The 144,179-nt window shown below is 39.6% G+C and overlaps 2 protein-coding genes and 1 long non-coding RNA gene across 4 annotated transcripts; 2 read left to right on the top strand and 1 right to left on the bottom strand.

Moving 5' to 3' along the window:
- Positions 1-17,449: 17,449 nt before the first annotated feature.
- On the top strand, positions 17,450-21,093 carry LOC105860658 (uncharacterized). Its single transcript, XR_012912548.1, has 2 exons — positions 17,450-17,999; positions 20,741-21,093. It is a non-coding gene; the product is annotated as an uncharacterized LOC105860658 (long non-coding RNA).
- Positions 21,094-41,358: 20,265 nt separating this feature from the next.
- Positions 41,359-45,260, top strand: LOC105871240 (cystatin-C-like). Of its 2 annotated transcripts, XM_075993359.1 has the most exons (4): positions 41,359-41,498; positions 41,656-41,924; positions 43,741-43,838; positions 44,909-45,260. In XM_075993359.1, exons 2-3 carry the CDS (start codon positions 41,688-41,690, stop codon positions 43,780-43,782), a joined length of 279 nt encoding a protein of 92 aa, XP_075849474.1. In that variant the 5' UTR covers positions 41,359-41,498; positions 41,656-41,687; the 3' UTR covers positions 43,783-43,838; positions 44,909-45,260. The 2 variants fall into 2 exon arrangements, with proteins under 2 accessions (XP_075849474.1, XP_012619938.3); XM_012764484.3 differs by lacking the exon at positions 41,359-41,498 and having other exon boundaries at positions 41,639-41,924.
- A 23,188-nt stretch (positions 45,261-68,448) lies between these two features.
- LOC105871239 (ankyrin repeat domain-containing protein 26-like) lies at positions 68,449-129,738 on the bottom strand. Its single transcript, XM_075993422.1, has 11 exons — positions 129,652-129,738; positions 128,415-128,578; positions 118,046-118,079; positions 117,692-117,764; positions 114,931-115,144; positions 113,414-113,597; positions 112,729-112,866; positions 110,542-111,492; positions 101,093-101,383; positions 100,001-100,200; positions 68,449-68,599 (listed from the first exon to the last, which is right to left on the bottom strand). Exons 1-11 carry the CDS (start codon positions 129,736-129,738, stop codon positions 68,449-68,451), a joined length of 2,487 nt encoding a protein of 828 aa, XP_075849537.1.
- Positions 129,739-144,179: the final 14,441 nt, after the last annotated feature.

Here is a 144,179-nt window from a genome sequence, read left to right as displayed (position 1 = left end):
TTTGAATTGGCTTTCCCTTGTATGTCACTTGCTTCTTTTGTCTTAAGCTCTTAGAAGGGCCTCTTTAGTTGATATTTTGGTCAGTCTGATGACTGCATGTTGTGACATCTTCCTGTTTGCATTGAATCTCCCAGGGGTCCTCTGAGCTTCTTGAACTTGTATATCGAGATTTTGAGCAAGGCCTGGGAAATTTTCCCCTATTATATCTTCAATTAGCTTGTCCAACCCTTGAGTGTTGTCCTCTTCCCCTTCTGGTAACCCTATGACCCTCACATTAGGTTTCTTCACATAATCCCACATCTCTTGTAGGCTTTGCTCTTTTCTCTTGTTTCTCTGCTCTATCTCTGTGATGGTTTTATTTAGTTGGAGGGTGTTATCTTCAATCTCTGAAATTCGTTCTTCTGTTTGATCTACCCTGTTCTTGAGACTTTCCACTGTATTTTGTAGTTCCCTGAATTGATTCTTCATTTCCAGGAGTTCGGTTAAACTTTTCTTCATTGTGTCTATTTCTTTTTCCAGATCCTGGAGGTTTTTTGTGGTTTCTTTGTGTTGGTTATTGAGTTGTTGTTGCAGCTCGGTGAGTGTTCTTATGATCCACATATGAAATTCCTCTTCTGTCATTTTGGTTGCCTGATTTGGGTTGGTGTCCGTTTCTAGGGGGCTGGTGCTCCTCTTTAGGGGTGTGTTTTCCGTTTGGTTCTTCATATTTCCTGAGTTCCTTCACTGATTTCTTCCCATGTCGATCAGTTGCTGTTTCTTTCCTTTAGGTTTTTGTTTGGGTATTCACACACCTTGTTTAGTTTCTGAGCCATTAGGTGGTGTCTGTCGGGGAGATTCGACCACTCTCTGTATAATGAGTCAGTGGGTGCCGTGAAAAGGCTGTGCATGATGCCGTCCCTGTCAGTAGGTTTTGCTTGCTTGGAGGAACAGGCTATGCTGTTGATTTTGTGTCCTGTTATCAGCTCTTTTTCTGGGCGGAGCTGGGTTGGGTAAGCCTGCCCTCAGGCACCACCAATGTCGTTAGCAGGGGTCAAAGTTCTGTTCTCTGCTTCCAGGAAAAGCTGTCAGGGTGGGGCTGGAATGGTCTCGCTCAGCCAGAAAGTCTGCTTGTGGGGCTGGGGCTGTCTGAGACCCGCAGTCTGGAGCGGGCCTCACTTCTTTCCACCCTCCCCAACTCCGCAGCTACTCCTGGGCCTCTGCCAGCAGGCCAGACCACACACCACCAGGCCTCTTCGGACTGTGATGCCGGCGGGGAGGTTCCCTGCACCTGAACGCCACCTGGGCTGGGCGCACGGCCTCCCTTTGGTGGGAGGGTTGCCCTGTAGGACACTCATCTGCCCCTGGAGGCACACACACCGCAGCAGGCTGTTCACAAATATCCCTTCTGTGCCCCGGGCAATGCTGGACCTCGGTGCACGGGATCTGGTCTGCAGGTCCGACCTCTGGGTCCCAGAGTTCAAACTGTATCCCCACCAGGGAGAAGAGTTCTGGTCCCAATTCACCCACAGGGAGCCCAAGCTGTGTCTGTGTCTCTCAGCCTCTGTGTCGGCACCGTTCTCCTGGGAACACCGTGCCAGCAGCACCTGGGAGGGCTGGCGGGTAGGGAGCTCACAGTCTGAGTTCCCCTTAGTCAGCTGTAGGGTCCCAAAAGGGAAGGTCCCGCTCCCTGGAGGTGCCTCTGGCTGGTGGCTGTATTGTTTCTCTGGGCAGCCGCGGGTAGGGTTGGCGGAGGGGAGGAGGAGGCATTATGGCGTCTGCCGCGCGGCTCGGGTCTGTGCACACGGAGATGCCCGGAGGGATTTGGGAGTCTGGTGGCCTGTCTGCTACAGGCTTACCGCTAGCTGGCAGTGGCCATCTCTGGGCTGGTGTCCGCAGGTCTCTCCACCTGCTGGGGAGCCCACCAGCAGTCCCAAATGCATGGGATGGGAAAGGTGATTTATTCACCTACCCTTCCCACTGGTCTCCGGGCTGCTCTGGCGGTCTCAGCTTCCCGTTCTCCTCCGTAGCCTCCTCGCGTGGAGTCTCCCGGGGTCTCAGGTAACCCTCCTTCCGGCCCTTGTCTGCTGTATGCTCACCTTCTTGCTTCTTTTTTCTAATTTCTGCTAGAATCTGTCTTTTCTGCAGAGACACTCTTTCTGGCGGCGTTTCTCGTCCGCCATCTTGATCCTCCCTCTCACCATTGTTTCTTAAAGCTGAGTAGTATTCCATGGTATACATATACCACATTTTATTAATCCACTCATGAATTGATGGGCACTTGGGCTGTTTCCACAGCTTTGCAATTGTGAATTGTGCTGCTATAAACCTTCCAGTGCAGGTTTCTTTTTCATAAAGTGACTTTTGATCTTTCCGGTAGATGCCCAGTAGTGGAAATACTGGATCAAATGGCAGATCTACACTTATCACTTTGAGGTATCTCCATATTGCTTTCCACAGAGGTTGAATTAGTTTGCAGTCCCACTAGCAGTGTAGGAGTGTTCCTATCTCTCCACATCCACACCAACATTTGTTGTTTGGGGACTTTTTGATAAAGGCCTTTCTCACTGGAGTTAAGTGAAATCTCATTGTGGTTTTGATTTGCATTTCCCTGATGATTAGAGATGTTGAGCATTTTTTCATATGTTTGTTGCCCATTATTCTGTCTTCTTTTGAGAATTTTCTGTTCATGTCCTTTGCCCATTTTTTGATAGGGTTATTTGATTTTTTCTTGCTGATTTTCCTGAGTTCTAAATAGATTCTAGTTATCAGTCCTTTATCAGATGTGTAGCTTGCAAAAATTTTCTCCCATTCTGTGAGTTGTTTGTTTGCTTTCTTGACAGTTTCTTTGGCTGTGCAGAAGCTTTTTAATTGGATCAGGTGCCATTTGTTTATTTTTGTTGCACTTGTGATTGCCTTTGGGGTCTTCTTCATAAATTCTTTGCCTATGCCAATGTCTAGAAGAGTATTTCCAACATTTTCCTCTAGAATTCTAATAGTTTCACACCTAAGGTACAAGTCTGTTACCCCGCGTGAGTTGATTTTTGTGAGAGGTGAAAGGTGTGGATCTTGTTTCAGTCGTCTACATGTGGCTATCCAGTTTCCCCAGCACCATTTATTGAATAAAGATTCTTTTCTCCAGTGTATGTTTTTGTCTGCTTTGTCAAAGATTAGTTGGCTATATAATGATGGTTTTATATCTGGGTTCTCTATTCTGTTCCACTGGTCAATGTCCCTGTTCTTGTGCCAGTCAAAAGCTGTTTTAATGACTATAGCCTTGTAGTATAATTTGAAGTCTGGTAAACTGATACCTCCTATTTTGTTTTAATTCCCTAGGATTGATTTTGCTATACGGGGTGGGGTCTTCTCTGGTTCCATATGAAGCATAAAATTATTTTTTCTATATCTGTGAAAAATGTTGATGGTATTTTGATAGGGATTGCATTGACTCTGTAGGTCACTTTGGGTAATATAAACATTTTAACAATGTTGATTCTGAAGCCCCATGAGCATGGTATATTCTTCCATCTGTTTATGTCCTCTGTTATTTCCTTCTTCAGTGTTTCATAGTTCTCTCTGTAGAGGTCTTTTACCTCCTTAGTTAAATATATTCCAAGGTACTTTATTTTCTTTGTTGCTATTTTGAAGGTAATTGAGTCTTTCATTTGGTTCTCACTTTTACTGTTGTTGGCGTATATGAATGCCTCTGATTTCTGTGTATTGATTTTGTATCCTGAGACTTTACCAAATTCATTTATCAGATCAAGGAGTCTTATGGTTTAATCCTTGGAGTTTTCTAGGTATAATATCATATCATCAGCAAAGAGTGAGAGTTTGATCTCTTCTGCTCCCATTTGGACGCCCTTAAATCCACTCTCTTGTTTGATTGCTGTAGCGAGGACTTCCAGCACTATGTTGAACAGATGTGGAGATTTTGGGCAACCTTGTCTTGTTCCAGTTCTAAGTGGGAATGCTTTCAATTTTCCCCCATTCAGTTTCTCATATACAGCTTGTATCATTTTTAGGTAAGCCCCGTCTATGCCTATTTTGTTGAGTGTTCTTATCATAAAAGGATGTTGAATTTTGTCAAATGCTTTCTCTGCGTCCATTGAGAGGATCATATAGTCTTTGTTTTTGCTTCTGTTTATATGGTGAATTACATTTATAGATTTTCGTATGTTGAGCCATCCCTGCATCCCTGGGATGAAGCCCACTTGGTTGTAATGAATTATATTATTGACAAGCACCTCTATTCAATTGGCTAGGATTTTGTTGAGAATTTTTGCATCTATATTCATAAGGGATATCGGTCTGTAGTTTTCTTTTTTTTTTTTTTTTTGTTCCATCTTTTGCTGGTTTTGGTATCAGGGCTATATTCACTTCATAAAATGTGTTGGGGAGGTTTCCATCCTTCTGAATGTTGTGGAATTATTTCTGCAGGATAGGCACCAGTTCTTCTTTGTAGGTGTGGTACAATTCTGGTGTGAAACCATCTGGTCCAGGACTTTCTTTTTAGGAAGGTTTTTTATTGCTGTTTCAATTTCAGTACTTGATATTGGTCTGTTCAGGAATTCTATTTCTTCCTGGTTGAGCCTAGGGAGGCTGTGTGTTTCTAAGAAATTGTCTATTTACTCCACATTTTCCAGTTTTTGTGCATAGAGGTTTTTGTAGTATTCATAAATTATATCTTGTATCTCTGTGGCATCAGTTGTGATTTCTCCTTTACTGTTCCTGATGGAGCTTATTAGAGATCTTTCTTTTCTGCTTTTTGTTAATCTAGCCAATGGTGTGTCAATTTTGTTTATTTTTCAAAGAACCAACTTTTTGTTTTATTAATCTTCTGTATAGTTTCCCTGTTGTCAATTTCATTTAGTACTGATTTGATCTTAATGATTTCACTTCTTTTGGTGGGTTTGGGGTTGGTCTGTTCTTTGAGACGATTCATTAGGTTGTCTATTTGTGATCTTTTAGACTTTTGGATATAGGCATTTATGGAAATAAACTTTCTTCTCAGGAATGCTTTAGCTGTGTCCCACAGGTTTTGGTAACTTGTGTCACCTTTGTCGTTTAGTTCAAAGAATCTTTTGATATCCATCCTGAGTTCCTTGTTTATGAAGCGATCATTCGGCAGAAGGTTGTTTAGTTTCCATGACTTTGTGTAGAAATGACGACTCCTGTTAGGATCAATTTCTACATTTATTTGATTGTGGTCTGAAAAGATACATGGTATAATTTCTATTTTTTTAAATTGTTTGAGACGTGCTTTGTGTCCTAGGATATGGTCAATCTTAGAGAATGACCCATGAGCTGATGAGAAGAACATATATTCAGTGGTTTGGGGGTATAAATGTCAGTCAGGCCCATTTTTCTAGGGTTCTGTTTAAGCCCATTATTTCTTTGTTGATTTTCTGTTTCGATGGTCTGTCCTGTGCTGTCAGTGGGTTGTTAAAGTCTCCAACCATTATGTTGTTGTTGTTTATGGTGTTGTTGTTTATCCATTTGTTTAGATCCAGTAGAGTTTGATTTATGAATCGGGTGCACCAAGGTTGGGTGCATATATATTTAGAATTGTTATGTCCTCTTGTGGACTGTACCCTTCACCATTATATAGTGACCTTCTTTGTCTTTTATTACTTTTGTTGACTTAAAAACTAAGTCATCTGTAATTAGCGCTGCCACACCAGCTTTCTTGTGGCTTCCGTTTGCTTGAAATATTGTTCTCCACCCCTTTACCTTTAGTCTAATTGCATCCTTGCAGGTTAGATGTGTTTCCTGAAGGCAGCAGATACTTGACTTGTGTTTTTTTATCCATTCGGCCAGCCTATGCCTCTTGAGTGGGGAGTTCAAGCCATTCACATTTATTGAGATAACTTATAGGTGGGTCAGATTTCTGTTCATTGTGTTGGGTTGAACTTTGTTGCTTTGTTTTCTGTCTTGAGCCATTGCATTATCTGGCCTTTAATCTTTGGGTTTTGGTTGTTTTTATATTCGTGAGTTTTTATTATGGTGTTCCGTGCGTATCACTGTTTTGAGTACTTCTTGTAGGGCTGGTCTTGTCTTGGTGAATTCTCTGAGACTTTGCTTGTCTGAGAATGTCTTTATTTCTCCTTCATATATGAAGCTTAGTTTTGCAGGGAAAAAGATTCTAGGCTGGGCATTGTTTTGTTTCAGAAGAGTGAGAATGGGGCCCCAGTCTCTCCTTGCTTGTAAAGTCTCATTAGAGAAGACTGGTGTTATTCAAATTGGCTTTCCCTTGTATGTCACTTGCTTCTTTTGTCTTAAGCTCTTAGAAGGGCCTCTTTAGTTGATATTTTGGTCAGTCTGATGACTGCATGTTGTGACATCTTCCTGTTTGCATTGAATCTCCCAGGGGTCCTCTGAGCTTCTTGAACTTGTATATCGAGATTTTGAGCAAGGCCTGGGAAATTTTCCTCTATTATATCTTCAAATAGCTTGTCCAACCCTTGGGTGTTTTCTTCTTCCCCTTCTGGTAACTGTATGACCCTCACGTTAAGTTTCTTCACATAATCCCACATCTCTTGTAGGCTTTGCTCTTTTCTCTTATTTCTCTGCTCTATCTCTGTGACTGATTTATGTAATTAGAAGGTGTTATCTTCAATCTCTGAGATTCTTTCGTCTGTTTGATCTACCCTGTTCTTGTGGCTTTCCACTGTATTTTGTAGTTCTCTGAATTGATTGTTCATTTCCAGGAGTTTGGTTAAACTTTTCTTCATTGTATCGATTTCTTTAGTGAACTTTTGTTCCAGGTCCTAGAGGCTTTTTGTGGTTTCTTTGTGTTGGTTATCAAGTTTTTCTTGCAGGTCATTGAATTTTCTTACGATCCACATTTGGAATTCCTCTTCTGTCATTTTGGGTGCCTGATTTTGGTTTGTGTCCGTTTCTAAGAGGCTGGTGCTCCTCTTTGGGGGTGTGGTTTCTGTTTGGTTCTTCATATTTCTGGAGTTCCTTTGCTGATTTCTTCCCATGTTGATCACTTGTTGCTTCTTTCCTTTAGGTTTTTGTGTGAGTATTCACACGCCTTAGTTTCTGAGCCGGTAGGTGGTGTCTGTGGGTGAGATTTGACCCTTCCCTATATGATAAGTCAGTAGGTGCCATGAAAAGGGTGTGCAGAATGTCCTCCCTGTCAGTAGGTGGCGATTGGTTGGAGGACCCGGCTACACTGTTGTTTTTGTGTCCTGTAACCAGCTCTTTTTTCTCTAGAGAGGCACTCTAGTGGCTCAGGTGGTGGGTGGGGCCCTGGGACTTCCACATGTGTCCTTTTCTCCCCCTCAGTGAGGGCTGCTCTGGGAGTGAGTCTGGGCAGAGCTGGGTTGGGTAAGCCTGCCCTCAGGCACCACCAATGCCATTAGCAGGGGTCAAAGTTCTGTTCTATGCTTCTGGGAAAATCTGCCACGGAGGGGCTGGAATGGCCCCACTCAGTCAGAAAGTCTGCGTGTAGGGGTGGGGCTAAGACCTGCAGTTCAAGTGGGCCTTGCTTCTTTCCACCCTCCCCAACTCCGCGGCTGCTTCTGGGCCTCTGAATGTGACAATTTTGACTTTCTGGACAAATCATTCCTCCTTTTCCTTTCTGCATGAAAACACTGAGTTCCCAAATTCCCCTTGAGAAAAACAGTCACAGATGCATCTGTGGCTTGTACTTTTCCTCTACATATCCTCAATCTGTGGCTTAATAAGCCTCCATTGTTCCTCAACCTGTGGCTTAATAAACATCCATTGATTGAGATATTTGCCTCAATCATTTATTTTACGTTGTCAGGTTATTTCTTATTATTTATAACACTTTAGTGATATCCTCTATTTGATGAGACATTGTCTTCATACCATCCTTTACTTCTGTAAGCATGGCTGACTTCAGTTCTTTGAACATATTTATACTGGCTACTTTGAAGGTTTTGTGTATGAAGTCTGACATCTGGTCCTTAACAAAGGCAGTTTCTGGGTCTGCTGTTTTCCCTGAGTAGGTGCCACACATAGCTTTTTTGTTTTCACATCTCTTATTTTTGAATGTTAAAACTGAACATCTTAGGTAACGTATTATAACAAATCTGGATATTGATTTCCCTCCCCCTTCTATAATTTGTTCATTTGTTTTGTGACCTCGCTGGGCTATTTTTGTGGAGTTTTCTTCTTCTACAGTGTTCAACCTTTACTCTACAAGTGAGCTACAATGAAGTTGCCAGAGCCCCAGCTTGGGCATCCCACCCTGCTTGCACACAGCCTCCATCCTGAGGGCAGGTCTGGGAGGCAGAAAGCAGGCCCGGACCTCTTGGCCACACTCATCAGGAGCTCTTTAACTTGGAGTTGGAGGAAATGAAAAATCTGGTAGCCTTCCCTTCCTGGTAAGATATGTAAAGCTTGACTGTGAGAGAGGGGAGAGGGATCCTTGTTCTTGGCCACACTCACTCAGAGCGGAGCATCCTTAAAGCTGACCTGGGGAATGTGGTGGTGAAGGAGGGAAGAAATTGTGATCTTATTGAGAAATAGTAGATTTTCTTGAATACATGTTTCTTTATTTGCTGTATGCCCTTAGGATGATCTTTAGCAACTCTTGAATTTTTTTTTTTTTATTTTCATCAGCTTTCCTTGATTTGTGGTGGAGTGAGCCCACAGAGCTTCTGACCTTCTTTTGTGTGCTTCTCTTGCAAACAAACAAACAAACAAACAAATGGAAACATCACAATGGAGTTGAGGATGCTGATTTTTTTTCATATACTGTACGTGTCCTTTAAGGTCATGATTTTTAGTGGCTGTTTCATCATTTCAACATATAAAGATACAACCAGTTTTCTAGGAAGCCCATTTATGTTCTTGCTGCCACAATATTCTCTTCCATCCTGTGTTCCTTCAGCAGAGTTATCTTTGCAAAGCACAGATATGATCATGTTCATTCTTTCTTTAGATACTCTTTACCAGGGTACTGATTTTTTAAAATATGTCTATCTCTTTAATAATTCTTTAATTCATTTCTTGACTTTTCTGGTTTCTTTTAGCTGGCTTTCTATATTCTCTTGAATTTCATTAAGCTTCCTCACAATCTATGTTTGAAATTCTCTATCTGTCATTGCAATATTTTCATTATGTTAAGGATCCATTGCTAGAGAAGTAATCTGGCACTATTGGCGTGTCCTGTTGTCTGATTTTTTATGCTTCAAGAGTTCTTGAACTGATTCTTTCTCATATGGAATAGCTGTTGCTTCTTGACTTTAGATTTTCTTTTGTTTATATGGGGCTTTTTTCTTCGACTTCATTCTTAAGGGTATGTCTGTAGCATATGTTGGGTATGAAACTTTCGCTTTGCCTGTGGATGCTTTGATGGGGTCTACGTTCTAGACAGATGCTTGAGTTATAGATATGCTTAGTGTGGTGGTTTTCTCAGTTACTAGCTGTTTTTAGGCTATAGCAGTGGTGAGCTATGTGTGTGGGAAAAATCCCTTTCTCTTATTGATAAGGGAAGATGGAGGTCTTTGAATTTCGTTCCCTTTCCTAGTCCTGTGGTCTTTATAACAGTGTGAATTATACTGAGACCCATATTTGAGTTATACTTGAATTTTAATTTCTTCATAAATCCAAGCTAATTGTTCTTTTTTGTGGTTATATATTCATAATCATCTGAGTCTTGCTTTAGCTGTTTTAGATCCAGGTAACTGTTGTTTGATATTTACTTTTTAATCATGTTTACCACTCAAGGGTAGCAGGGGCTGTGTGGTGCCATAAGTTCTACTAGACTCTACATACAAACTCTTACATTTTATAGTAATTGGTATTGTTTCATGCTTGTCCTTTCCTCAGCCAGTTGTAAAAAATTACATTTGGAGGAATTTTTATGTAATTCCCATTTTGAATTTTGCTTAACATACCAGAATGTTTAGTTTTAAGAATTAAGGAGATTGATAATTTCTATTTCTTTCATCTTCTTTTTTTCTTCACTTTGCTTCTCCCATCTCAACATAAAAACTTCACTGTAGTTTTGAATGGAAAACAGTGAACAATTTCTTATTCTTGTATGAATGCAAAATTGAACTGCAATAGTCTTTAACTCAAGTTTAAAAGCAAAGTCAAAAAACAAAAAAAGCTTCCAAATTAGTGGGAAAAGACTTACTAATGAGAATTCTCAGAATAGCAGCAAAGGTGAACTAAAGAAACTATATGCCTCAAATTTTTGAATGCATATACATAATGAATCCTATAAGTAACCTTATCACAAGAGATATACAATTAACTCAATTGAAATGTACTATACTACTATTTCCATATAGTCCTCTCTCAATACCACCAGTTGTATCCTCTGTTCTGTCCAGTATAGCTCTAGACCCTACTGTGTTTTTTATTTTTATTTTTTTAATATCAGGATGTTATGGGGGTATAAACATTTTGGCTACAAGTTCTGACTTTGCCTCACACAAGCCAAGGCTAGAGGTGTGCTCTTCCCTCATACAATGCTCACCGCATCCATTACTTGTGAGTTGACCTACCAACCTCCCAAACACCCAATGAATATTACTACCATATTAGCACCTTAGTGCTTGATCACTTAGTACCAATTTGATGGCGAGTACATGTGTGTGAGTACATTATTTTTCCATTCTTGTGATACCTCACTTTGAAGGATAGGCTCGAGCTCTATCCAGGATAATATAAGGGATGGGAGATCATCATTGTTTTTCATAATTGAGAAGTATTCCATAGTACACATATACCATATTTCATTAATCCACTCATGGATTGAAGAGCACTTGGGTTCTTTCCACCTCCTTGCAATGGTGAATTGTGCTGCCACAAACATTCGTGTGCAGGGGTCCTTATTATAGAATGTCTTTTGTGCCTTTGGGTAGATGCCTAGCAGTGCGACTGCTGGATCAAACGGTATTTGTAATTTTAGCTTTTTGAGGTTGCCCAAAATTATTTACCACAGGGGTTGTACTAATTTTCAGTCCCACCAGCAGTGTAGGAGTGTTTCCATCTTTCCACATCCTCTCCAGCATTTGTTGTCTTGGGACTGTTTGATAAAGGCCATTCTCATTAACGTTAGGTGATATTTCATTGTGGTTTTGATTTGCATTTCCCTAATGATTAGACATGTTAAGCAATGTTTTATATCTTTGCTGGCCATTAGTCTGTCTTCTTTTGAAAAGTTCCTGTTTATGTTCTTTGCCCATTTATTGATGGGGTTGATTATTTTCTTATTGATTTTTTTGAGTTTTATATAGATTCTTGCTCTCACCCCTTTATTGGATGTGTAGAAAGCAAATATTTTCTCCCATTTTCTTTACTGATAATTTCCTTGGCTGTGAAGAAGCTTTTTAATTTGATCAGATCTCATTTATTTATTTCTGTTGCTGCCGTGATTGCTTTGGGGTCTTCTTCATAAATTCTTTGCCTAGGCCAAGCAACTAGACAGGACAGGGAAATTAATGGCATCCAAATGGGGGCAGAAAAGATCAAACTCTCACTTTTTGCTTATGATATGATATTGTATCTAGAAAACCCTAAAGATTCAACAAAGGGACTCCTGGAATTGATATATGAATTCAGTGAAGTATCAGGATACAAAATCAATGCACACAAAACAGCAGCATTCATATAAGCCAATAACAGTCAATCCAAAAATCAAATAAAAGAGCATAGCACCATTTACAATAGATTCAAAGAAAATTAAATATCTAGGAATATATAATGAAAGAGGTGAGAGATATATATGGGGAGAACTACTAAAGACTAAGAAAAGAAATTGTAGAAGATGTAAACAGATGGAAAAATCTACCATGCTCATGGATTGGCACAATCAATATTGTTAAAATGTCCATGCTACATAAAGTGTTCTACAGATAATGCAATCCCTATCAAAGTAACATCATCATTCTTTACAGATCTAGAAAAATAATTCTGTGCTTTGTATGGAACTAGAGAAGACCTCATATAGCCGGGGCAATCTTAAACCAAAAGGACAAACTTGGAGGTATCAGTCTACCAGACTTTAAGCTTTGCTACAAGGCTACAGTAACCCATACAGCATGGGACTGGCAAAAGAACAGAGCTATACACCTTTGGAATGGAACTGAGAACCCAGAAATGAATCCATTTGCATACTGTCATCTAATCTTTGACAAAGCAGACAAAAATATACACTGAGTAAAATAATCTCTTTTCAATAAATGGTGCTGGGAAAACTGGATAACTACATGCAAAAGATTGAGACTGCACATCCACCTCTCACCTCTTACACAAATCAACTTTTGATGGATAACAGACTTACACCTAAGGCATGAAACCTTAAGAATCCCACAAGAAAATATAGGGAAGACTCTTTTAGACCCTGACTTGACTGAACTTTTCCCTTAGAGAGTAATAGAGAAATAGCCAAATTGCTCATTGACAATACATCATTTAGTAATGTCTATTTGTTTTCTTAAAATCAAAATGAGATTATATCTAGCCTTTTGAAATCATCATGATTCATATCACACAATGAAAAAGGGACCAATTCTTCAAGAAGATATAACTATCTAATATTTACCCAACAAATGAAGTTTAAAATGCATTGAGGTAAAAAATAATCAATCTGTAAGGAGAAATAGACAAATACATAGTTATAAGAGACATAAACACTCCTTATTTAATAAATTAGAAAGCAAGTAGGCAGAAAATCTGTAAATAAATAGATTATTTGGATAACAACATAAAAAATCTTGACCTAATTAATATGTTTAGTACACTCTACACAACGAGCATAACACATTATTGTCAAGTTAACATGGAGTAATTATCATTAAGATAGATGATATTTTGGACCATTAAACAAACATGCACAAATTTAAAGGAATAAAAGTCATACAAAATATATTCTTAGAGTGTGGTGGAATCAAACTATTAATCCCTAAGCAATATCTGGAAAATACTGAAATTATGGAAAGTTGGTGGCACACTTGTAAATAACCAATGGGCCATAGAGAAAGTGTCAGGTTAAATTAAACTTATTCTAAACATAAGAAAAATTACTATATTACGTTTCAAATTTTGCAGGAGTAGCAAAAATTTGCCTAGAGGGAAATTCATAATATTAATGTGGATATTATAAAAAAAAACAATGATCTCACATGACTGGCCTGAAATATTGCTTGCAGAATTCAGAGGAAGAATATTAATTTAAAACCAAAGCAAACTGAGGAAAAGAACTAACAACAATTAGGGCAGAAATTAATGAAATTAAAAATTACAGAGAGAGAGAGAAAAATCAATGAAATTGAAAGGCTGTTTATGAAAAGACCAACAAAGAATTACTAAGAACAAAGAAAGAAGGTGTAGATTACCAACAGCAGAATTAAAAGAGAAATTATCAGTGCACTCCACCATCATTACAAGGATAATAAAGTAATACTGCTACAAACATTTCTACACACACAAATTTGATAACTGAGATTTAAAAACGCCTGGATAGACTCAAGACATACAACCAAACCTCACTGAAGAAGCAATAGATAACTTGAATAGATCTATATCGATTAAGAAAAAAGTAAATTCGCAAATCATATCTTCCCCCAAAACCAAGTCACCAGTTGTTTTGGTGAATTCTACAATTATTTAAAGTCAAGATAATTCAAACTGTACCCAATTTTTTTTTTTTTTTTAGAAAAATAGAAGGCAACACTTTCCAACTCATTTTATGAGACCAGCAGTACACTAATAGAAAAACCAAAAAATGGTATTGTAAGAAAAGATAACTATAGACTAATACCAGTCATGAACAAAGATGAGAAAACATTTTTTTAATTGCCACATGATATTGCACTAATCTATACATCTATCTATCTATCTGGGGTGATACATTATGAATAAGAAAAACAAGGCTCATTCACTATTCAAAATACAAAGGAATCTACTGTAGAAATCCCACTTCACAAATCTCAATAGATGCAGAATAGCATGAAATAACATTCAACATTCATTTCTGGTAAAAATTGTAAGCAAATTAGGAATAAAAGAGAATTTTCTTAACCAAATGAAGGCTATGTTTTGTAATCTACATACTTAAGGGTGAGGATTGAAAATTTTCTTTCCTAAGACTTGGAACAAGTCTCCTATTCAGTATTGTATTAGAAGACTTGCACAGTGCTATGAGACAGAAATAAGAAGTAAAAGGCATGCATATTAGAAAGGAAGAAATGCAACTGACTCTATTTGTGATTAAAATGAATGTTTTTTTATGAAAAACTTACATTACCCAGAGAAAGCCTCTGTAACTAATGATTAAAATTAGCAATGTGTTAGTGTCAAAGGCCAATACACAATTACAGCATATATTACATATAAGTATACAATAATGTATCATAATTGAACAGTTAAACAATTTTTAAATTAAATTAATATTTAAAATAAAAGTAAATAATTAAATAGTTAGGAATAATTCTAACAAAGGAAGTGCTGGCCCTGTATGCTGGAAACTCTAAAACATGGATGAAAGAAATAAGACATGATTTAAGTAAAAAAGAGAGACATGAAAGACCTATGGGTTCAGTCTTAATATTGCTAAGAAGACAGCACTCCCCTTTTCTGTTTATAGGTTCACTGTGCTGCAGATGAAAATCCTAGCAGATATATTTTGTAGATTATCATCAAGCTAATTCTAAAATATATAAAGGCAAAAGTACTGGAAGAGCCAAAACACTTCTGAAATAGAACAAAGTTAGAGGATACAACCTACTTGATCACAAGGCTTGCCATTAAGCTACAGTCTTCAAGACAGTGTGGTTTTGGTGGAAGGCTGGACTCATAGACCAATGGAATACAAAGAGATTCAAGAAACAGACTCAGAAATATATTCAAGTGGGTTTTGAGAAAGGTGAATAGACAATTCCAAAGTAAAGAACAATCTCTTCAGTAGGAGACACTGTACTAATATGATCTGTCAAAGCAGGAAAATGAACCTTGATACATATTTCACAACTTTAACAAAAATGGACTCAAAATAGACCATAGACTAAAGTGTAAAATCTAAAATTATAAAAGACAATAATATAGGGGGAAATGGACATGACTTTAGATTTGTTGGTGAGGTTGTTTTTATCTAAAACATCAAAACCATGGTCTTAAAAATTATATTGAAAAAGTAGATTTTATCAAATTTCAAAATGTTCACTCTGTAAAAAACTCCGTTAAGAAAAATAAACCCTAAGACAAACTCTGAAAATATGAAGGTGTTATAGGGGTCAAAGGTGTTATAAAGGTTTTTATTCAGAATATATTTCTTAAAATCCTTAAAATTCAAAAATATGAAACAATCTACATTAAAATTAGCAAAAGTTGGGAATATATATATCAAAATAAAATAGATAAATGGGAATAAACAATTGGGAATAAGCATTCCCACCACAGGTGGCCATGAGGTCAACTGCAGGCACAGGAGGACACTGCCTGGGGCAGTACTCATGTTCTAGATCTTGGCAGAGTGGTAACACGGGTTATTCATTTCTAGAATTCTTCAGTCTGCACACATAACATGAGACATTTTATTGTGTATAACTTATACCTAATACAAGGTGATGTTTTAAAAAACAAGTGAGTTTCCCAAGCATTGCACAGAGGACCAGGTCTGGCAGCCCAGCTGTCAAAGAAGACAAGTGAGAGTGGCCAGTGTGCTCATCCCTGTGGGCACCCTTCACTGCCCCCCACTGCCTGCTGGGGGTCTCCCTGCCCCCTGCTAGCCCAGCCCCATGCACATTGTATTGTCAGGTTCCAAAACACAGCGCCCCCCCCCCTTACAGAAGAGGTATGCCCAGCCCCACATCAGGACCTTTGCACTGGCTGTGCCCTCTGCCCAGAGCTCTTATTTCCGGGTCAGGCAGGACTATTGCCCTTCTAGGAATCACATAGACCTCCCTGAATGACCAGGTTCCAGTGGCACCAACTGTCTCTCTCCACCTTCTATTTCACTTCCAACAGAGTGTCTATTACTCCCTGATCTTAATTATTACTCACTGCTCCCCATTGCCCCACACCCTATACTCTAAATTTGAGCTGAGCAATACCACAGCCACCAGCCACATGTGGCCATGGTATCCTAGCAATGGGGCCAGTCCAAATGGACACATGCTCCAAGTGTAAATGATATACATGAAATTCTAAAGACATAGTGTAGACACCCAACACCCAGAAGAACATAAATTATCTTTTATTATTTAGAGGTATGATTCAGGAGGCTTCATCTATATTTATTTGATTAACTAGTGGGTGGAGAAAAATGAAGGATATGTCTATCATATATGTCATGAACGAGAATTAAAGAGGTCTAGAATTTTTTTTTATTTCGGTATATTATGGGGTTACAAATGTTTAGGGTACATACATTGCCCTTGCCCAACCTGACTCCATGATATACATGTACTACATTTTATTAATACACTCATGGATCGATGGGCACTTGGGTTGTTTCTACATCTTTGCAATTGTGAATTGTGCTGCTATAAATATTCTCGACATCTCTAATCATAAGGGAAACGCAAATCAAAACCACACTGAGATATCATTTTTCTCCAGTGTGAATGACCTTTATCAAAGAGTCCCAAAACAATAAATGGATGGCATGGATACAGAGTGATAGGAACACTCCTACACTGCTGGTGGGACTGCAAACTAGTACAACCTCTGTGGAAAGCAATATGGAGATACCTCAAAGAGATACAAATAGAACTACCATTTGATCCAGCAATCCCATGACTGGGCATCTAACCAAAAGAAAAAAACACATTCTATAAAAAAGATATCTGCGCTTGAATGTTTATAGCAAATTATCATATTAATAATTGTTCTTGGAATTTCATATAACATTTTAGATATCTTACATTAAACAAAACATTATTTAAATTATTGTCACCTGTTTACTTTTACTTTTGAATGTGCCTACTAGAGAATTTAAAATTGCTCTTGGCTGTGTGTCACATCTCTATTGGGCAGCAGCTCTGCAGTGTCAAGTCCATGGCTCAGTCTCCAGGCCCTAGAGCCCTTTCCTGGGGAAAAGCTAGAAAAAGCCTGTTTAAATGATATTGAGCTTCAGAGAACCTGGAGGTTAATTTCCTAATGTTCGGTAAACAAGTTCAGAACAGGATGTGGGCTGGGTTTTCCAGGATCCTCTGATGTCACACTTTGCCCTGAGGACTCCACACCTTGACCAAGTGCTCAGAGGTGACCCTGACCTGGACAACTTCAGGAGGCCAAGATGTCTCTTTGACCCTTTTCTTGGGGAAACAGTGAAGAGGTCATGTTGCTTTCACTGTGACCTCTCTGGAGACAGAGCGACACTAGCTTGGGAGCACTGGGGAGGGGAGGAGGACTGGGGGAGTGGTGGGAGTGAGGTCAAGAGCAGGAAGGAAGGGAGATGGAGGAGGAAGAGGAGGAGCGAGCCAGGTGGCAGGCGGGGTGGGGGGGCCCTAGCAGGGTAAAAGCGCTGCAGCCTGCAGGAGGGGGCTGAGAACTCAGGATCACACCATCGGCTCCTCTGCAGCTCCAGCTTCTCACTGTGCATCTGAGCAGGCCATGGCCAGACCCCTGCGTACCCCACTGCTTCTGCTGGCTATCCTGGCCGTGACCCTGGCTGTGACCCTGGCCATGCCCCTGGCCAAGAACTCCAAAGGGGTGGTCGGCATCGAGAAAGCAGATGTCAATGATGAGGGCGTGCAGCGGGAGCTGGACTTTGCCATCAGCAAATACAACATGAGGAGAAATGACTCATCCAACAACGTATTGGATGAATTATTCCGTATCTTTGAGCAGGTGCGTGCTGCCCACTCCCCACAGGGTCCTGAGTCCTGGCTGGGTTTGCCCCACAGAGAGCATTACCAGCCAATGAGCACTGACACATTCAATTTTCTCATGCTCAGACTTATTCAGATTTCCTTGCTGTCTCTCTGATGGCCTTTATACTCAAGGACATACCCAGGCTCTCATCATGGCCCCTGCCCTGACTCCTCAGACTCCTCTGACCTGCAGCCGCCGTCACGTTTCAGCAGCGAGTCTGTTTCCTGTCCTTGGCATTTTCCTAGTGTGTCTGGCCACTTGTGGGATAGAAACGGTTGCTTAACCCAACGCCCCCTCAAGGCTAGATTCAGGTCATAATGTGCGCACAGAGGAGGCATGTCCTCCTCCCTGAGTGCCTCAGCAGGTGCCACCCGAGGAGCCTGGCCACCTGGTCCAGAAGTTACACGCTTGCCTCAAAATGTCATGGCCTTGGGAGTAGCCCCCAGGGTGAGCGTCCTTTACCCTGAGCCCAGCAGACCACCACCCACAGCCATGGGCAGCTGAGCACCTGCTGGGGTGCAGAGGACCACGCACGAACCCTGCCTCTGCCAGCCCCAGCCTGGCACAGCAAGACTCTGGCAGAGGGGAATGCAGTCAGCGTGGAGAAGGGGTTGGGTGGGGGTGGGGTAGGGAGGGCTGCTGGGCCCGAGCTTGTCCTGCGCCCATTGCACAGCTGCCCAGAGCGACAGAGCAGCACAGGGTGGCATGGCACGCCAGCGTGTAGAGCTCCTCCCACCTGCTCTCAAAATTCAGGGAGTCCAGGCAGCCCCGCTTCTCCTCCTGCACCCTCAGCCACTGTCCTCTCCCTGGAACCTCAGGTACACCCCCTGGTGCTGTGGTCTCTGCTGGCCTGCGCCTCTCCAAGGTGGATCTAATTTTGAGTGATGCACAAGACCTTATAGATCATTAGTCCTGGGAGCCCATTTGAAAGATGGGCAGACTGATACTGAAGGAATCGCAGATACACAGGGCAAGGTTTAGGCGCTCTGATCACAGAGCGCCTCTTCCCTGCTGCTCCACAGTTCTCACATGCAGTGTCTGGGGGAGGCCCTGTGCAGAGGGGGGGGGAGGGTCAGTTCTATTGTGTAACTAAAATGTAAGACACGCAGGTGTGTGATGCACTTGAGAAATGTTGCCAGCAAATCACACTAAAAACAGAGGCAATTGAGAGCAGTCTATGGGTCTCCCTCCATGTGTGTGAAGCATCTCATTTCCAACTGACAAACCAGAGAGGAAATATATAAATCTGGGGGAAATACAGTGAGTGGGACTCTGCTGGGCTGTTCACTGGTGGCTGGAAGTCAGCTGAGACTGAATATGAGGAAAACAGCCCTCCTACAATGGATCAGCACTCCCTGTCCCTGGGCCTCAGTTGCAGGATGTGATGAATCCTTGCTGGTACACGGATCCTTTATTTTTGCTTAGGCCACGCCTGTGCTCCTGGTGCAGGGACTGGGTATTGGCCCACCCGGGCTGGCTGCCCAGAACTGTGCCTGCCATTCCTGAATGCAGTGAGGGCTTAGTCCTTGGCTGCCACCTTCCACTGTCCTGCTGCATGCGACACCTTGTACGTGTTGTTCACAGAAAGTGAATTGCAAGGGAGCACCTGTGGCCCAGCACCCTGATATCCAGGAGAGGGGTGTTGCGTGCCCTGCAGGTGACAGTGTGGCAGCTCACAAATGTAGGCATGAAGCCCTGGGCACAGGCAGTAACTCAGCAACAGCGAACTACCTGTGTGTGTGTGAAAATGACGGCAGTGCTGTAGGTGAATCCTGCTCTTGTACATGTGTAGGCCGTTGTTAATTTGTACCTGGACACAATCCGGACCACATGAAACAAGTCCCAGCCCTACTTGGACAACTGTCCCAGGCGAGGCCACATCTGAAGAGGGTATGTGCCTGATGTGGGTCAGGGGCCAGTTATGCACTGCAGAGGGGGATGTGTGTGTTCCTGGGATCCCGCACACGTTCAGGGGTGTGTGTGCACACACGGAGGCATGTGGATGCATGAGTGTTTGCAAGCACAGAGATTGTGAGGAAATGCATGCATGTCCATGTTGACATAGAGAGGTGTGGGGAGGTGCACTGGAGTGCGGGTGGGGGAGTGTGGGTGTTCAAGCATAGATGCCTGTGGGTGAGGGGTGCATGTGAGTTTACATACATGCCTTCCTGAGAGCATATGGGGAGGATGGGAGGGTGCGTGTGCATGGCTAATTTGAATTGCAAAGAGGGCCTTAGTTGGGAATGGGGTACTCAGATGACAACCCTGCTTGTTCTGGGGTGTTACCTACAGTGCTGGAGGAATCAGCCTCAGAACTAGGTGTTGGGGAGGATGAAGGGTTTGTTCAGTGCCAGCCTCGGCGCCCTGCCCATAGCCAGTGCCATGCTGAGCAGATTAAAGGGAATCAGAGGCATCTAAGTGGCCCAAGCCCTCCGAGGCGGCCTCTGCTCGCCCAACACCAGCCGCTCCAAGGCCCCAGCTGATTTCTGTGAGGTCTCTGCTCTGGGGAGAGCCACACTCCCCTTGTCAGCCACTCCCCGTGCTCCAACACTTTCAGTGAAATTCCCCTCCCTGGGTCTTCCCTCTGCTCTGTTAGAGCTTGCCCAGGGGCTGGAGGTGGAGGGAGCTTGGGGACAGAGAGCTGCCTTCCTCCTGCCTGTACCCTCTGGCTCCAGTGGCTGTGCACAGGCTGCCCCTTCCAGGGCTGCGCTGGGGCAGGATAGTGAAGTCCTGTGTGATTGGTGGGGGACACAGGGACAGCTGGTGCTCTTGGGGCCCTAGAAGGGCCATAGAGCAGTGACTGCACAGTCGGGCTGGGTGTCCTGGGACTGGCGCGGTTGGTAGTGGCCCAGTGTTTCAGCCCCGCTTCCTTGCCCCCACCCTGACATCCCATGGCTGGGCATCTACCCTGTAACTGTGACCGGCACTGATTGTCCCTCTCGCTTCCCTTTCACAGGAATAGCTCTGCTATTTTTAGATCTACAGTGTTCGCTGGGAGGATTCACTGACCTTGGTGAATTCCAGCTGTCAGAAGGCCTAGGGATCAGTGCAAGGCTGGGCTGTACCCCTCCATCATCCCCACACCTCTCACCTCCCTGTACTGCTCCCCACCCTGGCACGGAGGCCCCGACCTGGTGTAGGTCTCCTCTCTGCATCAGCCCCGGGAGGGAGGCAGGTAGACAAGGCTTCAGGAGGCCTTTGTTGCCCAGCCAAGTGGCTCTACCTGTTCCTTTCTCCCTACTGCTTCTCAGACTCGCTGGTACACCACGCTCTGCTCCTGCCTCCTTTAATAAAAGAGTAGCATTGGCTCCGTCTTGAGTTTTTCCTGTCTTGGGGATGTGCACATGAGGGGGGTTTTGAGACCAGTGTGGTGGCTCACCCTGTAACCCCAGTGCTTTGGGAGGCTGAGGTGGGAGGCTCACTTGAGCCCTACAGATTGAGGTTACAGTGCACTGTGATCGTGCCACTGGTCCCCATCCAGCCAGGGTGACACAGCGAGATCCTATCTCAAAAGAAAAGGAAAAAAACAAAGGGTTTGAGCAGCCCCTTTGTGAAGGGCTCCTTGTCCTGTTCGGTCTAGACAGCAAATGGGCAACTGAGATCAGAGACGCCCATCAGGGGGCTGAGCAGCCACCTCGGGCACATCTGAGTCTCAGAGCAGGGACAAGAGCCTGAGGGGTGGAACCCGGGTGCTCAGCTACAGCGGCTCCTGGTGAAGGGCCCGTGGAGCAGGTGCCGGCTGCTGGCCCTGTCCCTGCACTGCTGCCCTAACGGACGCCAGGAGGGAGGATGCCTCAGCGGGGCCGGCCAGGCAGTAGATGCCACCCACGTCTGCAGAGTTGGTCACACTCCAGGGACTGACTTTCTCTAATCGAGTTCCCTAGAGACTAATAAGTAGCAATTTATGTCCACTTCATTCCCCCAAATTATTTAGGTCCCTACATGAAAATAAAGACTAAAAGCGACTGTGTGTCTTTGGTCTGTGTCACTGGTTGGGGGAAACACCAACCAGAACTAAAGATGGGAGAAATCCCAGAGTGAAGGCCATACCTGCCCTGGTCCATCCCGGGAGTCGTCCCCTACACTGGAAGGTCATGCCCTATGCTGGGAGTTTGTGCCCTAGAAGGTTTTACAGTTACACCCACCAGCCCTTTGTCTGAACTTCACATCAAGCAAGTCATGAAAGCAAGTCCTCACATCAAGCTTCACCTTAGGGATAGAGAAATTAAGACACAAATGGGACTGACATGCTGTAGGTTCTTCTTTTTCTAAGAATTACACTTGAGTTCTCAAAGACCACCACCTGGGAGTCAGCATAAGCCTTGGAACAGTGGGTATTTCCCAGCCCTGGACAGGAGGTGACAGTACTTAGAGGCACACAGGGCCCACCCCACAGTGTCCTTTCATTGGCTGTTTCAGGACAGCGGGGTGCAGCCCTCAGGGCTGGCTGGGGCAGGTTTGCAAATACCTTCCATGCTACCAGTCAGAGAGACAAGGAGTCTTGCGGCCACTGCTGTGAACACTGAAGGGAAATGAAAAGGGGAGTCCACCAAACAGCCCCAGGCCGGCCCCTCACATGCTGCACCAGCAAGGCCAGTGCTGGGAAGGCCGGGGAGGGTGAGGGGAACAGGCGCTCCCACTCCGTGCCCACCTTGCATGCAGAGCCTCAGCCCTGCCTTTAGTAACAAGTCTCTGGGGGAGAGAAGAGAAGCACTGCCCAGAGGCCTGAGCAGGGGAGGTCTGAGTCTGGGCGTGATCCTATCCAGGTGTGGGGTGCAGGGGCCTCATGGATTTAGTAATCCAGGCTACTGTGGGGAAGAAGGGGCCCAGGCAGAGCAGCAGGTGCTCAGAAGCCCAGGGAACGGGGTCAGTGATGAAGGCCCCTTGCAGTGAGCTGATCAAGGTTTGCCTCAGTTTGACACAAGCAACTATCATGCAGACACAGTGATTTCCTCTAACTAATCCCTTTTCTGATAACACTCTCTGTCTTTGGGCAAATGGGGTTGGGGGCTGTGCACAAGGCTCCCCCACCTTCACCCTGAGAGTCTGTGTCCCAGGTGGGCAGCAGTGGGGGAGCAAGAGGGTGAGCAGGTTCATCTCCTGGACCAAGCCAAGGGCACTGGCTGTGTCCTGAATCTATGGGGGATGTGGAGTCGTATAAGGAGGATCCTCATTAGGTCAAGCTTTCAAAATACTATGCCCCTTTGGGAGTGCCTATAGTGAAAATAAAGTCACAAATCAGTGGCAAAAGATTGAACCTGCAGAGGTTAGAAACCTCCTCACTTCAGCATAGATGAATCAGTGGTGGAGGAGGGATGAGTCCATGGCAGGACGAAGAAGTCAGCCAGTGTGGTCTTTCCAGGGCAGGTGACACTCACTCAAGGACCCTAGGTGGACCCAGGTGCTGTGGGGCCTGAGGCTTATATGATTTGGGGGAAGCTCTAGATGAAAACTAGCAGTATTACTGACTATTACTACTAACAGTGTTACAAACACAAAACTAAGCACAGAAGTTAATGACTATTTAGGAAGACAAAATCAATCACAGCCAATTACATGTTTTAAAATGCTGATAAATACTACAACCATCACAAAATCCAGAAAAATAAAATTTCTTCCAGCACAATCAGGCTACCTCAACTAAGTCTATCACCCATGTACTGGGGTTCTCTGGCTTGTTGCAATAACACAATACTCACACTACGGGACCTGGGGCAACTGACAAAGAGAAAGGAGGGTCATCACAGGATTAGGAAGACACTCTGTGCAGGATTTTGCTGGACTCACAGCACCCCAGGGCTGAGTGTAAAGGAGCTAGTTCCAGGTTGGGCTGCAAAGGGGACCTGGGGGCTATGTCCTTAGAACACATAAGGATGAGCCAGATGTGAAACCTTCTGTCCAGAATCCTCTTCTCTGAGATTCTGCGTCTCTCTCTAAGAATGGACCTAGTTCCCCAGGCAGTGGGGTTTCACTTACTGATAGAGAATTTTCTGATGGCCCCTGATTCTAGGGAAGGACATCTTTCACTGAGTAATAAAGTGACACTTGGCAAAAGAAGAGAGAATGGACATTCCAAAGATGCAGCTTGAGAGAAACCTTGCTTTTCTGTTCATGATGCAACTGGTCTGTTCTCATTCATCTATTCCTCCCGCCTAGGGATGGACGGGCAGGGTTTTCCTTCCCTAGTACATGATATATCTACTCACTCACATAAAATTTTAATTAATGAATTATTGACACAACTCTGTAATAATTTCCTCCTGTATTTCATTCTTGGATAGTCAATCCCTATTTACCTCATCATAGCACACTGATATTACAAAATCATTTGGTCTAAATATAATAGAAAAATAAATCAGTCTTTTCATTCACCACTTTCAATACTTTTGTTAAATTGATGGTTTATAACATTTTCTTTCTGCCTCAAAACTCATAATTGATCTTATCATCCAAATTTTTCAGGTTGTCAAACTTAAAAAGCCTCTGATAGTTTCCTTTCATATATGAGCTATAAGATTTTAGTACTTCCTAGGCTTTCTTGACTTAAGGCCAATGATCTTAAACACTCTTCAGCTGACAATGCTCACTGAGCACATCATGTATTTCTCACTCTTCCCAGCAATGTTTCATATTGTATCCTTTGGAGCTGCCAGACTCCATCGGGACCGGCAGAGGTGAGAGGACAGATGCCACACGCCGGCCGGGTCTGTGCAGAAGCACATGCAGATGTCCTTGCTGCGTGGAGTTTGGCTACATGGGTCTGCACCTTACAAATGTGGAATTGAAGAAATTCTAGCTCATCCAATTCTCGTGAAAATAAAAATAAATGCCTGGTGTGCTAATCATTGCACATACCATATTAGTGAGTATATTTCCAATAAGACAAAACTTCCCTTTTTACCTAGGAGTCAAAAAAAAATAAAAAAGCCAAACACTCAACTCACAATTTTTGATGTTATGGTGGGAATAATTAATTTTCCACAGACTAGCTTCTGGCTCCATGCATTGCAAGCCTGTTTCCTCTCTTCTAATCACAAAGGTCCAATGGGAGGTGCTATGGGACACATCCTGATCAAGATGCAACCTCTGTCCCTGATCCTTGGTTGATGACAGAGCCTGGAGAAAATAAAATTCCCTGACCTGAGGGTCAGAGCTCTGATGGCAATACACAGGCGCCACCCCTGCTCCCAGACATTTCCCTTTGCCTGGGCATTGTGGGAGCCCTGTGTGATTGCATGAAGGCAGAAGAATGTGTGTACTGGCCCCTGCACAAGCCCAAGTGCTCTGTCTGATAAACTAGGATTTCACCATGGCCTGAATAGGACACACCTGACCTCAGGACTCTAATTAGCTGCACTCTGGGACATGGTGGCCCTCAGATCGTGTGGCCCCTTTGCGGCCTCTCTTCATTTACAGTAGAAATTTTAGCCCAGAGCCTCACACTGAGTGTTGGGACTCACAGTTTTGGGCGGAAAGTTAGTAGCATGCTGTTACTTCAGGGGCACACAAGACCTTCTCCAATTGCAGCAGAAACGTGGCTTTTTAAGCTTAGGATATAAATAAGCTTAAGAATAGCAAACAACAGACACCTTTTGTGCATGTTACTTGGGAAAGCAGGCAAGCTTTCCCAAGACATGACATATAAGATGACAGGGAACTGCTAAAGATTATTTTTTTATATCAGTTTGCCTAGAGCATGTGGCCATCCATGTGCTGCTCAGCTTTACTGAAGCAAAGTGCAGTTGTGCAATAGATTGTCCTGAAGAGGGGGCTGAAGTCTCAGAAGATGCACAATGAGCTCCTAAACAAGGAAACCACACTAAAAACAGCAGAAAATTTTTTGATGAAGCCCAGAGCTCTCTGAGGATGTGGTTCTGCTCGATGAACGTGCAGAGAGCTACATCTGCCCTTCTGTGTGTCCTCCTGTTCAGTAAGAAAGTGTGATTCTTCTGAGAATGCTGGGTGGTGTCCTGGACTCCAAAGAAAGAACTCTGAGCCCAGTCTTGGATAGGGACCTAATGGGAGCTGAGTAAGTGCAAAGGCAGGTGAACCGGACTTGAAAACAGCACTAGATGCAATCTTATACAACTTATGTTTAAATGTACTTTTTTGTAAATGCTGTTGTATATTCATTGGCACATTATACTTTAGAAAAGCTTCATGTCAATTTCTGCTGAAACTTGGGTTCACAGTAGCTCATATCATTGTAACTATGCATTTTTTCTGCTCCTTTCTCAAAGAGTAAGATTTTTGTTTTTTAAAATCTTTGAATTATCAGTTTGGCTAAGTGATTTTTTGGTAACCTGTGATCCTGTTTCACAAAAAGGGTTTTATGTAGATAATTCATGACTTTTTAAGTTTTCATTAAAATTTAAAATTACTAAAAGTAAGAATTCTAGTCAATACATGTGATTCTATACATAAAGTGTACTAAAAATAAGATAAGTTTTTAATAAGGAAAAGTATAAAAGAAGTATAAAATGTGTTCTTATTAAATATATATATAACTTTTCTAATTTATAGGTTATGTAAAGATTGAATCAAAATATGAATTGAGAAAGAAAAAAATAGAAAGTAACTAGTGAGTAAGAGAAAGAGATGTACAAAGGTGATGACTATAGAAATGTATCTTTGTAAGAAACATTAAACAGAAAAGAGAATAATAACGTAGAGAAAGGATCCTGTGTGGAAATTTTTGTCCTAAAATGACTGGTTATTTAGGGAAACAGAATGGTAGGAGAAATCAGAAAGTTGTTAGGCATGTTTTATTGATGGTCCATGCAGGTCGGGATAAAGTTTATAAAGGGAATTTATGATGGAAGTTTGTGTATGATCCAGTTGCCTATAATGAAAAAGAAACATTTTTGTGAAACAAAGTTTTGTTCATATATTTGCTCTTAATGAAATTATATTATGTATTCATCTTTACTCTATAATCTGTTTCCTTATATAATTAAAAAATGCACTACAGAAGGTTTTTTTTTTACTTTTGGGTACCTGGCCTAAAATGTGCAAACATGTTATGTTTTAACAAGGTAATCTCTGTATTCTCTTCATTAGGTTCTGACTAACTAGAAAAACTAAATTTTAATACGGTTAAGGTTTATAACCACATACTTTTCTATACTGCCTTTAGAATCTTTTGATGATTATCATTCTTGGTTAAATAAATGACCCTTATTTTATAATGGTTTATAATTCTATTTGAACAAATGTTTCAAGCCTGTGATATCTGAAAAACTTTCCAAAGCACAAATTCTTAATCTAGCCTTTTGACTTTAAACTAGCTTTTTTATCTATTAGGGCCAGTGAAAGTCTAAGAGAGACATATTAAGCTTATTTGGCATGTTAAAATCATATGGGAAGCATTGTAAAATATGAAATTCTGTATAACTTTCCTTGCATTATACTTGTTATTAATATATGTTTCCATAGTGTAAAATATTGATGTCTTTGTGTATGTTTTCAATAATTATGGTTACTTTTTTAAATTGCCACAAAAATAACCAACTGTGTTTGTAAATTGTCTCTTTATCCATGGTCTAAGACTTTTGTCATCCAGAGACAATTATTATTTTACTTTGATTCATCTCAGAGAATGGTTCTTTGAACTGGCTAAGCCCAAAGTTTGCTTCTTCAAGGAAAATCATGAAAAGAACTGACAAGTATTCTTAAATACTTATTTCTGATAACTTTGGAAATTACATACTATTGGACTAAGAAAAAACAAACTTCTAGGACTTTGTTGATATGTCCCTGAGTATTACTAACCCAACCTCAGACAGAATAGAAATTTATTACTTGGGACCTAACTAAATTGTTTTATACCTTTTTGTTTGAAACATTGCTGATTCTTTTTGTGCATTGTTTTCCAGAAGTCAAGAAAACTTTTTTCTTGTTTTGAGCTATTTATAGCTTACAACAAAGTATATATTTGTAAGCAAAATTTAAATCATTATTCTCTCTACTTGATTACTCCAGACTGAACAATATTTGTAAGCATTCTTAACTTGTGGCAATATACTTATTTGCAAAAGTTCAATGAGAATCTAATTTCTTCTATAACAGGAAGACACAGGTTAAGTTGCCAAGAGTTTCACTTGAATGCCATATTGCCAGAGGTGCCCAGACTGCATTAAGAAATTAAGGTTGACTTTATAAAGCCAATAAAAAGGCCTTTGGAGAGACTGGTCAGGTACCTCACCAATAACATTTCCTGATCTGTGGTGAGTAAAGAATGTCACTTTCTGACAGGTCTAGGAACCCTATGCTACGTTAGGAACTTGAGAAATGAGTCATTCACCCAATTCAGACACGCACCTAATGGCAAGGATAAATCCTTGGCTTGACCTGAGAAGCTTTCAGGTCTAACTTGAGATTCCTTATGCAAAAGTTCCAGCAAAGCCAATTTCAAAAGCAATAAAAGCCTATATGGTTAATAATTATTCTTACAGCACTTTATACAAATAATCAGGCCAAGTATGATAAAAGTAAAGTTTATTTTGGCAAGTAAATTGACCCTACTATGATTCATTCTTAATAAAAATGAGAGGCAGAGATTCAAAAAATAGGGTTCAGAAATTAAACAAAAAAACCCAAAAAACTATAGTCCATCTGTTATTAGATTCTAGTCTTGCCCACTGCTCTTTGTGGTTTTGATATTTTCCTACAATTCGGACTGAATCCTGACTTCTCTTCTGACTACAAGTCTCCAGATAAAATTCCCCAGGGATGTCTAAAGAGACAGTTGGCAGGAAAATACCAGGACACCTGGTAGCAAAACCTGCTAGAAATACTAGTCCCCATCACAGAGTATATGACAACAGAGATATGATTAGAAATCTGTCTGTGGCTCTAGGGCTGATCACAGAGGAAACTATAAAAAGCTTTAGGGCTCAACAAAAGTCCCTCAACTGGCTAGCCCAGGTAGTCTTAGGTAATCAGGCAGTGATATATTTACTGTTGACTAAACAAGGAGTCTGTACAAGGTTCAACACTACCTGCTGTGCCTCAGGAAAAGTTGAAACCTGAATAGAAAAAAAATTTCCTGGAAAAGCTATGTGGTTAAAACAGGGTCCAACTAATGACCCCATATCTTATTGGTTTTGGGGATTATTTACTTGGATTTCCCAGAACTTCAGATCACTTCTCCAGGGGTTCCTGAAGCTAGGTACCATCCACTTTACTGTTCACTGTTCACTTAAGTACTGTGCTATGGCTGTAAATGTTCTTGTCATACCAACCTTAGGTCCCAAACCCAGCACCCATGGATATTTGCAGATGACTGCAAAATGGTTTTGTTTCCCTTATGCTGGGCTAAACCCCAAACTGACCCCTTCTCAGCCAGAAGAAGCAGGAGAGGTTCTTTGCCCTTTCTCTTCCCATTTTGCCCATACCTCCAGAATGAGGTTGCATAAAGGCCCAGGGTGAAAGGGAAGCTGCCCTTCCTCTCTGCATGACACTGGCTGATAGGAGGATCTCCTGTATCACCCCTTTTTCATCACTGGACCCCAAGGTGAGGCCAGTAGGCCTCTCTATCCATAAGGTTGTCCCCCAGGACTACACTCTGAGTGATGGACTACTGGTGGTTCAAGAGACTCTTAATCAAGTTGCATTCCCAATGGAAGTGAGTGGCAGACATGCTGGAAGGGCTGCTGATCCAGGTCAGCCTGTAGCCTGTGGCATTCAGTTTTCATGGACACCCGGGTCTTTGTAAGTTCATTCCCAGTGTCACTGCTTTCTCCCCTATGGTGATGCTACAGCTGTTTTGGGGGATGGAGCATCCCCCAGCCCCTTGCTCCTCTGTGCTCCTCCTTACCCTCCCAGTGTGTATGGACATGAAGCCTCTCTCTTGCCACTCAAGCCTGGAACCCGACCTCTCTGTATATATCCCTACATTGCCATCCGAGTCTTGAGTAGGTGAACCCACCAAACACCTGTGCTCAGGAAGATTGCAAACTGAGGTTGTCCTGCCAGTTCAGTTGGGAGCCCGCCCCCGCACTGCACAGCAGGTCTCCCAGCACACAGTGCTCCAGAGGCTGCTGTGATGTGGGGAGGGGCTGCAGTCTCTCTGCTCCACTCTCCTGTCAGTGTGGCACTGTGTCCCTGCAACCTGCCCAGCGGCCCCCATCGTGCCTATGCTCTCTGAGGAGGGTTTGGCTGGGAATAAGCCCCCATCATGGGGAGACAAGTCTCTCAGTGCAAATCACTGTTCTGGTTGCTATGGAGAGGATGGGGTCATGGTTACAATCTGGCTTGAGCCAAAATTACTTTCGGGGATGCCAGGACTGGAGGATGTGCAGAGGAGTAGGAATCCAGATGCAGGGATGCTGGCTCTCTGGTCCCTCATGTCACTGCCCGTGGGATCAGAGCCCTGTGTCCAGGCGCTGGCCTGAAGCACCTGGGTAGAGTAGGGGACACCCCTTACCCCTCCACTGGTTCCTGGCTGCCCTGTATTTGGAGTGCACTGCCAATTTCTCTTTTCCATCCTCCTCTTTCTCAGCCTCACAGCTCCTCTTGGTGGGGTCCTTGGTCTCCTTTGTTGTCTGTGCCTGTGTGCCACATCTGAGCGTAATCCTTCTCCACTCTCCTCAGACCAACTCTCTGCTCTCCTGCTGGGACGATCTCACAAGCTGTGTCTCTAGGTGGCCAACTTGGCTCCTCATGCATCCTAAGTTAGAAAACTCAGAAAGAAAGTAAATCATAAGAGAAAACCTGAGCAACATCTATCTCTCTTCTGCCTAGAGAGAATCACATCAATTACATGTATCTATCTACTGTGTGATGCTTTTGTTGCTGTGTAGATTTTCTCTTTATCTTTGGCATCTCTAGTAGGTAATATCTTGTTTGGAGTTCATTGGCCATTCTGGATATGTGGATTAATGTTTCTCAGTAAATATGGAAATTTTTGGCCATATTTGTAATAATTTTTCTGCTCCTTTCTCTCTCCCTCTGGTATTCCTAAGTGTATAGTTGATATACGTAGCAGTTCCCTATGTCCATTTTTCTTCATTCTATTTTCTGTCTGTTTTTAATATGGAATAATCCCAATCAATGTATCTTCACTATTGCTAATTATTTCCTCTGTCCATTTGTATGTGTTGGTCCCCTCCAGTGAGTTTTAAATTTTGAGTTATTTTACTTTTCAATTCCATCCAGACCCTAGACCCCAATCAAAGCACCCACAAGGAAAGCCAGCGACTCTTACCCAACATGTGCTACAGACAATACCTAAAGAGTGAGGGGGAAACACAAAGTCCCATCTAAATAATAGAAACCCTCAAAATAAGAAGTAAGAGGTGCGGAAGATGAGGAGGAATCAGTGCGGAACTACAGAAGTATGAAAAATCAGAGTGAGAGGACACACCCAAAGGAACATTTTGTAAAATATAGATTTATCAGGTCTCACAAGAATGTGATGATGTTGACTTTCTGCCCAAATCTCTCCTCCTTTTTCTTTCTGCATGAAAACACTGAGTTCCCAAATTCCCCTTCAGAAAAACAGTCAGAGATGCATCTGAGGCTTGTGCTTCTCCTGGACATATCCTCGACCTTTGGCTTAACAAACCTCCATTGATTGAGATCTTTGCCTCAATCATTTATTTTAGGTTGTCAGTTTTTTTCTTATTATTTATACCTCTTTATTGATATCCTCTATTTTATATGACATTATCATCATACCAACCTTTACTTCTCTAAGCATGGGTTACTTCAGTCCTTTGAACATATTTATAATGTCTATGCTGAAGGTTTTGTGTACTAAGTCTGACATCTGGTCCTTATCAAAGGCAGATTCTGGGTTTGCTGTTTTCCCTGAGTAGGTGCTACACGTAGCTTTTTGTTTTTATATCTATTATATATTGAATGTTAAAACTGAACATCGTAGGTAACGTATTATAGCAAATCTGGATACAGATTTCCCTCCTCCTTCCATAATTTGTTCATTTGTTTTGTGACCAGGGGGCTATTTTTGTGGAGTCCTCTTCCTCCACAGTGTTCAGCCTTTACTCTACAAGTGAGCTACGGTGAAGGTGCCAAGCACCAGCGTGGGCATCCCACCCTGCCTGCACACAGCCTCCACCCTGAGGGTGGTCTGGGAGGCAAGAGGCAGGCCCGACCTCTTGGCCTCACTCACCAGGAGATCTTTAACTTGGAGTTGGAGAAAATGAAAAATCTGGTGGTCTTCCCCTCTTGGTAAGCTATGTAAGGCTTGACAGAGAGATCAGATAGAGATCCCTGTCTTGTTGGCCACACTCGCTCAGAGTAGAGCTTCCTTCAAGCTGACCTGGGTCTTGTGGTGGTGAAGGAGGGAAGAAATTGTGATGTTATTGAGAAATAGTAGATGTCTTTGAATGAATGTTTCTTCATTTGCTGTATGCCGTTAGGATGATCTTTAATTGCTGATCTTTTTATTTTCATATACTATCCATGTCCTTTAATATGATGATTTTTAGTGGCTGTTTCGTCATTTCAACATATAAAGATACAACCAGTTCTCAAGGGAGCCCATTTATGTTCTTGCTGACACAATTTTCTCTGCCATCCCTGTTCCTTCAGCAGAGTTATCTTTGCAAAGCACAGGTGTGATCATGTTCATTCTTTCTTCAAATACCCTTTACCAGGGTGCTGATTTTTAAAATATGTCTCTTTACTCATTTTTAAATTCATTTCTTGACTTTTCTGATTTCTTTCAGTTGGCTTTCAATATTCTCTGGAATTTCATTGACATTCCTCACATTCCATATTTGCAATTCTTTATCTGTCATTGCAATATTGTCATTATTTAAGGATCCATTGCTACAGAGCTAATCTGGCTCCTTGGGTGTGACCTGTCATCTAACTTTTTATGCTTCCAGAGTTCTGTTGCTTCCAGAGCAGCTGTTGCTTCTTGACTTTAGATTTTCTTTTGTTTAAATGGGGCTTTTTCTTCCCTCTCATTCTTAAGGCTATGTCTGTTGCACATGACAGGTCTCAAACTTTCGCTTTGCCCTTGGGAGCTTTGATGGGGTCTGTGCTCTAGACAAATGTTCAGTTATAGACATCCTTTGTGTGGTGGTTTCCTCAGTTATAGCTGTTTGTAGGCTGTAGCAGTGGTAAGCTACGTGTGTGGGAAAAATCCCTTTCTCTCATCGATGAGGGAAGATTGAGGTCTTTGAATATCATTCTCTTTCCCAGCCCTGTGGTCTTTATAACAGTGTGAATGATACTGAGACCCATACTGGAGTTGTACTTGAATTTTAATTTCTTCATAAATCTAAGCTCATGGTTCTCTTTTGACATTATATATTCACAATCATCTGAGCATTGCTTTACCTGATGTGGATCCAGGTGACTGTTGTTTGATATTTACTTTTTAATCCTGTTCAACACCCAAGGGTAGCAGGGGCTGCGTGGTCCCATAAGTTCTACTAGACTCTACATACAGTCCCTTACATTTTATGATAATTGCTATCATTTCATGCTTGTCCTCTCCTCAGCCGCTTCTAAAAAATTACATTTGGAGGAATTTTTATGTAATTCCCATTTTGAATTTTGATTAACATACCAGAATGTTTAGTATTAAGAATTAAAGTTTTAAGAATTAAGGAGATCAATAATTTATTTTTTTCATCTATTTTTTCTTCACTTTGCTTCTCCCATCTCAACATAAAAACTTCACTGTAGCACTGAATTGAAAACAGTAAACAGTTTCTTATTCTTCTATGAATGCAAAATTGAACTGCAAATAGTCTTTGACTCAAGTTTAAAAGCAAAGTCAAAAGCAAAAACAGTATTTACATTGGTGGAAAAAGACATACTAATGAGAGTGCTCAGAATAGCAGCAGAGGTGAATGAAAGAAACTATAACCATCAAATTTATGAATGTATATATATAATGAAACCTATAAGTAATCTTATGACACGACAATATGCAATTAGCTCAATCCAAAAGTACTATACTACTATTTCCAAATTAGTCCTCTCTCAATACCACCAGTTGTATCCTCTGTTCTGTCCAGTACAGCTCTAGACCCTACTGTTTTTTTATTTATTTACATTTCAGGATGTTATGGGAGTATAAACATTTTGGTTATGAGTTCTGACTTTGCCTCACACAAGCCAGGGCTAGAGGTGTGCCCTTCCCCTATACAATGCTCACTGCGTCCATTACTTGTGAGTTTACCTTCCCACCTCCCAAACATCCAATGAATATTACTACCATATGAGCACCTTAGTGTTGATCCCTTAGTACCAATTGGATGGTGAGTGCATGTGGTGCTTATTTTTACATTCTTGTGATAACTCACTTCGAAGGATGGGCTCAAGCTCTATCCATGATAATATAAGAGATGCTAGATCATCATTGTTTTCGGTAATTGAATGGTATTCCATAGTATACATATACCATATTTGATTAATCCACTGATGGATTGAATGCACTTGGGTTGTTTCCATATGCTTGCAATAGTGAATTGCACTGCCATAAACATCCGAGTGCAGATGTCTTTATTATAAAATGTCTTTTGTTCCTTTGGGTAGATGCCTAGTGGTGCAGGTGCTGGATCAAACAGTATTTCTATTTTTAGCTCTTTTAAGTATCTAAAATTATTTTCCACAGGGTTTTTACTAATTTTCAGTCCCACCAGCAGTGTAGGAGTGTATGCATCTCTCCACTTCTTCGCCAGCATTTGGTATTTTGGAACTTTTTGATATAGGCTATTTTCATTGGAGTTAGGTGATATCTCTTTGTGGTTTTGATTTGCATTTCCCTAATGTTTAGACATGTTGAGCAATGTTTAATATCTTTGCTGGCCATTATTCTGTTTTTTTTTTTTTTTTTTTTTTTTGAGACAGAGTCTCGCTTTGTTGCCCAGGCTAGAGTGAGTGCCGTGGCGTCAGCCTTAGCTCACAGCAACCTCAAACTCCTGGGCTCCAGTGATCCTTCTGCCTCAGCCTCCCGGGTAGCTGGGACTACAGGCATGTGCCACCATGCCCGGCTAATTTTATATATATATCAGTTGGCCAATTAATTTCTTTCTATTTATAGTAGAGACGGGGTCTCGCTCTTGCTCAGGCTGGTTTTGAACTCCTGACCTTGAGCAATCCGCCCGCCTCGGCCTCCCAAGAGCTAGGATTACAGGCGTGAGCCACAGCGCCCGGCCTGCTGGCCATTATTCTGTCTTCTTTTGAAAAGTTCCTGTTTATGTGCTTTCCCTATTTATTGATGGGGTTCATTTTTCTTGTTGATTTTTTTGAGTTTTATATTGTTTCTTGCTCAACCCTTTATTGGATGTGTAGAAAGCATATATTTTCTCATATTTTCTTAACTGAAAGTTTCCTTGGCTATGCAGAAGCTTTTTAATTTGATCAGGTCCCAATATTTATTTTTGTTGCTGCTGTGATTGCTTTGGCGTCTTCATAAATGCTTTGCCTAGATCAAGCAACTTGACAGTAGAGGGAAAATAAGGGCATCCAAATAGGGGGGTGGAAGATATCAAACTCTCACTTTTTGCTTATGATATGATATTGTATCTAGAAAACCCCAAAGATTCAACCCAGGGACTCCAGGAATTTATAAATGAATTCAGTGAAGTATCAGCATGCAAAAACAATGCACACAAACAGCGGCATTCATATAAGAAAATAACAGTCAATCCAACAATCAAATAAAAGAACGCAGCACCTTTTACCATAGCTTTGAAGAAAGTTAAATATCTAGTAATATATTTAATGAAAGAGGCGAGAGACATATATGGGGAGAACTAAAAAACACTAAGAAAAGAAATTGTAGAAGATGGAAACAGATGGAAAAATCTACCATGCTCATGGATTGGCACAATCAATAGTGTTAAATGTCCATGCCACCTAAAGTGATCTACAGAGTTAATGCAATCCCTATCAAAGTAACGTCATCATTCTTTACAGACCTAGAAAAAATGATTCTGTGTTTTCATACAGAGAACATCTCGTATAGCCGGGGCAGTCTTAAGCCAAAAGAACAAACTGGGACGTATCAGTCTACCAGACTTTAAGCTTTGCTACAAGGCTATAGTATCCTAAAAAGCATGGGACTGGCACAAGAACACAGCTATAGACCTTTGGCTTAAGACTGAGAACCCAGAAATGATGCCATTGGCATACTGTCATCTAATCTTTGACAAAACAGACAAAAACATACACTGGGGAAAATAATCTCTTTTCAAGAAATGGTGCTGGGAAAACTGGATACCTACATGCAAAAGATTGAAACTGATCCCCACCTCTCACCTCTTACGAAAATCAACTGTTGATGGGAAACAGACTGAAACCTAAGGCACGAAACCTTAAGAATCCTAGAAGAAAATGTAGGGAAGACCTTTTATACCCTGACTAGGATGAACTTGCTCCTTAGAGAATAATAGAGAAATAGCCCAATTACTCATTGACGATACATCATTTTGTAATGTCTATTTGTTTTCTTAACATCAAAATCATATTATATCTACCTGTTGAAATCATGATGATTCATATTGCACAATGATAAAGGGTCCAATTCTTCAAGAAGATATAACAATCTAATATGCACCTAACAAATGAACTTTAAAATGCATTGAGATTAAAAATATGCATTTGAGATTTAAAAAATCCATTGCTTAAAAATAATCAGTAAGGAGAAATAGACACATTCATAGTTATATGAGACTTAAACACCCCTTTGTAATTTAATAAATTACAAAGCAACTATGCAGAAAGTCAATAAATGCATTATTTGAATAACAACATAAAACATCTTGACCTAATTAATTGTTTACTACACTCTACACAGCATGCAGAACACATTATTGTCAAGTCAACATGGAGAAATTATCATTAAGGTAGATGATATTTTGACCATTAAACAAACATTCACAAATTTTAAGGAATACAGGTCATACAAAATGTATTCTTAGAGTGTGGTGGAATTAAACTATCAATCTCTAAGCAATATATCTGGAAAATTCTCAAATTATAAAAAGTTAGTGGCACATTTGTAAATAACCAATGGGACATAGAGAAAGTGTCAAATTAAATTAAACTTATTTTAAACATAATAAAAATTACTCTATTACGTATCAAATTTTGCAGGATGAAGCACAAATTTGCCTAGAGGAAAATTCGTAATATTAAATGTGGACATTAGAAAAAAATAATGATCCTACATGAGTGGCCTGAAATACTGCTTGCAGAATTCAGAGGAAGAATATTAATTTAAAACCAAAGCAAACTGTGGAAAATAACTAACAACAATGAAAGCAGAAATTAGTGAAATTAAAATTACAGAGAGAGAGGAAAATCAAAAAAACTGATAGCATGTTTATGTTTATGAAAAGATCAACTAAGATTTAATTAGAACAAAGAAAGAAGGTGCACATTACCAATAGCACAGTTAAAAGAGAGATTATCAATGCACTCTATCATTATTACAAGGATAATAAAGTAATACTACTACAAACACTTCTACACACACAAATTTGATAACTGAGATTTAAAAACTCCTGGATAGACTCAAGACATACAACAAAACCTCACTGAAGATGCAATAGATAACTTGAAAGGATCTAAATCAATTAAGATATTGAATTTGCAAATCAAATCTTTCCTCCAAAACCTAGTCACCAATTGTTTCGGTTTTCTACAAATATTTAAAGTCAAGATAATTCCAACTGTACCCATTTTTTTTTCAGAAGAATAGAAGGAAACACTTTCCAACTCGTGGTACAAGGCCAGCATTACACTAATACCAAAACCAAAAAATAGTATTATGAGAAAAGATAACTATAGACTAATAGCAGTCATGATCAAAGATGAGAAACACTTTTTTTAATTACCACATGATATTGAGCTACTCTATACGTTTATCTATCTAACTGGGGTGATACATTATGAATGAGAAAAACAAGGCTCATTTACAATTCAAAATTCAAAGAAATCTACTGTAGAAATCCTATTTTAACAATCACATTAGATGCAGAAAAAGCATGAAATAACATTTAACTTTCATTTCTGGTAAAACCTGTCAGAAAATTAGGAACAAAAGAGAATTTTCTTAGCCAAATAAAGGATATGTTTTATGATCTACATACTTAATGCTGAGGATTGAATATTTTCGTTCCTAAGACTTGGAACAAGTCACTCCCATTCAGTATTGTATTAGAAGACTTACACTGTGCTATGAGACAGATATAAGATATAAAAGGCATGCATATTAAAAAGGAAGAAATGCAACTGACTCTATTTGTGATTAAAATGAATGATTTTTATCAGAAACATACAATATCCAAAAAAGCCTCTGTAACTAATGATTAAAATTAGCAATGTTTTAGTATCAAAGGCCAATACACTATTACAGCATATATTATGTACAATTATACAATAACGTATCATAACTGAACAGTTAAATAATTTTTAAATTAAATTACTATTTAAAATAAAAGCAAATAGTTAGGAATAATTCTAACAAAAGAAGTGCTGGATCTGTATGCTGGAAACTCCAAAATATCTATGAAAGAAATAAGAGATGATTTAAGTAAAAGAAGAGAGGCATGACATACCTAGGGATTCAGAGTCTATATATTGCTAAGAAGATAGCACTCCCCATTTCTGTTTGTAGATTCACTGTACTGCAGGTGAACATGCTAGCGGACTTCTTTTGTAGATTATCATCAAGCTAATTCTAAAATATACAAAAGCAAAAGTACTAGAAGAGCCAAAACTCTTCTGAAATAGAACAAAGTTAGAGGATACAACCTACTTGATCACAAGGCTTGCCATTAAGCTACAGTCTTCAAGACAGTGTGGTTTTGGTGGAAGGCTGGACTCATAGAACAATGGAATACAAAGAGATTCAAGAAACAGACTCACAGAAATATATTCAACTGGGTTTTGACAAAGGTGAACAGACAATTCCCAAAGAAAGAACAATCTCTTCAATAAGAGACACTGTAATAATATGATCTGCTGATGCAGGAAAATGAACCTTGATACATATTTCACAACTTTAACAAAAATGGACTTAAAATAGACCATAGACTAAAGTGTAAAATCTAAAACTAAAAGACTATAATATATTATAGGGGGAAATAGACATGATTTTAGGTTTGTTGGTGAGGCTGTTTTTAGCTAAAACACCAAAAGTATGATCCATAAAAAATATACTGAAAAAGTAGATTTCATTAAATTTAAAAATGTTCAGTCTTTAAAAGATACTATTAAGAAAACCAAAAGTTAACACCAACTGGGAAAATATGAGCAAGTCACAGGTGATATAAATGCTTTTATTCAGAATATATTTTTAAAAATTCTTTAATTCAAACACTTGAAACAATCTACATTAAAATTAGCAAAAGTTGGGAGCATATATATGCATATGTCAAAATAAAATGGATAAATGGGAAATAAACAAATGGGAAATGAAAGTATGGGAATAAACAATTGGGAATAAGCATTCCCACCACAGGTGGCCATGAGGTCAACTGCAGGGACAGGAGGACACTGCCTGGGGCAGTACTCATGTTCTAGATCTTGGCAGAGTGGTAACACTGGTTATGCATTTCTAGAATTCCTCAGGCTGCACACATAACATGAGACATTTTATTGTATATAACTTATACCTAATACAAGGTGATGTTTTAAAAAACAGGTGAGTTTCCCAAGCATTGCACAGAGGACCAGGTCTGGCAGCTCAGCTGTCATAGAGGACAAGTGAGAGTGGCCAGTGTGCTCATCCCTGTGGGCACCCTTCACTGTCCCCCACTGCCTGCTGGGGGTCTCCCTGCCCCCTGCTAGCCCAGCCCCAGGCACATGGTATTGTCAGGTTCCAAAACACAGCGCCCCCATCCCCCCCTTACAGAAGAGGTATGCCCAGCCCCACCTCAGGGCCTTTGCACTGGCTGTGCCCACTGCCCAGAGCTCTTATTTCCAGGTCAAGCAGGACTCTTGTCCTTCCAGGGCTCACACAGACCTCCCTGAATGAACAGGTTCCAGTGGCACCAACTGTCTCTCTCCACCTTCTATTTCACTTCCAACAGAGTGTCTATTACTCCCTGATCTTAATTATTGCTCACTGCTCCCCATTGCCCCCCACCCTATACTCTAATTTTGGGCTGAGCAATACCACAGCCACCAGCCACATGTGGCCATGGTATGCTAGCAATGGGGCCAGTCCAAATGGACACATGCTCCAAGTGTAAATGATATACATGAAACTCTAAAGACATAGTGTAGACACCCAACACCCAGAAGAACATAAATTATCTTTTATTATTTAGAGGTATGATTCAGGAGGCTTCATCTATATTTATTTGATTAACTAGTGGGTGGAGAAAAATGAAGGATATGTCTATCATATATGTCATGAAAGAGAATTAATGAGGTCTAGAATTTTTTTTATTTCAGTATATTATGGGGTTACAAATGTTTAGGGTACATACATTGCCCTTGCCCAACCTGACTCAGAGCTTCAAGCGTGTCCATCTGCCAGATGGTGCTCATCGTACTCATTATGTGTGTATACATCCATCCCCTCCTTCCCACCAGCCTGCCTTACCCCCAGTGAATTTTACTCCTATATGTGCACCTAAGTGTTGATCAGTGAAAACCAATGTGATGGTGAGTACACGTGGTGCTTACGTTTCCATTCTTGGGATACTTCACTTAGTAGAATGGGATGCAGCTCTGTCCAGGATAATACAAGAGATGCTAGACTGCCATTGGATTTTGTGGCTGAATAGAACTCCATGATATACATGTACTACATTTTATTAATACACTCATGGATTGATGGGCACTTGGGTTGTTTCTACATCTTTGCAATTGTGAATTCTGCTGCTATAAATATTCTCGACATCTCTAATCATAATGGAAACACATATCAAAACCACAATGAAATATCACGTTTCTCCAGTGAGAATGACCTTTATAAGAGAGTCCCAAAACACTAAATGTTGGCATGGATGTTGAGTTATAGGAACTCTTCTACACTGCTGGTTGAATTGCAAACTAGTACAACCTCTGTGGAAAGCAATATGCAGATACCTCAAAGAAATACAAGTAGAACTACCATTTGATCCAGCAATCCCATGACTGGGCATCTACCCAAAAGAACAAAAGACATTCTATAAAAAAGATATCTGCACTCGAATGTTTATAGCAAATTATCATATTAATAATTGTTCTTGAAATTTCATATAATATTTTAGATATCTTACATTAAATAAAACTATTATTTAAGTTACTGTCACTTGTTTACTTTTACTTTTTTAAATGTGTCTACTAGACAATTTAAAATAGCTCTTGGCTGTGTGTCACATCTCTATTGGGCAGCAGCTCTGCAGTGTTAAGTCCATGGCTCATTCTCCAGGAACTAGAGCCCTTTCCTGGGGAAAAGCTAGAAAAAGCCTATTTATTGAATGATATTGAGCTTCAGAGGAGAACCCTGAGGTTAATTTCCTAATGTTCGGTAAACAAGTTCAGAACAGGATGTGGGCTGGGTTTTCCAGGATCCTCTGATGTCACACTTTGCCCTGAGGACTCCACACCTTGACCAAATGCTCAGAGGTGACCCTGACCTGGAACAACTTCAGGAGGCCAAGATGTCTCTTTGACCCTTTTTTTGGGGAAACAGTGAAGAGGTCATGTTGCTTTCACTGTGACCTCTCTGGAGACAGAGCGACACTAGCTTGGGAGCACTGAGGAGGAGGAGGAGGACTGGAGAAGTGGTGGGTTGGGTGCAGGGTCAAGAAGGAAGGGAGATGGAGGAGGAAGAGGAGGAGCGAGCCAGGTGGCAGGCGGGGTGGGGGGGCCCTAGCAGGGTAAAACGCTGCAGCCTGCAGGAGGGGGCTGAGAACTCAGGATACACCACTGGCTCCTCTGCAGCTCCAGCTTCTCACTGTGCATCTGAGCAGACCATGGCCAGGCCCCTGCGTGCCCCACTGCTCCTGCTGGCTATCCTGTCCGTGACCCTGGCTGTGACCCTGGCCATGCCCCTGGCCAAGAACTCCAAAGGGGTGGTCGGCATCGAGAAAGCAGATGTCAATGATGAGGGCGTGCAGCGGGAGCTGGACTTTGCCACCAGCAAATACACCGAGGAGAGCAATGACTCACACTACAGCCGATTGGGGGAAGCAGTGAGTGGCTTTCGGCAGGTGCGTGCTGCCCCCTCCCCACGGGGTCCTGAGTCCTGGCTGGGTTTGCCCCACAGAGAGCATTACCAGCCAATGAGCAGTGACACATTCAATTTTCAAATGCTCAGGCTTACTCAGATTTCCCTGCTGTCCCACTGATGGCCTTTGTACTGAAGGACATGCCCAGGCTCTCATCATGGCCCCTGCCCTGACTCCTCAGACTCCTCTAACCTGCAGCCACCGTCATGTTTTAGCAGCAAGTCTGTTTCCTGTCCATGGCGTTTTTCTAGTGTGTCTGGCCACTTGCGGGATAGAGATGGTTGCTTAAACCAACGCCCCCTCAAGGCTAGATTCAGGCCATAATGTGCGCACAGAGGAGGCATGTCCTCATCCCTGAGTGCCTCAGCAGATGCCACCAGGGGAACTTGGCCTCCTAGTCCAGAAGTTACACGCTTCCCTCCAAATGTCATGGCCTTGGGAGCAGCCCCCAGGTGAGCATCCTTTACATTGAGCCGGGCAGACCACCACCCACAGCCACGGGCAGCTGAGCACCTGCTGGGGTGCAGAGGACCACGCACGAACCCTGCCTCTGCCAGCTGCAGCCTGGCGCAGCTAGACTCTGGCAGAGGGGGATGCATTCAGCATGGGGAAGGGGTCGGGTGGGGGTGGGGCAGGGAGGGCTGCTGGGCCCGAGCTTGCCCTGCGCCCATTGCACAGCTGCCCAGAGCGACACAGCAGCACAGGGTGGCATGGCAAGCCAGCGTGTAGAGCTCCTCCCACCTGCTCTCAAAATTCAGGGAGTCCAGGCAGCCCCGCTTCTCCTCCTGCACCCTCAGCCACTGTCCTCTCCCGGGAACCTGAGGTGCACCCCCTGGTGCTGTGGTCTCTGCTGGCCTGCGCCTCTCCAGGGTGGCTCTAATTTTGAGTGATGCACAAGACCCTATACATCATTGGTCCTGGGAGCCCATTTGACAGGTGGGCAGACTGATACTAGAGGAATCATGGATCCACAGTGCAAGGTCTAGCACCCTGATCCCAGAGAGCCTCTTCCCTGCTGCTCCACAGTTCTGACATGCAGTGTCTGGGGGAGGCCCTGTGCAGAGAGGGGGGTCAGTTCTATTGTGTAATTAAAATGGAAGACATGCAGGTGTGTGATGCACTTGAGAAATGTTGCCAACAAATCATAGTAAAAAACAGAGGCAATTGAGTGCAGTCTATGGGTCTCCCTCTGTGTGTTTGAAGCATCTCATTTCCAACAGACAAACGAGAGTGGGAATATATAAATCTGGGGGAAATACAGTGAGTGGGATTCTGCCCGGCTGTGTGCTGGTGGCTGGAAGTCAGCTGAGACTGATTCGTAGGAAGACAGCCCTCCAAGGATGGATCAGCGCTCCCTGCACCTGGGCCACAGTTGCAGGATGTGATGAATCCTTGCTGCTACACGGAGCCTTCACTTGTGCTTAGGCCACGCCTGTGCTCCTGGTGCAGGGACTGGGTATTGGCCCACCCGGGCTGGCTGCCCAGACCTGTGCCTGCCATTCCTGAATGCAGTGAGGGCTTAGTCCTTGGCTGCCACCTTCCACTGTCCTGCTGCATGCGACACCTTGTAGGTGTTGTTCACAGAAAGTGAATTGCAAGGGAGCACCTGTGGCCCAGCACCCTGATATCCAGGAGAGGGGTGTTGCGTGCCCTGCAGGTGACAGTGTGGCAGCTCACAAATGTAGGCATGAAGCCCTGGGCACAGGCAGTAACTCAGCAACAGCGAACTACCTATGTGTGTGTGCGTGTGAAATTGACGGCAGTGCTGTAGGTGAATCCTGCTCTTGCACATGTGTAGACCGTTGCTGCGTTGTACCTGGAGATAATCCGGACCACATGAACCAAGTCCCAGCCCTACTTGGACAACTGTCCCAGGCGAGGCCGCATCTGAAGAGGGTATGTGCCTGATGTGGGTCAGGGGCCAGTCATGCACTGCAGAGGGGGATGTGTGTGTTCCTGGGATCCCGCACATGTTCAGGGGTGTGTGTGTACACACGGAGGTGTGTGGGTGCATGAGTGTTTGCAAGCACACAGAGTGTGGGGAAATGCATGCATGTCCATGTTCACATAGAGAGGTGTGGGGAGGTGCACTGGAGTGCGGGTGGGGGAGTGTGGGTGTTCATACATAGATGCCTGTGGGTGAGGGGTGCATGTGAGTTTACATAGATGCATTCCTGTGTGCATATGGGGAGGATGGGAGGGTGTGTGTGCATGGCTAATTTGAATTGCAAAGAGGGCCTTAGTTGGGAATGGGGTACTCAGATGACAACCCTGCTTATTCTGGGGTGTTCCCTGCAGTGCTGGAGGAATCAGCCTCAGAACTGGGTGTTGGGGAGTAGAAGGGTTTGTTCAGTGCCAGCCTCGGCCCCCTGCCCATAGCCAGTGCCATGCTGAGCAGATTAGAGGGAATCAGAGGCCTCTACGTGGCCCAAGCCCTCCGAGGCGGCCCCTGCTTGCCCAACACCAGCCGCTCCAAGGCCCCCGCTGATTTCTGTGAGGTCTCTGCTCTGGGGAGAGCCACACTCCCCTTGTCAGCCACTCCCAGTGCTCCAGCTCTTTCAGGGAAATTCTCCTCCCTGGGTCTTCCCTCTGAGCCCTCTTAGAGCTTGAACCGGGGCTGGAGGTGAAGGGAGCTTGGGGACAGCAAGCTTCCTCCCCCCGCCTGCACCTTCTGGCCTCCAGTGTCTATGCACATGCTGCCCCTTCCAGGGCTGCACTGGGGCAGGATGGTGAAGTCCTGTGGGCTTGGTGGGGGACACAGGGCCAGCTGGTGCTCTTGGAGCCCTGGGAGGGCCATGGAGCAGTGACTGCACAGTCGAGCTGGGAGTCCTGGGATTTGGTGGGGTTAGTAGGGGCCCAGTGTCTCAGCCCCAAGCTTCCTCGCCCCCACCCTGACATCCCATGGCTGGGCATCTACCCTGTCACTGTGACCAGCACTGATTGTCCCTCTCTCTTCCCTTTCACAGGAATAGCTCTGCTATTTTTAGATCTACAGTGTTCGCTGGGAGGATTCAATGACCTTGGTGAATTCCAGCTGTCAGAAGGCCTGGGGATCAGTTCCAGGCTGGGCTGCACCCCCCCCATTTCCCCACATCTCTCACCTCCCTGTAGTGTTCCCTGCCTGGGATGGAGGCCACACCCTGGTGTAGGTCTCCTCCCCGCATCAGCCCCGGGAGGGAGGCAGGTAGACAAGGCTTCAGGAGGCCTTTGTTGCCCAGCCAAGTGGCTCTACCTGTTCCTTTCTCCCTACTGCTTCTCAGACTCGCTGGTACACCACGCTCTGCTCCTGCCTCCTTTAATAAAAGAGTAGCATTGGCTCCGTCTTGAGTTTTTCCTGTCTTGGGGATGTGCACATGAGGAGGGTTTTGGGCACAGCGTGGTGGCTCAGCCTGTAACCCCACTGATTTGGGAGGCTGAGGTGGGAGGATCACTTGAGTCAAACTGATTGGGGTTACATCGATTTGTGATCCTGTCACTGCTCCCGACCAGCAGAGTGACACAGCAAGATCCTATCTCAAAAGAAAAGGGAAAAAACAGAAGGGTTTCAGCAGCCCCTTTGTGAGGGCTCCTTGTCCGGCTGGGTCTAGACAGCAAATGGGTGCCTGAGAGCTGAGAAGCCCATCAGGGAAATGAGCGGCCACCTCGGGCACATCTGAGTCTCAGAGCAGGGACAAGGGCATGAGGGGTGGAGCCCGGGTGCTCAGCTACAGTGGCTCCTGGTGAAGGGCCCGTGGAGCAGGTGCCGGCTGCTGGCCCCGTCCCTGCACTCCTGCCCTAACGGACGCCAGGCAGGGGGGAGGCCTCAACGGTGCCGGCCAGGCAGTAGATGCCACCCACGTCTGCAGAGTTGGTCACACTTCAGGGACTGACTTTCTCTAATCGAGTTCCCTAGAGACTAATAAGTAGCAATTTATTTCCATGCACTCCACCAAATTACTTAGGTCCCTACATGAAAATAAAGGCTAAAAGCGTCGTGTGTCTTTGGTCTGTGTAACTGGTTGGGGGAAACACCAACCAGAACTAAAGTTGGGAGAAACCCTAGAGTGAAGGCCGTACCTGCCCTGGTCCATCCTGGGCGTCGTGCCCTACACTGGGAGGTCGTGCCCTAAGCTGGGAGGTCGTGTCCTAGAAGGTTTTACAGTTACACCTACCAGCCCTTTGGCTGGAGTTTGCCTGAAAGCAAGTCCTCACATCAAGCTTCACCTTAGGCATGGAGAAGTTAAGACACAAATAGGACTGACTTGCCGTGGGCTCTTCTTTTTCCAAGCAGTACACTTTAATTCACAAAGACCACCACCTGGGAGTCAGCTTAATGCCTTGGAACAGTGGATGCTTTCCAGACCAGAACAGGAGGTGACAGTCCTTAGAGGCACACTGGGCCCACCCCACAGTGTCCTTCCATTGGCTGTTTCAGAACAGCGGGGTGCAGCCCTCAGGGCTGGCTGGGGCAGGTTTGCAAATACCTTCCATGCTCACAGTCACAGAGACCAGGTGACTTGTGGGCACTGCTGTGAACACTGAAGGGAAATGACAAGGGGAGTCCACCAAACAGCCCCAGGCCGGCCCCTCACCTGCTGCACCAGCAAGGCCAGCGCTGGGAAGGCCGGGGAGGGCGAGGGGAACAGGCGCTCCCACTCCGTGCCCACCTTGCATGCAGAGCCTCAGCCCTGCCTTTAGTAACAAGTCTCTGGGGGAGGGAAGAGAAGCACCGCCCAGAGGCCTGAGCAGGGGAGGTCTGAGTCTGGGCGTGACCCTGCCCAGGTGTGGGGTGCAGGGGGCCTCATGGACTTAGTGATCCAGACTTTTGTGGGTAGGAGGGGGCCCAGTAAGAGCAGCAGGTGCTGAGAAACCCAGGGGAGGGGGTCAGGGGTGAAGGCCTCCTGCAGGGAGTTCCTCAAGTTTTGCCTCAGTTTGACATAAGCAACTACCATCCACACACAGTGATTTCCTCTCACTTGTCCCTTTACTTATAAAACTTTCTGTCTTTGGACAAGTGGGGATGTGCTGGGGGCTGTGTACAAGGCTCGCCCACCTTCTCCCTGAGTGTCTGCGCCCCAGGTGGGCAGCAGTGGGGGAGCCTGAGCATGAGCAGGTTCATCTCCTGGGCCAAGCCAAGGGCACTGGCTGTGTCCTGAAGCTATGGGGATGTGGAGTCGTGTAAAGGAGGATCCTGAGGAGGTCAAGCTTTGAAAATACTATGCCCCTTTAAAAATTCCTATACTTAAAATAAAGTCACAAATCAGTCTCAAAAGATTGAACCTGCAGAGGTTAGAAACCTCCTCACCTCAACACAGATGAATCAGTGGCGGAGGAGGGATGAGTCAAGGGAGGACGAAGAGTCAGCCAGTGTGGTCTTTCCAGGGCGGGTGACACTCACCCAAGGACCCAGGTGGACCCAGGTGCTGTGGGGCCTGAGGCTTATATGATTTGTGGGACTCTGTGGATGAAAACTAGCAGTATTACTGACTATTACTACTCACAGTATTACCAACACAAAACTAAGCACAGAATTTATTGTCTATTTAAGAAGACAAAATCAATCACAGCCATTTACACGTTTTAAAATGCTGATAAATACTGCAACCATCACAAAATCCAGAAAAACAACATTTCTTCTAGCACAATCAGGCTACCTCAACTAAGTCTATCACCAACGTACTGGAGTTCTCTGGTTTGTTGCAATAACAGAATACTCACACCACGGGACCTGGAGCTACTGACCAAGGGGAAGGAGGGTCATCACAGGTTCAGGAAGAGACTCTGAAGCAGGGTTTTGGTGGACTCACAGCACCCCAGGGCTGGGTGTAAAGAAGCTAGTTCCAGTTTGGACAGCAAAGGGGACCCAGGGCCTATGTCCATAGAACACATAAGGTTGAGCCAGATGTGAAACCTTCTGTCCAAAAACCCCTTCTCTGAGGTCCGAAATATATGTGTAAGGATGGACCTAGGTCCCCTAGGCAGTGGGGTGTTCACTTACTGATAGAAAATTTTCTGATAGCCCCTGATTCTAGGGAAGAACATCTTTCATTGAGTAATAAAGTGATAGTTGGGAAAAGAAGAGGCTAATTGAGGTTTCAAAGATGCAGCTTGGGAGAAACCTTGTTTTTCTGCTCATGATACAACTTCTCTGTTCTCATTCATCTATTCCTCCCTTCTAGGGATGGAAGGGCAGGTTTTTCTCTCCCTAGTCCATGATATCTTTATTTACTCACATAAAATTTTAATTAATGAACTATTGACACAACTCTGTAATAATTTCCTCCTACATATTTATACTTGGCTAATGAATCCCTATTTGCCTCTTCATAGCACACTGATATTACAAAATCATTTTGTATAAATATAATAGTAAAATAGATCAATCTTCCCATTAACCACTTTGATCACGTTTTATAATTGATGGTGTATAACATTTTCTTTCTGCCTCAATACTCATAATTGATCTTATCATCCAAATTATCAGATTGTCAAACTTGAAAAAGCTTCTGACAGTTTCCTTTCATATATGAGCTATAAGACTTTAGTACTTCTTAGGTTTTCTTGACTTAAGGCCAATGATCTTAAACACTCTTCAGCTGACAATGCTCACTGAGCACATCATGTATTTCTCACTCTTCCCAGCAATGTTTCATATTGTATCGTTTGGAGCTGCCAGACTCCATCGGGACAGGCAGAGGTGAGAGGACAGATGCCACAGGCCGGCCGGGTCTGTGCTGAAGCACATGCAGATGTCCTCGCTGTGGGGAGTTTGGCTACATGGGTCTGCACCTTACAAATGTGGAATTGAAGAAATTCTAGCTCATCCAATTCTCGTGAAAATAAAAATAAATGCCTGGTGTGCTAATCATTGCACATACCATATTAGTGAGTATATTTCCAATAGGACAAAACTTCCCTGTTTGCCTAGGAGTCAAAGAAAAAAAGCCAAACACTCAACTCACAATTTTTGATGTTTATGGTGGGAATAATTAATCTTCCACAGACTAGCTTCTGGCTCCATGCATTGCAAGCCTGTTTCCTCTCTCCTAATCACAAAGTTCCAATGGGAGGTGCCACAGGACACATCCTGACCAGGATGCAACCTCTGTCCCTGATCCTTGGTTGATGACAGAGCCTGGAGGAAAATCAAATTCCCTGACTTGAAGGTCAGAGCTCTGATGGCAATACACAGGCGCCACCCCTGCTCCCAGACATTTCCCTTTGCCTGGGCATGGTGGGAGCCCCTGTGTGATTGCAGGAGTGCAGAAGTATGTGTGCACTGGCCCCTGCACAAGCCCAAGTGCTCTGATAACCTTGGACCTCACCACAGCCTGAATTGGACTCACCTGATCTCAGGACTCTAATTAGCTGCATCTGAGACATGGTGGCCCTCAGATTGTGTGGCCCCTTTGCTGCCTCTGTTCCTTTACAGTAGAATGTTTAGCCCCAGAGCCTCACACTGAGGGTTGGGACTCACAGTTTGGGGCGTAAAGTTAGTAGCATGCTGTTACTTCAGGGTTACACAAGACCTTCTTCAATTGTACCAGAAACATGGTTTGGGGGCTTTGGAGAATAATTAGCTTAAGAAACAACAGACACTTGTTGTGCATGCTACTTGGGTAAACAGGCAAGCTTTCCTAAGCCATGAGATGTAAGATGACTGTGAACTGCTAGAGACTATGTTTTTGAGATCAGTTTGCCTAGAACATGTGGTCATCCATGTGCTGCTCAGCTTTACAGAAGCAAAATGCAGTTGTGCAATAGATTGTCCAGAAGAAGGGGCTGAAATCTCAGAAGATGCAAAAAGAGCTCCTAAACAAGGAAACCACACTAAAAATAGCAGAAAGTTGTCTGATGAAGCCCAGAGCTCCCTGAGGGTGTGGTCCTGCGTCCTGAGTGTGCAGAGAGCCACATCTGCCCTTCTGTGTGGCATCCTTGTTCAGTAAGAAAGTAGATTCCTCTGAGAATGCTGGGTTGTGAGCTGGACTGCAAAGGAAGAACTCTGAGCCCAGTTTGGAAGGACACCTGCTGGGAGCTGAGTAAGTGCAAAGGCAGGGGAACCTGACCTGAAAACAGCACTGGATGCAATCTTGTACAATTTATGTTTAAATGGACTTTTTTGTAAGTGGGGTTGTATATACATTGGCACATTACAATTTTAGAGAAGCTTTATGTCAATTTTTTTGAAATATGGGTTGACAGTAGTTTATAATGTTGTAACAGTGCATTTTTTCTGCTCCTTTCTAAAAGAGTAAGATTTTTGTTTTTAACATCTTTGAATTATCAGTTTGGCTAAGTGATTTTAAGGTAACTTTTGATTGTGTTTCACAAAAAGGGTTTTACGACAGACAATTCATGACTTCTTAAGCTGTCACTAAAAATTAAAGTTACTAAAAGGAAGAATTCTAGTCAATACATGTGATTCTATACATAAAGTGTACTAAAAATAAGATAAGTTTTTAATAAGGAAAAATATAAAAGAAGTATAAAATGTGTTCTTATTAAATATATATAATTTTTCAAATTCATAGGTTATGTAAAGATTGAATCAAAATATGAATTGAGAAAGAAAAAAATAGAAAGTAACTAGTGAGTAAGAGAAAGAGATGTACAAAGGTGATGACAATAGAAATATATCTTTGGTAAGAAACATTAAACAGAAAAGAGAATAATAATGTAGAGAATGGATCTTGTATGTAAGTTTTGTCCTAAAATGACTGGTTATTATTTAGGAAAACAGAAAGGTAGGACAAATCAGAAAGTTTTTAGGCATGTTTTATTGATGGTCCATGCAGGTTGGGATAAAGTTTATAAAGGGAATTTATGACAAAATTTTGTATATGATCCAGTTGGCTATAATAAAAAAGAAAAATTTTGTGAAACAAAGTTTTCTTCAAATATTAATTTGCTCTTAATGAAATTACCTTATGTACTCATTTTTACTCTATAATGTGTTTCCTTATATAATTAAAATATGCATTATAGAAGGTTTTTCTTTAATTTATTGGTACCTGGCTTAAAATATGCAAAGGTGTTATGTTTTAAGGTAATCTCTGTATTCTCTTCATTAGGTTTTGACTAACTAGAAAAACTAAACTTTAAAAGGGTTAAGGTTGTAACCATATAACTTTCTATACTGCCTTTAGAATCTTTTGAGGATTATCACTCTTGGTTAAATAAATGACCCTTATTTTATAATGGTTTATAATTCTATTGGAACAAGTGTTTCAAGCCTGTGATATCTGACAAACTTTCCAAAGCCCAAATTCTAAATCTAGCCTTTTGACCTCAAACTAGCTTTTTTGTGTTAGGGCCAGTGAAAGTCTAAGAGAGACATATTAAGCTTATTTGGCATGTTAAAACCATATAGGAAACAATATGAAATTGTGTATAACTTTCCTTGCATTATATTTGTTATTAATACATGTTCCAATAGTGTAAAATATTGATGTATTTGTGTATGTTATCCACAATATGGTTATTATTTTAAATTGCCACAAAAATAACCAGCTGTGTTTGTAAATTGTCTCTTTAACCATGGCTAGTCTAATACTTTTGTCATCCAGACACAATTATTATTTTACTTTGATTCATCTCAGCGAATGGTTCTTTAAACTGGCTAAGTCCAAAGTTTGCTTCTTCAAGGAAAATCATGAAAAGAACTGACAAGTTCTCTTCAATACAGATTTCTGACAACTTTGTAAATAACATACTATTGGACTAAGACAAAACAAACTTCCAGGGCTTTGTTGATATGTCCCTGAGTATTAGTAACCTAACCTCAGACAGAAGAGAATTTTATGATATGGGATCAAAGTAAATTGTTTTATGACTCTTTGTTTGAAACATTGCTGATTCTTTTTGTGCTTTGTTTTCCAGAAGTTAAGAAAACCATTTTTGTTGTTTTCATCTACTTATAGCATACAACAAAGTATGTATTTGTAAGGAAAATTTGAAGCATTTTTCTCTCTACTTGATTTCTCCGGAATTTGAAAACTATTTGTAAGCATTGTTAATTTGTGACAATATACTTATTTGCATAAGTTCAATAAGAATCTGTTTTCTTCTATAACAGGATGACACTAGTAATTTTGCCAAGGGTTTCACTTGCATGCCATATTCCCAGAGGTGCCAGACTGCATTAAGAAATTAAGGTTGATTTTAACAGGCTAATAAAAAGGCCTTTGGAGAGACTGGCCAGGTACCTCACCAATAACATTTCCTGATCTGTGGTGAGTAAAGAATATCACTTTCTGACAGTTCTAGGAACCCTAAGCTACTTTGGGACCTTGAGAAATGAGTAATTCACCCAATTCATACAGGCACCTAATGGCAAGGGTAAATCCTTGGCTCGACTCGAGAGGCTTTCAAGTCTAACCTGAGATTCCTTAGCCAAAAGTTCCAGCAAAGCCAATTTCAAAAACAATAAAAGCCTATATGGCTAATAATTATTCTTACAGCACTGTATGCTAATAATCAGGCCAAGTAAGACAAAAATAAAGTTTATTTTGGCAAGTAAATTGATCCTACTATGATTCATCCTTAACAATAAGAAGGAGCTAGAGAGACAAAAAATAGGTTTCAGAAATTTAAAAAAACCAAAAAAAGTATAGTCCACCTGTAACTAGATTCCAGTCTTACCCACTGCTCTTTGTGTTTTTGATATTTTCCTACAATTCGGACTGAATCCTGACTTCTCTTCTGACTACAAGTCTCCAGGTAAAGTTCCCCATGGATGTCTAAAGAGACAGTTGGCAGGAAAATATCAGGACACCTGGTAGCAAAACCTGCTAGAAATACTAGTCCCTATCACAGAGTATATGACAACAGAGACATGATTAGGAATCTGTCTGTGGCTCTAGGGCTGATCACAGAGGAAACTATAACAAGCCTTAGGGCTCAACAAAAGTCCCTCAACTGGCTAGCCCAGGTAGTCTCAGATAATCAGGCAGTGATATATTTACTGTTGACTAAACAAGGAGTCTGTACAAGGTTAAACACTACCTGCTGTGCCTCAGGAAAAATTGAACCCTGAATAGAAAAAAAAATTCCCGAAAATCTGTGTGGCTAAAATAGGGCTCCACTAATGACCCCACACCTGATTGGATTTGGGGATTATTTACTTGGATTCCCCAGAACTTCGGATCACTTCTAGGGCAGTTCTTGAAGCTAGGTGCTATTTGATAGTCCACTGTTCACTTCAGTACTCTGCTAAGGCTGTAAATGTTCTCCTCATGCCAACCTTAGTTCCCAAACCCAGCACCCATGGATATTTGCAGATGACTGCAAAATGGTTTTGCTTCCCTTATGCTGGGCTAAACCCCAAACTCCACCCCTTGTCAGCCAGAAGAGCCAGAGTGGTCCTTTGCCCTTTCCCTTCCCATTTTGTCCACAACTCAGGAATGAGGTTGCATAAAAGCCCAGGGTCAAAGTGAAGCTGCCGTTCCTCTCTGCATGACAGCGGCTGATAGGGGGATCTCCTGTTGTGCACCCATATTCCATTACTGGACCCCAAGGTGAGGCAGGAAGGCCTCTCTATCCATAAGGTTCTCCCCCAGGAGGACACTCCCAGTGAGAGAGTCGTGGTGGCTTAAGAGACTATTAACCAGCTGCATTCCCTATGGAAGTGAGTGGTAGACATGATAGACAGGCTGCTGATCCAGTTCAGCTTGCCGCCTGAAGCATTAGGTTGCTATGGGCACCCGGGTCTATGCAAGTTCAGTTCCAGTATAACTGCTTTCTCCATATGGTGATTTTACAGCTGGAGTTGGAGGGTGGAGCATCCTCACAGCCCCTTGCTCCTCTGGGCTCCTCCACACCCTCCCAATGGGTATGAGCATGAAGGCTTTCTGTTGCCACTCAAGCCAAGAACCCGACCTGTCCCCTGTATGTCCCCAACTTGCCTTCTGAACGTTTGGTAGGTGAACCCACCAAACACCTGTGCTCAGGACGATTGCAAACTGAGGTTGTCCTGCCAGTTCAGGTGGGAGCCTGCCCCCGCACTGCATAGCAGGTCTCCCAGCACACAGTGCTCCAGTGGCTGCTGTGACGTGGGGAGGGGCTGCAGTCTCCCTGCTCCACTCTGCTGTCAGTGTGGCACTGCGTCCCTGCCACCTGCCCAGCGGCCCCCATCGTGGCTATGCTCTCTGAGGAGGGTTTGGCTGGGATCATGCCCCCATTATGGGGAGCCAGGTCTCTCAAGCAAATCACTTTTCTGGTTGGTATAGAGAGGATAGGGTCGTGGTTACAATCTGGCTTGAGCCAAAATTACTTTCAGGGATGCCAGGACTGGAGGATTTGCAGAGGAGTAGGAATCCAGAGGCAGGGGTGCTGGCTCTCTGTCCCTCATGGCACTGCCCGTGGGATGACAGCTCTGTGTCCTGGTGCTGGCCTGAAGCACCTGGGTAGAGTAGGGGACACCCCTTACCCTTCCACTGGGTTCCTGGCTGCCTTGTATTTGGTGTGCACTGACAGTTTCTCTTTTCCATCCTCCTTTTTCTCAGCTTCACAGCTCCTCTTGGTGGGGTCCTTGGACTCCTTTGCTGTCTGTGCCTGTGTGCCACATCTGAGCGTAATCCTTCTCCACTCTCCTCAGACCAACACTCTGCTCTCCTGCTGGGACGATCTCACAAGCTGTGTCTCTAGGTGGCCATCTTGGCTCCTCGTGCATCCTAAGTTAGAAAACTCAGAAAGAAAGTAAATCATAAGAAATAACCTGAGCAACATCTATCTCTCTTCTGCCTAGAGATAACCACATCAATTACATGTATGTATCTACTGTGTGATTCTTTTATTGATGTCCAGATTTTCTCTTTATCTTTGGCTTCTTTATTATGTAATATCTTGCTTGGAGTTCATTGACCTTTCTGGATGTGTAGAATAATGTTTTCCAGAAAATATGGAAATTTTTAGTCATTTTTGTAATAATTTTTTCTGCTCCTTTCTCTCCCCTTCTGGTATTCCTAAGTGTATAGTTGATGTACTTAACAATTCCCTATGTTCATTTTTCTTTACTCTATTTCTGTCTGTTTTTAATATTGTATAATCCCTATCAATGTATTTTCCATTTGCTGACTATTTCCTCTGTCCCCTTATATGTGTTGAGCCCCTCCAACAGCAAATAACAGTATACCTCCAACAGTAAAATAAAACTTATTTTACTTTTCAAGCACCCACATGAAAGCCAGTGTTTCTTACCCAACATGTGCTACAGACACAACCTAAAGAGTGAGGGGGAAACACAAAGTCCCATCTAAATAATAGAAAGCCTCAAAACAAGAAGCAAAAGGTGCTGCAGATGAGAAGGAATCAGTGCAAGAACTACAGAAGTATGAACAATCAGAGTGAGAGTACACACCAAAAGGAACCTTTTGTAAAATGTAGACGTCCCATACCGCACAAGAATGTGACGATGTTGACTGTCTGCCCAAATCTCTCCTCCTTTTTCTTTCTGCATGAAAATACTGAGTTCCCAAATTCCCCTTCAGAAAAACAGTCACAGATGCATCTGTGGCTTGTGCTTCTCCTGGACATATCTTCGACCTTTGGCTTAATAAACCTCCATTGATTGTGATCTTCACCTCAGTCATTTATTTAGGTTGTCAGATTTTTTCTTATTATTTGTACCTCTTTATTGATATCTTCTATTTGATAAGACATTGTCTTCATACCAACCTTTACTTCTTTCAGCATGGCTTACTTCAGTTCTTTGAACATGTTTATACTGGCTACTTTGAAGGTTTCGTGTACTAAGTCTGACATCTGGTCCTTATCAAAGGCAGTTTCTGGGTTTGCTGTTTTTCCTGAGTAGGTGCGCCACATAGCTATTTGTTTTTAGATCTCTTATTTTTTGAATCTTAAAACTGGACATCATAGGTAACATATTATAGCAAAGATGAATACTGATTTCCCTCCCCCTTCTATAATTTGTTCATGTGTTTTGTGACTTCACTGGGCTATTTTGTGGAGTCCTCTTCCTCCACAGTGTTCAGCCTTTACTCTACAAGTGAGCTACGGTGAAGGTGCCAAGCGCCAGCGTGGGCATCCCACCCTGCCTGCACACAGCCTCCACCCTGAGGGTGGTCTGGGAGGCAGGAGGCAGGCCCGACCTATTGGCCACACTCACCAGGAGCTCTTTAACTTGGAGTTGGAGGAAATGTAAAATCTGGGGGCCTTCCCCTCCTGGTAAGATATGTAAGGCTTGACTCAGAGAGGGGAGAGGGATCCTTGTCTTCTTGGCCACACTCGCTCAGAGTGGAGCTTCCTTCAAGCTGACCTGGGGGTTGTGGTGGAGAAGGATGGAAGAGACTGTGGCTCAAATGCCAGAGACTGTCATTGATCTTATTGAGAAATACATGTCTTGAATAAATGTTTCCTCATTTGATGTATGCCCTTAGGATGAATTTTAGAGACTTTTTAATTTTTTTTTTATTATTTCCAACAGCTTTCCTTGTTTTGAGGTGGAGTGTGCCCACAAGCTTCTAAACTTCTTTTGTGTTCTTATCTTGCAAAAAACAAAATTGGAAACATCACAATGGACTTTAGGATGCTGATCTTTTTCTTTTCCTTTACTACACGTGTCCTTTAAGGTCATGATTTTTAGAGGCTGTTTCATCATTTCAACATATAAAGATACAACCAGTTCTCTAGGAAGCCCATTTATGTTCTTGCTGCCACAATTTTCTCTGCCATCCTGTGCTCCTTCAGCAGAGTTATCTTTGCAAGGCACAGGTGTGATCATGTTCATTCTTTCTTTAGATATCCTTCACCAGGGTACTGATTTTTTAAAATAAGTCTATCTCTTTAGTAATTCTTTAATTTATACTTGACTTTTCTGGTTTCTTTTAGTTGGCTTTCTATATCTCTTGAATTTCGTTGAGCTTCCTTACAATCCATATTTGAAATTCTTTATCTGTCATTGCAATATTTTCATTATGTTAAGGATCTATTGCTAGAGAGCTAATCTGGCTCTTTGGGCTTGTCCTGTCGTGAGATTTTTTTATGCTTCCAGACTTCTTGCACTGATTACTTCTCATATGGAGCAGCTGTTGCTTCTTGACTTTAGATTTTCTTTTGTTTAAATGGGGTTTTTCTTCCCCCTCATTCTTAAGGGTATGCCTGTAGCTTATGTTGGGTATGAAACTTTAGCTTTGCTTGTGGGTGCTTTGATGGGATGCATGCTGTAGACAGCTGCTTCAGTTATAGATATGCTTAGTGTGGTGGTTTTCTCAGTTACTAGCTGTTTTTAAGCTGTAGCAGTGGTGAGCTATGTGTGTGGGGAAAATCCCTTTCTCTTATTGATGAGGGAAGATGGAGGTCTTTGAATATCGTTCTCTTTCCCAGTCCTGTGGTCTTTTTAACCGTGTGAATTATACTGAAACCCATACTAGAGTTATATTTGAATTTCAATTTCTTCATAAATCCAAGCTCATTCCTCTCTTTTGTGGTCCATATATTCACAGTCATCTGAGCAATGCTTACCTCTTGTGGATCCAGGTAACTGCTGTTTCATATTTACTTTTTAATCATGTTTACCACCCAAGGGTAGCAGGGGCTGTGTGGCCTCATAAGTTCTACTAGACTCTACATACAAAATATTACATTTTATCATAATTGCTATTGTTTCATGCTTGTACTTTCCTCAGCCACTTCTCAAAAATTACATTTTGAGGAATTTTTACAGAATTCCCATTTGGATTTTGATTAACATACCAGAATGTTTAGTTTTAAGAATTAAGGAGATTGATATTTTCTATTTCTTTCATCTTCTTTTTTTTTTTTCTTTACTTTGCTTCTCCCATCTCAACATAAAAACTTCACAGTAGCATTGAACTGAAAACAGTGAACAAATCCTTATTCTTGTATGAATGCACAATTGACCTGCAATAGTCTTTAACTCAAGGTTAAAAGCAAAGTCAAAAACAGAAACAGCTTTTAAATTGGTGGGAAAAGACTTACTAATGAGAGTGCTCAGAATAGCAGGAGAGGTGAACAAAAGAAAAACTAAGCCTCAAATTTTTGAAGGTATATACATAATGAATCCAATAAGTAATCTTATCCCAAGAAAAGACACAATTAACACAATTGAAATGTACTATATTATTATTTTCATATTAGTCCTCTCTCATTACCACCAATTGTTTCTTCTGTTCTGTGCAGTACAGCTCTAGTCCCTGACTTTTTTTTTATTTCAGGTTATTATGGGGGTACACACATTTTGTTTACCAGTTCTGATTTGCCTCACAGAAGCTAGGGCTAGAGGTGTGCCCTTCACCCATACAATGCTCACCGCATCCATTACTTGTGAGTTTACCCTCCCACCTCCAAACACCCAATGAATATTACTACCATATGAGCACCTTAGAGTTCATCACTTAGTACCAATATGATGGTGAGTACATGTGGTGCTTATTTTTCCATTCTTGTGATACCTCACTTGGAAGGATGGGCTAGATCGAGCTCTATCCAGGATAATATAAGAGATGGTAGATCATCATTGTTTTTAATATTTGAGTAGTATTCCATAGCATACATATACCATATTTTATTAATCCACTCATGGATTGAAGAGCACTTGGGTTGTTTCCACATCCTTGCAATAGTGAACTGTGCTGCCATAAACATTTGAGTGCCGATGTCTTTATTATAGAATATCTTTTGTTGCTTTGTGTAGATGCCTAGTAGTGCATCTTGTATTTTTTGCTCTCTGAGGTATCTCGAAATTATTTTCCACAGGGGTTGTATTAATTTGCAGTCCCACCAGCAGTGTAGGAGTGTTTCCATATTTCCACATCCTCTACAGCATTTGTTGTTTTGGGACTTTTTGATAAAGGTCATTTTCATTGGAGTTAGGTGATATCTCATTGTGGTTTTGATTTGCATTTCCCTAATGATTAGACATGTTGAGCAATGTTTTATATCTTTGCTGGCCATTATTCTGTCTTCTTTTGAAAAGTTCCTGTTCATGTTCCTTGCCCGTTTTTGATGGGGTTCATTTTTTTGAGTTTTATATAGATTCTTGCTCTCACCCCTTTATTGGATGTGTAGAAAACAAATATTTTCTCCCATTTTATTTTACTGATAGTTTCCTTGGCTATGCAGAAGCCTTTTAATTTGATCAAGTCCCAATTATTTATTTTTGTTGCTGCCGTGATTGCTTTGGGGTCTTCTTCATAAATTCTTTGCCCAGGCCAAGCAACTAGACAGGAGAGGGAAATTAATGGCATCCAAATGGGAGCAGAAGAGATCAAACTCTCACTTTTTGCTGATGATACAATATTGTATCGAGAAAACCCCAAGGTTTCAACAAAGGGACTCCTGGAATTGATATATGAATTCAATGAAGTATCGGGATACAAAATCAATGCACACAAAACAGCAGCATTCATATAAGCCAATAACAGCCAATCCAAAAATCAAATAAAACAGCGTAGCACCTTTTACAATAGATACAAAAAAATATTAAATATCTAGGAATATATTTAATGAAAGAGGTGAGAGATATATATGGGAAAACTTCGAAACACTAAGAAAAGAAATTGTAGAAGATGTAAACAGATGGAAAAATCGACCATGCTCATGGATTGGGAAAATCAATACTGTTAAGATGTCCATGCTACATAAAGTGATCTACAGAATTAATGGAATCCCTATCAAAGTAACATCATCATTCTTTACAGATCTAGAAAAAATAATTCTGTGCTGTGTATGGAACCAGAGAAGACCTTGTTTATCCAGGGCAGTCTTAAACCAAAAGAACAAACTGGGACATATCAGTCTACCAGACTTTAAGCTTTGCTACAAGGCTATAGTAACCCATACAGCATTGGCCTGTCACAAAAACAGAGTTATAGACCTTTGGAATAGGACTGAGAACCCAGAAATGAAATCATCTGCATACTGTCATCTAATCTTTGAGAAAGCAGACAAAAATATACACTGGAGAAAATAATCTCTTTTCAATAAATGGTGCTGGGAAAACTGGATAACTACATGCAAAAGATTGAAACTGCATCCCTACCTCTCACCTCTTACAAAAATCAACTCTTGATGGATAACAGACTTAAACCTAAGGCACGAAACCTTAAGAATCCTAGATAAAATGTAGGGAAGACTCTTTTAGACCCTGACTTGACTGAACTTGCCCCTTAGAGAGTAATAGAGAAATAGCCAAATTACTCATTGACAATACAACATTTTGTAATGTCTATTTGTTTCCTTAAAATGAAAATGAGATTATACCTAGCCTGTTGAAATCTTGATGATTCATATTACACAATGATAAAGGTACCAATTCTTCAAGAAGGTATAACAATCTAATATGCACCTAACAAATGAACTTTAAAATGCATTGAGGTAAAAAATAATTAATCTATAAGGAGAAATAGGCAAATACATAGTTATAAGAGACTTAAACACTCCTCATTTAATGAATTACAAAGCATGTAGGCAGAAAAATCAGTAAATATATAGATTATTTGAATAACAACGTAAAAAATCTTGACCTAATTAATATGTTTACTACACTCTACACAGCATGCAGAACACATTATTGTCAAGTTAACATAGTTTAATTATCTTTAAGGTAGATGATATTTTGACCATTAAACAAACATTCACAAATTTAAAGGAATAAAAGTCATACAAAATGTATTCTTAGAGTGTGGTGGAATTCAACTATTAATCACTAAACAATATATCTGGAAAATTCTCAAATTATGGAAAGTCAGTGGCACACTTATAAATAACCAATGGGTCATAGAGAAAGTGTCAAGTTAAATTAAACTTATTTTAAACATAATAAAAATTAATATAATACATATCAAATTTTGCTGGATGCACCAAAAATTTGCCTAGAGGGAAATTCATAATATTAATGTGGATATTAGAAAACAATAATGATCTCACATGAGTGGCCTGAAATATTGCTTGCAGAATTCAAAGGAAGAATAATAATTTAAATCCAAAGCAAACTGAGGAAAAGAACTAACAACAATGAGGGCAGAAATTAATGAAATTAAAATTTACAGATAGAGAGAGAAAGACAGAGAAAATCAATGAAATTGAAAGCCTATTTTTTGAAAAGATCAGCTAAGTATTAATGAGAACAAAGAAAGAGGGTGATGATTACCAATAGCAGAATTACAAGAGAAATTGTCAATACACTCTACCATTATTATAAGGATAATAAAGTAATACTACTACAAAAAAATTCTACACACACAAATTTGATAACTGAGATTTAAAAACTCCTGGATAGACTCAAGACATACAACCAAACCTCACTGAAGATCCAATAGATAACTTGAATAGATCTATATCAATTAAGATATTGAATTTGTAAATCAAATATTCCCCCAAAACCTAGCCATCAATTGTTTTGGTGAATTCAACAAATATTGAAACTCAAGAAAATACTAACTGTACCCAATTTTTTTTTCAGAAGAACAGAAGGAAACACTTTCCAACTCATTTTACAAGGCCAGCATTACACTTATACCAAAACCAAAAAATGGTATTATAAGAAAAGATAACCTTAGACTAATATCAGTCATGAACAAAGATGAGAAAACAATTTTTTTAATTACCACATGATATTGAACTAATCTATACATCTATCTATCTATCTGGGGTGATACATTATGAATAAGAAAAACAAGGCTCATTCACTATTCAAAATTCAAAGTGACTTTACTGTAGAAATCCTATTTTAAAAATCTCAATAGTTCATAAAAAGCATGAAATAAAATACAACATTCATTTCTTGTAAAAACTGTTAGCAAATTAGGAATAAAAGAGACTTTTCTTAACCAAATAAAGGATGTGTTTTTTAATCTACATACTTAATGGTGAGGGTTGAATATTTTCTTTCCTAAGAATTGGAACAAGTCACTCCTATTTAGTATTGTATTAGAAGACTTGCACAGTGCCATAGGACAGAAATATGAAATAAAAGCATGCATATTAGAAAGGAAGAAATGCAACTGACTCTATTTGTGATTAAACTGAATGATTTTTATCAAAAACTTACAGTATCCAGAAAAAGCCTCTGTAACAAGTGATTAAAATTAGGAATGTTTTAATATCTAAGGCCAATACACAATTACAGCATATATTATGTACAATTATACAATAATGTATCATAAATGAACAGTTAAACAATTTTTAAATTAAATTACTATTTAAAATGAAAGCAAATAGTCAAATAGTTAGGAATAATTCTAAAAAAGAAGTGCTGGATCTGTATGCTAGAAACTCCAAAACATGGATTAAAGAAATAAGAGAGGATTTAAGTAAAAAAGAGAGAGGCATGACATACCTATGGATTCTGAGTCTTAATATTGCTAAGAAGATAGCACTCCCCATTTCTATTTGTAGATTCGCTGTACTGCAGATGAACATCCTAGCAGACTTCTTTTGTAGATTATCATCAAGCTAATTCTAAAATATATAAAGGCAAAAGTACTAGAAGAGCCAAAACTCTTCTGAAATAGAACAAAGTTAGAGGACTCACACTACTTGATCACAAGCCTTGCTATTAAGCTACAGTCTTCAGGACAGTGTGGTTTTGGTGGAAGGCTAGACTCATAGACCAATGGAGTCCAAAGAGATTCAAGAAACAGACTCACAGAAATATATTCAACTGGGTTTTGACAAAGGTGAAAAGACAACTCCAAAAGAAAGAACAATCTCTTCAATAAGACACACTGTACTAATATGATCTTCCCTCACAGGAAAATGAACCTTGATACATATTTCACAACTTTAACAAAAATGGACTCAAAATAGACTAAAGTATAAAATCTAAAACTATAAAAGACTATAATATATTATAGGGGGAAATAGACATGACTTTAGGTTTGTTGGTGAGGTTGTTTTTAGCTAAAACACCAAAAGCATGAACCATAAAAAATATATTGAAAAAGTAGATTTTATCAAATTTAAAAATGTTCACTCTGTAAAAGACACTGTTAAGAAAACAAAAAGCTAAGACAAACTGGGAAAATATGAGCGAGTCACAGGTGTTATAAAGACTTTTAATCAGAATATATTTTTAAAAATTCTTAAAATTCAAAAATATGAAACAATCTACATTAAAATTAGCAAAAGTTGTGAGTGTATATATACATATATATATATATATATATATATATATATATATATATATAAAATAGATAAATGGGAATTAAACAAATAAGAAATGAAAGTATGGAAATAAACATTCCCACCATAGGGTGGGCATGCGGGTCAACTGCAGGGACAGGAGGACACTGCCTGGGGCAATGCACATGTTTTAGGTCTTGGCAGAGTGGTAACACTAGTTATGCATTTGCTAAAATTCCTCAGTGTGCACACATAACATGAGACATTTTATTGTATATAAATTATACCTAATACAAGGTGATTTTTTAAAAAATACAGGTGAGTTTCCCAAACAGTGCACAGAGGAGCAGGTCTGGCAGCCTGGCTCTCAGAGAGGGGAAGTGAGAGTGGCCAGTGTGCTCATCCCTGTGGGCACCCTTCACTGCCCCGCACTGCCTGTTGGGGGTCTCCCTGCCCCCTGCTAGCCCAGCCCACCCACAATGTACTGTGAGGGTCCAAGACACAGCTTCCCTCATCCAGAAAAGGTACACCCAGCCCCACCTCAGGGCCTTTGCACTGGCTGTGCCCTCTGCCTGGAGCTCTGATATCCCGGTCCAGGCAGGAATCTTGTCCTTCCAGGTCTCATAGAGACTTCCCTGACTGACCAGTGTCCAGTGGCACCAACTGTCTCTGTCTGCCTCCTATTTCACTTCCAACAGAGCATCTATAACTCCCTGATCTTAATTATTACTCACTGCCCCCCCCATTGCCCCCCACCCTATACTCTAAAGTGGGGCTGAGCAATACCACAGCCGCCAGCCACATGTGGCCATGGGGTGCTGGAAATGGCGCTAGTCCAAATGGACACATGCTCCAAGTGTAAATGATATACATGAAATTCCAAAGACATAGTGTAGACACCCAACACCCAGAAGAACATAAATTATCTTTTTTTTTTTTGAAGTGTGATTCAGGAGGCTTCATCTATATTCAATTGATTGACTAGTGGGTAGAGAAAAATGAAGGATATGCCAATCATATATGTTATGATACAGAATTAAAGAAGTCTAGAATGTTTTTATTTCAGCATATTATGGGGGTGCAATTGTTTAGGTTATAAACATTGCCCCACTCGGTTCAGAGTTTCAAGCGTGTCCATCTCCCAGATGGTGCTCATCGTACTCATTACCTGTGCATATACCCATCCGCTCCTTCCCACCCCGCCTGCCCTACACCCAGTGAATGTTACTACTATATGTGCAAGTGTTGATCACTCAAAACCAATTCGATGGTGAGTACATGTGGTGCTTATGTTTCCTTTCTTGGGATACTTCACTTAGTAGAATGGGCTCCAGCTGTATACAGTTTAATACAAGATGTGCTAGACTGCCATTGGTTTATCGTGGCTGAATAGAACTCCATGCTATACCTATACCACATTTTATGAATCCACTCATGCACTTATGAGCACTTGGGTTCTTTCATATTTTTGTAATTGTGAATTGTGCTGCTATAAACATTCTCAACATCTGTAATCATCAGGGAAATGCAAATCAAAACCACTATGAGATATCACTTATCTCCAGTGAGAATGGTGTTTATCAAAAAGTCCCAAAACAATAAATGTTGGCATGGATGCAGAGAGATAGGAACACTCCTACACTGCTGGTGGGACTGAAAACTACAGCAACCTCTGTGGAAAGCAATATGCAGATCCCTCAAAGAGATACAAGTAGAACTACCATTTGATCCAGCAATCCCATGACTGGGCATCTACCCAAAAGAAGATATCTGCACTCGAATGTTTATAGTAAATTATCTTATTAACAATTGTTCCTGGAATTTGATATAACATTTTAGATATCTTGGGCTAAACAACAATATTATCTAAAGTACTGTCACCTGTTTACTTTTACTTTTTGAATGTCTCACCTAGAGAATTAAAAATTGCTCCTGCTGCGTGTTACATGTCCATTGGGTGGCAGCTCTGCAGTGTCAAGTCCAAGCCCTAGAACCCTGGCCTGGGGAGAAGGTAGAAAAAGTCTTGTTTATTGAATGATGTTGAGCTTGAGAGGAGAACCCTGAGGTGAATTTCCTCATGCTCGGTAAACAAGTTCAGAACAGGATGTGGGCTGGGTTTTCCAGGCTCCTTTGAAGTCACACTTTGCCCTGAGGACTCCACACCTTGACCAAGTGCTCAGAGGTGACCCTGACCTGGAACAACTTCAGGAGGCCAAGATGTCTCTTTGACCCTTTTCTTGGGGAAACAGTGAAGAGGTCATGTTGCTTCCACTGTGACCTCTCTGGAGACAGAGCGACACTAGCTTGGGAGCACTGGGGAGGAGGGGCAGGAGTGAGGGCAGAAGCAGGAAGGAAGGAAGATGAAGGAGGAAGAGGAGGAGCCAGCCAGGTGGAAGATGGGGGGGGGGCCCTAGCAGGGTAAAAGCGCTGCAGCCTGCAGGAGGGGGCTGAGGGCTCAGAATCACACCGTCGGCCCCTCTGCAGCTCCAGCTTCTCACTGTGCATCTGAGCAGACCATGGCCAGGCCCCTGCGTGCCCCTCTGCTCCTGCTGGCCAGCCTGGCCGTGACCCTGGCTGTGACCCTGGCCATGACCCTGGCCAGGAGCTCCAAACCGGTGGGTGGCATCAAGGGAGCAGATGTCAATGATGAGGGCGTGCAGCGGGAGCTGGACTTTGCCACCAGCAAATACAACGAAGAGAGCAATGACTCACACTACAACCAAGTGCAGCAGATAGTGAGTACCGTCCAGCAGGTGCGTGCTGCCCCCTCCCCACGGGGTCCTGAGTCCTGGCTGGGTTTGCCCCACAGAGAGCATTACCAGCAAATCAGCACTGACACATTCAATTATCTCATGCTCAGGCCTATTTAGATTTCCTTGCCTGTCCCACTGATGGCCTTTATACCCGAAGAGATGCCCAGGCTCTCCTCATAGCCCCTGTCCTGTCTCCTCAAACTCCTCTAACCTGCAGCCGCGGTCATGGTCATGTTTTATCAGCGAGTCTGTTTGCTGTCTTTGGCATTTTTCTAGTGTGTCCAGCCATTTGTGGGATAGAGATGGTTGCAGAACCTGCTGCCCCCTCAAGGTTAGGTTTGGGTCATAATGTGCCCACAGAGGAGGCATGTCCTCTTTCCTGAGCCTCGGCAGGTGTCACTTGGAGATCCTGGCCTCCTAGTCCAGAAGTTACACTCTTCCCTCCAAAAGTCACAGACTTGGGAGCAGCCCCCAGGGTGAGCGTCCTTTACCCTGAGCCCGGCAGACCACCCCCCACAGCCACGGGCAGCTGAACACCTGCTGGGGTGCAGATGACCATGCCCGAACCCCGCCTCTGCCAGCCGCAGCCTGGCGCAGCTAGACTCTGGCAGAGGGGGAGGCAGTCAGCGTGGAGAGGGGTCAGGAGGGGGCGGCAGGAAGGGCTGCTGGTGCCGAGCTTGCCCTGCGCCCATTGCACAGCTGCCCAGAGTGACAGAGCAGCACAGGGTGGCATGGCACGCCAGCGTGTAGAGCTCTTCCCACCTGCTCTCAAAATTCAATGAGCCCCAACAGCTCCAGTTCTCCTCCTCACCCTCAGCCACTGCCCTCTCCCTGGAACATGAGGTGGACCCCCTGGTGCTGTGGTCTCTGCTGGCCTGCGCCTCTCCAAGGTGGCTCTAACTTGGAGTGACGCACAGGATCCTGTAGATCATTGGTCCTCGGAGCCCATTTGACAGATGCACAGACTGATACCAGAGGAATCATGGATCCACAGGGCAAGGTCTAGAGCCCTGATCCCAGAGCGCATCATCCCATGCTGCTCCACAGTTCTGACAAGGCGTGTCTGGGGGAGGCCCTGTGCAGAGAGAGGGGTCAGTTTTATTCTGTTATTAAACTGTAAGATAGGCAGGTGTGGGACCCACTTGAGAAATATTGCCAGTAAATATCACCTAAAACAGGGCCATTTAAGAGCAGTCTCTTATTGGCCTAAATCTTCTGTGTATGAGAAGCATCTCATTTCCGACTGACAAAGGAGGGAGGGAATATATAAATCTGGGGAAAACGGAGAGAGTGGGATTCTGCCGGGCTGTGCGCTGGTGGCTGGAAGTCAGCTGAGACTGAATCCTAGGAACAGCCCTCCTAGAATGGATCAGCGCTCCCTGCCCCTGGGCCACAGTTGCAGGATGTGATGAATCCTTGCTGCTACACGGAGCCTTCACTTGTGCTTAGACCACGCCTGTGCTCCTGGTGCAGGGACTGGGTATTGGCCCACCCGGGCTGGCTGCCCAGACCTGTGCCTGCCATTCCTGAATGCAGTGAGGGCTTAGTCCCTGCTGCCACCTTCCACTGTCCTGCTGCATGCGACACCTTGTAGGTGTTGTTCACAGAAAGTGAATTGCAAGGGAGCACCTGTAGCCCAGCTCTGGTAATATACAGGAGAGGGGAAGTATGTGCCCTGGAAGTGACAGTGTGGCAGCTCACAAATGCAGGCATGAAGCCCCTGGGAACAGGCAGTAACTCAGCAACAGTGAACTATCTGTGTGCGTGTGAAATTGATGGCAGTGCTGTAGGTGAATCCTGCTCTTGCACATGTGTAGGTCCTGTTGAGGTTGCTGTACTCCTTGTACATGGAGCTCAGCCAGACCACATGTAACAAGTCCCAGGCCAACTTGGACAACTGTCGCTTCCAAGAGCAGCCGAATCTGAAGTAGGTATGTGTCTGATGTGAGTCACAGGCAGGTAATGCACTGCAGAGGGGGATATGTGTGTTCCTGTGATCCTGCTCTGTTCAGGAGGGTGTGTGTGTACACACGGAGGTGTGTGTGTGCATGAGTGTTTGCAAGCACAAAGAGTGTGGGGACATGCACGCATGCCCATGTTCACATAAAGAGGTGAGGGGAGGTGCATGGGAGTGCGGGTGGGAGAGAGTGAGGGTTCATGCATAGATGCCTGTGGGTGAAGGGTGCATGTGAGTTTACATACATGAATTCCTGTGTGCATATGGGGAGGATGGGAGGGTGGGTGGGCATGGCTAATTTGAATTGCAAAAAGGGCCTTAGTTGGGAATGGGGTACTGAGAGCAAAACCCTGCCTGTTCTGGGGTGTTCCCTGCAGTGCTGGAGGAATCAGCCTCAGAGCTGGGTGCTTGGGAGAGAGAAGGGCTTTGTTCAGTGCCAGTCTCGGCCACCTGCCCACAGCCACGGCCGTGGTGAGCAGATCAGAAGGGATTAGAGGCCTCTAAGTGGCCCAAGCCCTCCGAGGCTGCCCCTGCTCGCCCAACACCTGCCGGTCCAAGGCCCCAGCTGCTTCTTATGAGGTCTCTGCTCTGGGGAGAGCCACACTCCCCTTGTCACCCACTCCCCATGCTCCAGCTCTTTCAGGGCAGTTCCCCTCCCCATGGTCTTTTCCCTGGGCCCTCTCAGTAATGGCTCAGGGGCTGGAGATGGATGGCGCTAGGGGACAGCAAGCTGCCTCTTCCGCATGCACCCTCTGGGGTCCAGTGGCTGTGCACAGGCTGCTCCTTCCAGGGCTGTGCTGGGGCAGGCTGGTAGGGGGTCCTGTGGCTGGATGGGGGACACAGTGCCAGCTGATGCTTTTGGAGCCCTAGGAGGGCCATGGAACAGTGACTGCACAATCGGGCTGGGTGTCCTGGGCCTCTGAGGGGAATGGTGGGGGCTGGGGGTCTCACCCTCAAATTTCCGTGCCCCCACCCTGACATCCCATGGCTGGACATCTTCCCTTGTCACCTGCACTGATTATCCCTCTCCCTTCCCTTTGACAGGAAAAGCTGTACTCTTTGTAGATCTACAGTATTCCCTGGGAGATTTCAATGAACTTGGTGAAATCCAGCTGTCGGAAGGCCTAGGAGTCTGTGCCAGGCTGGGCTGCACCCACCCATCTTCCCCATACCTCTCACCTCCCTGTACTGCTCCCCACCCTGGGACGGAGGCCCCGCCCTGGTGCAGGTCTCCTCCCCGCATCAGCACCCGGAGGGAGGCAGGTAGACAAGGCTTCGGGAGGCCTTGACCAGCCAAGTGGCTCTACCTGTTCCTTTCTCCCTACTGCTTCTCAGACTCGCTGGTACACCAAGCTCTGCTCCTGCCTCCTTTAATAAAAGAGTAGCATTGGCTCCGTCTTGAGTTTTTCCTATCTTGGGGATGTGCACATGAGGAGGGGGGGGGGTTGAGACCAGCGTGGTGGCTCAGCCTGTAACCCCAGTGCTTTGGGAGGCTGAGGTGGGAGGCTCACTTGAGCCCAAGAGATTGAGGTTACAGTGATCTGTGATCGTGCCACTGGTCCCCATCCAGCCAGGGTGACACAGCAAGATCGTATGTCAAAGGAAAAGAAAAACACTGAAGGCTTTCAGCAGCCCCTTTGTGAAGGGCTCCTTGTCCTGCTGGGTCTAGACAGCAAATCTGCACCTGAGAGCTGAGAAGCCCATCAGGGGACTGAGCGGCCACTTTGGGCACATCTGAGTCTCAGAGCAGGGACAAGAGCATGAGGGCTGGAGCCCGGGTGCTCAGCTACAGCGGCTCCTGGTGAAGGGCCCGTGGAGCAGGTGCCGGCTGCTGGCCCTGTCCCTGCACTGCTGCCCTAATCGATGCCAGGCAGGGGGGAGGCCTCAGCGGGGCCGGCCAGGCAGTAGATGCCACCCCAGTCTACAGAGTTGGTCACACTCCAGGGACTGACTTTCTCTCATCAAATTCCCTAGAGCCTAATAAATAATGATTTATGTCCACTGCATTCCCCCTAATTATTTAGGTCCCTACATGAAAATAAAGACTAAAAGTGTCTGTGTGTCTCTGTGTCTGTGTCACTGGTTGGGGGAAACACCAACCAGAACTAAAGATGGGAGAAATCCTAGAGTAAAGGCCATACCTGCCCTGGTCCATCCCGGAGTGATGCCCTGCACTGGGAGGTCGTGCCCTACACTGGGAGGTCGTACCCTACACTGGGAGATCGTGCCCTATGCTGGGAGTTTGTGCCCTAGCAGGTTTTACAGTTACACCCACGAGCCCTTCGGCTGGACTTTGCTTGAAAGCAAGTCCTCACATCAAGCTTCACCTTAGGGATGGAGAAGTTGAGACACAAATGGGACTGACATGCCGTGGGCTCTTCTTTTTCCAAGAAGTACACTTTAGTTCACAAAGACCACCACCTGGGAGTCAGCATAATGCCTTGGTACACTGAGTATTTCCCAGCCCTGAACAGGAGGTGACAGTCCTTAGAGGCACACTGGGCCCACCCCACAGTGTCCTTCCATTGGCTGTTTCAGAACAGCGGGGTGCAGCCCTCAGGGCTGGCTGGGGCAGGTTTGCAAATACCTTCCATGCTCACAGTCACAGAGACCAGGTGTCTTGTGGGCACTGCTGTGAACACGGAAGGGAAATGACAAGGGGAGTCCACCAAACAGCCCCAGGCTGGCCCCTCACCTGCTGCACCAGCAAGGCCAGCGCTGGGAAGGCCGGGGAGGGCAAGGGGAACAGGCGCTCCCACGCCGTGTCCACCTTGCATGCAGAGCCTCAGCCCTGCCTTTAGTAACAAGTCTCTGGGGGAGGGAAGAGAAGCACCGCCCAGAGGCCTGAGCAGGGGACGTCTGAGTCTGGGCGTGACCCTAGGCAGGTGTGGGGTGCAGGGGGCCTCATGGACTTAGTAATCCAGACTCCATGGGGAGGAGGGAACCCAGGGAGAGCAGCCGGTGCTCAGAAGCCCAGGGGAGGGGGGTCAGGGGTCAAGACCCCCTGCAGGGAGGGTTTCAAGGTTTGCCTCAGTTTGACACAAGCAACTACCATGCAGACACAGTGATTTCCTCTCACTTGTCCCTTTACTGATAAAACTTTCCGTCTTTGGACAAGTGGGGATGTGCTGGGGGCTGTGCACAAGGCTCGCCCACCTTCTCCCTGAGTGTCTGCGCCCCAGGTGGGCAGCAGTGGGGAGCCTGAGCATGAGCAGGTTCATCTCCTGGCCAAGCCAAGGGCACTGGCTGTGTCCTGAATCTATGGGGGATGTGGAGTCGTGTTAAGGAAGATCATGATGAGGTCAAGCTTTGAAAATACTATGCCCCTTTAAGAGTTCCTATAGTGAAAATCATGTCACAAATCAGTGGCAAAAGATGGAACCTGCAGAGGTTAGACACCTCCTCACTTCAGCACAGATGAATCAGTGGTGGAGGAGGGATGAGTCCATGGGAGGATGAAGAAGTCAGCCAGTGTGGTCTTTCCAGGGCGGGTGACACTCACCCAAGGACCCAGGTGGACCCAGGTGCTGTGGGGCCTGAGGCTTATATGATTTAGGGGACTCCATGGATGAAAACTAGCAGTACTACTGACTATTACTACTCACAGTGTTACCAACAGAAAACTAAGCACAAAAGTTAATGTCTATTTAGGAAGAGAAAATCAATCACAGCCAATTACATGTTTTAAAATGCTGATAAATACTACAACCATCACAAAATCCAGAAAAATAACATTTCTTCCAGCATAATCAGGCTACCTCAACTAAGTCTATCACCAACGGACTGGGGTTCTCTGGTTTGTTGCAATAACACAATACTCACACCTCGGGACCTGGAGCTACTGACCAAGGAGAAGGAGGGTCATCACAGGATTAGTAAGAGACTCTGAAGCAGGATTTTGGTGGACTCACAGCACCCCAGGGCTGAGTGTAAAGGAGCTAGTTCCAGTTTGGACGGCAAAGGGGACCTGGGGGCTATGTCCCTAGAAAACATAAAGTTGAGCCAGTTGTGAAACCCTCTGTCCAGAAGCCCCTTCTCTGAGGTTCTGCGTCTCTGTGTAAGGATGGACCTAGGTCCCCCAGGCAGTGGGGTGTTCACTTACTGATAGAAAATTTTCTGATAACCCCGATTCTAGCGAAGAACATCTTTCATTGAGTAATAAAGTGATAGTTGGCAAAAGAAGAGGCTAATGGAGATTTCAAAGATGCAGCTTGGGAGAAATCTTGCTTTTCTGTTCATGATACAACTGCTCTGTTCTCATTCATCTATTCCTCCCTCCTAGGGATGGAAGGGCAGGGTTTTCCTCCCCTGGTCCATGATATCTTTATTTACTCACATAAAATTTTAATTAATGAACTATTGACACAACTCTGTAATAATTTCTTCCTGTATTTTCATAGTTGTATAATGAATCACTATTTGCCTCATCATAGCACAGTGATATTACAAAATCATTTGTATAAATATAATATAGAAATAAATCAGTCTTTTCACTCACCACTTTCAACACTTTTGTTAAATTGATGGTGTATAACATTGTCTTTCTGCCTCAAAACTCATAATTGATCTTATCATCCAAATTTTTCAGATTATCAAACTTGAAGAAGCTTCTGACAGTTTCCTTTCATATATGAGCATACATTATAGTACTTCCTAGGTTTTCTTGGCTTAAGATCAATGATCTTAAACACTATTCAGCTGACAATGCTCACTTAGCACATCATGTATTTTTCAATCTTCCCTGCAATGTTTCATCTTGTAATGTTTGGAGCTGCCAGACTTCATTGGAAAAAGAAGACATGAGAAGACAGATCCCACAAGTTAAAAAGTTCTAGCTCATCCAATTCTCATGAAAATAAAAATAAATGCCTGGTCTGCTAATCATTGCACATACCATATTAGCGAGTATATTTCTAATAGGACAAAACTTCCCTGTTTGCCTAGGAGTCAAAAAAAAAAAAAAAAGCCAAACACTCAACTCATAATTTTTGATGTTATGGTGGGAATAATTAATTTTCCACAGACTAGCTTCTCACTCCATGCATTGCAAGCCTGTTTACTCTCTCCGCATCACAAAGGTCCAATATGAGGTGCCACAGGACACATCCTGATCAAGATGCAACCTCTGTCCCTGATGCTTGGTTGATGACAGAGCTTGGAGGAAAATCAAATTCCCTGACCTGAGGGTCAGAGCTCTGATGGCAATACACAGGCACCACCCCTGCTCCCAGACATTTCCCTTTGCCTGGGCATGTTGTGAAGCCCCTGTGTGATTGCAGGAGTGCAGAAGTATGTGTGCACTGGCCCCTGCACAAGCCCAAGTGCTCTGATAAACTTGGATTTCACCAGGGCCTGAATTGGACCCACCTGACCTCAGGACTCTAATTAGCTGCACTCTAAGACATGGTGGCCCTCAGATTGTGTGGTCCCTTTGCTGCCTCTGTGTCCTTTACAGTAGAATGATTAGCCCCAGAGCCTCACACTGAGGGTTGGGACTCACAGTTTGGGGCTTAAAGTTAGTAACATGCTGTTATTCAGGGGTATACAAGATCCTCTCCAATTGCAGCAGAAAAGTGGCTTTTTGGGCTTAGGAGAAAATTAAGCTTAAGCATAGGAAACAACAGACACCTGTCGTGCATGTTACTTGGGAAAACAGACAAGCTTTTTCCTAAGGCATGAGATGTAAGATGATTGTGAACTGCTAGAGATTATGTTTTTGATATCAGTTTGCCCAGAACATGTGGTCATCCATGTGCTACTCAGCTTTACAGAAGCAAAATGCAGTTGTGCAATAGATTGTCCAGAAGAGGGGGCTGAAATGTCATTAGATGCAAAAAGAGCTCCTAAACAAGGAAACCGCACTAAAAACAGCAGAAAGATCCCTGGGGAAGCCCAGAGTTCTCTGAGGGTGTGGTCCTGCTTCCTGAGCCTGCAGAGAGCTACATCTACCCTTCTGTGTGGCCTCTTGTACAGTAAGAAAGTGGGATTCCTCTAAGAATGCTGGGTTGTGAGCTGGACTCCAAAGGAAGAACTCTGAGCCCAGTCTTGGAAGGAGACTTGCTGGGAGCTGAGTAAGTGCAAAGGCAGGGGAACCTGACCTGAAAACAGCACTGGATGCAATCTTGTACAACTTATGTTTAAATGTATTTTCTTTGTAAGTGGGGTTGTATATTCATTGGCACGTTACAACTTTAGAGAAGCTTCATGTCCATTTCTTCTGAAATGTGGGTTCACAGTAGCTTATAACATTGTAACTATGCATTTTTATGCTCCTTTCTAAAATAGTAAGATTTTTGTTTTTAAAATCTTTGAATTATCAGTTTGGCTAAGTGATTTTATGGTAAGCTATGATCCTGTTTCACAAAAAGGGTTTTATGACAGACAATTCATGACTTTTTAAGTTTTCATTAAAATATAAAGTTACTAAAAGTAAGAATTCTAGTAAATACATGTGATTGTATATATAAAGTGTGCTAAAAATAATATATATTTTTAATAAGGGAAAATATAATAGAAGTATAAAACATGTTCTTATTAAATATATAATCTTTTCTAATTCAGAGGTTATGTAAAGATTAAATCAAAATATGGATTTAGAAAGAAAAAATAGTAACTAGTAAGAGAAAGAGATGTACAAAGGTGATGACTATAGTTATAGAAATGTATCTTTGTTAAGAAATGTTAAACAGAAAAGAGAATAATAATGTAGAGAGGTAGGATCAAGATGGCGGATGAGAAACACCGCCAGACAGAGTGTCTCTGCAGAAAAGACAGATTCTATCAGAAATTAGAAAAAAGAAGCAAGAAGACAGGCATACAGCGGACGAGAGTAGGAAGGAGGGGTACCTGAGACCCTGGGAGACTCCACAAGAGGAGGCTGTGGAGGAGAACTGGAAGCTGAGACCACCCGAGCAGCCCGGAGACCAGTGGCAAGGGTAGGTGGATTTGCCGTTTTCCCTCCCCTGCCTTTGGGACTGTTCGTAGGCTCCCCAGTGGGTGGAGAGACCTGCAGACACCAGCCCAGAGACAGCCACCAACAGCTAGCAGTGAGCCTGTAGCGGACACAGCACCAGGCTCCCAACTCCCTCCCAGCACCTCCGTGTGCACAGACCCGAGCTGCATGGCAGGCGCCATATTGCCTCCTTCTCCCCTCCGCCGACCCTACTCCCGGCTGCCCAGAGAGACAATACAGCCACCAGCTGGAGGCACCTCCAGGGAACGGGACCTTCCCTTTTGGGACCCTACAGCTGACTAAGGGGAACTCAGACTGTGAGCTCCCTACCCGCCAGCCCTCCCAGGTGCTGCTGGCACGGTGTTCCCAGGAGAACGGTGCCGACTCAGAGGCTGAGAGATATAGACCCAGCTTGGGCTCCCTGTGGGTGAATTGGGACCAGAACTCCTCTCCCTGGTGAGGATACAGTTTGAACACTGGGACCCAGAGGTCGGACCTGCAGACCAGATCCCGAGCACCGAGGTCTAGCATTGTCCCGGGAATAGAAAGGATATACGTCAACAGCCTACTGAGGTGTGTGTGCCTCCAGGGGCAGATCAGCATCCTAGAGGGCAACCCTCCGTTGCCCTCCGCCGTGTGCCCAGCCCAGGTGGTGTTCCTTTGCAGGAAACCTCCCAGCCGGCATCACAGTCCTGGTAGGCCTAGTGGCGTGTGCTCTGGCCTGCTGGCAGAGGCCCAGGAGTAGCTGCAGAATTGGGGACGGTGGAAAGAAGTGAGGCCCGCTGCAGACTGCGGGTCTCAGACAGCCCCACCCCCACACGCAGACTTTCTGGCTGAGCGGGACCATTCCAGCTCCTCACTGACAACTTTTCCTGGAAGCAGAGAACAGAACTTTGACCCCTGCAAAAGGCATTGGTGGTGCCTGAGGGCAGGCTTACCCAACCTAGCTCCGCCCAGAACAAGAGCTGATAACAGGACATAAAAACAACAGCATAGCCCGTTCTTCCAAGCAAGTGCCACCTACTGACAGGGACGGCATCCGGCACAGCCTTTTCACGGCACCCACTGACTCATTATACAGGGAGTGGTCCAATCTCAACCACAGACACCACCTAACGGTTCAGAAACTAAACAAGGCGTGTGAATACCCAAACAAAAACCTAAAGGAAAGAAACAACAACTGATCGACATGGGAATAAATCAGTGAAGGAACTCAGGAAATATGAAGAACCAAACGGAAAACACACCCCCAAAGAGGAGCACCAGCCCCCTTGAAACTGACACCAACCCAAATCAGGCAACCAAAATGACAGAAGAGGAATTTCGTATGTGGTTCATAAGAACACTCACCGAGCTGCAACAACTCAATAACCAACACAAAGAAACCACAAAAAGCCTCCAGGACCTAGAACAAAAGTTCACTAAAGAAATAGACACAATGAAGAAAAATTTAACCGAACTCCTGGAAATGAAGAATCAATTCAGGGAACTACAAAATACAGTGGAAAGTCTCAAGAACAGGGTAGATCAAACAGAGGAAAGAATCTCAGAGAATGAAGATAACATCCTCCAACTAAATAAAACTGTCACAGAGATAGAGCAGAGAAACAAGAGAAAAGAGCAAAGCCTACAAGAGATGTGGGATTATTTAAAGAAACCTGATGTGAGGGTCATAGGGTTGCCAGAAGGGGAAGAAGACAACAATCACGGGTTGGACAAACTATTTGAAGATATAATAGAGGAAAATTTCCCAGGCCTTGCTCAAAATCTCGATATACAAGTTCAAGAAGCTCAGAGGACCCCTGGGAGATTCAATGCAAACAGGAAGATGTCACGACATGCAGTCATCAGACTGACCAAAATATCAACTAAAGAGGCCCTTCTAAGAGCTGTAAGACAAAAGAAGCAAGTAACATACAAGGGAAAGCCAATTCGAATAACACCAGACTTCTCTAATGAGACTTTACAAGCAAGGAGAGACTGGGGCCCCATTCTCACTCTTCTGAAACAAAACAATGCCCAGCCTAGAATCTTATTTCCTGCAAAACTAAGCTTCATATATGAAGGAGAAATAAAGACATTCTCAGACAAGCAAAGGCTCAGAGAATTCACCAAGACAAGACCAGCCCTACAAGAAGTACTCAAAACAGTGTTACGCACGGAGCACCATAATAAAAAATCACGAATATAAGCACAACCAAAACCCAAAGATTAAAGGCCAGATAATGCAATGGCTCAAGAGAGAAATCAAAGCAACAACATCCAACCCAACAGAATGAACAGTAATCTACCTTACCTATAAGTCCTCTCAATAAATGTGAATGGCTCAAACTCTCCACTCAAGAGATATAGGCTGGCTGAATGGATAAGAAAATAAAGGCCAACTATATGCTGTCTTCAGGAAACACATCTAACCTGCAAGGATGCATATAGACTAAAAGTAAAAGGATGGAGATCAGTATTCCATGCAAGTGGAAGCCAAAAGAAGGCTGGTGTGGCAGTTCTAATTTCAGACGATTTAGTTTTTAAACCAACAAAAGTAGTAAAAGACAAAGAAGGTCATTATATAATGGTGAAGGGCACACTTCAAGAAGAGGAGATAACAATTTTAAATATATATACACCCAACTTAGGTGCACCCAGTTTCATAAAGCAAACCTTACTGGATCTAAGCAAATGGATTAATGGCAACTCCATAATCACTGGAGATTTCAACACCGCACTGGCGGCACAAGACAGATCCTCCAAACAGAAAATTAATAAAGAAATAATGGACTTAAACAAAACCCTGGAACAATTGGGTCTGACTGACATCTAAAATACAATCTACCCAAAATCCACTGAATATACGTTCTTCTCATCAGCTCACGGGACATTTTCTAAGATTGACCATATCCTAGGACACAAAGTAAATCTCAAGAAATTAAAAAAAATAGAAATCATACCATGTACCTTCTCAGATCACAGTGGAATAAAACTAGAAATTAACCCTCACAGAAACTCACATTTCTACACAAAAATGTGCAAACTAAACAACCTCCTACTAAATGATTACTTCATAAATGAAGAAATCAAGATGGAAATTAAAAAATTCTATGAAGAAAACGACAATGGAGAGACAAGTTATCAACTCCTCTGGGACACAGCTAAAGCAGTTCTGAGAGGAAAGTTTATCTCCGTAAATGCCTATAACCAAAAGACAAAAAGATCACAAATAGACAATCTAATGAAACTACTCAAAGAGCTGGAAAAAGAAGAACAGACCAACCCCAAACCCAGCAGAAGAAGTGAAATCAACAAGATCAAATCAGAACTAAACGAAATTGAAAACAGGAAAGCTATTCAGGAAATTAATAAAACAAAAAGTTGGTTCTTTGAAAAAATAAACAAAATTGACACACCATTGGCTAAGCTAACGAAAAGCAGAAAAGAGAAATCTCTAATAAGCTCCATCAGGAATAAAAAAGGAGATATCACAACTGATCCCAAAGAGATACAAGATACAATTTATAAATACTACAAAAATCTTTATGCACACAAACTGGAAAATGTGGAGGAAATGGACAAATTTCTAGAAACACACAGCCTCCCTAGGCTCAACCAGGAAGAAATAGATTCCCTGAACAGACCAATCTCAACAGCTGAAATAGAAACAGCAATTAAAAATCTCCCTAAAAAGAAAAGTCCCGGTCCAGATGGCTTAAGACCTGAATTTTACCATACTTACAAAGAAGAACTAGTACCTATCTTGCAGAAACTATTCCACAACATCGAGAAGAACGGAAACCTCCCCGACACCTTTTATGAAGCGAATATTACTCTGATACCAAAACCAGGAAAGGATGCAACAAAAAAAGAAAACTACAGACAAATATCCCTAATGAATATAGATGCAAAAATTTTCAACAAAATCTTAGCTAACCGAATCCAGACACTTATCAAAAAAATAATCCACCATGACCAAGTGGGCTTCACCCCAGGGATGCAGGGATGGTTCAACATACGTAAATCTATAAATGCAATTCACCACATAAACAGAAGCAAAAACAAAGACCACATGATTCTTTCAATAGATGCAGAAAAAGCTTTTGACAAAATTCAACACCCTTTCATGATATGAACACTTAATAAAATAGGCATAGAAGGAACATACCTAAAAATGATACAAGCCATATATGACAGACCCATAGCCAACATCATACTGAATGGGGAAAAATTGAAATCATTCCCACTTAGAACTGGAACCAGACAAGGCTGCCCACTATCTCCACTTCTGTTCAACATAGTGCTGGAAGTCTTGGCTACAGCAATCAGACAGGAAAATGGAATCAAAGGTATCCAAATAGCGGCAGAAGAGATCGAACTTTCACTGTTTGCTGATGATATGATATTATATCTAGAAAACCCCAAACATTCAACCAAGAAACTCCTGGAACTGATCAATGAATTTAGTATAGTCTCAGGATACAAAATCAATACACAGAAATCAGAGGCATTCATATATGCCAACAACAATCTAATTGAGAACCAAATCAAAGACTCAATTCCCTTCACAATAGCAACAAAGAAATTAAAGTACCTAGGAATATACTTAACCAAGGAGGTCAAAGACCTCTACAGGGAGAACTATGAAACACTGAGGAAGGAAATAGCAGAGGATGTAAACAGATGGAAATCCATACCATGCTCGTGGATCGGCAGACTCAATATCATCAAAATGTCTATACTACCCAAACTGATCTACAGATTCAATGCAATACCTATTAAAATCCCATCAGCATTCTTCACAGATATAGAAAAAATAATTTTACGCTTCGTATGGAACCAAAGAAGACCCCGAATATCAAGAGCAATTCTAGGCAACAAAAACAAAATGGGAGGTATTAATATGCCAGATATCAAACTATACTACAAAGCTGTAGTAATTAAATCAATATGGTATTGGCACAAAAATAGGAATATTGACCAGTGGAACAGATGTGAGAATCCTGATATAAAACCATACTCATATAGCCATCTAATCTTTGATAAAGCAGACAAAAACATACGCTGGGGAAAAGAATCCCTTTTCAATAAATGGTGCTGGGAAAACTGGATAGCCACCTGTAGAAGGCTAAAACAGGACCCACACCTTTCACCTCTCACAAAAACCAACTCACGCTGGATAACAGACTTAAACCTAAGGTATGAAACTATTATAACTCTAGAGGAAAAAGTTGGAAACACCCTCCTAGACATCGGCCTGGGCAAAGAGTTTATGAAGAAGTCCCTAAAGGCAATCACAGCAGCAGCAAAAATAAATAAATGGGACATGATCAAACTACAAAGCTTCTGCACAGCCAAAGAAATAGTCATGAAAGTAAACAGACAACCTATAGAATGGGAGGAAATTTTTGCATCCTATGCATCCGATAAGGGACTGATAACTAGAATATACTTAGAACTCACGAAAATCAGGAAGAAAAAATCAAATAACCCCATTAAAAAGTGGGCAAAGGACTTGAACAGAAATTTTTCTAAAGAAGACAGAAGAATGGCCAACAAACATATGAAAAAATGCTCAACATCTCTAATCATCAGGGAAATGCAAATCAAAACCACAATGAGATATCACTTAACCCCAGTGAGAGTGGCCTTTATCAAAAAATCTCCAAACAATAAATGCTGCCGTGGTTGCAGAGAGAGAGGAACACTCCTACACTGCTGGTGGGACTGCAAACTAGTTCAACCTCTGTGGAAAGCAATATGGAGATACCTTAAAGCGATACAAGTGAATCTACCATTTGATCCAGCAATCCCATTGCTGGGCATCTACCCAAAAGATCCAATGACACTCTACAAAAAAGACACCTGCACTCGAATGTTTATAGCAGCACAATTCATAATTGCAAGGCTGTGGAAACAGCCCAAGTGCCCATCAATCCAAGAATGGATTAATAAAATGTTGTATATGTATACCATGGAGTACTATTCAGCTCTAAGAAACAAAAGTGATATAGCACATCTTATATTTTCCTGGTTAGAGCTGGAACCCATACTACTAAGTGAAGTTTCCCAAGAATGGAGAAACAAGCACCAGATATATTCTCCAGCAATCTGGTATTAACTGAGTAGCACCTAAGTGGACACATAGGTACTACAGTAATAGGGTATTGGGCAGGTGGGAGGGGGTAGGTGGGTGGGTATATACATACATAATGAGTGAGATGTGCACCATCTGGGGGCTGGTCATGATGGAGACTCAGACTTTTGGGGGTAGGGGGGGTTATGGGCATTTATTGAAACCTTAAAATCTGTACCCCCATAATATGCCGAAATAAAAAAAAAAAAAAGAAAGAAAACCGAAAGCTAAGGCAAACTGAGAAAATATGAGCAAGTCACAGGTGTTATCAAGGCCTTTATTCAGATTATATTTTTAAAAATCCTTAAAATCCAAAAATACTTACCAATCTACCTTAAAATTAGCAAAAGTTGTGGGTATATATATATATATATATATATATATATCTCAAAATATAATAGACAAATGGGAAATAAACATATGAAAACACATTCCGTATTGTTAAAAAGGAAATGTAAATTATAACCACAAGGGGATGCCACTACATCTCATTACAGTAATAAAAGGCCTTGAAAATATTGAATGCTGGTGAGGATATAGAACAACATAGATTCTCATTTATTGCTGGTGGGAATGCAAAGTGATAAGACCAAGTTATAGAGCAATTTAGCAGCATTTTACAAAGTAAGACATATTTCTGTCTTAAGGTTCAACCATTATACTCCTAGGTATTTACCAAAACATAATGAAAAAAGTTCACATAAAATGTTCTTATAGGGAGTGTCTCATCAGCTTTACTGACAATTACTAATACCTGAAATCAACCAATAAAGATATCACTCAATAGGTGGATAGATAAACTGTTTTATCAATAATGTGGAATACTACCCAGCATTAAAATGGAACAAACTGTTGATTTATATAACAATATTCATATAGATGAATTCTTACATATGTTTTGCTAAGGGAAAGAAGTCCTCTCCACAAAGCTACATACTGCATGATTTCCTTTGTATAACATTCTGGAGAAGGCAAGATTGTAGGTACGAAAACAGATCATCAATTGCCAGAGTCTGGAGAAAAGGAAGAGTTTATAATGAGGGGATCACACAATAGAATTTTAGGGTGATGCAGATGTTCAGTATAATACTCAGTGGTGGATACATTACTCTATGGATTTGTGAAACTACCAAATGCTACATAACAAAAACTGATCTTTATTTTTTGCAAATTAAAAATAAATAAATAAACCACAATGTCAGAGGATTCTAGGAGAAAAAAGAAACTGACCTAAGTAACTTTAGAAAATGTCATTTTAGGGGCAGACACCAGTGGAGAAGAGAAGGGAGCAATTGGCTCAAATTAATTCCAGGCAGTTCCAGAGACCAAGAAAAGCATAAGGGTTTTTTTCTTCTTCTTCTCACCTGGGTACCTCAGACCAGCAATAGGACATAGGTCTCTCACCCCATGGGGGAGTGCCACAAGTGACCTAAGAGTCTGCATCCCTTTATCTGGACGCCCACCCCTCTGCACCTCCTCCACTCCTGTCATTCCAGGAAGTAATTTTGGCTCAGGCCGCTTGTAGCTGCATGGCCTCACCCAGCCCACAGCAACCACCAAAGCGCCTTGTGCTGAGGGACTTGGCTCCCCACGAGGAGAGTGAGTGTACTTCCAGCTGCGCCTGCCTCAGTTGGTAAAGTCACCTCAGCGGAGTGAAGGGTGGTTACTCTGTCACCACTGGGGCTTGGAGAGGAGGGCAGACGGGTGAGCCCTCCCCAACTGGAGAGCAGTGTAGGTAGTCCCACAGCTCCTCCCCCAAACCATAGCAGGTGGTTAAGAGCTCTCTGTGCTGAGTGACCTGCTGTCACTGCCTGGAATGTGTCTCTATCCCCATCCTCCTGCCCAAAGGTATTGGGTGCATTCACCTGCTCAAAGTGCAGATGGTGGGGGGGGGGCAGTGTGGGAGAGATCCCTGTTCCAGGGTCAGATAGCAAGTGAGAGCCCATGTCCACTGGGAAGGTGCCCAGGAGCTTAAGAGAGCAGGGTTCAGTGGGCGAGCCCCGTCCCCACCTCCTCTGGTCAGAGCATCACCCTGGTGGAGACTTCTGGAGACAGACAGGCCCACCCACCTCACCCTGGGGTCTAGTTGTGGAAAAGGGGTGCATAAAAGGAGATTCCCCTATCCACCAATGACAGATGGAGGTGCTCCCTAGTGGGCCAGACACACAGACTGTGGGGAAGCTTGAGAGCCCATCTTGGGTGAACAGGCAAACAGATAAAGAAGAGGCAAAATCAGACCATTTGGAGGGGAAAGTGGCCAGGTTTGTGGGCAGGGAAGGAAAAACCTGGCCGAATACCTCAGCAATCACACCACGTTTTGGTCCCTCCCAACAGGAGCAGCCCTCCAGTTTAGAGAGAGAACCCTGAAGTCCACTATTGGCCTCTCCCCCTAGTGGCAGGATAAGCAACCATAGATGCTAACATGCCCAGCCTTTTGCACTCCAACTGCGATCTATCTTGCTTCTACTTACACCTCAGTGGGAAGCGGGGTCAACACAACCCCTAGGAGCTACAAGGCCCCTTCAAAGGCTTAAGGTATTCATATATCCGACATCGGGAATCAGAGCCTACCACAGTGACAACAGATTACCTTGGTAACAGGCTTCTTAATGCAAGCTACACACCACAATTCACAATTGCAAAGATGTGGAAACAACCCAAGTGTCCATCAGTATGTGAGTGGATTAATAAAATGTGGTATCTGTATACCATGGGGTACTACTGAGCCATAGCAAACAATGGTGAACTACCACGTTTCCCCAAATATAAGACCTACCCATAAAATAAGCCCTAGCAGGATTCCTAAGCATTTGCACAATATAAACCCTACCCCGAAAATAAGACCTAGTGATGGGCGTGGCTACGCAGCGCATCCGCACAACCCATGCATTTTGCCATGGAGCGCTAAAGACGACGAGCAGCCCTTCTCATCTGCCCCATGAGAACTCTATGGCTTGACATGAGATATTGGGGCCAATGGTTCTAAAGGAAATAGAGTCTCAAGAAATTCAGGATGGAATTCGGAATTTAGAGAGTTATGATAATGTTTCAGAAGAAGACGACTTAACTATATTTGAATAAATGTAGATTGTTGTGCTGTACTTAAAAAAAATAACACATCTCCTAAAATAAGCCCTAGGGTGTCTTCTTGAGGAAAAATAAATATAAGACCCTGTCTTATTTTCAGGGAAACACAGTAGCACCTCTTGTATTATCCTGGATGGAGCTAGAGCCTATTCTTCAAACTGAAGTATCACAAGAATGGAAAAACATGCACCACATATACTCACCATCAAATTGGTACTAGCTGATCAACACTTTAGGTGCACACATGGAAATAATATTCATTGGTTGCTGGGCAGGTGGGATGGCAGTAGAGGGGAGGAGTAAATTTACAACTAATAAGTACAAAGCACACTGGGGGATGGGCATGCTTGTAACTATGGCTTGGGTTGTGCAAAAGCAACATATGTAATCAAAACATTTGTACCCCCATAATATTCTGAAATTTAAAAATAAATAAAATTTTAAAATGTCATTTTTACTGGCTACTGTTGTAAAGCTAAAATAAGCTCCACATAAACTCTTTATTATAGTTTGTAATTTTGTTTGTCACAGGAACAAAAGATAATGCTAACATTATATTACATCCATACTAGGCTAGCCCAAGAGAGTAAGCTGTAGATAATGTGAGCTATATTTCCCATTGTTACAGAGGGATTTATAATTAAGCAAGTGTGAAAGACTGCAATAAATTCAGTGGTGCTAGATTAAAGTTGAAGGTATCAGCATTATACAGGTAGATATACAAATTATATGTATATATATATATATAAACATGGATGTGTATACAAACAAATCTCCTAGTTCTGTCTGCTAAAAAGCAATGTGCACATATCTTGGTTTGTAAATAAGATTCTCCAATCTAATGAATCAGGTCTCTGGAGAAATGATTAATTCTAGGCCTGGGCCAGTGAAAATATCAGATGGTTCTGGAACATCCTGTGGTGCCAAAAAACCAAAAAAAGTTCAAAACCAAAAGGATAGGGATGTGTCAAAGAGGCATGGTGCTAACCCAAAAGAGCTACCAAATGTGTAGAGCAAGTTCTCTAAACAGAAAGGAATTGGTATCGGAAGACTTCTTGAAAATTCAAAAAGAAAAGAACACCAGAATGGAAAAAATAAGGGAGATAAATTATGCTTCTTATCATAAATTTTTGAATCATATTTGATGTGGCACCCAGCATAATAGGGAAATCATTTAGCTTCATTCTATTTTATTTTTTAAATAATTAAAATATTTTAATAATTAAACATTTTTTTCTTTTCTTTTTCTTATTTCAGCCTATTTATGAGGGTACAAACATTAAGGTTGCATACATTTCCCTTGTATTTAAAAAGTAAAATGGTGAAGGAAACTAAGTTGAAATTAAGCTTTTACATTGTACTTCAAGTGGTAAGACATCCACACTAGAAGGACTCAAGGAAATTATGTATATATAATAATAAACTAAAGACACCTCAAATAAAATTATAAAAGAGATATAATCAAAAACACTGTAAAGAAATATGTAATTCTAAAACCACTGAAGTATCCAGCAGGAGGGTAAGGAAAGAGATACAGGAGAAAGAGCAACTCTGACTCGAGGGGGGAGGGGGGCATGGGCAATATAAGTAACCTTAACACTTGTACCCCCCTAATATGCTAAAATAAAAAATTTTAAAAAAGGAGAAAGAGCAAGAGAATAAACAAACAAAAAACAAAAAGTAGCACACACCTGAGACTTACCATACAACGATTACCTCAAATATAAATTGTGGACATGTGTCAATCAAAAGAAAGCATCAATGTGCAGAAATAAACATGATTCAACAATATTTATGCTGTCTATAAGAAATTCACTTGAAATTAAACAGCATAGGTAGACTTAAAATAAAAAGATGGAAATGATAAAACCACACCACCTTAATTTTTTTTTCTTTCTTTTCTTTTTTTTTTATTTCGGCATATTATGGGGGTACAGATTTTAAGGTTTCAATAAATGCCCTTTCCCCCCTCCCCCTACAAGTCTGATTCTCCAGCATGACCATCCCTCAGATGGTGCACATGTCACTCATTATGTATGTATATACCCGTCCCCGTCTCCCTTCCCCCCTCCCCAATACCCTGTTACTGTAGTACCTATGTGTCCACTTAGGTGCTACTCAGTTAATACCAGTTTGCTGGTGAGTATATGTGGTGCTTGTTTTTCCATTCTTGGGATACTTCACTTAGTAGTATGGGTTCCAGCTCTAACCAGGAAAATATAAGATGTGCTATATCACCATTGTTTCTTAGAGCTGAATAGTACTCCATGGTATACATATACCACATTTTATTAATCCATTCTTGGATTGATGGGCACTTGGGCTGTTTCCACAGCCTTGCAATTATGAATTGTGCTGCTATAAACATTCGAGTGCAGGTGTCTTTTTGTAGAGTGTCATTGGATCTTTTGGGTAGATGCCCAGCAATGGGATTGCTGGATCAAATGGTAGATTCACTTGTATCGCTTTAAGGTATCTCCATATTGCTTTCCACAGAGGTTGGACTAGTTTGCAGTCCCACCAGCAGTGTAGGAGTGTTCCTCTCTCTCCACATCCACGCCAGCATTTGTTATTTGGAGACTTTTTGATAAAGGCCATTTAAACCATCTTCATATAGCCATCTAATATTTGACAAAGCAGACAAAAACATACACTGGGGAAAAGAATCCCTTTTCAATAAATGGTGCTGGGAAAACTGGATAGCCACCTGTAGAAGGCTAAAACAGGACCCACACCTTTCACCTCTCACAAAAATCAACTCATGCTGGATAACAGACTTAAACCTAAGGTATGAAACCATTAGAATTCTAGAGGAAAATGTTGGAAACACTCTCCTACACATCGGCCTAGGCAAAGAGTTTATGAAGAAGTCCCCAAAGGCAATCACAGCAGCAACAAAAATAAATAAATGGGACATGATCAAACTAAAAAGCTTCTGCACAGCCAAAGAAACAGTCATAAAAGTAAACAGACAACCTACAGAATGGGAGAAAATTTTTGCATCCTACGTATCCGATAAAGGGCTGATAACTAGAATATACTTAGAACTCACGAAAATCAGTAAGAAAAAATCAAATAACCCTATTAAAAAGTGGGCAAAGGGCTTGAACAGAAACTTTTCTAAAGAAGACAGAAGAATGGCCAACAAACATATGAAAAAATGCTCATCATCTCTAATCATCAGGGAAATGCAAATCAAAACTACAAAGAGATATCACTTAACTCCAGTGAGAATCGCCTTTATCAAAAAGTCACCACCTTAATTTTTTAAACAATATTGGCCATGGTAATAATAGAAAAACAGACTTCAGAGTAAAAACAATTACTAGAGATAAAGAGGTACATTATGTAATAATGAAAGGGCCAACAAACAACAAAGACACAAGATCTGTTTAAATGTGTACACCACACATGGCCTCTACATACATGAAACACAAACTGATAATACTAAGAAAAGAAACAGATAAATGCACAATTTTTTCTGAGGACTTCACTACCCTACTCTGGTAACCTACAGACAGAAAATCAACACAGGAGAAGTGAATAACACAATCAACCCACACTACTGGATAGTTATAGAACAGTCCACCAAATAATAGCAGAGTAAATATTTTTTTAATAATCCATGATGAATTTGCCAAAAAAGTCCATATTATAAGTCATAAAATAAACTTCTAGGAATTAAAAACAATTAAAACCATGTATGTTCACTTAAAAAAATTGATACACATGGAAATTAATGAGAAAGATAACAGAAATTCTCCAAACACTTGAGAATTAAATAATACACACCCAAGTAAGTCATGGGTCTAAGAGGAAGGCTGAAAGGAAAATATAATACATGAAACTGAATGAAAATAAAAATATAACATATGAAATTATGTGAATACAACTTAAACAGTGCTGAGTATGACATCTATAGCACTAAGGACTTACATTATAAAAAAAGAAAAGCTCAGACCAATAGTCCTAGCTGCAGAAACTAAAAAAGAGCAACATAAACTGAAAATGAGTAGGAAATAACGAATGTAAGCACAGAAATTAATGACATGAAAAAACAGTAAAAGAATAAAAAGAATCAATAAAACAAGAAGTTAGTTCTACAACAAAATAAATAAAATCAACAAAAATCTAGCAAGACTGAGAAAACACATTGATCACTAATATCGGATGAATAGCAAATGTCACAGCAGATGGCATAGCCATTGAAATAACAAGTGAATACTACAAAAAATGTTATGCTTTTCAACTCAACTATGTATAACAAACTGAACAATTTCTCAAGAACCACAAATCACAAAAACTGAGCCAATATGAAATGGATAACATGAACAGCTCTATAACTATTACAGAAGTAAATTGAATTTGGAATTAAACAGCTCCTTCTCCCCCAAAATGTCTAGGCCTAGAGGATTTCACTGGAGAATTTTACCAAACATTCAAGGAAGTAACACGTATTATACAAACTCTTGGAAAATAGAAGAAGAGGGTTACTTCTCAAATAGTTTTATGATGCTGGTGTCCTATTCATACCCAAACCAGACAAAGATAGTAAAAAGAAAAAAAAAAAAAAAAGAAAGAAAGAAAGAAAGAAAACAGCCCAAAATGTCTCATGAATTTAGAAATAAAATATATACCAGAATATTAGCAAATTAAATCAAGTAAGGTGTGCATAAAGAATTACACACATGGAAAACTGAGATTTAGTTCAGGTATTATGCTTGGCTCATTCAGCAAGTCAAATCTCAAACCCAGCAGATTCCACCATTAGAGATCAATGCTAACATCACCAATAATAGCATAAATTAGATTGTAGATCACGTGGTAAGATGCAAACAATATCACAGGGTCACTTTTGTGATACTCTTGTCAAAAAAACACATCATCTAAATATAATCATAATGAAATATCAGAAAAACCCAAGGTAGGTATATTCTGCACCACTGGACTTTACTCTCAAAAGATTCAAAGTCATGAAGGTCAAGGAAAGACTAAGTAACTGTTCCAGACTGAAAGAGTCTAAGAGACATTATGACTAAATGCATCCATGGATCTGAATGGGTCTCTTTGCTGTAAAGGACATTTTAGACAAATAATAAAACTGGGAAATAGTCTGAGGATTACATGATAGGATGCATTAATGGTAACTGTTTCATTATTAAGGTTGTATTGCAGTCGTGTAGAATGTCCTGACTTGTAGGAATATCCACTAAAGTAAAAAGGCATAATGGCATAATGTCAGCAATTTACTCTTAAATGTGTCAGGGGAGAATATTTTTTGTACTATAAACTTAGAACTTTTCTCTAATTATAAGATTACTTCCAAAAGTTAATCAGAAATAAATGAATGAACGAATGAACAGAAAAAGTGAAAACCACTAGGTAAATTTATTTCTCCAGGAAGAAAGAGTCATATAAATCAGTGCTTAAAATTAAAATTATATAAGTCTGATGGCACTGTAATATTTGTGACACCTCCAAACACTGACAATGACCACAGTACCAGGATGCAAAATGATATCTGTGGAAATCTAAATCTATCACTATGTATAGTGATAAAAAATTGTAATATACAAAAATAAACCATCAATTACTTTCACTAAAGTATTCATGAAAATTTGGTTGTTTGGCTGTTTAACCAGCTGGCATTTGGCAGTCTGAGGATATAAAATTGGCTTTCATTTGCAAGATCCACTTAAGTCTTTGAGATCATATAATTTTTTTTTTAATTGGCACGTATTGTCATGATGCTTTTCAAAGAATGTCTTCATTTTTATTTATCAGTGGATCCTAGAGGAGAAGCTGTTCTAGAGGGGAGTATCCAGCGGCACCTGGAAAGAAAAGGAAAGAATTATATTCTTTACCTAAAAGAATTCATAGGAACTAAGTGTAGGTCAGTAAAAAAGACTCAAGAAGGTTATTGGTGGTTCATAAGAACGAAATATATATATATACTATTAAATATAATTTGCCTATAGTTGCACATTGAATTAAGTACCATTGTGGTTAGGTATCAGAACTTCTGGCTTTCTGATTCTCCATTCACTTATTCAACAATCATGTGCTAAGGTACTATGACAAGCACTGGTATTACAAGGTGAAGATAATACAGTCCATATGATTGACCTCAACAATCATATACTATAATGTGAAAAACAGACAAGTAGGCAATTTCCATGCAGAGTCATATAGACCATAACAAATATAAAATGGAACACTATTGGAACACCCAGAAGGACCATCTGTCCAAGACTTCCGTCAACACTATAGACTTTTTGATGGAGGTGATATGTAAGTTGATAGCTGAGGGACAAGGAAAAAGTGTGCCAGATAGAAAGAGGGAAGCAGCAAATGCAAAGAGCTGGAGGTGAGCAGGGACACTGTCGAATTCTAAGTAGTCTAGTGTGGTGAGATGCTAGAGCAAAGGGGCAGAGTAGGGTATGTGGCAAAAGATAAGGCTGAGTAAACTGACAAGAACCACATTGATATGAGTGATTTTTCCCATGGTAAGAAAAACAGTGCTTTTTTCGAGGCCAAAGGTACACCAATGATAAAGTAAGTGACTGATTTAAAATGTCACTAGTCAAGTGACTGCGTATGAAGTATAACTGCTTGGCTAAGTGTCCCTAGATAAGTCTGGGGTCTATGGCCTTAAATCACTAACATAAACATAGCAAGTTGATGATGCTTTGGTTTTCTGAGAATACTTCCAGTGTGCTGGCTGACTCATGGACAGGTTCAAAGCGATGACAGGAGTGAATAAAGTGTAGATCCAGGAAAAAAAATACATAAATTTGATGAGATGTCTTTGAAGCTATGGAACATGATAATTAAATCACAAAGCATAAGTATACTGTTCAGTATGAATGTTAATGTTTTCACATCTTTCACTAGATGTGTGTAAGAGGAAATATTTAATGTAGTATCTATTAACCAAATAATAGAGAGGGATGCCACTTGTTACTTACAGTTGATTTCAGAAGTCAATTCATTACTCTCAATCTAATTCATAAAATTTGACAACATACCTACTTCTAGTCCTACAGTTATTTCTTCCAACTCTTGTTGCATCTGAAATAAGTCAAATATTGTTTATAATCTTTAGGTAAACCAGAGACATTTTCATGGGAGTCATAATAGTGACTAGACTTAACTTGAGGACTGCTTAAATAGAAAAATAATCACATAAATATATAAAATTTCTATTTATTGTACACTTAGATAATAGAGAATATGTATGTGTGATGCTGCCTATATTCATCTAATAAAAAAGTACAATGAATATTGGTCTACTGAATATACATCACTTCAAAAGTATGACATTTTCTCTTGTTAGTACAAAGGTTGGAAAATTCAAATCACATTTTCACATGAATGTGTTACTTTGAAATTTTTTAAAAAACCTTGCCCTTTATAAAAGTACGATGAGGTTTTTTTCACTTTGATGGATTTTTCCTTAAAATTATCATTTTCCACTTGTAGTAAAATTAAAATATTAAAGTATGTTCTATGCTACTAACATTTTAGACATGAAGAGAGTGGTACTGTCATAATGTCATGTGAATATTCTACTGGCTAAGATTAGGTAAAAATATTATGCTATCTGTATTATAACTAACATTTTTTTCATATGAATGCTAAGATTTCCCAAAATTTGCTTGAAATAAGGATAAATATAGGTTACAGCCAGTTTTCAAATTTAGTTTCTTAGATTAATGATGTTCTAGAATTAGAAAAAAGGCCAAAAATATATAGTTCTTTAATTATAATTTTGATTTCTTTTCAGAAATTTGTAGCAGGTTTTGAAACATCTGACTGCATATGTTGCAATTTTTAGTTATTTATAAAATGTGTGAAAATATTTGAAACTATTAATATATTGCAAATGTTCTCATATAGAGGGTTCTTGTTTAAATCCTTTGTATAAAAGGTATTCTCCCTCTAAATGCCCAAAACAGGGACTGAAAGAGTATATTGAAGATAATAACTATATTGTGGTGATAATCATAATATGATATCCAATGTCTTCACAAATGTTTAACTAACAGTTTTCCCAGTATTTTGAGAGACTGTTTACCAGAACACTTTCGTGAGAATACCACCAGAGACAGGCCTGAAAAAATGACTAATGGTACAGCAGTATTACCAGCCAGGTATTGTAAAAGTAATAACTCAATACCAGGAAAGGGACAAGCCTTTATGAACAGAAACTTACATTACGGTTAATAAACCCTATGTAAAATGTACATCGTAATGGAACTTTAAGGGCCTAATAATGCAATTATGTTTCCTCAGGTCAGGTATGAAAGTTCAGAAGGGAAAGGGACAGACCGAGGTCCCAGGAAGGGAGCTGCTCTGCGAGGGGCAGCCAGAAGCTTAGGAAAAGGGTCTGGAGTGTTGATACCTCCAGTTTTGTCCTGGCTAGTGGGAGGCTGGGGTGGTTTTATCTATATTCACAAGTAAAACTGGCAAACATTAAATGATGTTTTAAAAGTCTCTTTCATTTTATTCTTACTTTCCCCTTAAATCACACACTTTCCTCATATTTCCCTTAATAGAAATTCAGAATTGTTGTCCCCAGTTGAAGGACAATACAATGCCTGGCACAGACTATGTAAGGAAAAAGGACAGCAAAATGTCTTGATAAATTTTCCATCTTAGTCATCACTCATTCAAGTGATGGCAAGCTAGAGAGACAAAAGTGAATGCCATTTTAAAAATCCAAATATGTGCTTCATTTAACCATTTAAAGAGTGCTGTGCAATTGCCCATCAAATAGGCAAATTTTACAAAACTTGAGATTAAAAGGCTGTAATTACCATAGCAATTAAAGATGTACTTTTATGTAAGAAAATGACAAATCTTTTAATTTAAAAACAGAAGTTAATATTTTTGATACTACAGGGTTTTTTAATTCATAAAAATTATCTCTCTTGGATTGCTTTCAATAATAAATATCCAGATGTGTTCAAGTATTTGGATGCCAAACATTCTTGTGATTAAGGGTGGAAAATTTGAGATGGTAGAGGAAAACTTCAAAAGTGTTAGGAACCACAGCCAAACTAAAATAAATTAGAAGGAAGCCAGAGCACCTTGCACTATACTGCCCTTTATTAGGAAAGATTCCGTCTTTAACATCTAACTTAAAGGCAGCTTTTAAGCAAATTTAAAAAGTATCATTTTAGTTACATATATTGAATAACATTATTATATGGGTTATCTCTTGAAAATGAGAGCTGAGAGGACTTTAAGAAAATGGAAAAATTTCTCTTTCCTCTATTTATTAATACAGATAATTATAACCTTTACTTATGCATAGGTCATTTAAACAACTCTGCATTTCACTAAACTAACAAGAATTATATCAGAAATCTGAAGCCCAAAGGAAAGAAGGGAATATAACTAACCTCACTCAAGTTGTTCTTCAAGCTGGAATCTGACGTCCATGAACAGGAAGAAGAGAACAGTGAGTATTCTGTTGAAGTAAATTCTCTGTGAAGACCAAAACCATTACAAGGAGTTCCAGCAGATGCTGACTGTAGGACTGTGCTCATTGTACAAGTGGCAAAGAAACGTCTAGTCTGTGTCTCCGCAACAAGATTGCTACTGAATTCTGCTAGTCTCTCAGTAGCTCTGTGAAGATTGCAAAAGACAAATGTTTAGTATTTCATTTTTTTTAATTTCAGCATATTATATATAGGGTTACAAATTTTAAGGTTTCAAAAAATGCCCTTGCTCTCCCTCCCCCCACAAGTGCACATCTCACTCATTATATATGTATATACCCACTCCCCTCCCCCCTCCCACTTGCCCAATACCCTATTACTGTAGTGCCTATGTGTCTACTTAGGTGCTGCTCAGTTAATATCAGTTTGCTGGTGAGTATATGTGGTGCTTGTTTTTCCATTCTTGGGATACTTCACTTAGTAGTATGGGTTCCAGCTCTATCCAGGAAAATACAAGATGTGCTATATCACTGTTGTTTCTTAGAGCTGAATAGTACTCCATGGTATACATATACCACATTTTATTAATCCATTCTTGGATTGATGGGCACTTGGGCTGTTTCCACAGCCTTGCAATTATGAATTGTGCTGCTATAAACATTCGAGTGCAGGTTATCTTTTTTGTAGAGTGTCACTGGATCTTTTGAGTAGATGCCCAGTAGTGGGATTGCTGGACCAAATGGTAGATCTACTTGTATCGCTTTAAGGTATCTCCATATTGCTTTCCACAGAGGTTGAACTAGTTTGCAGTCCCACCAGCAGTGTAGGAGTGTTCCTGTCTCTCTGCATCCACGCCAACATCTATTGTTTTGGGACTTTTTGATAAAGGCCATTCTTACTGGAAATAAATGATATCTCATTGTAGTTTTGATTTGCATTTCCCTGATGATTAGAGATGTTGAGCATTTTTTCATGTTTGTTAGCCATTATTCTGTCTTCTTTAGAAAAGTTTCTGTTCAAGTCCTTTGCCCACTTTTTGATAGGGTTATTTGATTTTTGCTTGCTGATTTTCATGAGTTCTAAGTAGATTCTAGTTATCAGCCCCTTATCAGATGTGTAGGATGCGAAAATTTTCTCCCATTCTGTAGGTTGTCTGTTTACTTTCATGACTGTTTCTTTGGCTGTGCAGAAGCTTTGTAGTTTGATCATGTCCCATTTATTTATTTTTGTTGCTGCTGTGATTGCCTTTGGGGACTTCTTCATAAATTCTTTGCCTAGGCTGATGTGTAGGAGAGTGTTTCCAACATTTTCCTCTAGAATTCTAATGGTTTCATACCTTAGGTTTAAATCTGTTATCCAGCGTGAGTTGATTTTTGTGAGAGGTGAAAGGTGTGGGTCCTGCTTTAGCCTTCTACAAGTGACTATCCAGTTTTCCCAGCACCATTTATTGAAAAGGGATTCTTTTCCCCAGCGTATGTTTTTGTCTACTTTGTCAAAGATTAGATGGCTATATGAGGATGGTTTTATATCAGGGTTCTTAGGTCTGTTCCAGTGGTCAATATTCCTATTTTTGTGCCGATACCAGATTGATTTAATTACTACAGCATTGTAATATAGTTTGATATCTGGCATATTGATATCTCCCATTTTGCTTTTATTGCCTAGAATTGCTTTTGATATGCGGGGTCTTCTTTGGTTCCATACGAAGCGTAATATTATTTTTCCATATCTGTGAAGAATGACGATGGCATTTTAATAGGTATTGCATTGAATCTGTAGATCAGTTTGGGTAGTATTGACATTTTCAAGATGTTGAGTCTGCCAACTCACGAGCATGGTATGGATTTCCATCTGTTTACATCCTCTGCTATTTCCTTCCTCAGTGTTTCACAGTTCTCCCTGTAGAGGTCTTTTACGTCCTTGGTTAAGTATATTCCTAGGTACTTTATTTTCTTTGCTGCTATTGTGAAGAGAATTGAGCCTTTGATTTGGTTCTCAATTTGATTGTTGTTGGCGTATATGAATGCCTCTGATTTCTGTGTATTGATTTTGTATCCTGAGACTTTACTAAATTCATTGATCAGTTCCAGGAGTTTCTTGGTTGAATCTTTGGAGTTTTCTAGATATAATATCATATCATCAGCAAACAGTGAAAGTTTGATCTCTTCTGCCCCTATTTCGATACCTTTAATTCCACTTCCCTGTGTGATTGCTGTAGCCAGGACTTCCAGCACTATGTTGAATGGAAGTGGAGATAGTGGGAAGCCTTGCCTAGTTCCAGTTCTAAGTGGGAATGCTTTCAATATTTCCGTATTCAGTATGATATTGGCTATGGGTCTGTCGTATATGGCTTGTATCATTTTTAGGTATGTCCCTTCTATGCCTATTTTATTAAGTGTTCTTATCATGAAAGGGTGTTGAATTTTATCAAAAGCTTTTTCTGCATCTATTGCGAGAATCATGTGGTCTCTGTTTTTGCTTCTGTTTATGTGTTGAATTACATTTATAGATTTATGTATGTTGAACCATCCCTGCATCCCTGGGATGAAGCCCACTTGGTCGTGATGGATTATTTTTTTGATAAGCGCCTGGATTCAGTTAGCTAAGATTTTGTTGCAAATTTTTGCATCTATATTCATTAGGGATATGGGTCTGTAGTTTTCTTTTTTTGTTGCATCCTTTCCTGATTTTGGTATCAGAGTAATATTCGCTTCTTAAAAGGTGTCCGGGAGGTTTCCATTCTTCTCGATGTTGTGGAATAATTTCTGCAAGATAGGCACTAGTTCTTTGTAAGTGTGGTAAGATTCGGGTGTGAAACCATCTGGGCTGGGACTTTTCTTTTTAGGGAGATTTTTAATTGCTGTTTCTATTTCAGCTGTTGAGATTGGTCTGTTCAGGGAATCTATTTCTTCCTGGTTGAGCCTAGGGAGGCTGTGTGTTTCTAGAAATTTGTCCATTTCCTCTACATTTTCCAGTTTGTGTGCATAAATATTTTTGTAGCATTTGTAAATTATATCTTGTATCTCCTTGGGATCAGTTGTGATATCTCCTTTTTTGTTCCTGAAGGAGCTTATTAGAGATTTCTCTTTTCTGTTTTCCGTTAGCCTAGCCACAGGCGTGTCAATTTTGTTTATTTTTTCAAAGAAACAACTTTTTGTTTTATTAATCTTCTGTATAGCTTCCCTGTTGTCAATTTTGTTTAGTTCTGATTTGATCTTGTTGATTTCACTTCTTCTGCTGGGTTTGGGGTTGGTCTGTTCTTCTCTTTCTAGCTCTTTGAGTTGTTTCATTAAATTGTCTATTTGTGATCTTTTTGACTTTTGGTTATAGGCATTTATGGAGATAAACTTTCCTTTCAGTACTGCTTTAGCTGTGTTCCAGAGGATTTTCTAGTTTGTCTCTCCATTGTCATTTTGTTCAAAGAATTTTTTTATTTCCATCTTGATTTCTTCATTTATGAAGTAATCATTTAGTAGAAGGTTGTTTAATTTCCACTTTTTTGTGTAGAAATGTGAGTTTCTATTAGGGTTGATTTTACTTTTATTCCACTGTGACCTGAGAAGATACATGGTATGATTTCTATTTTTTAAAATTTCTTGAGGCTTACTTTGTGTCCTAGGGTATGGTCAATCTTAGAGAATGTCCCGTAAGCTGATGAGAAGAACGTATATTCAGTGGATTTTGGGTAGAATGTCCTGTAAATGTCTGTCAGACCCAATTGTTCTAGAGTTTTGTTTAGGTCCATTATTTCTTTATTAATTTTCTGTTTGGTGATCTGTCCTGTGCAATCAGTGGAGTGTTGAAATCTCCAGTAATTATGTAGTTGCTGTTAATCAATTTGCTTAGATCCAGTAAGATTTGTTTTATGAATCTGGGTGCACCTAAGTTGGATGCATATATATTTAAAATTGTTATCTCTTCTTGTTGAACTGTGCCCTTCACTGTTATATATAATGACCATCTTTGTCTTTCACTACTTTTGTTGGTTTAAAAACGAAATCATCTGAGATTAGAACCACTACGCTAGCCTTCTTTTGGCTTCCGCTTGCTTGAAATACTGATCTCCACCCCTTTACTTTTAGTTTATATGCATCCTTGCAGGTTAGATGTGTTTCCTGAAGACAGCCGATACTTGGCTTGTGTTTTCTTCTCCATTCAGCCAGCCTATGTCTCTTGAGTGGAGAGTTTAAGCCGTTCACATTTATTGAGAGACCTGATAGTATTTCATTTTTCCTAAATGATTCCTAAATGATTACATTTTCAAAAGGTGAGCATAAGAATAAATGGAATTTCCCAGTAAATAGTGTTTTAACTGTGAAGATGTGTCAGAGCATGCCTACTGTATGCAGTTATGGTTTTACAACTGTTCTAAAGAAGTGTATATGTATATGTGTGTATATATATATTCTTAGGAGAATTTCTAAAAAGTAATTCAAATAATGTAAGGAGGGAAAAGAAATGTATATCAATGATGTATGGCTTAACAGTTAATACTTGCTGCCTTTTGCAATGGCTCAATTTATAAGATTCTTGAGGATGCCTAAGTAACACTTGTATTTAGGATTAGTAAGTGAATATGAACAATGTGAATATGTCAGTTTGGTGGAGTATAATGGCCATTTCACTATGTATAAATATATCAAAACATGATTTCGTACTCGTTAAATACACATAATAAAATGATTATCTCTATGAAAAGGTAGTTGAGTAGTATACCATGGTATACATATCCCACATTTTATTAGTCCACCCATGCACTGATGGGCATTTGGGTTATTTTCATATCTTTGCAATTGTAAACTGTGCTGCTATAAACATTCGAGTGCAGATGTCATTATTCTAGAATGTCTTTTTTTTTCTATAGATAGATGCCTAGTAGTTGAATTGTTGGATCAAATGGCATTTCTATTTTTATCTCTTTGAGGTATTTCCAAATTACTTTCCACAGGTGTTGCACTAATTTGCAGTCCCATCAACAGTGTAAGAGTGTTCCAATCTCTCCACATCCACACCAGCATTTGTTGTTTTGGGGTTTTTTGAAAAAGGCCATTCTCACTGGATCTGGGTGATATCTCATTATAGTTTTGATTAGCATTTCCCTAATGATTAGAGATGTTGAACACTTTTTTATATGTTTGCTGGCAATTTGTCTTTTTTATTTCAGGAAATTATGGGGGTACAAACATTTTGGTTATATGTTATGTCTTTGTCTTCTTTGGAAAAGCTTCTGTTCATGTCCTTTGTCTATTTATTGATATGGTTGTTTGATTTTTTTCTTGTTGATTTTCTTGAGTTCTATATAGATTCTTGTTGTCAGTCCTTTATCGGATATGTAAAAAGCAAATATTTTCTCCCATTCTGTAGGTTGTCTATTCACTCTAATGATAGTTTCCTTAGCTATACAGAAGCTGTTCCATTTGTCTATTTTTCTTGCTGCTGTGATTGCTTTGGGGTTCTTCTTCATAAATTTTTTGCCTATGCTGATGTCTGAAAGAGTCTTGCACCTCTTATATTATCCTGACAGAGACTGAGCCCATCCTTCCAAGTGAGGTACCACAAGGATAGACAAAAATGCACCACATGTACTCACCATCAAAGTGTACTAACTGACCAACACTACGGTGTTGACATGGTAATAATACTCACTGGGTGCCAGTCGGGAGGAAGTGTGGGGAGTAAACCCACAACTAATGGAATCAGAGCGCACTGTATGAGGGAGGGACACACTTGTAGCCCTGGCTTGGGCAGGGCAAACAGCATTACATGTAACCAAAATGTTTGTACCCCCATAATATCCTGAATAAATAAAAAAATAGAAAATGTAGAAATAATTGTTTTTGGTAAACTGATTTAAAGAAGATAATTTACTGAGTGCCAGAATGCACCAAGAGTAGTTGTAGTACTTGACTATTTGGTTTGAGCTGTAGTCTTCCAAAAAGTAGTCAAACTCATTAACATTTCTGTTTAGGGGAATGGTGACAAGCAATTTTATGACAGTATCACTGTCTAAATTATAAAGCTTCCAAAATACTTGGCTGAAAGACTATTAGAGCAGATTAACTTAATGAGATAATTAAGGGGACAAAAAGCCAGATAAAAAAACAAAAGAGGGAGAGATATAAACTGTCCTGCACTCTCACTTTATTTTATTTATTTATTGTGAGACAGAGTCTCACTTTGTTGCCCAGGCTAGAGTGCTGTGGTGTCAGCCTCGCTCACAGCAACCTCAAACTCCTGGACTCAAGCAATTCTTCTGCCTCAGCCTCCCAAGTAGCTGGGACTACAGGCATGCACCACCATGCCCAGCTAATTTTTTCTGTATATTTTTAGTTGGCCAATTAATTGCTTTCTATTTTTAGTAGAGATGGGGTCTTGCCCTTGCTCAGGCTGGTTTCGAACTCCTGACCTTGAGCAATCCTCCTGCCTCTACCTCCCAGAAAGCTATGATTACAGGCGTGAGCTACCACGCCAAGCCTGCACTCCCACTTTAAAGGCAAGTTTATTTATTAACATAATTTTTCAAAATTATATTACCATTTAGCTGTCACTTCCCACTAATCTCATGAACCTATCTCACTAAAAGGCATGCTTTCAAGGCAAATTAATGATATTAATTTATTTTCTATTCTGTATTTTGACTTACTTTTTTAGTTTCATTGACAAGTATTTTCTATCTTCTAGTTCTAATTGATAGAGCTGTTTATATTTTTCCAGTTCAATGCAATGAAAGTCTTCTCGAGCATTTGTCATATTGGAGACTTCAGATTCAAGATCTTTCATTCTGAATTCCATCTCACTGCTTATTGCAGCCAGATAATTCTCCCTCAACTGTTCTCTGTATTCTTCCATTGCTGCTTGTGCCTAAAACAAATTAAAAGGATACATTTTTAGCAGTGACAACCTAACAATTCTGAAATATTTGCTTCCTTCACTTTTGAAATAGACAGCTATTTATTTTGTCATTTCATTTCATTTTTGAGACAGTTTCTCCTTCTGTCACCCAGGCTGGAGTGCAGTGGCTCAATCATAGTTCACTGCAGCCTCCAATTCCTGGGCTCAAGTGATCCTTGTGCCTCTACCCTCCTGAGTAGCTGGCACTGCAGGTGTGCACCACCATACCTGGCACATTTTATTTTTTGTAGAGACAGAGTCTCATCATGATGCCCAGGCTGGTTTCAAAGTCCTGGTCTCAAGTGATACTCCCATCTCCACCACCCAAAGTGCTGGAAGGCATGAGCCCCTACACCCATCCCCAAAGAGCAATTTTAAATATGTGACAAAAGAAGATGAGGTTTAAAATATTTAACATCAATTATCAACTAAATTGATAATTCAATCTGGATTTTAAAGAATTGAATCATTCATAAATTAGTACTCAAGCAATCTAATAATCCAAAGAATAATAGAAGTAATTTAAAATTTTAAAAATTGAACAATATAACAGAAGTACAATTTAAGAGTATGGTATAATTTCTAAATCACATTTTTTTTCTTTCCTAATACTCTCGTTTTATGCTAACTGGCCTAAATATACAAATGATTCTCTAAGATGCATCATTACTCTCAAAGATCAATTTAGTTATAATGATGACAGAAACTAAAAAAATAAAATGGAGAAACAGATGCCACCCTCATGCTAGAAATCTACAAAACCAATTACTATACATGTAATAGAGGAAACACATACAATGTAAATATCACAATATAATCAGTGAATTGAAAGTAAGTGTATTTTACATTTAAGTTAACTAACCTGTAAAAATAGATTGACTTCTTTTAATTTTTCTACAATAAACTGTGTTGCTCTTTCTTCAATCTCCTGCTCATATCGCTGAACCTGACCACGGTCTACCATGTTCTGTTCCATATAATTTTGGAGGTTCAGTAATTCATGTTCCAATTTCATGTTATTTTTCTGTAGTATGTCACATTGTTTTTCTATTGCTTTCATAGATAATAATTCTTGCTCATAAACTACATTCTTTGCATCTAGGTATCGACATCTTGAAGATACAGTTACCAGTGATTCTGTAAGATCATCAATCTGTATGAATAAAATAATATAGCTTAATAATGAATGAAGTAGGCTGAGAATAGGCTGTCACAAAACTAATAACACGTTTTGAAATACATTTAGCTGCTAATAAAATGTTATCTATACTGTAGTAGATTCGTAAAGTACGGACATTTGAATTACTCAGAAAATCAAGAACAAAGTTTAAACCACTATGAGTAACAAAACATAAATTTTAATCTCCACATCTTTGTCACACAACATTTACACCTGATTTTTAGACATTTGATATGATTAAGTCAATTCTTTCCTCCTTAAACTCTCTTAGTAAAAAGTCTCATGCCCCTTTCCCCATCATTAGTCCCCATAATTTCTAAAATATTAGGGGCATTACACTGAGTTATTTTTATGAACTGCAAAGGTTTTATGCTAATTTGAATTGCATTCCAAGGACTAAGGATTCCTGGAGTTACAAAGCAATCATATCTCAGCATAAAAGTTTAGCGACAAGATCTATACTTTTTTTTCAATAAAGATGTCTTAATTCAACAGAACTATCTTGTCATCTTGTGTTACTTTGCACAAAATAAGGTAACATACCAAACAAAAACAACGACAAACCAACAAAAATACTTGCAAGAATTTCGGTGGTACTGAGTTGGAACAAATTACTTTCCTTTAGATAGAATGATAATTTGATTTATAAAAAGTGAGTGAAGTGCTGGTTTTAAAACAAATACAATGTAACCAAAATGTTAAAAAAAAACAAAACTTTTTAGCAGGTGGTGGGCAGGCGGGAGTGGGGAGGAGGAAAGGGGTGTATGCTTCCATAACGTGTGTGATGCACACCACTAGGGGATTGGACATATCAGGGGGAGGGAGGGGGCAGGGGCAATATTTGTAACCCTAACAATATTTGTACCTCCATAATATGATGAAATAAAAGGAAAAATAAAATAAAACATGTCTACAAAGTTTTTTTACATTTCTCCCATGCAATTCCCTCTCTTGAATATGAGCTGGCTTTAGTAACCAGTTTTTAGTGACTCTATAATATGGCAGAACTGCTGTGTGACTTGTGAGGTTAAGTTAGAAGATGTAATTCTGCTTCCACTGGACTTTTCTTCTCTAGGTAAGCTCATCCTTAGAATCCAGCCATCATATTGTGAGGAAGCCCAAGCCACATGGTGAATCCTTGTATAGATATTCCAGCTGACTGCTCCAGCTAGAGTCCCAGCCAAAAAAGCCATCTTCAATGGCCAGATATGTGAACATTCCTTTAAACGAGTCTAGTCCCCAACTTTGTCATCCGAGCTATTGGCACATGAAGAGGAAATGTGCTGGCCCCCCTGCAGCTTGCTAAAACTTAATATTGTGGGCAAAGTTAATGTTGTTTTGAAATACTGAATTTTGAGGTGGTTTATTACACATCAGTAGATAACTGATACACATACTGATACTAAATATGGGGTGCTACCATTAAAAAACAATAATAGTTGTTAAAACATGTAGAATACCTGTGGACCAAGAGGGAGGTGGATGCTGAAAAGACCTAGACATGAATAAGAATGGAAACAAAAAGGCCTCCAAGGAGACTGTCAGCGGAAGCCTGATGACCCTCAAGGAGGCTGGCAGGAAGGGTTTCAAGGACAGTGGAGAAAATGACACTGGAACCTGGAGGAAAGGGCACTGCTGCTCCACAGCATCTGAGTGTAAAGTCAACACAAGAGATAAGCTAAAGAAAACTGAATAGCAAGGATCCAGGACTTTCTGGGTTCGAATATGTGTTTTCCCATTTGTAGTCTCTCCACATGTCAATTTACCAAATACAGATGGTCCCTGACTTAACGTGGTTCAAATTACAATTTTGTGACTAAAATGATGCAAAAATGATACACATTGAGAACGCCCATCTGGAATGATGGTTGATCTTGCACTTCAAGCCTGAGTCTGAAGCCATATTGAAGGACACTTGTCCGGGGTATTGAGCAGAACCTGGTGTATTCTTGAAATAGGAGGAATATAAAAAAAAAAAAATGTAGCCAGAGGGTAGATTGTGCTGGTTTTAAACATTTCCATTCATTCTTTCATATTCATCCCATAGATAGAGACACATCATCAAGATGGCTGAGAGAGGCACCCAGAACTTGCATCCTCCACAGAGAAGAACCAAAACAGTTAGATGACCACACCTTGAACAATGCCTCTAAGAGAGAACTCTGGAATTCAGCAGGGAAGTAACAGGAACCCTTGGAGTCATGAAAGGAAAAGGAAGGGAAGAAGCCACTCCAGCCAGGATCAGCTCAGAGCCAGGACAGACTCCCCATTGTGGGACAAAGGAAGGGAATGAAACCCTGTGATCCACATTCCTCCAAGAACACCTGCAATCCAAGCCATAGAGGAGCCCTCAGCCCTCACAGGCCCTGAACTGAGTATAGGGAGTTGCCTGGTGCTCATGTGACTTCACTGCTCTAGGGAGGCAATTCACGCTGAGTCCCACTCACCCCTGAGACCCAACCTGCTGCAGCACAGTGCCATTTTAAGAGCCCAAACCCCAATGGGCTACATCCTGCGCTGGGGCTCCACACCTCCCACATGTCCTCCCTGGCACATCCAGACATCCCACCATGTTTCCCCAGTGAGTTATAACACCCCGCACCAGCTGAACACAGCAGTGCATCTGGGTCCCCACAACTCTAGCTCACACAACACTCTACACTCCTGAGGATAGGTTGTCTCGCCCATGAAGGAAGCTGTCCAAGGACAAAGGGATCATAGGAACATGTGTCCCAGAGCCAGGGCCCACCTGACTGAGGCCACTGCCTATGAAAGCAACTTTGCCCCCTTCAGAGGTAGGGTCATGGTGCACCTAGCATACCTGGAGGTGACCTGAGGATCGGCCAGCTCAAATGCACCATCAAGGAGCCTGAGAACAAGCCTACCTACCCTGCTGTGGCCAGCACCTGCATGTGCCACATGAGAGCCTGAAGACAAGGCAAACTCACGTGCCTTTGCCACTGCCACACGCTCAACCCACATACACCTTCCAGGGCCCTGAGGATCAGCCCGCACCCCCTAGGCCAGCACACAACCTGGGGCCTGAGGATGGGCCTGTGCCATGTACCACCACTGCCATGGCACCCACAGTCTGGGGGCCAGAGGACTGTCTACCCCACATGCTGCTTCCAGTGCCCAGGTGCACTATCCATGAGTCTTAGGAGAATCCTACTGCCTAGGCACACAATTCAGGGACATGAGAACAACCCTGCCAAGCTGGACACTGCTGACAGCTCTTGCACCTGCCCTCACCAAGCCTGTGGACAGGCCTGTCCACCCCACTGCCCTAAATGTCCTCCCAAATGCACCCACCCAGGGGCCCAGGGACTGACCCAGCTACTTTCACCACTAGTGCCACAAGTGCCAGCCAGGAACCTAAGGACCAGCTCACTACTGCCATCACTGTTCTATTGCACACTGCCTGGAGGCCCAAGGATCAGCCCAGGGAGACCCCCCTGCCACCACCGCTGCCCACCTACACCAATGGAGTATGTGTGCTAAAAATAGGGTCAGCCCCAGTGCTGTACAGAACCAGATTATGAGGATCTACTGTGAAGTGAAAGATGATGGATTAGCTCAATTTCCAGGAAGGAAACCTAAAAGCTCAGACCTAATCTTCCCCTTACTAGATAGTAAAAGTCTAGAGATGATTCTACGAATTATGCTGAGCTAATAAATCATAATGTAGTAAGTAGCAGACTCAGTACAGTCTGTGACCAAGATTTCCTGGAAATGGGAGTGAAGAGGGAGTCTCTAGATGACAGACTAAAGGTTTGAGTAAGGGGAAAAGAAAGAATGGACTCTGTCTTTATAAGCCTGACTTCCCATCGTGTCCTGGAGTCAGCAAGGCATAAGCTGGCTGCATGCTCCTTCAAAAAGCAATAAATGTAGTTAAAGGCTTTCCACTATGTCGACTTTTTACTGTAACATAAGACAACTAGTAATATGCAACATGATTGAAAAAGAGTTCTTATAAAATTGTATTTGGTTTGGCATAAGAATAGACATTAGGTCAATGATTTGAATTGTTAATCCAAAAATAAATCCTCACAATTACAATTGACTGATTTGCAAAAAGGGTAATAAACCAATTAAATGGGAAAACTATACTTGTTTCAACAACTGATGCAGGAAAACCACATGCAACAGAATGAAGTTATACTCCCTCCAAATATCATATCTAAAAATTAACTCCAAATGTTAACAGCTAAATGTTAAGAACTAAAACTATAAATCTTTTAGAAGGCAGCAGGAATCTGTGTGACTGCATTTGGCAGTAACTTCTTAGATATAACACCAAACGAAAAACAGATTAACTCGGCTTCATCAAAATTGAAAACTTTTGTGCTTGAAGACACACCATCGAGAAAAGGCAAACAACTGACAGGCAGAAAATGGCACATACCGTATTTCCCCAAAAATAAGACGGTCTTATACTTATTTTTCCTCAAAAAGACACCCTAGGGCTTATTTTCAGGGGATGTGTTATTTTTTTTAAGTACGATACAACAATCTACATTTATTCAAATATAGTTAAGTCATCTTCTTCTGGAACATCATCATAATTCTCCAAACCCCGAATTCCATTCTGAATTTCTTGAGACTCTTTTTCCTTTGGAACCATTGGCCCCAGTCTCTCATGTCAAGCAATAGAGCCTTCATGGGGCAGATGAGAAGGGCTGCTCGTCTTCTTTAGCGCCCCACGACGAAATGCATGGGTTGTGCAGATGCGCTGCGTAGCCACACCCATCACTAGGTCTTATTTTCAGAGTAGGGCTTATATTGCACAAATGCTTAGAAATCCTGCTAGGGCTTATTTTGTGGGTAGGTCTTATTTTCAGGGAAACACAGTATTAAGAACTTTTACAATTCAGAATTAAAATGAAAACCTAATTTAAAAAATAGGCAAAGGATTAAAATAGACATCTCTTCAGACAAGATATATAGATGGCTAAAAAGGACATCCAAAGGTGCTTAGAGTTGTTAATCATTAGTGAAATGCCAATCAAAGCCACAATCAGGGTACCATTTCACACCACTGGGATGGAATCTTTTTTCAATCAAAAAGATGGCATATAAGTATTAGCAAGGATATGGAGAAATTAGGGCCCTCATACAATGCAAGTGGGAATGTAAAATGGCACAGCCACTTTGGAAAACAGACTGGCAGCTCCTCAAAATGTTAAGAATAGAGTTTTCCTATGACCTAGCAATTTGACTCATAAATATACCCCTAAGAGAAATGAGAAGATATGCAAACACAAAAATTGTACATGAAAGTTCACAGCAGCATTATTAATAATAGCCAAAAATGGAAATAACCCAAAAGTCTACCAACTGATGAGTGAATCAATAAAATGTTTGTACTATCCATGAAATGAAATATTACTTAGTAGTAAAACATTACACATTGATACATTTTTTCCAAGAAAGCTGACTAGAAGCATTTCCAGCACAACTTATCCATGTAGAAGAACCATAAAAGTGTGTGAACAATCACACTTTGAACATATTATGTGAGAAGGAGCACAGAAATTCTTCAACAGAAAAGTGAAAGGAAACTCAAATTCTGGGAAGCTCGAGGAAAATAAGCAGCCAATAGGGCCAGGACGAGCTAAAAACTGGGTGTGAATCCACCAGGCAGGAGGTGACTGAGTTTCTTCCCATGGTCCACCACTCCCACTGAAGAGTCATATAATCCAGGCCACAGGAGAGCACCCTGACCTTCCGAAACCCCAAATCTAACTTAGGGAGTGGCCACAGGAGTGTGAGAGGAAATTAAAGCAGGAGAAAATTAAGGGCTACATTATTCTGCACAGACTAAACAGGTGCAGAAGCATAAGGTCAGGGAAAGAAAGCTTTGTGAAGAAGAGAAAATTGTGGGCCAGGTCTGAATGAATGAGGCCAGAAGAACAGAAACTGAAAAGGCAGAAAGGACAGCATGAGTAAGACAGAGAGATGGTGAAATCAACCCAGTTAACTGTGAGGATAAAACCTAATGGCAGGGCAATAATGACATGTGTCCACACCAAAACTGGGAGATGAATGTCCACAGCCACATTACTCATAATAGCCAAAAAGTAGAAGCAACATAAAGGTCTACCAACTAATAAATGGGTAACTGGTATAGCCATTCAGTAGACTATTAACCAAGAAAATAAAGAAACAAAGTATTGATACATGCTACAGCATGGATTTATTCTTGAAACATTATGCTAAGTGAAAGAAGCCAGTCAAAAAGTATTATATATCTTATGACTATTTTTATGAAATGTCCAGAATGGGCAAATCTATGCAGACAAAAAGTAAATGGTGGTTTCCTAGGAATGGGCAGGTAGAGGGACATGGAGCGGGGCAGTGATGGCAAAGGGGTATGGGTCTTCTTTTCATGGCAATGAAAATGTTCTCAAATGGATTGTGGTGATGGCTGCACAACTCTGGATATACTAAGAGGTAACTGTACCCTTTAAATGGGTGAAATATATGGTATGTGAATTATATCTCAAAAAAAGTTTTTAAAAATCCAATAGTAGAACCTTAATTTTGGAAGTGCATACTATCCATATCTGAGTATTTCTATGGTTTTTATTTTATTTTTTTAATTTTATATATTTAGGGGGTACAAGTGTAGTTGTGTTACATCAATATATTGTATAGTAGCAAAGTCACCCAAGCAGCGTTCATTGTACTCATTAAGTAACTTTTTAGCCCTCATGCTCCTCCCACACTCCCACCCTTCTGAGTCTACAATATCTATTGTTCTACTCTCCATGTTTCTATGTACATGTTCTTGAGTTTCCACTTACAAATGAGAATATGTGGTATTTGACTTTGTGTTTCTGTTATTTTATTTAAGATAACAGCCTACAGTTCCATCCATGTTACTGCAAAAGACATAAATTCATTTACTTTCTATGCTTTTGTAATACATTTAAAATGAAGAGAAAATAAAGGAAATGCCTAACTTTTCAAATAGTTTGTAAGTTAACATAAAGCACTCGTGTTTTAGAGAACAGTATAATGGCATTTCTGTACAAGTTATAGTGATCTCCATGAAATAAATATATACAGATTCTGTATATCGATTCTCAAAATTGAAGACAAGGAACAAGAAAATTTTCTGGAACATTCCATTAAATATTATCCTCTGATATAATCTGGTTTGCCTCAAGATAGCACTAGAGAAATCACTAAAGAAATACTGCTTAATGGGAAAAAAATGGTTCTCAACTCCTGTGAGGAATGATGTAACATTCTCACATTTCCTAAGGGTAAGTGTGATAAAAAGAAAAGTTTGTCATTAGAAAAAAAAATGGCATAAGGAGAGTCAGAGTTTAGGAAATAAGTGCATTATAAAGATAATACAATTGTAATAAAATTACTTATAATGAAAATGCAAAAGAAAGCTATCCATTTAAATTAGTATCCTAGAACACCTTATGTAACCAGCTATAGATTATCCATGGCCATGTTACATTTTATACATACATGATTTCTGATTTGGTCCAATGCCTTCTTTGAATCCGGTGTCTCATTTTCTACATTCATGTGACGTGATAGAACCTCTTGTGAAGCCTCTGAGGTTGACGTTTTTTCCAAGGAATCAGCCAGTTCTTGAAGTTGTCTCACAAGTACCTGATAAGATATTTTTGTTACTGATTTTATAAATCACCTTATTATTAAATTATGTTACAAATATTTAACCCTAACATATATACTTTGAAAAATATCACCACATACATCAATTCACCTTCGTTTCCTCATGTGTATACATTGTTATTGTTAACTGAATTCAGTTAGGGTCACAGAAGGGGTTATCTTCCCACCAAATTGTTATTCTGTTATTTGATTATCAGATTCAGCCCACTACGCATTTGTCCTGTCATGAACGCGCAATGCTTAACAACTTAATGGAGACTCAAAAGGAAAATTTATACCTCCATAATATTCTGAAGCTTAAAAAAAAAGAGAAAGAAATGGGTGTGTGGGTAGGACCTGGTAGTAAATTCTGTGCTGCTGAAAATTTCTCTCTTTTTTTCTTTTAAAGCAGAGAAAGAGTTGTATTTTTCAAGATACCAGGCTAGGAGGTGGGAGTAATTTCTCAAATTCATCCCTTTTTTATTAAAAACTTAAAACAGCCTCAGAGTTTTTCACATATTCAGTCGCCTGATCAAATCCTTCCAATCACAGAGCAAAAGTAAAATTCCAACGACCTTCAGGTATCCTGGCCTCCACCGCCCTCCCTGACATCAGCTCCTGGAACTCTCTCCCCTACTCACTGCATTCAGCTGTATGTGAATCCTGCCACCCCCCCTCATTAGTCTGAAAATAAGGATCCAATATCATACTAACAAATCACAGACAGCTATAATTATATCTTTGTACTGGAAAAAGTTATATCCAAATGAAAATCATTCAGTCTTGAATTGAGAATCAGCAGCACGTTATTTGTAAAAATATTCAAAGTAATTATAAATATCAGTGGGAAGATTAAATCAAACATGCTTTTGCTGATATTTATCAAAACATATGATTTCATAAAAAGTAAATGCCTCTTTGAAGAATTGGGAGGTCATAACAATACATAATTTGAGATTGAAACATTTTCAGATTTAAGCCATATTGACATGAATTAAAATAAATTACACCAACTAAAATATGTAAAAAAAACTACCTAAAGGAAAGTATTATGAGATATAACAATATACTTCAGTTCATCTCCAAAACCTGGACTTACCTGTCAATGGAACTCATTAATGGAATCTTAATTTCAAAATACTCATTTCAGGTATGAACATTTCCATTTATCTGCTTCACTATGGTCTTAAAATATACCAATGTAAAGATATTGAAATTGTATCTTCAGCAGTATAAGTCTCCATTATTCATATTCATCTACATCTACTGACAATTTGTAATTTAACCTCTTAAAATCTCATAAGTGACACAATGTCTTTGCTATAACTTTTATTAGCTGGAAACAAGGTATGTTTCTAGCCTGACATTGCAAATACATTTGTCATCTAGATATTTTTACATTCAACTAAATTCAACATAATTGCCACAAACAAAGATTACTTTAAATTTTCTTTCAGGAACATTGAAAAACATTTATCTTTCTTGATACTTACTTCTTCTGGTTTCCCTTTTTCATTTTGATATAGTCTTTCTTTTAACTGATTGCATTCACTGATTAACTGTTTAATTCTATCTTCTAGCAGAAGACTTTGCTTTCCATTCTCAGCTAGAAGGTTTTTCACAGTATCTTGAAATTGCTCTCGCACATTCATTAGTGTCTCCTCTTTATCCTCTGCTTTGCTGTGAGCATAAGCCAGTTGCTGTTGAAGCAACATATTTTCTCTTTCTAGTTCAGATATTCTCTCCTCTAGATATTCCTGCTGTCCAATGTATTTCTTCACTTGATATTGCTCATTTTCATACATTTCTTTCATCTTTTTCATTTGACATTTTGTTTGGTATAGGTCTCTTTGGACACATTCTAAAACCAGCATCTTCTCTCCCAGAACATTTGTGTGATGGAGCTCATTTTCCAGGCTGTTGATTTTACTTTCAGCCTTAGAACATTTTTGACCAACAATCTCAGGGTTTTCTTTGAGATTAGACACACACACAGTTATTTCATTCGGTAAGCAAAACCACTCATGACTTGCTCTCTGCAAAGACATTTTGACGTCTCTTCTTAGCATCTCACTTTGATCAAGATCATGTATTGCAGCAGTCAATCTAGAAGGGCATGCTTCAAGTTCTGCTTCCAGTCTTTCCTTGTCCTGTTTTTCATTTTCTAGTTTAGCATTCAGCAAGGCATTCTCAGATGCCAGAGCATTAAGCTGGTCACTATACTGAGATACTGTGTCTGTTAATTTTTCCACATTCTGTTTTAGGGTCATTTGAAGGTTCTCATTCACTTCTTCAAAAATTTTAATGTCATTCATATATTTCTTTTCTTTTTCCTCATTCTGATATTTTATTGTTGCTATTTCCATTTTTAGCATGGCTATTTCTTCATGCAACATGTCATTTTTACGTATCAGAGCTTGTTCTTTTTCATAACCCTGAAAAATCTAAGTACAAAAAAGAGAACTTTCAGTTGACACTCAATGAAATGACATATCATGATTTCTTCTTAAAATGAAGGAGAACTTGTCCATTTATACAATGAAAAGGTTGCAAAATAAGTGGCTATCCAATTGGAACTAGAAGGTGGATCAAAATCTCACACTTTATAATAGAGAATAAATTTCCCAAACTTCAAATATTTATTTCCAAACAATAAATCCATGAAAGGAAAAATGAAACCATTAGAGAATTTTTAAGAATCTTAGAACTGGAAAAGCCTTTCCCCAAATAACAACAAAATCAAAGGCATAAGAATATTGATAGATATGACTACATTAAAATGTTGGGTTTACACCCCATTACCCATTGCTACATACACCAACAAACTCATTTAGTTATCACACTTCTGAAAAGGAGAGATTAAAAACGTAGGCAATCTGTGGAATTTCCCCCAGGTTTTCTGATTCTACCTCCACCAAATCACAGTTACTTCCATTGTGTAAACGTATAAACACCAAGGAAGCCTTTTATTTCAAAACACCAATGATAAATAAGATAAAATTTATAGAGTTCTTCTAGAAAATCATGAATTGCCATCACAAAGGCTCGTTTTCCCCTCGTTACAATGTTTGAAACAGTAATCAGTGTGAATAGGGGAAGATGCATTAAACCATTTTACTAGGAATAAAATACTTATCAAGAACTTCTCACTAAGTGTATATTATGGCATACTATTGTTTGCAAAATCTCTTTGTACTGAAATAAGATACTACTTGGAGCAAACTGTAACTCCTTTCAAAAGTGAGGAGGATAGCATCCCAGATACGGCCTCCGAACAGGCTGTCCTTTTTCTCCTTAACCATGAGTGCAAGTAATAAAGTAACCTCTCTAATATATCAAGGGGATATATTTTTCCCCAAACTAGAACTTCTATGCTCAGTAGCAAGGGATTTGAGATTATGAAAATATCATCAATTCCTATGGAAAACATTAAAAGCCTCGGATTTGGATGAGGCCATTGTGACTACTTGAGTACTGCAGAGAAATGGAACTGAATTGAGAACAATTTTTATCCAATGGGCCCAAAATGCCACCACCACTGCTACCATATATATATAAATACACACACATCTTAAAATACTTTATACTTTCCAAGATGCATATAGTTGGTGTTTTAAATATTGATATATACACATACAAATAAACGCACACACATATGTGAAAATGACTAAAGAAAATACCTCAGATTCCATTTCCCTTAGAGTCATTTCTGTTTCACTTTGTGTGTAAAGTTGATTGGCCAGAATCCGACCTTGTAATAGTCTGGTGTTCTGTTCTCCATATAGCTGCCTCTGACTCTCATTGTACTTTTGTGCAAGCTAGAGATACAGTAAGTTGTAGGTTTAATAGCATCAGAAAAAAAGTCTAAAACGTTAATTAAGAGCATAACCTTTAATAAAGCTATTAAAGTAAAGAGCCTATGAAAGACAAAGACTTTTATATCTCAAGAATTACTTGAATTTGAATTGAATAAATGACAGCTAAACTAATCAAAGAGCAACAATTTTAAATACAGGAATATATAGTACTGGGAAAAAAAATTTACAGAATATTAAACTAGTTTCATTAGACTTTCAAAGCTATTTATAGCCTTAATTGTAATATAAAAATGCCTAAATTAATATTTTTGTTAGTGATTAAACTCAACTTTCCCTCCATTGCTTCATGCAGAAAACATATACTGAGCACCTATTAGATGCCAGTGTTTACAATAAGTAATTTTAGCTAAAAATATGATAGTTCATTTTTAAGATAACATTTTTGTTGTGTTTTAAACCCACATAACATATATTTAATCAAATTTATGTAAGTAATATTGTTGACATTAAGTTAAACGTATAAAGTTTTTACCAAAGATTAATTTACCTCAGACAAATAATTTCTTAATATGCTCATTTCTGTATTCAGTGTTTTCAGAGACTGTTCAAGTTGTTGTTTCACTTCAACTTCTTTCCTGTATTCCTCTTCTTTTGTTCTTAATGCTTCCAGAGAGTTTTCATATAACATATCAGCATTTCTTCTCTTCTCTCCTTCTTCTTTTAGGGTACATCTGCAGTTAAATATGCTTATCTTTTAAAATTAGGTTTTTTTTAGAAAACACAAAGTTCACTTTATGATCCGCCTCTTCATATGTTAGTCTATTATCTTAATTAAATTTCCATGTTCTTGAGTATTTTTTCTACTTCTCAGGTTTTTAATTTCTCACTTCAATTTCTTCCAAAGGACATACACTTGAAAAATATTGATGAAAGAACTATCTGCTATTTGATAAGTTTCTGTTACAAGTACCTCTGCTAAGTATTATGGAAAAGAATACTGGCAATGATCCAGAAAAGATATAAGTTGAAAATTTCCTTTTTTTCACACACTCATAATTACTCCTCAATTAGGTCAGGTCATTTAGAGTTAACTAAGTTTTAAAACAAAGTTATACATTCAATAGAAATAAATTGTCAACTCCATGAAATATTGCGGGTATCCCTAACAATAATTTACTGTGTAGGATAGCACCTTCTCTTGTCTTTCACAGAACATGTATCTACAGATTACTATGATCCAAGAACAGCCCAAGGAGTCTAATATCTGTTATCCCACACGTTTTCCATTTCTTTGTTTGGTAACATGTTCAATTTACCTTGCTCATTATTATATATTTTATAAACAATTTTGAAATCTGCTTTGGAACAGGAGAGGATCTAATATTTAATTAAACAATATAGGATCCTATGTATTTTAACATAGAACTTTGAATTAACTTTATCTCTGTATGAAAGAGTGATATTGAAGAAACTAATCAATAATAATGCTCCATGTTACTTTTTGTTCCATGAATATTCAGAATAAAACTGTATAATATTTTTTAAAATGATTCTGGGTTAGAAAAAAATGGCCATTTCACACTCTGTTGAATTTTAAATTAATATAAAATTTCTTGAGAAAAAAATAATATCGATCAAGGATATTTTTTATAAAGTTCCTATACCTTCACCAAAAATTCAATATTGAAGGCTTTGTTCAAAGGAAATAATGAGAAATGTAGGAAAATATTTATATCAAAGCTATTCCTTGTAGCATTCATTATAATATAGAAAATTTTAAAACTCCAAATATAATTTCTGGAATCATGAGATTTCCAAATGTTAGACTTCTATATAGCCATTAAAATAAGATTTAAAAGAATATGCTTTTATTTATTTATTAGTAGACATATTGACAGTTAAGAACTTATTGTATTATTTTGAAGAATTTCACATTTTACAACACCACAAATTTTACCCGTTAAACCCCAGAAGGTAAATAGCAATTACTCAAATTCTCCTGTAGATCGTTAGTGTGAAGTAAACAGTACATACAAACATTTCTTTAAAACTAGGATGTCATACCTCAAAGTAGAGAGTTCACATTCCCATATAGCTTTTTCATACATTAACTGTGAGTTTATTTTTTTGGTTTCATGGAGCTCATCTTGCAGAACGCTAACCTTGTTTTCCATTTTTTTAATTTTCATCGTAAGTCTTTCACAGTGATTGCTTTTAATTTCTACTAATCTTTCCCGTGAAAGACCGTCATCTTGCATTTTCAATAGGCTAACAGAATCTGTATTAGGGAGAAAACAAGACAGATGTAAAATGTATTAGTACTTTTTGGATATAAGGACTGCACATGTAACATTCACTCATTCATACAATCAACAAATATATACTGAGGGCCTGCAATGTGGGGGACCTATACTCAGCTCTGAAGACAAAACAGACAAGACCTCTGTTCTGATTTAAATGCTTAAAGTGTGGTGAAGAACAAAGACAAAATAAGGGACAATTATAAATTCAGATAAATGCTGTAAGAAAACAGAGTTCTAGGAGCACATAAGAAAAACTGATCTACACTGAGCCCAGCGAACTGGCTCTGAGGAAGAGATGGCAACACTGAAAAACAGGATGGAAAGGAAGCAGTTGAGCAAAGGGAGAAGGACAGCATTCCAGCCAGTCTACAGCCTGTGCTGAAGCTCCACTGCAATCTGCTTCCAGCCACGTTGGAGTAACAGGTGCTGACTGACCTTCTTACCTGAAAACAACCAAAACAAAACAGACAAGGCACATTAAACAATGATTTTCAAGAAAGTAGACTTCAAGCAATGGAGTCCATGATCCCTGAAAGAAAGGAAACAAGCGAAGTAAGCCTTATGAATACCCCAGCTCTCTGCCTTGACACACGTTCCAGCCCATGACTAAGGGATGAAAAACCTCAGGTAGAGTCTCCCAGACTTCCTGAGTTGAGGTGATGAAGCTAAGAGTCTGATAAAACCAAGGCAGACAGAGATCACAGGAAAGAACACTGGAGAGGAGATAACAGCAGAGGGAAGAAACGTGGAGATCTGCCGAGATCCCTTTTTGGGTATTTAGCAGAGTAATGAACAGTGCATGTGTGCTAGGAAACTATCTAAGACCAAGGGGGAAAAAAAACCTGAACGAAATAGAGGAAACCATGCCTGGTATTCACACAGTGCCAGAAAGTATGTCCATTCCCATGAGCCAGGCTGGAAAAAAAATTATGCCAACAATAAACAATCGAATTAAAATTTTAAAAATATTTACAACTTCATCAAACAATGAAATACAGATAAAACTGGTAAAATAAGGAAAATCTATACACTAAAAAGTATAAAATATCACTGAAATAATTAAATACAACTTATATAAATGGAAACATACCCACTGGTGCCAGAATAATTGGATATTAATAACTAAAAAGGAACTCAAAATGGAACATAGATCCAAATATTAATATAAGCCCTAAAACTATAAAAGTTCTAGAAGAAAGCGGCAGGAGAAATTCTTGTGATCTTATGCTGGGCAAAGACTTTTTAAACATGATATAGAAAACAAAATCCGTAATTTAACAAATAGATAAACTGGACTTCATTAAAATTATAAACTTTTTCCCTTTAGAAGACACTATTAACAGGAAATAAAAAGTCAAGCCATAAACTGGGACAAAGTCCTTACAAAAAAATCATTAATAAGGTAAAAGTACCCAAAATATATTTTAAAAACCTCTTAGAACTCAACAAATAAGAACACAAATTAATTTTTAAGTGGCAATAGAATTAAAAAGATAGTTCACAAAGAAATTATATAGATGGCCAATAAGCACATGGGAAGATGCTCAACATTATTAGTTATAAGGATAATGCATATGGAAATCATTATATGAACAATACATACCCCTCAGAATGCCTAAAAATTAAAAATTGTAAAAATGGTAATACATCGTGTTTGTGACAATACAGAGCAACTTGAACTGCCAGATACTGCTGATGGGAATGGAAAATTGTAGAACTACTTTGAAAACAATTGAGAAGTTTCTTAAGAAAGAAATATAAAGTGGCATGAGGAGACTTGCATGTGATGTTAACTATCTTGACAGTGGCAATGGTTTCACATTTCCACATATGTCCAAAGTTATCAAACTGTATGTTTTACATATGTGTTTGTCATATATTAATTATACTTCATGAAAGCTATTGATTAGAGCAACAAGTATCTAAGACAGTGGCTGGAACACAGAGAGAAAGAAGGGTAGAAAATAATGGAGGATAACACTAGAGAATTGAGATCTTTAACATTATGGCAATGAGAAGCGATAGCTGCGTTTTAAGCAAGGGAGGACCACAATCAGATCTGAATTTTTCAAAATATGTAATTATGATTGAAGAGCATACCACAGTTTGGTCAGCTAGGGTAGAAGGGTAAACAGTTTAAAGTTTATTCCAGTATTCCAGGTAGGAGTTAATGGTAACCTGCCCTTGGGTATAGGTATGGAAGAGAAGCAGAGTCAACAAAAAGGCTGGAGTGCCATTCACACAGAGAAAAAAAAAAGCACAGTGGAATTATCATAACTCTTCAGCTGAGAGTGCACACTATACATTAGTTCTAATTCTACATTAACATAAAGTATATTTCTTGGAAGAACGTGACTATAATATATCAGTGCTTTATGATGCAGTGCTAAGCAATGGGTACATATGTTACTATAGGATATTAAGAAGGCCTTATTTTTATACAATGGTTCTACCTTTACAATACATTCCAAGCTGTTCAACAAGCAACATAAAATGCTGATAATAAGAGGAAGGCAACTCACAATCCTCTGGGGCTGTTTCAGATGACCAAGTTAAGTCATCATGGTCACCCATAGAATGTATTTGTCCTTTGACCTACAAAATAAATAACACTAGTTCAGTATGTCTCCAAAATACTCACAGCATAAACAAAATATACAGAAGTGCTAGTTTTCCAACTTTTATATGAGTAAAATTACAGGTTCTTTCAAAAGAAATTGATTTTTGTTCAAAGGATACCTTTATCAATGGTGACTGCTTCTTAATCACTTTTCCAAAGTAAATGTCCTTACACCAAAATATTCTCTATTTTCTTATTGTACATTGTATAACCTATATTGTAACAATAATAATTTTGTAATTTATTTTTTAAATACCTTGTTCTTTTCATTAGACATTTTCTTTGCAGGCCTAGAAAAACAAACACTTTTTTCAGTCAAATAATATAGATGCAAAATACAAAGAATAGCTAAAACTTTTTTAGACATTTTATACTTAATTTTTTATATAAAAAATTTATATATAATTTATTTCTCCTAGTCAAAAGGTTACTGACAATTATATTTACAGGTAATATAAAATATAATGATTTTATATAAGGAAGTTTAAAAGACAAAGTAATATTAAGAGATAAAGAAAATATATTAATAATATATAAAAGAATTAAATTTAGATCAAGCTTTCTGACATTCGAATAAAAAGGAAAAACATCTTATCTGCATCATTTGATAGAAAGAAATATATTAGGGTATTTTTATTGTTGTTATTCTCCTTTTCACTAATAAGCTTTTACTGGCACTAAAACCTATTTTGGAAATAATACTTATGTCCATATATGAGGGAAACCCTTTTTTAATGACATTGTTAGCTAGCTCATTCATAAATGCTTATGTAGATACTAAGCATTATTTTAAGCACTGTGCATGTGGTAAATTCATTTTTGTCCTCACCATAATTCTGTGAGGTAGACACATTAGGTATTTTATAAAGGAAGAAACTAGGCACAGAAAGGCCACAGAACTTGCTCAAGCCCATAAAGCTTGTCCATAGCAGACCCAGCATTCAAACCCAGGATTCTGACTTCAAGGCATGAGTTTCACCATAAGCTATGAAAGTAACACTGATTTTTAAGTGTTTTAAGTGAGATGACAGCAGAGAAAAACATATTATCATTCCATTTCTGGTTAAAATCGTACATAATAATTTCTGAATCTTGCAAATATTTTCTTTTCGTTTTTTGGGGTGGGGGAACATTATTTTTTTTTTACATTTATTTATTTTTTTCTCAAATTCTGTGGGTACAAATATTGTTAGGGTTACATATCTTGCCCTTGCCTCCCCTCCCCAGCCCGCTCTGCCAGAGCTTCAAGTGTGTCCAGTCTTCAAGTGGTGCGCCCTGCACCCACCATGAAAGTGAGTATCCTTTCCCTTCTTCCCCCTTTCACCTGTTCACCTCCCATTAACAAAATTTAGACCCACATCTTAAGGATGTGATGAGCATTGTAGGGGGGAAAGGAATACCTCTATCCCTTTTTAGGGAGAGGCAAAAAACACACTGTAACCAAAATGCAAATATTTTCTTAAAAAGTTTTATACCCAGGCAATTTTGGAAACCTACTTTTAATAAACTACAATTTATTTTTCCTACAGAAATTCATCAACAGGCATTTATTCATCTATTCATCTGTTCATTCGTGCATTCAATGAATACTTATTCAGCATATAATACGTCAATGGCATTATTGGTACAATGAAACTTTTTTTATATACTTCAGAACTTTATAATACAGAAGTAATAATCTTTGGTAGATCTTAATAGTTTGTTTTTTATTGTACATGAAGAAAACAGTCCCCTTCTCCCTAGAATCTAAATAATTATAAAGTTGACACATACACCCGATACTGTAGAGCACCTTACCAAATCATAGGTATTCATTATGCTACTGGGAAAGGTACTGTAATATATACAGTCAAAAATAAATGTTTAAACAGTAATAAATATGCCTTAAGTGTTTGTGTGTTTTTTTACTACACTTTTTAAAGTTCTATGTATTATAGTTTGACTTTTACATTAAACTATAATATGTCATCACTGGCATCTTTAATTAGACTATTTCATTTCTGAACCCATACTGAAGAAGGTAACATCCTACTATAAAATCATACATGGCTAGAAATTCTAAGGGCAATTAGTTTATCACAAATGTTTAAAACATAATGTATCAAGCTTTCTAGTGCTTAGACATGTAAATTAAATTAAATTTCACATATATGTCCTTCTCTACTGGATCATTCCCAACAGCATACCGATAGACTATCTAAAAGCTTCTAGTTTAAAAGAAAGAAAGAAAACTCCCTTGAACTTCACATTCTTCTTTAGATATTACCCATTTCTCCATTTCCTTTCCCAGGAAAATTTCACTCAGGAGTTGTCTATGCTATCCACTACAGTCAGGGTTTCCTGGCGACCATTTATTGAAACTGCTCCTTGTCTAAGTTCACTTGTCCTCATATTAATCAATCATTTCACAGCACTGATACAGTTGAGCATTTTCTAGCTTTGGCAGACTACACTGTTCTATTTCAAGTAAATAGAATAGTAAAAGTAATCACTGCTAATATTCTTTCACAAGGACATAAAGGACTTATAGATTTTATCTTCCTTCATTCTGTCTATTTCACCTCAAGTGCTGTCATCATTCACACCACCAATTACTACACTGGCCTTCTCATACACTGTTCATCACAGATTTGTTTGAGGTCTGTTTTTCATTTTCATTTTTCTTTACTTCCCTTATATGCAATGCAGTACCAGTACTTTAAAAAAAAAAACACACACACAAGAGATAATGTTTTCTAATAATTCTATTGACCATATATATATATAAAGACAATTTTTATAAACTTCCATATCTTCTCCATTTTCAATTCACTTATTAATTTAAAAAGCAGTTATGAAATACCAACAATATGCAAGGAAGTGTACATTGCCTGCTTTAAAAAACAGGCCAATTGCAATTTTGATACAATGTGATACGTAAGAGTGGACCTTTTGGAAAAATTCTACATGAGCCCAAGGAAGGCTTTGTGGAACAGACAAAATGTAAAAGGAGCTCACCAGGCAAAAAGTAGGAGAAAGTCAACCTACTTAAAGACAGAATGTAAGCACCAAGGTGACACACATGATGTTTCTTGTGAACTTGAAAAGAAAAGTGTAAAATAAATAGAAGCAAATAATGAGAGGTGAATGCCATGCTAACCTTTAATGCCACACTGAATGCCTGGAGCTCACTACCTACAAGCAATGATTCTTAGGCATAGGAGCAAGAATTAGATTTGTGCTGTATTTTTGGCTTTCTGTTTAAATATGATAATGTTTCATTTAAGTTATAAAATAGCATGAAGCACATATAACAATAATATAAGAAATCAGGAAATATCTTTGGGGAAATCCTTACTTTTAGAATACCTATATATCATTCTATATTATTTATAAATAGTAATATTGTGATTAATTATAATTTTGTTTGAAAACAAAATAATTTGTTGACTTTTGTATACTTTTAGCCTAGCTAATTCTAATGTAAATAGTAGAATTTACCAATAGAAAAGTGTACTTACTTTTTTGTGGGATAAATACATGTGTAAGAAAATCACTATCATATACCTATATAAATTTACAAAGAAACTGAAATTTCCCACAGGAGTTTATGTTACAAATTGAGTATGAGCCCCTAAAAACATCAAAAACAAAGATAAAACTAACAATTAGTTATAAAATGAATCATGTAGATAACTGTTCTGGTTAAGACTGAGCAGGTAGAAAAACAGGGGTAGGGGAAGATATCTTTCTGAGAGCAATTATTAAACAACTTCTCTTGCCTCAAACTGCAAAAAATAAGTCTATAATTCTGGAATAATAAACAGTTTTCATTTTGAACACAGTTGATAGAAAACAACTTTTCAACAGAAAACGTCTCATCCTCACACTTAGAAAATGACTAATCTGTAGTCATGGTAACAAGCAGCCACCCCCAGGTAGTTTTAAATCTAGTGAATCCATCAGTGACCACTGGCCTCATTCACAAATCAATGTCAGCCACTTGATTCTGAAAGGCTGTCAGTCTGGCACAAACTCATTCCAATAAACATGCCTGAGTGCCCACGACTCAACCACTGTGTCATGCAACTAACCATGCTCCTACAGATGATGTTAACCCATGTATTCCTCCGAAAGGCTGCCAGTAAGTCCTTAAGTGCCACTCTTCTCAAAACCCTGTATAATATCAGCAGGTGCTTTGTCAGAAGAGACTGTGCCTCACCAGCATAGCTCTCTTACTAGAGAAAGGAATATACTCCCACTTCATCTTCTTATGTCAGTTATTGAAGGCCTACCATCCTTTGGAAAGAATTTTTAAGTCCATTAAATTTACTTCTCTTGTATTTTACTTTTCTTAATAAAACACAAATGAAGTTTGTAATTCCTTTGATCTGTCTTGCCAGATTTAAAACAATCATAAATACAGTGAAAAAGTAAATACTGAGTAAACACATTATTGGGCTTTTCTCCCTAAATGGAAACAAATTAATATACAGAATATAGCTTATGAAAATATCCAGAAGAATCCAAAAAATGCGTGATTGCCAGGTAAATTTGTCACAATGAACCCATGTCACACTTTTAAATGAGAATTAGTCTAATGATTAAAACAATACCCACAGGGTAAACTCCATACACGCGGTTAATACAAATGTATGGAGTAGCTAGTTACTACATTACATGTTAGGCTGTTTTTGCGACACAGGGGACATGGCAGTGAACACACGAATGTCCTACTCATGAGAGTGAAGGAAACATACAACGACAGTAAACAGAATAGGGGGGCAAACTACATCACATGTTAGAGGAGAAAAGGTAAAGCAGCATAATGAAATGTTTATGTGTGGGAGAAGAGGGATGGTGGAAATGTTAGCAAGTGCGGAAAAGGCTTTGCTGAGAAAATGGTTGTTAAGGAAAGAACTGAAGGAATGGACAAAAAGAGGCCAGGAAGATATCTGAGGGAAGCCATTTAAAATAGAGACAACTGCCAAGTACAGAGGTGTGCGTGGAGAATTTAAAAAATAGTGAGGAGTTCAGTGAGGTAGTAGCAGAGGTAAAGGGATAGAAAAATGAAAAATTAAGTCAGAGGACTAAAGGTCAGGTCATGCACTACCTCTTAGGTATTAGGTGGAATGGTAACACATACTCTGACTGAAATGGAAGACAATGGGGATGTTCTGAGCAGAGGAATGACATCATCTGACTTGTTTTAATAGAAGCACTGGGTTAAGCACTGATGAAGAGAGGATTAGAAAAAAAAAAGACCATTTAGCAGTGTAATACTGATTCAGTGGAGGAGGATCAAGATGGCGGACGAGAAACACCGCCAGACAGAGTGTCTCTGCAGAAAAGACAGATTCTAGCAGATATTAGAAAAAAGAAGCAAGAAGGCGAGCATACAGCAGATGAGGGCCAGAAGGAGGGGTACTTGAGACCCCGGGAGACTCCACGGGAGGAGGCTGCGGAGGAAAATTGGAAGCTCAGACCGACAGAGCAGCCCGGAGAACAGCGGGAAGGGTAGGTGGATAAATCACCTTTACCCTCCCCTGCATTTGGGACTGCTGAGGGCTCCTCAGTGGGTGGAGAGACCTGCGGACACCAGCCCAGAGACGGCCGCCACCAGCTAGCGGTGAGCCTGTAGCGGATGCAGCACCAGACTCCCAAATCCCTCGGGGCACCTCAGTGTGCACAGACCGAGCTGCACGGCAGGTGCCATATTGCCTCCTTCTCCGCTCCGCCGACCCTACCTGCGGCTGCCCAGAGAGACAATACAGCCACCAGCCGGAGGCACCTCCAGGGAATGGGACCTTCCCTTTTGGGACCCTACAGCTGACTAAGGGGAACTCAGACTGTGAACTCCTTACCCACCAGCCCTCCCAGGTGCTGCTGGCACAGTGTTCCAAGGAGAATGGTGCTGACTCAGAGGCTGAGAGACATAGACACAGCTTGGGCTCCCTGTGGGTGAATTGGGACCGGAACTCCTCTCCCTGGTGGGGATACAGTTTGAACTCTGGAACCCAGAGGTCGGACCTGCAGAGCAGATCCTGTGCACCGAGGTCTAGCATTGCCCGGGGCACAGAAGGGATATTTGTGAAGAGCCTGCTGAGGTGTGTGTGCCTCCAGGGGCAGATCAGCATCCTAGAGGGCAACCCTCCTCCCAAAAGGAGGCCGTATGCCCAGCCCAGGTGGCGTTCCTGCCCAGGGAACCTCCCCGACGGCATCACAATCCGGGGAGGCCTGGTGGTGTGTGGTCTGGCCTGCTGGCAGAGGCCCAGAAGTAGCTGCAGAGTTGGGGAGGATGGAAAGAAGCCAGGCCCCCTCCAGACTGCGGGTCTCAGACAGCCTCACCCCCACAAGCAGACTTTATGGCTGAGGGGACATTCCAGCCCCACCCTGACAGCTTTTCCTGGAAGCAGAGAACAGAACTTTGACCCCTGCTAACGGCATTGGTGGTGCCTGAGGGCAGGCTTACCCAACCCAGCTCTGCCCAGAACAAGAGCTGATAACAGGACACAAAAACAACAGCATAGCCTGTTCTTCCAAGCAAGCGCCACCTACTGACAGGGACGGCATCCGGCACAGCCTTTTCACGGCACCCACTGACTCATTATACAGGGAGTGGTCCAATCTCACCCACAGACACCACCTAATGGCTCAGAAACTAAACAAGGCGTGTGAATACCCAAACAAAAACCTAAAGGAAAAAAACAACAACTGATTGACATGGGAAGAAATCAGCGAAGGAACTCAGGAAATATGAAGAACCAAACAGAAAACACACCCCCAAAGAGGAGCACCAGCCCCCTAGAAACGGACACTAACCCAAATCAGGCAACGAAAATGACAGAAGAGGAATTTCGTATGTGGATCATAAGAACACTCACTGACCTGCAACAACAACTCAATAACCAACACAAAGAAACCACAAAAAGCCTCCAGGACCTAGAAGAAAAGTTCAATAAAGAAATAGACACAATGAAGAAAAGTTTAACCGAACTCCTGGAAATGAAGAATCAATTCAGGGAACTACAAAATACATTGGAAAGTCTCAAGAACCGGGTAGATCAAACAGAAGAAAGAATCTCAGAGATTGAAGATAACACCCTCCAACTAAATAAAACCATCACAGAGATAGAGCAGAGAAACAAGAGAAAAGAGCAAAGCCTACAAGAGATGTGGGATTATGTGAAGAAACCTAATGTGAGGATCATAGGGTTACCAGAAGGGGAAGACCCAACACCCAACACCCAAGGGTTGGACAAGCTATTTGAAGATATAATAGAGGAAAATTTCCCAGGCCTTGCTAAAAATCTCGATATACAAGTTCAAGAAGCTCAGAGGACCCCTGGGAGATTCAATGCAAACAGGAAGACGTCACGACATGCAGTCATCAGACTGACCAAAATATCAACTAAAGAGGCCCTTCTAAGAGCTGTAAGACAAAAGAAGCAAGTGACATACAAGGGAAAGCCAATACACATAACACCAGACTTCTCTAATGAGACTTTACAAGCAAGGAGAGACTTGGGCCCCATTCTCACTCTTCTGAAACAAAACAATGCCCACCCTAGAATCTTTTTCCCTGCAAAACTAAGCTTCATATATGAAGGAGAAATAAAGACATTCTCAGACAAGCAAAGGCTCAGAGAATTCACCAAGACAAGACCAGCCCTACAAGAAGTACTCAAAACAGTGTTATGCACAGAACACCATAATAAAAACTCACGAATATAAAAACAACCAAAACCCAAAGATTAAAGGCCAGATAATGCAATGACTCAAGAGAGAAATCAAAGCAACAACATCCAACCCAACAGAATGAACAGTAATCTACCTTACCTATCAGTTCTCTCAATAAATGTGAATGGCTCAAACTCTCCACTCAAGAGACATAGGCTGGTTAAATGGATAAGAAAATACAGGCCAAGTATATGCTGTCTTCAGGAAACACAGCTAACCTGCAAGGATGCATATAGACTAAAAGTAAAAGGGTGGAGATCAGTATTCCAGGCAAGTGGAAGCCAAAAGAAGCCTGGCGTGTCAGTTCTAATTTCAGATGATTTAGTTTTTAAACCAACAAAAGTAGTGAAAGACAAAGAGGGTCATTATATAATGGTGAAGGACACACTTCAACAAGAAGAGATAACAATTTTAAATATATATGCACCGAACTTAGGTGCACCCAGTTTCATAAAGCAAACCTTACTGGATCTAAGCAAATGGATTAATAGCAACTCCATAATCACCGGAGATTTCAACACCCCACTGACGGCACAAGACAGATCCTCCAAACAGAAAATTAATAAAGAAATAATGGACTTAAACAATACCCTGGAACAACTGGGTCTGACTGACATCTACAGGACATTCTACCCAAAATCCACTGAATATACGTTCTTCTCATCAGCTCACGGGACATTCTCTAAGATTGACCATATCCTAGGACACAAAGAAAATCTCAAGAAATTTAAAAAAATAGAAATCATACCATGTACCTTCTCAGATCACAGTGGAATAAAACTAGAAATCAACCCTAACAGAAACTCACATTTCTACACAAAAACGTGGAAACTAAACAACCTCCTACTAATTGATTACTTCATAAATGAAGAAATCAAGATGGAAATTAAAAAATTCTATACTCCTACACTTCTGGTGGGACTGCAAATTAGTTCAACCTCTGTGGAAAGCAATATGGAGATACCTTAAAGCGATACAAGTGAATCTACCATTTGATCCAGCAATCCCATTGCTGGGCATCTACCCAAAAGATCCAATGACACTCTACAAAAAAGACACCTGCACTTGAATGTTTATAGCAGCACAATTCATAATTGCAAGGCTGTGGAAACAGCCCAAGTGCCCATCAATCCAAGAATGGATTAATAAAATGTGGTATATGTATACCATGGTGATATAGCACATCTTATATTTTCCTGGTTAGAGCTGGAACCCATACTATTAAGTGAAGTTTCCCAAGAATGGAAAAACAAGCACCACATATACTCACCAGCAAATTGGTATTAACTGAAGAGCACCTAAGTGGTCACATAGGTACTGCAGTAATAGGGTTTGGGCAGGGGGGAGGGGGGCAGGTATATACATATATAATGAGTGAGATGTCCACCATCTGGGAGATGGTCATGCTGGAGACTCAGACTTGTGGGGGGAGGGGGGGAAATGGGCATTTATTGAAACCTTACAATCTGTACCCCCATAATATGCCGAAATAAAAAAAAAATACTGATTCAGTGACAGGAATAAAAGGGGAAAATGCAGAAAATAATCTCATTTTTAAACTGAATTTTTGTAAGTTATATAAAGTCACTGTTGAAAATATGGTATGATACATACTGACATATATTTATTTTAAAAGGAAGGTTAATGGCATGCATTCAGGGTATCTTTACTAAGAAGATTCACTGCATTAGTGTTGGTTTTGGTACAAGGGTCAGCAAATTAGTGTGTTGGGGCCAAGTCAAACCCACTGCCTGTTTTTGTAAGTAAAATTTAACTGGGACACCACCATGTCTATTCATTTACCATCTATGACAGTTAGTGGACTACGAGAACAGAGATCCTGTGGTTCAAAAAGCCTAAAACATTTACTATCTGGCTTTCTACAGAAAGAGTTGGCCAACACCTGGTTAGTAGATTAAATATGCTTTGATGTATTTTAGTAAGTTTTACCCAAAATATGGTAATGTTTATATGGGATATGGATATGCAATCCCTTGGCAATATTTGGATTAATTAATGTGAGGATCCAACAGGTGAGCACTCATGCATTGAGAACAAAAACCCAACAATTGAATAACTAGTAATTTTGTTGGGAACAAGGTAGAGTTGCAATGTAGCATGCAGCTTCCTTTTGAACCTCAGCAGGTAATTATAAGAATTCTAACACAATTTGCTTCAGTTGTATCATCAAATTAAATGCTTTAAATATCTGTCAATTGTGAAATAATTAGTACACTACAGATATAACCTCATTGTTTAAATGGTTGCATATGACATTATATGGATATGACAATGTAACTATTTCCTTATTGATGGGTATTTAGACTATCTCGAAGTTTTTGATACGATGATGTCACAGTAACTATCTTTAATATACATATACATGTATATATGCAATACACTTGTATAAATATTCCAAACACAACTATATATCTTTTAACATAGGCTATTTATTTTATGTATATATTGGCTTATTGCATGTTATATATAATATAGAATAAATGTCCTTAACTTGTATGTTTTTATGTGTGTTTCTACAAGTCATGTTTTCCTGTAGCATCCAGTCCCAGATCCTAAGTTTCTGGTAGGCTTAAAGGAGTGACATATTTGAAATGTTGGTACATTAAATTATGCTTCAAAAAGCATTTGTCAATTTTATTTACCAACAGTATATGAAAATGTATTTTCTTCACATTTGCCAATACTGCTAATCTTTTTTTAATAAAATGCCAGTATGACTGGAAAATATGTTATCTCATTGCTAATGTGCATTTTTCTGATCACCAAGTGAGGCTGAATATACCTACGAAAAGCATAAAATTTGTTAATCATGAATATTAGTCCAATTAGAATTAATTTTATCATGCAATAAAATTATTTACTGCTAGACACTGCTACAGGCTTACCTATCACACACTTCATTCTCCATCCTAGGAAATTGCCGACTGTCAGTATTTCCACTCTTTCTTTCTTGAAGTAATGCTTCATCATCACTGTCATCAGCAGCAGCATCATAAAGATTTTCTGATACTGCCATTTTATTGCTTTTGTGATTCTCCCTTTCTTCAACCTTTAATGAAAGTTTGATAGTAAGAATAATTGTTATTAGCTTATCAATAAAAATAACATTTTCTCTTTTCATTGATTTTTATCACTTGACTCACCTTGTCATATTTTTAATCATTAAATATTTTGTGCTTACTGTAATTTTATTATTGGACATAGTTATCATATAATTATATTATAGTATTATTGACATTTTTGTAAAGTCGGCTTCATTTCTGTGTGAGTGAATGAAACAAAATTTTCCCAAATTTCTAAAAGGACCCTTCTTAACTTTTTGCTGTTACTCACATCCACTCTTCTCTGGCTAATAGGAATTTCCAACCCCACTTGACTGGCAGAAACAGAAAGAAAAAGGCAAAGACATAAAACATGTCTTCTTCTGTCTTATCACCTGGACTTTACATTAAATAGCCAGATTTAGAGGATGCAGCATTGTAAGGCTTCAGGAACAGAAAGGAAACTTTCCTTTTTCTGCACCAAGTGAACCTTTTGCCCACTGCCTTTTATCATTATTTTTTTGATTTGGATAGAGAAATATCAAAAGATGAAGATGAAGAGACTAACAAATATGTAGGAACCAAGTCTGTCACCAAACAAGGAGCAGAGAGCAACTGCTCAGTTGCTGGTGTGCAATTCTGAAAAATGAGATGTCACCCTCTTTATCATGTGAGGAGGTTATAAAAATGGAAGAGCAAACAAAATTCTGTAAAACATATGTCCAAGGTAAACATTAGCCATATGTTTCTAGAGATTCTAAGAATATTTTAAGTTTTATAACTACTTTAAATGGGGGTTGGGAAACTCGTAACTAATGTATGCGGAGCGCACTGTGTGGGGGATGGGCACACTTGTAGCTCTGGCTTGGGAAATGCAAAGGCATTATATGTGACCAAAATGTTTGTACCCTTATAATATTCTGAAATTTTTTAAAGAAAATAAATAAATAAATGGTAAAAATAAATAAAATTATAAAATAGTAAATGAGTATCTATTTGTTCTAACAGGCTAGTGCAAATATGTTATTAAAATAAAGAAAATGACGTTAAACCTGAAATTTAAATTTAAATCTTTACATACCTGTGGCTGGTTATTTTCACTTTCTTCATGCCTCTCTTGCTCATTCTCTGATGTCACTTCCAGGTCTTCTTCTGCTAACAAATCCATACATTTAATTAAAATGGATTACTTAGAAGAGTGAGGTAAAAGACAGTCTTTATAGAAATTGATAGAAAATAACATTTTTATTTTATACATTGAGAGTTTAAATGAAGCTAAATCTGTGATGGAATGCTTACTTCTTTAAGAAATAATTCTAATTAAAAAAAAAAAAAAACTTCAACAGACCACTTGGGGAAACGCCAAATGTCACCTGGTCCCAGGCACACGACATCTCAAAGATGCACTCACAAATTCTATTAACTATTAGCCATTTCTGTTAACTGAATGGAAAAGTGGACATAGATCTCTGTGAACATGCTGACTGATGAGGGGAAAAGTGATCATCAATCAGCGGAGAAAATCATGATCCTGACTGCGGGATATCCTCCATGAGAGGATAACCATCAAAGTTGATGGTAGAATGCTACAGCATATCTGTAACGCAACCCAGCAGAATCATTTATACAATTATACTGTAATTATTTATCATGTTCTTCAATTCATCCTGTGATTTAGGAAGTACAGAGTTACAATGCAGTTCAGTTGAGAGTATAATTCATCTCTCATCAGAAAAACTATTCTGAATTGATCATTGGATTCATTTACGGAACACTACTTAATGAAAATATTCATCTTTTTCATTCGTTATATGGGCTATTGGTATGCCTACATTTCTTGCATCCTCTGGGTTAATCATCTTAAACTTTCTTAATATGCTCATGCAAGAAGCCACAATAACACATCTAAGAAAAAATGTATAATAAGTTTTCAATATTGAAATAACAATTTTAATATTCAAGGAATGAATTCTGTAATTTTTTCTCTTTCTAAAATTAGTTTGTTTACTGTATAGTCTTTAAAAGACTTTTATGAAACAATTACCTTACCAGAAATTTAGCTATCTTAAAAAAGCAGCTGATGCTTCTATATCCAAATTAATCTCATTTGATTAACTAATAATAATCCAACATGTATATTTGTTGTCTTACAGTTATGGGGAGGAAAAATAAGTTAATATTGTTCACCCCAATTCTACCACTCCTTCCTGCTTCCAGTAACCTTCAGAGCAGCAATAATCTAAGCTTCTGTTTTAAGTGTGAATATACTGAAGTCTTCTGAGGTCCTCTCAAGTTTCCTCATCAACTCCAAAATCCCCTTCCTAATTCCTTTCTTTCCTCCCTCCTTCACCCCTCACAATCCTTCTTCCTTCACAACAGTCATCTCTAGATCTGTGGTCCTTACTCTACCCCTTTTACATTTTTTGATGTATTATTCCTACCACATCTTTTCTCTTTATTTAGCAGTAGTATCTTACATCTCTAATTTCTCCTTCTCATCAGTTTGTTCCTTCCCCTCTGGCTACAAACATTCTCAGAAATGGTAACAAAATAATGCTTTCCCCTGATCCTGTAAAATTGTTATCTAATGGCTCTTCTTCCAGATTTCTCTAGAAGGAAGTTTATACCCAAGGACCAATAGCACCAGCATCAGCTCAGAACTTATTAGAAATGCAAAATCCCAGACCTGCTAACTCAGAATGTACATTTTTAACAAGGTCCCCAGCTAACTGATGAAAGTTAGAGATGCTCTGGTCTATACTGAGTGTGCTTCCACATTCCTCTACCTGAACTGACCCTTTAGAAATCTAGCCTCAAGTTCCTCCCTATCATGTCCCCCAAACTGAAACTGCCTTACAAGTCATAACATTTCTAATGGGCTGTTTATCAGCCTCTATCTTCCCTAATCTCTCCGTAACTGACCCTACTCTCTTCTTATTTCCAATGCTTTTATCTTTAGCAGTACTAATTCTATCTTATAAAGTAAGAACATTTCAAACCACACAAAATTATACACATGTACGGCTGACCATATATGCTTGTATTACTCTATGGTAGAGAAAATATAGTTCTGCAGGTTTAGGTACCTCAGTCCTTAATGCCTTCCCAACAGTGAGGGAGATAAGAAGAGTGAGAAGTGTTTGCTATACTTCTCTGACACATTCTGGTATTGGAAGCTCATTTTATATGCTTTCCGCCTTTCTAATACTCTGCTCTTCCTTTTTCTGAAGAATTATTTTAGTTGACCACCTTCTATTATACATGCCTGCTTCTTGATGCTTGATGATATTCTTTGTATTTTAGAATATATCAGTGTACATGTTTTTAAATAAACAGTCTGTTAAATGACTTTCTTTTAATACAATATGGTTCTTACCTTCTTGTCCATTTATCATATATTTTTGTTTGTGAACTGCAGCCCCACGTAAATCACCACTATCCTTCTGTGGGAGATTCGTGGAGATACTCTGTTAAAATTAATATCAATATAATGAGTTTTAATTAAATTATAAAAGTAATTCCATCAAGATTCCCTAATCACATTCTTAAAAATATCTGAATTTCCTATTTTAAAAGCAATTAGACTTACAAATGAGAGAAGCATGTATTGAAAACCAAAACATTTAAATAGGGAACCTCACATATGTTATCTAGATCAAGCTTACCTTTTATCTATCTATGGCTATTGACTCTGAAAACCACGAATGGATGAGAAAGGGAATATATTCACAGACAAAATATTAATGGGTATGCACATTTCAACAAGGAAGTAACTACAAAACACCTAACTGTACTTTGCAATCCCCACAAAAAATAAGAGTACTTTTAAAAATATATATATAATACACTTACTAAAATAATTACATAATCAAATATTTAGAATAATTTTAACTATAGAAATTTTTAGTGTTAAAATAAGATAATTGGTATGATAAGAAACATCAGAGTATGTCAAGTTCAGGAAGAATAGCACATTTAACAAGCTGCATCTTTGAAGCAAGAGCTTGCAAGTATCTAAATATTTTTTAATAAAATGTTTGCTGATAGTATAAATGGATGAATAAAATGATGGAGTATTAAGTATAAAACATATCTTTATGTCATATTTCAATAAAACCAAGCAAATGTTAGAGATGTACAAGGTAAAGCAATCAAACATTAGAGATGTAGAAAGTAAAAAATATGTAACTCTTTCCCAATTAAAAAATAAAAACTTCAAGAATATTTATTCCTAAAGCATCTAAAAGGTCCTGGACACTTATTTGCACATTTTTCTATACTTAATAAAAATTAATAGGATGGTGGTTATCCCACTTCCTCCTTCGTGGTCATTCCAGGATGTTAAAGGTAAAATGAAGAGATGTGATCCACTGATCTCTCCGTCTACAATGTCCTCCCCCTAGACTTTCACATGGCTGTCTTTCTCTAGTCATGTGAAAGTGGGCAATGTGAATGTCACCCTCAGAAAGATCTTCTCTGACTACAGAATTCTATCCCTATTTCCATCCCCATCCTAACTACAAACTACCTAATATTTTCTAACCAGTCTCTGTTTTCTTTATATGCAGAACTTATAATGACCTATAGGTCTTTGTTGTTTACTTGTTTTTCTGTTCCTACTCCTATAGCATATTCCCTCAACTTGTATGTTCAGTGTCTTACTATCCAGCATGTAGTTGGTACTCAGTAACCAACAATTAAGCAAGGTCAAAACATTTAAAATCCCATCAGGGAGGTCTCATGCATCAAATCACTATATTCCTATAGAACATCTCTAGTAATAGTCTGCTGAAACTTAACCCAAATTAGGAATCCATATGCGTGTTATAACTTCCATTCTTTTCTTAGCACTACTGCTTTCTGGTTTGCAAAAAGTATTTCAATGTTTTATAAGTCAGTGAATATCAGTGTAATCATTTGGTCCTCCATTTGCATAAACACTCTCCAGTTTACAGAATATTTTCACATTTCTTACCACATTTGTTCATTACACATACTTAAGGAATAGATGTCAGTACCATGTTTATGAAGAAGGTCACTGATATCTGAATATCAGTGATATCTGAATATCCGATATATCAGATAAATCTTTTTTTTCAAGATTCCATGGCTAGTAAGTGACAGTACCAGGACACTAACATGCCTTCTGGCTTCCACTCAGTGCTGGTACCACTGTGCAGCAGCTCTTTTATCATCAGACCCTTCTCATCTCTTGCTACAGTTGTCACCTTAATGTGCAGTGTCATTATTTTTTACTTACACTGATGCAAACATGGATGCCACAAAAATACTCAATGTGCTCTCTCTTTAAAAATGAATTCTACTTATTAAAACACCACTAAACCAAACTGTTGTTACTATAGTCCTACACATTTATTGTTCCCATACTTTTCCTTCTCCTGAAATGTTGCTTGCAGATCTATCCTTGACAACCCAACTAACACCTTCAGGTTGCAGACATTGTTTTTAAGTCTCAAGTTGGAAAAGACAATAGTACAAATGGTTTCTGAGTATCATTAGGACTTTTACATATCCAGATATACCATACAAAACGGTTCTTTGATCATACGTTGACCTGCAGTAATTCTTTTGTTGTAGATAAACATACCTTCAGAAACCAAACTGATTCCTTTTCTAAGTCTTATTTTTTTATGCTATAATATAGTAGCTTCTTAAATGAATCCCACAAGTGAGTAGAATTGTATTATGCAATAATAACCAATTTGTTAATTATGAGCTGAAAATATAAGAAAATAATTCTTTAGGGCCATATGCAGAGGTGAGAACATAAAGTCAAAACACATCCTTTTAGGTTCTAATGTCATTTGATACTTATATTTTAAAATAACAACAATAGACAGTACCTCCAAATCCTGAGGTGATCCTGCATCTTCATTTTTTCCAGACCCAAATGCAGACATCTTGTCTATAAAATGTTATTCACAGATACATACATCAGAACATTTTTATTATAAATTTAAAATACATATACAAGTCTATCACCATTCATTTTTATTTTAATAAAATAAAATTAATAGCAAAATAATTTTAAGGTTAAACCAATTTTAGGAAGAAAAATTAGACAGTATGAAGAAAGACAGCAAAAGAAAAGTATTTAAAAGAAATGGATAATATATTTGGGTCTACATACTTAAAATGTTAATTTCATGATGGCATTTAAGGATCAAAAATTGTCAGAGATATTCACTAACTTACCACTTCTGTTATTTTTGTTCACACAAATAAAATTGACATTATCTTTTTGCTCTCGTGGAGCATTTTCAATAATACCAATACCATTTTCCTTTTGTCCAGATTCTGGCTTTGTTGCTCCATCCTATTTAAAAAATAAAATCCCAACTTCAGAAAACATTTCATTTATTCACTCACTCAGTCTGTAAGACAATAAAGGTTAACTCTGTCTAACAAATCATAGGCACTATCCTGGCAGATAGTATAAATATAAATAATATAAATATATTGATATTTATAATGATAAAATAAATAGAAGGTAGATTCTGCCCTAGATTCAAGAGGATGTTGGGATGTATGAAAAGAAAGACAGAAGAGAATAATTCACTGCTTCTACAATTAAAATGAATAAAGGACAGTAAGAGCACAAAGGAGAGAACAGTGAGTTCTACCTGGGAAGGTCAGGAAATGCTACAAAGATATATGGCCATATTATCAAAGATACACAAAATGCTGAGAAAGGTCATGAAGGGTTTCTAGACAGGGCAGTGTGAAAGAAAGAATGAGTATTTGTAAAATATATGAAAATGGTAAAATTAAATAACGAAAACTTATACAGGCCTCTGAAATTTTGAAAATGAAAACAGAAAAAAAAATATGATTTAATTTTTTCAACTATACCTTTTAAAATTTGAAGACTGTGAGATATAATAATATTAATAGATGAAAATATTTATTTCTTGAATGTTACAATAATATGCATTTTTAAACTGTATAAAAAGATTTAATTCTAAAGCACCAATTCAAGATGCTGCAAAAAGACCATTTTTAAAATTAATCTTAATTTCCATCTGGATCTCTTCTTTGACCCAGTAATCATTCAGCAATAGACTGTTTAATTTCCATGACTTTGTGAAGCGGTGAGTGCTTCTGTTGGAATTGATCTCTAGGTTTGACATCATTATTATCTGATGAGATACACAGTAAAATTTCTGTTTTTTAAAATTTGTTGAGGTCTGATTTGTGGCCTAGGATGTGATTGATTTTGGAGAAAGCTCATCCATGAGCTGATGAGAAGAGTGTATATTCAGCTTTACTTTTGGGTGGAACGTTCTGTAAACGTATGTTAGACCCATTTGTTCTAGAGTTTTGTTTAAGTCCATTATTTCTTTGCTGATTTTTTGTTTGGAGGATCTGCCCAATTCATCAGCGGGGTGTTGAAATGACCCTGCCGAAATGACCCCTGTGTCATTACTCTTTATCATGCTATTTAGATCAAACAGGGCTTGTTTTATGTGTCTGGGTGCTACTGTGTTGGTGCATAGATATTAAGAATTTTTAAGTCTTCTTGTTGGATTTTTCCTTTTACCATTATTTTGTGACCATCTTTCTCTTGCTATTTTAAAATTTATGCTGTCTGAAATCAGAATTGCCATACCCCACTCTCTTTTGGTTTCCATTTGCTTGGAAGTTTGTTTTCCAACCCTTGACCTTGAGTCTGAAAACATGTTCAAACTTTACTACAAGTCTATGGTAACCAAAACAGCATGGTAATGGCACAAGAACAGAGATATAGACCTTTGGAATAGGACAGAGATCCCAGATATAAACCATCCTCATATTGTCATCTAATCCTCCACAAAGCAGATAAACGTTTACATTGGGGAAAACAATCTCTATTCAATAAGTGGTGCTGGCAAAACTGTATATCTATGTACAGAAGACTGAAACTGGATCCCCACCTCTCAACTCTTACAAAACTATAGATAACAGACTTAAACCTGAGGAATGAAACCTTAATAATTCTGGATGAAAATGTTGGGAAGACTCTTTTAGACATCTGTCTAGGTATGAGTGCAATGCGCACCATCTGAGGGATGGTCATGCTTGAAGCTCTGATTCAAGGAGGGAGAGGGAGAAGGGCAATATACATAACCTTAACATTTGTACCCCCATAATATGCTGCAATAAAAAAATAAATATTCAATAAATACAAAATTTAACCATAAAAAAAGAATTTATGAAGCATATCCCCAAAGCAATCATAGCAGCAATAAACAAATGGGACCTGATTGAATTAAAAAGCTTCTGCACAGCCAAGGAAACTATCATTAGAGCAAATAGACGATCTACAGAATGGGAGAATGTATTTACTTTCTACACATTCGATAAAGGGCTGATAACAAGAATCCATATAGAACTTAAGAAAATCAACAAGAAAAAAGTCAAACAGCCTTATCAATAAATGCACAAAGGGCATGAACAGAAAAGTTTCAAACAAAGACAGACTAATGGCCAGCAAACATATAAAAAAGTACTCAACATCTCTAATCATTAGGGAAATGCAAATCAAAACCACAATGTGGTATCACCTAATTCCAGTGAGAATGGCCTCTATCAAAAAGGCCCAAAATAACAAATGCTGGAGTGGATGTGGAGAGATTGAAATATTCATATATTGCTGGTGGGACTGCAAATTAGTACAACCCCTGTGGAAAGTAATTTGGAGATACCTCAAAGAGCTAAAAATGGAAATGCCATTTGATCCTGCAATCCTACTACTAGGCATCTATGCAAAGGAAGAAAAGACATTCTATAATAAAGACGTTTGTATTAGAATGTTTATAGCAGCACAATTCACAATTGCAAAGCTTGGAAACAACCCAAGTGCCCATCAATATGTGAGTGGATTAATAAAATGTGGTATATGTATATTATAGAATTCTACTCAACTACAAAAAAGAATGGTGATCTCACACCTCTTACATCATCCTGGATAGAGAGTGAACCCGTCCTTTGAAGTCAGGTATCAGAAGGATGGAAAAACATCCACCACATGTATTCGCCATCAAATTGATACTAACTGATCAACACAAAGGTGCTCACATGGTAGTAATACTCATTGGGTGCTGGTCAGGTTGGTGGGGGAGGGGCTGGGGGAGTAAACCCACAGCTAGTGGAAACAGGGTACACTGTATGGGGGAAGGACATACTTGTAGCCCTAGCTTGGGCGAGGCAAATACTTTTCATGTAACCAAAATGTTTGTAGACCCAAAATATCCTGAATATAAAAAATTAAAATAAAAAGAGAAATGAAACTAACTAAATTAATTAAAATTAATCTTAAAATTTTAAACTGCAGAAAAGAAATGCTTATGTGATGCAGAATTATGATGTATTTGTAAGTATTATGATCAAGTAAGAAATAAACATAAAACTCTCCATTAAATTTCACCTGGTTTTCTTACTCCCATGTAAGCAAGATACTAATAGCTCTAATTTCTTATTTCCATCATGTAGGATGGTAGTTAAAAATTGGAGAGAGCATCTATTATAAGGAAAATAAAACTATGTTTATCCATACTGAAGATTTAAGAATCTTCAAATACATCTGCAATTCTCAAACAGGCCCCAGAGTTCACATAAGGAATGGAGAGAGGACTACAAAATCAAGTCTACAGGATTTCTGAGTTTTGCAGATGAACAAAATTTATGTTCAAGATATAACAACTATGAATGCTAAAGTTAATAAAGCTTTCTAAGAATAATGTAAAATGTCCCCTATGCTGGAGATATTTTTAAAAGTAAAAATTCATCTTCCAGAGATGAATGTGTATACTCTGTTTGCAGTCACCTTCTTTATAATGCTATGATAATAAGTAGTTTATTCTAGAGAACAATAATTATGATTGTACTCATGTGATGTATACTATGTCCATTGTATTTAGAAATTATTGGCACAAGATAAATCACAGTATCTCCAGAAATAAATAATTGTTGCATTTATTTCTTCAAGAGGGTTGCAGCTCAAAATTTATGTTCTTATTTAATGAATACAGATTAAGAACCTTCTTTATATAACCAGAAATTTTAATTTTAATTAATAAAAAGATCAAACAAAATTTTTATTTGTTTCTCTCTATTTTCAAACAGATCTAAAATGACTGTAAAGATTATATCACACAGTAAGGTAAATTAAGTAAGTTATGGATATACAAATGACAAGTTAGAAATCTTGAGAAATGAAAGTCAAAAATTAATAATTCATAGTAATCAGATAAGGCCTAAAATATTATTTCACTTTGCATTATCTGGGAACACAGTTTTTACTCGATTAAATATGTTACTTTAATGATTTGCTAGATTAAATATATTAACTTAATATTTTTTTAAAAAATGAGGATTCTTTTTTTTCCTTTTTAAATACTTTTTAATTAAGCTATAGATGTACACATCTTGAAGGGACATAAGTTTTGATACACTCAGAATCTTATCAGTGTAACTGGGATATGCATCATGTTACATATTATTTGTTCTTAACAGCAGAATTATTTGAATTATTCTCTTGTAGCTATTTTTAAATGTAGGATATACTATAGCCACCCTTAACTTTCCTTTTCATTTTTCATTAAAACCATCTATAAGTCATTTCAAAGAATTTCAGCCTCTTTTTCATTGCCTTTCTTTTCTTAATTTACATGAAAATAATTTCTAACATACCTTATAATACAGAGAGTTCCTGTTCTCTTTTAAGTCCACTATTTCTGTTGTCTTTTCATAATAATAACTGTCATCTTGACTCTCTTATTAAAACTTTGTATTTACCTTGCCCTTCCTCAAGGAATTCTTCCCCTTCATATTCCTCCTCATTTCCATATTTCTTGAGCTGTTTGTTCTTTGGGGTTGCTTCCTAATTCTTTCCTTCCACAATTTCTAACCTAAGAATTCTTTACTCCCCTCAACTTTTACAGATCTCAATCCTATACATTCTTCCTTTTGTTATTACATTCGTTTTCTATTATGGCCTTGAGAGGTCCATTTCTTTACAGTATTTTTGTCAGCATTATGAGAATGCAGGAGGGGTATACAAAAATACGGGGGAGAAATGTTTTTTAAATAATAACTTGCCTTTGTAAGACCACAGTTTTCCAATGACTGGAAGGAAGGTTTCTGATGAAGCTCAGGTGGTAGAAAGGAAGGATTTAAAAAGCCCTGGACTTCGGCTGATGTTGCAGGAACGCATTCAAACAAATCTTCATTTGGTTGATCAGAAATCTTGTCCTCAAACACGTTTTCATTATATGTTCTCACAGTAGCATATTTTGCTTCTACTGCAGTGAAAAGAAAGTAAAGAATATATAAAAATATTTGTAATGAAGAATCAGTGAATAACATAAGAATAGGTCATCTTTAAATAGCTTACAGTTTTTCCTGGATTGCTGAGAAGTGGTAGTTAAGTTTGTTAAGTTTGGTTCAGAAATATCCTAGAAACAAAAACAATAGCTTTAAGAATAACAAGTATCAAAATGATAAAATAATTGTAATATTCACTATTACTATATGACCTAACACATAAAAAAAGAGGTTTTAGAGTCACTCAGATGTAGATTCACCCCTCAATTCTGTCACTTACTAATCTACATCTTCTCATGGGGTGAAGATTATGAGGGATGATACAGATGTCCTCAAAATGTTACTCCCTTTACTCATAATTAATTATTCTACAAATGCTATATCCATTAGATTATATTCTTAACCAAAATAGCCTGGGACAAAAATGTACCTAGTCAGCTAATAGGATTATTAAAATTACTACCATTAAGATACTTAAAACAATCAATTTTGAGTTATATTGTGAAATGTGTTCGCATGATTTACATTTGGATGAATTATCTCTTGCCAGGGAAAATGTGAGAGTTTAGTTTTTAGTAATAAGTTATTTTAATGGGTCGGCTTTGCAAATATTATAAATCACTTCTATTATGTTTGTCAAAATGCTAAAGATAAATTATTGTATAGATTCAGGTTCTCCGAAGAAAGAGAAAAGAAAATAATAAACCTGTGGGGCAATGATTGATGAATGAAAGCCACAAAGAGCTACTCAGTAGAAAGCTGTAACTAAATACAATGACAGTGAAGACAGAGAGGCAATGACAGAATACATGAGGCAATGTATTCTGCAAGGAAAAATTTACACTAGGCTAAATCATTTTTGAAAGGTGGAGGAGGAGGAAGAAACAAACCAAAAGAGACATGGTCACTCAATCAAATATGTGATTAAACCAGGGAAGAAAGGGAAAACATTCTGTATGATAAGGTACCCGGAGAAATATAGGTATAAAACAGAGACTTTAGTTCAGAGTATATCCGTAATAAAACTGATAACTGATTAATATTTACTCTACAATCTATTTCTGTATATACTTCCATAGTAAAGAATTTATTTTTATTACCATAAAACAATGCATTAAATTATTGAAACCTGGAAGTTGTGACATTGTTGCTATAGAGATAAAAAATCAGAAACAAATATTCCATCACTTTTACTTGGAGGAAAAATTAGTAATCAAAATTACAAAAATTAATATATAGCTTAAGAAGATATTTTTTAATAGAACTTCGGTTGAAGATAAGAAACATTTAAGAAATTTTAATCTAAAATCCTAATCTAAACTTTTAGTTGGAGGATACTAGAAAAGATACTATTATTCTCTTTCCTTTTATGATATGTTTCTAATTTATTCCTTTTCATGAAATCTTTTCTCATGATAACTCTCCTGAAGTTATACATTCTAATTTTTAAAAGGGAATATAAATTTAAATTATGTTTTAAAATTTTAATAGATTTAATTATTAATTATATTATCAATATTGTATTACTTCTAACATTCCATTATAATGTTAACATTCTAACATTATTTTCCACTAAAATTCATTTATCTATTCATTTATTCACATTCAAAAATATTAAAATGCTTCTTACATGCAAGATTACATTTCCCATACTCCAGTACACACAAAAATGTTTCCTAACCACTAGTAGCTCAAAGTAATACAACAGCTACAAAAATGATTATTTAAATAACTAGGTAAAACATGGAGTGGATATAGGTAAGATGGCTGACTAGAAGCCAGATCATCTCAGAAAGAAGAGAAAGTTTCAGGTGAAATCACCGCCCAGAGGTGTAATTCTAAAGGAAGAGTGCCAGATCCTGCCAGACATAGCAAGGAAAGAAGTCACAGGGAAGAACAAGAAGGAACAAGATTTTAGCAGAGATCAACCCCCAGGGAATTAGGAGCTCCATGGAAAGGGTGTGTTTGTTTTTGCTCCTTTCATACCTCTGGCAGTCCTAAGGCTCCCAAACTGTTGGGTAGACTCTCTGCCCTCATGAGCCCCAGCACTGCTGCTGGCAGTGAACTGAGAGCTTCTAGAGAATACAGCACCAGGCTTCCAGCCCACTAAGGATCACTCCCACTTACCATAGACCCAAGATGAGGCAGCAGGTGTCATACTGTTTTTCCAGCCATTGTATGCCTTTGTCCTGCCCAGGGGGCTTCAGCACTTTAGATTTCTTGCCACTGGAACCCATACAAATATTCTCTAACACTCACTCAGATTGCAGTAGCCACAAGGCTCTGGTGGGTCTTGGGGGAACTGTGTGATCCCAGAGCTCGGACATACAGGGTGGGCTGCCTTCAAGTAAGAGGAGAGTGCATCCCATGCAGAGTGCACCTTGGGACAAAGAGGACCAGAGTGCCAGCTCTCCTCCATTCAGACTCCTCTCCCCTGACCCACAGCACTGGACCTGCTCTACAGAAAATGCTCAAAAGTGCTCAAAAATCAGAGAGTACAGTCAATAATCCACAATGTAAAAATAGTAGAAGTTAAAACTCACAATTCTTACAAAACAGTAAATCAAGGTAGAATACAAAGCTACCAGTAAAAATCAACATGACTTAAATAGTATCTCAATAATAATATTAACATTGAATGTAAACCTTCTAAATATCCCACTAAAAGATATTAATTGGTGGAATGGATAAAAAAAAAAACAAAACCCAAAAACATCATATCTCGTTGTTAGAGAGCTGCTGTTCCTCTTTGGGGGTGTGCTTTCCGTAAGTGCCCATCAATACATGAATGGATTACTAAAATGTGGTATATGTATACCATGAAGTACTATTCAGCTATAGGAAACAATAGTGATATAGCACTTCTTGTATTTTCCTGGATAGAGCTGGAACCCATTCTACTAAGTGAAGTATTTCAAAAATGGAAAAATAAGTACCACAGGTACTCACCATCAATTGGTTTTACTGATCAACACCTTAAGCGCACATATAGGAATAACATTTATTGAGCATTGGGCAGATGGGAGGAGGGAGGAAGGGATGGGTATATACATACATAATGAGTGTGAAGTGCACCATCTGGGGTATGGACATGCTTGAAGCTCTGACTTGGTGGGGAGGGGCAGGCAAGGGCAATATACATAACCTAAACATTTGTACCCCCATAATATGCTGAAATTAAAAAAATCCATCTCCAAAAAATCCATTTAATTCATAAAAATTCTCATAGAGTCAAAGTAAAGGTCTGGAAAAAAAATATTCCATGCAAATAGATGTAAAAAGCAAGCAGGAGTAGTTAATCTTATGCCTGGTAAAATAGACCTTAAAACAACAACAATAACAATAAAAAGATCATCATTATATAATGATCAAGGGATCAATTCAACAAGAAGATTTAACAAATCTAAATATGTATGTACCTAACATCAGAGCTCCCAGATTCATAAAACAAATACTACTGTACCTAAGAAAACAAATAAGTAAATATGAGCATAATTGTGGTGGGGGACCCTAACACTCTACGGACAGAACTAGATAGATCATTGAGGCAGAAAATCAACAGGGAAACAATGGACTTAAGATGGCAGAACACACACACCTAAGAGACATTTGCAGAATATTCTCCCAAAAAACTTCAGAATGAACATTCTTCTCATCAGCACATGGAAAATTCTCCAAGATAGAACATATTCTAAGCCACAAAACACATCTCAGAAAAATTTTTAAAAGATCATACCATGTATTTATTTTCTCAGACTACAGTGGAATAAAATGAGAAATAATTCCAAGAAGAACTCCCAAAATTGCAAAAATATACAGAAATTAAACCACTTTTGGCTAACTGATCTTTGGGCCAAAGAAGAAAACAAAAGAGAAGTGAAAAATGTTTTTCAATTGAATGGTAATGGCAATAAAAGTTATAAAATTTTCTAAAGTGTAGAAAAAGTAGTAACAAGAGGGAAGTTTATACCACTACCTGTCTACCCGAGAAAGATAACAAATTAATAACTCAATATCACACCCGAAGAAACTAGAAAAATGAGAACAAACCAATGCCATATTTAGCAGAAGAGAAGAAATAACAAATATCTAAGCAGAACTAAACAAAAGTGAAACCAAAAAGAAAATACGAAGTGTCAATAAAATGAAAAATTTGTTCCTTGAAAAGATAAAACCATTGACAGACCAGTAGCCAGATTAGCCAATAGAGATGATTCAAATAAACTCAATCCAAAATCGAAAAGAAGACATTACAACAGATACCCCAGAAATACAAAAGAAAAT

Source organism: Microcebus murinus, chromosome 16, assembly GCF_040939455.1.
Source record: "Microcebus murinus isolate Inina chromosome 16, M.murinus_Inina_mat1.0, whole genome shotgun sequence".
In the NCBI taxonomy this organism is placed as follows: Eukaryota; Metazoa; Chordata; class Mammalia; order Primates; family Cheirogaleidae; genus Microcebus; species Microcebus murinus.
Note: the sequence above shows the minus strand (reverse complement) of the source record. Positions and strands in the feature narration are given on the sequence as shown.

Coding starts and splice junctions, on each gene's coding strand:
- LOC105871240 (XM_075993359.1), top strand. CDS start 41,688: ATGGCCAGGCCCCTGCGTGCCCCACTGCTCCTGCTGGCTATCCTGTCC. Junction 41,925..43,740: donor CAGTGAGTGGCTTTCGGCAG/GTGCGTGCTGCC, acceptor GCACATGTGTAG/ACCGTTGCTGCGTTGTACCT.
- LOC105871239 (XM_075993422.1), bottom strand. CDS start 129,738: ATGGATTTGTTAGCAGAAGAAGACCTGGAAGTGACATCAGAGAATGAG. Junction 128,579..129,651: donor GTGAAAATAACCAGCCACAG/GTATGTAAAGAT, acceptor CTTTCATTAAAG/GTTGAAGAAAGGGAGAATCA. Junction 112,867..113,413: donor TAAGAAATTATTTGTCTGAG/GTAAATTAATCT, acceptor CTGTATCTCTAG/CTTGCACAAAAGTACAATGA.